This window comes from Ceratotherium simum, chromosome 30, assembly GCF_057802395.1.
Source record: "Ceratotherium simum simum isolate JZ-2026a chromosome 30, ASM5780239v1, whole genome shotgun sequence".
Lineage (NCBI taxonomy): Eukaryota > Metazoa > Chordata > Mammalia > Perissodactyla > Rhinocerotidae > Ceratotherium > Ceratotherium simum.
In genome coordinates, this window is record NC_141929.1 from 28138648 (window position 1) to 28241638 (window position 102991).

General features: G+C 54.9%; 2 protein-coding genes across 8 annotated transcripts; both read right to left on the reverse strand.

The window, feature by feature from the left end:
• Nucleotides 1-1781: 1781 nt before the first annotated feature.
• On the reverse strand, nucleotides 1782-28063 carry ADGRG3 (adhesion G protein-coupled receptor G3). Its single transcript, XM_087420191.1, has 12 exons — nucleotides 27960-28063; nucleotides 23741-23903; nucleotides 14591-14729; nucleotides 12835-12987; nucleotides 11923-12057; nucleotides 11375-11414; nucleotides 11094-11194; nucleotides 10836-10948; nucleotides 8401-8681; nucleotides 8118-8211; nucleotides 6689-6969; nucleotides 1782-4866 (listed from the first exon to the last, which is right to left on the reverse strand). The coding sequence occupies exons 1-12, from the start codon at nucleotides 28018-28020 to the stop codon at nucleotides 4754-4756; spliced, it is 1674 nt and encodes a 557-aa protein (XP_087276317.1). The 5' UTR covers nucleotides 28021-28063; the 3' UTR covers nucleotides 1782-4753.
• A 5049-nt stretch (nucleotides 28064-33112) lies between these two features.
• On the reverse strand, nucleotides 33113-72770 carry ADGRG1 (adhesion G protein-coupled receptor G1). Of its 7 annotated transcripts, XM_087420192.1 has the most exons (15): nucleotides 64589-64836; nucleotides 48208-48291; nucleotides 46376-46471; nucleotides 45396-45818; nucleotides 43548-43680; nucleotides 42788-42935; nucleotides 42062-42193; nucleotides 41601-41717; nucleotides 41342-41387; nucleotides 41007-41110; nucleotides 39930-40048; nucleotides 37816-38084; nucleotides 36614-36722; nucleotides 35406-35674; nucleotides 33113-33999 (listed from the first exon to the last, which is right to left on the reverse strand). In XM_087420192.1, exons 2-15 carry the CDS (start codon nucleotides 48260-48262, stop codon nucleotides 33869-33871), a joined length of 2151 nt encoding a protein of 716 aa, XP_087276318.1. In that variant the 5' UTR covers nucleotides 48263-48291; nucleotides 64589-64836; the 3' UTR covers nucleotides 33113-33868. The 7 variants fall into 7 exon arrangements, with proteins under 7 accessions (XP_087276318.1, XP_087276321.1, XP_087276319.1 ...); XM_087420195.1 differs by lacking the exons at nucleotides 48208-48291; nucleotides 64589-64836 and adding an exon at nucleotides 72668-72770; XM_087420193.1 differs by lacking the exon at nucleotides 48208-48291 and having other exon boundaries at nucleotides 64589-64835.
• Nucleotides 72771-102991: the final 30221 nt, after the last annotated feature.

Consider the following 102991-nt stretch of genomic DNA (forward strand, 5'->3'; position numbering starts at 1 on the left):
TGCACATCGGTCCTGTGCGCACTCTAGGATTACCTCCATGGGGAATTTGCCTGTGGTGAGGGAAGGAAGAGATGAGGAAAAAGAAAACAGGTGATGTGTTAGGCTGGTCAGATGGAACGTAGGCTTCATTTTCCTTTTTCCCCATGCAACATCTCATTTGTTTTGTACGTTTATTTATTCCGTTTTATCCCTATACCCACTCCCATTCCCTGCTCCCTATAGGTAACCATTCTGATATGTATTTTATTTCCCCAAATGAGCACTGTTTGCATGCTGCTGTTTTTAATTTGTGTAAACGATATTGTGTTAATATCTCCTTCTGTTTCTTATATTTGCACTAAGAGCTGTGGTTTTAAGATCCAACCATGTTGCTGTGTGTCCACGGTGTGGATCCACGCTAACTATCCTCTCTACTCTCCCAGTGATGGACACCCCACTTTGCCACCAACTCCTTTCCACTACAGATAATGCCACACATGTCATCGGGCGAGTCCCTTCTAGACCTGTAAGAGTGTTCCTTGGGGATAAGTAACCAGGAGCACCACCCCATTTTTCTTCAGGCAGCGAAACTTACACTCTCACCACCTTCCGCCATGCGCGAGGGGGCCTAAGACCCTCGCCCCTGCCAGCAGCTGATATTATCTGGCTTCCTCATGTTTGCCCGTGTGATGGATCCATGTTAAACATGCATCCCTCTGATTACCAATGATTTCAATGTGTCTTCTTATGCTAATGTGTTCTTTTTAGGTGTTTCCTCCTCTGAAACTGTCCTTTGAAACCTCAGCCTATTTTTCTTTACTGGGGACGTGTCCTTGTTTTGATCTGCAGAACTTCCAGTTGTTAATTCCTGGTTTCAGATGTGGCAAATACCTTCCCCCATTCTGTCTCATGTCTGCTGATGTTGCCTGTGGTGTCCTTCATTAAACAGAAAACTTTAATTTTAGTGTAATTAAATTTATCAAGTTTTTGTTTGTTTGTTTTGTTTTGTTTCGTTTCTGCTGAGGAAGATTGGCCCTGAGCTAACATCTGTGCCCATCATCCTCCATTTTGTATATGGGACGCTGCTACAGCATGGCTTGATGAGCAGTGCGTCAGTCTGCACCCAGGATTCAAACCTGCGAACCTCAGGCCACCGAAGCAGAGCACACGAACTTAACCACTATGCCACTGGGCTGGCCCCAAATTTATCAAGTTTTGGTCTGATGTTTTGTGCTTATGAATTTTCGTTTGAAAAGTCCTTCTTTGCCCTTAGGTTGCAAATATATTTTCCTACATTAACTTTATAGTTTTGCCATCCCATTTAGAATCTTTACTCTGCCTGGAGACCATCTCTGTAGGAGGAGTTAGGTAGGGATCCTGTTTTATTTTTATCCATATAATAGCCAATTTTCCAACACCATCATCAGACCATCCATCCCTTCTTGGTGATGCCACTCTTGTTGTGTATTAAGTCCCCCAGGTGTATATAAGTCTGCCTCTGAGCCCTCTGTACTGTTCCACTGGTCTTCATGCCTATCCCTGCACATATCCCATGTTGAATTTACCACTATGGCCTTGTAATATCTTTATATCTTTATATCCATGCCCTCTTTCATTAAGGTTGACTTAGCTATTTGATGCCCATATGCCTTCATATAAATTTTACAATACGTTTTTAGAAAGCCTAAAAAATGTCATTTGGAATTTTTATTGGAATTGCATTGTATTTATAGATTAATTTGTGAAGAATTTTTATCTTTTCATATTAAGTTATCTTTCTGGGAGCACAGAGCAAGTCAGTCTTCTTATTTCCTGTATATTTATTATATTGTAATGAAAAATACCAGGAATGAAGAAATTGGGGCAGACCAGAGAAAACCAGGCACGGAGGTACAGTGGGGGCCCTCCCTACAGCACACAGAGGACCCCTGCGGCCCAGGGCTGAGAAGGTGACGGCCACGGCAGAGCTCTGGCTTGGTCCCATTCACGCGGGGCGGGGCGGGCCGGGCACTGGGCAGCCCTCTCCGCCAGCATCTCGTTTAATCCCTCATCAGCCGTCGGGGCAGCGCCTGCGACCCCTGCCTTACAGGCTCAGGAGGTGAGGAACTGGTCCACAGCAAGTCGCTGAGGCAGAATTGGGACCAGGCGGGCTGACCTCAGAGTGTGTGCTCTGAACAACGGGCCGGCCGCCTCCTTGGTTGCTATTGTTACCGTTCGATGACAGGGGAACCCTGCCTATCCGTGCTGGGCCTTGGGGCGCATTCTCGCCATAGCCCCTCTTGGTCTTAGAACATGCTCAGGTTGGCACTTGGAGCTGCTTTTGCAGTGACCCCAGGCAGTGAGGGACCCCAGCCCCTCAGCCCCCGCCTGGCCCTGGAGTTGAGAGCCAGCCGGAGAGGGAGCGCAGCCCCGCCGTCAGCTCCACTCCCATCTGCCCTGTCCATCCGCGTCAGGAAACCCCGCCCATCCGGGGCTTGTGGGTTTTTGGACCCACATCCCACTGAGCACATCTGGAAAAGCTACAGACCAGGGTTTCCCTTGGGACTCGGGGGTGGAGGATGAGCTGATGATTCTTGAACCCAGGGAAGGCTCTGGGAGGAGGCCCCAGCCTTAGCTTCAGCCCAGCTGGCACAGCGGCCTTGGGCAGGTCGCTGGGCCTCTCTGGGCCTCCATCTCCTCATCCCCACGCGGGGCTGGTCCACTTGGCAGAGCTGTAGAAGGACTCTGGAAGGAGCTTTACCCTGTATGCCTCTCCTGTTTTACATGCAGGCTGCAGAGGGTCATGATTCGCTTTACACAAGGGTTCCACCTGGTTTTTCCTTAAGCTAAAGGGGTCTCGGGGGGCCAACTAACTTCTGCTGAGTCCTTGCCAGGCGCTTTACTTTTGTCACCTCACTTAATGCTCTCAGGACAAAGCGAGGACTTTATGATCTCCATTTTACCGAGGGAGAAACTGAGGCTCAGAGAGGTGAGGTGACACTCCCAGGGTCACACAGCCCCTGAGTAGCAGAGCCAGGATTTGAACCCAGGCCTGTCAGACACTAGAGCTGTTGTTCTTTCCAAGCACAGGTTCGTAACTCTGAGACTCTGGGGGAAGGGAGCCAAGACCTTTAGTGTGAGGAACACATGTCTGTGAAGATAAGCCCAAAACCCACCAAACGTGTCCACAAACACTGATAGTGTGGCTCAACTGATGCAGTGTCCACACCCCAGAATTTCCCCTCCAGGAATGCAGCGACTCGTGTAAAACAAGGGCCCCTGCCTTCTTGTCTTTCATGTTTGCTGGGTGGGAGGAGGGAGAAAGGGATCCATTGCAGTCTGATCAGCATCTGGCATCTGGGAGGGGAGGCGGGCTGGCAGCCCAGGGGCTGTGGGGGGCGTCTAATAATCACTTCTCACCTGTAGAGAGTGCCTGACCGGCCACAAAGCCCACTGGAGAGGGTGGGGGCTGGGTAGGGATGGTGAGACTTCCAGGTGGTTAGTAAGTCAAGGCTAGAGGAGGGTATGAACACGCGGGGTGGGACTCCAGGGAGGGGGGCTCCAGGGAGGGTGGACACCAATGTTCTCCCCTCCCTGCTGTCTTTCTGCATCTGCTTATCTGTTAATTCTCTCTCTCTCCATCTCTCTATCTCTATCTCTATTATCTCTGCCTCTTTTCGTTTCTTACCAAGGAAACCAGCTCATGGTTGTAAAATGGAGGCCCAGCCACTGGAAGCAACATACCCAAGCTGGGTCTGGCCTGAGACACTCCCCTGGCTCAGGGCCCCACTCACACACCCATCCATTCAGCCAACACATATTTATTCAGGGCCTGAAACTCGCCAGGCTCAGGGTGGGCTGACCCCTTGAGTGAGGACGGCTAAGTGCCTGCTCTGTAGGAGCTCAGATTCCGGGGGAAACGCCCACCTTCTCTCAGCTCAGCCCAGCCCTCTGCCCTGCCCTGGCCCCTCTGCCCTCTGGGGTGCAGAGCCCTGGACCATGTGCCCTCTACCCCACAGTGACAGCAGATCAGAGGTTGGGCCACCCACTTGGCAGTCAGAGTGGGGACTGGGGGGCTTGCTTGAAGTATCACACCCACTGGGTAAGGGCCATTCTCTGAAATTCAGTGTCCCCAGACACCTGGAGGGTGGCAGCCCCTGAATGGTGGGGGATCATCTGTGAAGATAGACCTTGGTGGGACTGGCCGAGACCAGGGGCAAGCTGGCCGGGAGGACCAATCCCCCTCAAAACAAACCTCCAGTCCACAGAAGCCCCAGTGCCTGAGGGGACGACTGCCCCCCGGATGTCCCTCACCTACAGGCAGCCAGTCGGCGGAGATGTGGGAGGGCAGTGATGAGAGGGAGGAAGGCAGGAGGCTGGGGGCTCCTTCAAGGGGCTGTGCCAACAACAGACTCCCCTCCTTGGGCTCAGGCCCTTACTGAGACCAGAAGGTGGGCGATGGCAGAGACAGGCTGCTTTGCTCTGAAGGCAGCGGGGTGGGGTATGGGGGTGGGGGTGACGGTGATGCTCTGTGCTGGCAGCGGTCTCAGGACTGTAGGACCTTTAGACTCCTGCGATCCTGGATTTGTGGACGCTAGGACACATAGATGTGTCTGGATGGGACCTTTGAAGCCACATGGTCCAACCTGGTCCCCACCCCCTCTCGCTGCAGCCACATTGTACAGAGAAGGGCACTGAGGCCCAGAGGGAGGCAGCGAGCTGCTCGAGGTCACACAGCGAGTCAGAGCTGAGTCCCGATTGCAGGGCCCACCCTGGCCCGGCCACACTGCGGCCCCTATTCTTGAGACATGGTGTGGGCCTGGTCAGGTCGGGCGGTACCAGAGGAGGAGGACACGGCGCTGTGCTTCGGGAAGTAGAGGACGATGAACCAGCAGAAGATGAAGATGCCTGTCAGGGAGGAGAGGGCATCGTGAGCCTGGGGTGTGGCCGACAGGGAGCTGGGCAGCCTGGCTGGCGTCCCCCCGGAGGAGAAATAGCTCCCTTGTAAAAGTTCCAAAACTTATGGAAAAATCAGTCAAAAATGAAAACTACTCCTAAGAAAGATCCATATAGAAATCTTGGAAATGAAAAATGGTGTCCTTGAAATAACATATATACATGCACCCATCACAGAAAAGAAAGAGCAAAAGATAGGAATTTTCAGACATACAAAAGAACCACCACCACAGTGGGTTTCTCCCACTGCCCCTCTATAAAGGATTACTACAGGATGCACTTCAGCAAGAATAAGGGGGAAGGTGTGAGGTATAAAAAGTACAGTAAGTACAGAAATCTATAGCAAAATAAAAACTTGTGTGTGTGTTTAAAAGAAACTTACAACTAAAACTCTGAACAACAATAGAAACATTGAGAAGAGTTCAAGGGCAGTTAAAGTATGCTGAGGGCCCTGTTGTGTTTGGGAGGAAGATAGAAGGACTGAATAATTCCCACTCGGTTGAAACAACTCGGGAGAGTGAAGTGTTCAGGCTTAAATATTAAGGGTAACGTCTGAAAGAATAACGATATAATCTACAGTTTCAAGGTGCATCTCTCCCCAACTCTTAACATCTGGGGTTTTCCAGATGTGGACTCATGATTCTTCATCTGGGGACCATCTCAGAGGGCCTAATAATAATGACTTCTGTGATTAACCTAGTTCCCACATATTGAAGGCCTACTGTGTCCCCACACGTATTATCTCAGTTATTCATCATGAAATCTGATGAGAAAGTGCTGGAATTATCCCCACTTTTCAGGTGACTGGATCAGAGGCGCGGAGTGACTTGCTGGGTGGTGAGGGGAACCAGGATGTGGACTCGGGTCTGCCTGTCCCCAACCATGATGCCACACAGTCTCACAAGGCACTGGGAGGCAGCCCCGTCTCTGTGGGCTCCCCCCATTGGGTCCGGGACACCTGGGTTCCTAGCGCCTCCTCTGGACGGGATCAGACTGAGTCAAGGCGCACACTGTCCTTCCCTTCTCAGCTGTCAGGCTGCGATGCTTCTCTACGCTGTGTGTATGAGGCGGGGGTGCGAGGAGCAAAGAGGATAGGTGCAGGCAGGGGACCCGTGACCACACCCCGGGCGCCTGCCCCTTGGCTGGGGTATAAGAGGAAGGGTCCTGGGAGCAGGGAGCAAACGAAGCAATATTTCCTCCACTAATCATTTCCTTCCTGCCTCCACAGCTCCTGAGAGACTCTGTCCACGTCATGTGGCCACCACATCACATGACCCTGCCCTCCTGGTCACAGCTGATTGGACCAGAGATGGACACCTGACCCAAGATGGCCCGATCAGGTCCTTGACTCTCCTCAGACCATGGAAGAGACAATCTGACCGTGGTCATTAGACTCAGAAAGTCACTCAGGGTTGAGGTGGCTGTATTGGGCAGCCATCTGGGGGCCGTGGGTAGGAGTGGGCCAGCAGAGAGAAGAATGAAGGAGTTTCCCGAGAGAAGGTGAGAGACTGCATGCGGCTCCAGAGAATAAGACGGAGAAAGTCTCTGCTTTGGTTTCTGTGGGTTTTCCTGACCCTGGTGCCAGCTCACATGAGATCAGCCAGCCTTCCTGCCCTGGGGCCTTTGGCACAGCCCTGGGTATTTAAAATCAGTACCTTGATTTGAGTTAGCCTGCGTGGCATCCAGTTTCTTGCCATCCACCCCCCAACACGCCCCCCCCCCCCAGCCCAATGCAGACGGGGCAGCCGTCACCTCCCTGGCCCAGGAGCCTCACCTTGCAGGGAGTTGAACAGTGCGAAGACATAGATGGTGGACACGCCCAGGGGCGTAAGGATGGCCAGCCCCCATGTCACGCCCACCAGGCTCGAAAGGCCCAGCAAGGTGAGGACCGCCTTCCAGTTCGGCCCCTGTTTCTTGCCCGCCGTGGCACTCGGCAGAGTGAAGATCTTCCAGGCCACCAGGCCCAGGACCACCGCGCTGCAGAGGAAGGTGACGAGGAAGTAGCCATGGACGGTGATGTAGAGGGGGATGGCAGCGTTCTCGCGGAACCAGCACCTGGAGGGGGCGGATGGCCGCTGGGACTGGGACAGCACCCCTGAGCAGCCAGCCCCGGCCGTCTCCCCTAACTGACCTTCCATGACCAAGAAGATGCCTTCTCCCACCTCTGCCCACTGTCCCCTGCTCTCCTGGGGAAGGGGTCCCAAGGCTCCAGGCTGCTGTCTCTTTAGACCAGTGAGTACAAAAGAGTCAGGTGGCCCCAAAGACGTGTTTTGTTTGCCCCACGTGATATTGTAAAAAAATTGCATTAAGTGATTATCCTTTAAAAAACAGAAAGTTTGGCATAAACATCCAGATTTCTGCTTCTCGTAAGACCATACACCTGGCAGGCCTGTGGATGCCCTCCTGAGGGACCGTAATCAGCTGCCCTTGAGATGGGCATGTGACCGCCAGTCTACTGCAGACCTCCCGCCCCCGGGCTGCCACGTGTGCTTATATTATCTATCTGGCCCCTTTGGCTCCTGTATTTGAGGCCCTGGGGACAGGACCAAGGGTACACCAGCCCCTCGTAGCACAGAGCCGTGGGCCCGGGGCGGACGCCCTGGGAGAGGCCCGGCTCAGCCCCACAGCTCCCTGCACTGCAGGGGCAAAAGGCTGGGAAGAGCGTGTCCATCAACCTCCCATTGTACAGATGAGGAGACTGAGGCCCTGGGAGGGGACGGGCTCACCCAAGGTCACACAGCAGCTCAGAGGCAGAGCCTAGATAGAACCAGGCTGCTGCAAATATTGGGCAGGTTGTGCTCTGCACAAGGGCACCTGGCTGAGGGGGCAGGTGGAGGCTGAAATCCAGCTCACCCTCCACCCACCAGGCTGAGCACCCGGCATGGCAGGTGGAGGGGGATGGGGGTTCCTTTTTAAATTTGCCCAAAGGTGCCATGTAGGCTGGTGGTGGCCCAGGCTAGAGCAGGGCATCCTGCCTCCTGGACCAGTTCTCCCTCCGCCTTCTCAGGCCCCCTGTCTCATTGCACTGCCTCTCTCCAGGCCTCAGTTTACCCCTGCAGGCCATGAGCCAGCTGGATCTGAGGATCCTTCGCCTTGACTCACTCGGCCTCTCTTCCCAGATTCCCTCCTCTCCCTACCTCCCCCTGGCCTGATAGGTGCATCCAGGGACCTGATGTCACCCTCGCTCCCCACCCGCCACTCACAGCTCCAGTGTGGTTCTGTTCTCCTCGTCACGGATGCTGTAGCGGCCGTAGCTGTTGGCACTCCCGGTGCCGATGACCACTAGGGCAGGCAGGCCTGGGTGCGAGGGGGGCAGTATGGCATTGCTGGGCTCCCTTGTGTGTCCCCCTGCAAACCCCCCTCCAGCTGCCATCCCTCAAGCCCCGAGTATATCTGAGAGAGGCAGCCACCTCCCTGCCCTAGGCCGTTCCCCTCCCCGCTCCTCCCAGGGCTGGCCTTCCCCTCTGCCCACCAGGCAGCACCTACCCCAGCCCACGAGGCTCAGCTTCAGGAAGTAGCGCCCGAAGTAGGTGTTGAAGACCCTGACGATGAGCAGATAGAGGTGGAAGGCTTCCAGGCCCATCCAGGTGAAGGCGCAGAGCAGGAAGTAGTGGAAGACGGCCCCCCGGGCCCAGCAGGCGGAATCGGACCCCTCCACGCCATGCCCCACGTTGGTGAAGAAGACGAGATTCAGGAGGAACAAGCTAACGCTCAGGGCCACGTGGATCTTGGGCGGGTCTTCTGACTTGAGCCTCTGCCAGGAGAACCTGGGGCCAGAAGTGCTGGTGAGAGACTGCAAGGGGCTGCAGCTGCCACGGGCGCCCAGGCCTCTCCATCCCACCTCCTCTGCTCCACCCCTGCCGGCGGCCAGGGCGTGAGCGCCCTCAGGTTCAAGTCCAGGAGCCCTCTTGTGGCCCACAGGGCCCCGTGGGTTCCAGATCCTGCCGGCCTCATCCTTCGACTCAGTGCTTTAGCCAAACTGCATAACTTGCAATTTCCCGAATGCATTCTGCTTTTCCACGTCTCCCGGGTTTTGCCCATGCTCCTCCCTCTGCTCTCAATGCCTTTCCCTCCTCTGCCTTCAAAATTCCCCGGGGGTATTTCCTTCTGGGAAGGCTGTCTCTGAATGCCCCTTATCCCAGGCTGACTTGGGTTTCCCAGCAGCGCAGTGGAACTGTGTCCCCTCCCCTTGTCTGCCCCTCCCCACGCTGTGACCTCGGGCCTGGCACAGTAGGAAGGAGGAGGCCCTGGGTGCATTGTTGAGTGAGTGGACAGACATGATGCATGAGCCATAGGGGATAGGAGGGAGAGTAAGGCTCAGAGAGGGACAGGGACTCTCGCAGAGTCACGCAGCAGAGCACGGGCTCCAGTCTCCCAGCCCAGTGCTTCTTCCCAGGGCTCATCTCCCTCTCTGTGGAGCTCCCATTCTGAATTCTTAGCAAATTTGATCGCAAATGACTCTCACCTGAGGGATGGGAGCCCAGGGCTGCCTGGAGGGGGCATGAGGGATAATGTCCACCTCACCTGAGACGCCAGGCCCCACCCTTGGGAGCTGATGACAGTGCCTCCTGGCGCTCCAGGCCCGGCTCACGGGGTCTAGCAATGCAGCCAGCTGGCAAGTCTCGCTCAGCGTGTTGGGGGTGGGGGCAGTGTCCCAGGCCAGGGCTTGGGGGATGGGGGCAGGGGTGTCACCACTTACACTCACGATTCAGTCTGAGATGGAGCAGGTGAGGCCCGTGGGGGCTGCAGCCCAGGGCCAGACGGTGACAGAGGCAAAGAGGCATGTGCAGCAGGGCAGTGGGAGGGCCCCGGACTGGGAGTCAGGAGCCCCAGGGGCTGCTCCAGGCCCGTCACCGGTCAGGAGGCTGGAGACGGGGCAGGCGGGGGCGGGGGGCTGCTCCCACAGGCTCCTTCAAGCTGGCAGCTCCTGTGGGTCCCTCAGCCACGGCCTGGGCCTGGGAGAGCCTGGATGCAGGCCGCAGCAGACTCTGCTGTTTCTGCCTGTCCTCCACCCGCTCCTCCTTTTTCCAGAACTAGCCCCAGGTTTCCCTTCCCATCTCTCAGCCGTGGAGTGTCAGTGGGGTCGGCCTTTTGTTGGCTCAAACCCCAGAGCAACCACATGGCTTGGGCTGGCCAATCAGTAACCCATCCCTTGACCACATGACCTGCTCAGTCATGGGCACAGGGGACGAGTTAGACCAATGACACTCAACTCTGGTATACACAGGATGAAATTGCATAGAACACTCACACAAATGAATGCATGTAAAAAATAGTGCCAACTGAATGAGGTCTGTATTCCAGTTCATAGCACTGTACCCATGTCAGTTTCCTGGTTTAATATTGTACTACAGTTATATAAAGTGTCGTCATTGGGGAAAGCTGGATGAAGAGACTATGGGACTCTACGTACTATGCTTGCAACTTTCTGTTAGTCTATAATTATTTCAAAATAAAAATCTGTTTTTTTTTTTAAAGACCTCAATTCTGGGACTTAGTTTAGAATATTGGCTATCAAGGCAGGTAAAATCTGCAATGCAAGCCTGGGGCCCCCCAAAGCCCCTGAGTGTGGAGTTGCTGCCTGACGTGACTGACAGAGGAGGAAGCAAAGTTGTGAGAAGCAGAGGGGCTGAAGTCCTGAGGACACGGTCCTGGATCCAACCATGCCTGAATGAAGGCACCTTGGGTTTTTCAATTACTTAAACCATGTGTTCCCTCTTATATTTGAGGCAGTTGAGTTGAGTTGCTGCCACTTGCAAATGAAATAGTTCGGACATATTTCAACCTCCAAGCCCATTTTGTAAATGAGGAAACTGGGGTTTGGAGAAGATGTCAGCATAGGGCTGCACAACCAGGGTGCTTTCTACTCTGCACTGCTGCCGCCCCTGAGGGCAGGAGGGAGTGGGGATAGGGTCACCCACCTCAGGGCAGCGTAGAGGACAATGGTGAGGGCCAGGAAGAACATGGAGGCTCCACAGCCAGCCTGGGAAATGCGTATGAGGGCCTGCACGGTGGCCTTGTCCAAGATCGGCCTCTGTGGGGGACCCCCCCAAACCGGGACCCCATCATTTGGAGGCCAGGCCCACACACCCCAAAGGCCCTGGCCCCTGCCAGGCAGCCTCCTCCCTGGGGCTGGAGCCTGGGCAGAACTGCCGGGATCAGGGTGGGTGGGCCATTACCAGCAGCAGGGCGAAGAAGGTCAGGTGGTCACAGCGGCACACAGTCTCCTTGGCTCTGTGCTCCGTGGAGCAGCCCTTGGAAGACCAGTCTCCTGCTAAGCCTGGAGAGGAGATGGGAACACAGAGGACTGTATGGGAGTGTAGGGGGGTGGACGGTAGGGGAGGGACAGGGGTGGGGGGAGAGGGGACCCGAGAGGAGCCAAGAGAGGGGAGGGGCCTGCAGCGAAGCCCTGTCCCCTAAGGGGACCCATATCCTCCCCACCTATCTCACCTGGACCTACCTTTATTGACATCCCAGAACACACAGCTGAGGGTCAGGTTCTGAAACCAAAGAGGGTGAGTCAGGGGAGGGGCAGGGGGAGGTGGGGAGCGGGGAGAGGAGAGCGTGGGGAGGGGAGGGGGAGAGAACAGCATGCTCCCGCGCCTTAACATGTGTGCATTAGGTGGAAAGCAAGGCTCACCCCGTGGGTCACATGGGAACATTAATGGCACCATTTGATGGACCCTGGGTCAGCGTGTGAGTGGTGTGGACACGGCGTGGGGCTGTGAGTGGAGGGTTACGTGTCTGCGGGCGGGTGTGTAATGTTGTGTATGTGCAGATGGGTTTGCCAAGTCCTACATGCCCCTCTGTGAGTGGGCGGGAGTCTGGAGGGCACGTGGACACATGTGCAGAGTGGGCCTGTGTCGCTGGGCACGTTGTATGTATGGCGGCTTCCCCTGGGTGGATGTGGTGGGGGCGCAGAGTCCCAAGGATGTCTGCCTGTACGCCCGTGGGCGCCCCCCTGCCTGTCTGCCCCTCGGTGATGGCCAGGCTGCGGGGGGAGCTCACGGGAGGCTGACGCTGGTGGGAGAAGGTGATCTCCAAGGGCTCGGCCAGCCCTGTCACAGGCGTACGGCCCAAACTCAGGCCCACCAGGCGATTGTTCAACACGCTGCTGCCGTCCTCCAGGCTGAGCCGGGGCCCCTGGGAGGGAAACAGGGCAAGGCCAGGCTGAAGAAGGGGCTGTCACAACCCAACCCTGAAGGGGGGTCCTGGGAGTCTCCAGGAGAGACTGGAGGGCAAAGTCTGAGCCCAGGGGACCAGGGGGCCAACGGGTCATGGGTGACGTTTCTGCTGCTCCTTGTTGTCTCCTACTCGGGCTGGGCCAGGGCGGCCCTACACTCCAGGCCAGCTGGTCGTAAAGCCGTGCACCTGCGCGCTGTCCACTGCTGTCCTCCGGAGTTCCTCTGCCCTCTTAACCAGAGGGGCGCAGGGCCAGGACAAAGATCAGCCCGGAAGTGGAGGACAGTGGGTGCCCACATGTGGGGGAGCACCTGTCCACACCAGCCCTTGGGGGTACACAAGTCTGCGTGTGAGTGGGGACACACACCTGGCACACATTTGCAAGGGCATGAGTACGCTTGCTTGTGTGGACATGGTCACACCAGAGCACACATGATTATGTGTGCACCAGGAATATGAAAGGATACGTGTGTTTGTGCCTGCACAAGGACACACAGGGACGTGAACACACTCGGGTTACACATACAAGTCCACAACTGAGTGTGTGTGGGCAGTGTGAGTCCGCAGTCCACAGACTTAGAGACAGGGGTCTGGGAGGACCACAAGCTGCTTCAGAAACACTCTCCAGAGGCTCATCACCTCCCCCACCCCCATCGGGGCCCTCAGCGAAGACTCCAGAGGGCCAGCATTGCCTGTGAACCTTGGGCCTCCCGGAGCCCCCATCAGGCCTCTCCTCACCTTGAAGAGATTCCCCGAACCGATGTCCAGGATGGTTATGGCCAAGCGGGCCGTTGGCCTGCTGCCCTGTAGGGATGCGAAAAGGCTCCTGGGCAGCCGGACTCTGTCAGGGCACTCGTGCTCGTGCTGGGCCCCTGTCACCTGCCTCGGAATCTGCAACCAGAGACCCGGCCGCTCCGTCTTTACCCAAGGATTCCAGCCCCAGCACAGGTCCTGCCACTTCGCCCGGTTGGGAGGGGAAACTGAGGCACACTGGGTGGAGGGGCAGCACCTGAGGACATTGGCTCTGAGAGGCAGGACACCTGGAGGCACAGTCAAGCTCTGCCCTGTCCAGGCCGAGAGCCCCTGGACAAGTCACGGCAATCATGGAACCTCAGTTTTCCCAATACGGAGAAAGGAGCTAATGAGCTGCCTGCATGGCCACCTGAGCGGCTGAAAGGGGGCTGTGAAGAGACGACACCCAGACAAGCTCGGTTTGCAAGTGTGAGGGGGAGTGGGCTGGGGAGCGCTTTTTGGCCAGGGTCCTTACAGCCCCTGTGCTCACAGGGGGCTTCATGATGGTGGTGTCTGGCTTCTGACTTGGGAAGAAATGGGAGGAATAAGACCGTCGGGAAGGGAGACAGCGAGGGCAGAGATGGAGGATACAAGAGTTTACACTGACTGTGATATCCACTCACGCCCAACAAACACAAACTTTGTAAAAGCTAAGAGTGATCAAAATATTAAAGTAAATTTCACTGGTAATTGCAAAGTGTTTTGTTCATTCTCTGACCTCGCTGTTCCCCTGGGGCTGCAGCCTGATCCCACCTGGTCCTGCCTCAAAAGCGTCCCCTGGTCAATGGAACAGAGGGAGCTAAGTGTTGTAGCTGAGGGCCCCAACTTTCTCCTTCCCAGTCCAGACCCTTGTCAAAAGGACATGTGGGTGACTTCTGGGGTCACTGCATACCCCACGCAGAGGGCTCAGCTCTTGGGTGACATAGTAAAGGGTTGAGAAGGGCCCTATCCATCTTTCATCTCCTCTTCTCCAGGCAGACCTAGAAGTATCTCCAAGATAGCCAACTTGCCTGCTGCCTGAACTTCCACCCTAGGCTTCATTCCCTACAAGGCACTGCGCCCTCACTGTACCAAGCATTCCCTGTACATTATCTCATTTGCTCCCTGCCCCCCCCCCATAACCTTGAAAGTGGGCAACGCCATCACCATTTTACAGATGTGAACACTGAGGCTCAGAAAAGTTAAGCAATTTGCCCAAGATCACAATGGCTGGTAAGGGACAGAGATGGGATTTGAAGGCAGACCAGCGCAAATCCAGTCCGCCCGTTCAGTCCTTGGCAGTACGGCAAAGTGTGCCTTTACCTGGTTTCCATGAGTCCCCAGGGTAGAAGAGCTCATGGGAACTTCAGACTTTGGGGAGCCTTAGACCTCATTTTACAGATGAGGGCTCCAGGCCCAGAGAGGGGAGGGGACTTCCTGGAGGACACCCAGTGAGGAGGTGGGAAGTCCGGGACCAGAACTCAGTCTCCTGACTCTCAACTCAGTGATCTTCCGACTGTCTTGTCCTACCCCCCAGGATAATCTGTTAACGGATCCATTCATCTGCTTAACTCACTAGTTCCCATTAGCAAGGAGGCAGGGCACTGAAGGGACAAGTTTTGATGGGCACCAAGCACAGACTAGGACTCTCTCCGAATTCTGAAAAATAAGACTGATGAAAACAGGGGCAGGACCAGCCAGCAGGAATGGGGAGCCTCTTCACCTGAGAGGGGCTCAGAGAGAAGTGCAGGTCTTCTGAGATGTTGGTGCTGAAGTTCTTGACAAAAGACTTCAAAAAAGTCAAGTTCACTGTCTCCATCTGACTCTTCTCCACCAGATGGACCTCGTAGTTCAGCCAGTACCTGCAAGGGGCCAGGATTGGGGGAAGCAGAGGTTTGCAGGCTGAGTTACCCACTCGCCTGGCCTCAACTACAGAAGGAGAGACGCCATGGGCAGCGGTCATCCAGCCCTTTGCCCAGAATGTCAATAGAAAGACCCTGGGGTCACTGAGGAGAAGAGGGGTGGCATGGGGGCCCTCCGAGCTGGTTTTGAGGGATTCCAGCTAGCAGTTCCTCTGAGTATTTCCTGTGTTTGTCTTTTTTGTGTTAAAATCTATACAACATAAAATTTACCATTTTAACCATTTTAAATCATACAGTTCAATTCATTAAATACATTTACAATGTTGTGCGACCATCATCCCTATCTAGTTCCAGAACATTTTCATCACCCCAAAGGAAACCCTGTACCCGTTAAGCAGTCACTCCCTTCCCTCTTCCCTCAGCCCCTGGCAACCACCAATCTTCTTTTTGTCTCTATGAGTTTTCTTATTCTGGATATTTCATATAAATGGAATTATATGATACCTGGTCTTTTGTGCCTGGCTTCTTTCATTAAGCATAATGTTCTCAAGGCTCATCTATGTTGTAGCGTGTATAAGTATTTCTTTCTTTTTTTTTTTTAAAGATTTTATTTATTTATGTTTTCCCCCCAAAGCCCCAGTAGATAGTTGTATGTCATAGTTGCACATCCTTCTAGTTGCTGTATGTGGGACGCAGCCTTAGCATGGCCGGAGAAACAGTGCGTTGGTGCACGCCCGGGATCCGAACCCGGGCCGCCAGGAGCGGAGCGCACGCACTTAACCGCTAAGCCACGGGGCCGGCCCTAAGTATTTCATTCCTTTTTATGGATGAATAATATTCCATTGTATGGATATACCACATTTGTTTATCCGTTCATCCATTGATGGACATTTGGGTTGTTTCCATTTTTGGCTATTGTGACTATGGCTGCTATGAACATTCACATACAAGCTTTTGTTTGAAGACTTGTTTTTAATTCTTTTGGGTTTATACTTGGGAGTGGACTTGCTGGGTCGTACGGTAATTCTATATTTAATTTCTTGAGAAACTATCAAACTGTCTTCCACAGCAGCTGCACCATTTTACATTTCCACTAGCAATGTATGTTCTAATTTCTCCATATCCTTGCCAACACTTGCTATTTTTCATTTTGTTTTTAATTGTAGCGCTACTAGTAGGTGTGAAGTGGTATCTCATTGTTGTTTTAATTTGCATTTCCCTAATGAGTAATTATGTTGAGCATCTTTTCATGTGCTTGTTGGTCTTTGCATATCTTCTTGGGAGAAATTCCTCTGAGTATTTTAAACCGTGGGATGATAATTATGTGGTGTGTGTGAGCGCTCAGCATGTTTGTTGAGTGCTAACTGCATACTGGGAATTCAGCCTTTGGAGACTGAGCTGTGCAGGAACCGACTTATGGGAACTGAGCTGGTGTTGGAACCACACAGAACATAAAATTTAATTGACGTTTATTTTACTGCAACCCCCTAGCATCAGCTAAAATGTCAGGGCAAGGCAAGCCCATGGTGCTCTCCGTGGTACTGAAACTTCACCACGCTTTTCCTAAGCCTGGGGTCCTAAGACCCGGCTTCCCAGGTGAGAGCTGAGGTAGCAATGGGAGAGAAAGGGGAACAAAAGCAGATACGGCCAGATCAAGGCTGTTGGAAAGGAGTAGCTAGGGAGGTCTTGCCAGGGAGAAAAAAGGAGGCTTTTATTTTGACATCATTTTCGAACAGTGGCAATTACCAAGGGAAAAAAACCCCAAAGAAACTACAGAAAAAATATCACACGATATAAAGAGTAAGCCATGCAAATATGTGTAAATGTGCTTGGGTGGGTCAGGCAATTAGAACACCAGCCAGTCAGAAACAGTGTGACAAGATTGTCCAAATCCATTGATTAAGCTGCACCACTTGATTCTAGCTTTTATTTACCTTTTAAAATCTAAACAAAGAAGTATTGTGATTTTCAACATTACCAAATAAAATAGTGAGTTGTGTTTCACAACATATATCGTTTACCTCAAGCACTTTCAAAAAATTTCTTGGCCTCATAAACAGCCCAATTCACTTTCTTGAGGGAAGATTTCCTGATCTGGTTCTCAGAGCATTTTTAAAAATTATTTTAGTTGTGAAATATAATATATATTCAAAAAGTCTAAAGCATGGGTATATGGTTGAATTTTTAATTACAAAGTTGACATCCATTTGAGCATCATCTTCTTTGTCTGATGTTAATATAGCTACTCAAATTACTTTTGGCTCATGTTTGCAAAATATGTTTTTTTCCACATTGTGCCTGTTTTTTCATGGTAAATGGTGTGAGGTTCAACAACTTGTCTTTTACCTTGGAGGGGATATATTGACATTCTCCAGACCTCTGAATGCTCAGAAAATTCTCTGAGGTGATGGGCCCCTGAATTCTTGTGGGGTTTATCTCCCATCCTCCAGTTCACGTATCTTCCTAAGGCATCTTAAGTACTTGCCACTTTCTGTTCATCAGATCTAATCAGCATAATGTCAGTATAATGGACCAGAGTGACACGTGGTAGAAAGTCAAGATTAACAAGGTCTCTGTGAACTATGTGATGACAGAGTTCAGGAGAACTGACATAGCCCTGAGGAGACACTGGGCAAGTATACTTTCGGCTCTGCCAAGTAAAAGAAAACTGCTTCCACAGTCCTCGAAAACTGATATAGAGAAAAAAGTATTAGCCGTGTCATAGCTGCATACCAACTGCCAGGGGCCGTGTTGATTTGTTTGAGTAAACATACTCATCTGTGACAGCAGCTGTGATGGACCCACCACCTGACTGAGTTTATGATAGTCCACGGTCATTCTCCAAGACCCACCTGACTTCTGGTGAGTTAAATGGAGTTGTGACAGGTATCACCAGCCCTGCTTCTTTCAAGTTTTTCATGGTGGCATTCATGTCTGCAGTTCCCCCCAGGGATGTGGTTTTGTTTACGGTTTACTATCTTTGTAGGAAGAATATATCCTGTTCCAGAAGCTTCCATTTAGCCCTTCAATGGAATGCCTTCCCAAAGGCAATTCAATGGAGAAAGCATAGTCTTTTCAACAAATGGTGCTGAAACAATTAGATATCCAAATGGAAAAATAGTAATAACAATAATATAAAGTTAGACATTTACCTCACACTGTGCACAAAAAATTAACTCCAAAGGCATAACCTAATTATAAGAGCTAAAACCAGCCACTTGTAGAAGAAAAATTAGGATAAAATCTTTGTAAACTTGAGCTAAATGAACATTCCTTTGATATGATATCAAACACTAGTACACACAAATTTAAATTGGATTTCATCAAAATTAAATGTTTTTGATCTTCAAAAGACATCATTAAGAAAATGAAAAGACAAGACATAAACTGGGAGAAAATATGTGCAAATCATACATCTGATAAAGGACTTCCATCCAGAACATAGAAAGAATTCTGAAAACTCAATAATAAGAAAATAAACAACCCAATTAAAAAGGAAGGAAAGATTTGAATAGTCATTTCACCCAAGAAAATATACAAATGGCTAATGAGCACGTGAAAAGATGCTCAACATCATTAGTCATTTGTGAAATGCAAATTAAGACCACAGTGTGATACCAGTCACACTCACTGGCATGGCTATAGCCAAAAAGCCTGACAACATTGCAAGGATGTGTGGAAATAACAGCCTTTTACATGGCTGATGGGAAAGCAAATGATACAGCCACTTTCACAAACAGTTTGGCAGCTTTTTATAAAGCTAAACATATACTTACCATATATCCCAGCAATTCCATTCCTAGGCATTTACCCAAAAGAAATGAAAACACACATCTACAAAGACTTGAATGTGAATGTTCATAGCAGCATTATTTATAATAACCCCAAGCTGGAAACAATCCAAATGTCCATCAATTGGTGAATGAATAAAAAAAATGCAGTGTGTCCGTGCGATGGAATATTACTCAGCAATAAAAAAGAACAAACTGTTGACATATGCTAAAATATGAAGGTAACTCAACAACATTATAAGTGAAGGAAGCCAGACTCAAAAGACAACACAGTATGTAGTTCTCTTTGTAAAATGCCCAGAAAATGCAAATCTATTAATCAGAAAGCAGATCAGTGGTTGACTGTGGCTGGGTATGGGAGCAGGAATTGTTTGCAAACAGGCACAAGGTACTTTTGGGGTGCGATGGAAGTTTCTAAAATGATTGTAATAATAGTTCCACACGGCATAAATATACCACAGATTATTGAACTGTACTCTAACAATGTATAGATGGTATGGTGTATAAGTTGTGCCTTAGTAAAGCTATCAAAATTAATAAAAACAAATGAGATACCACTGTATACTTCTTAGAATGGCTAAAATTAAAAAGACTGATGATACCAAGTGTCGTAAGCTGTGGGGTAACTGGAATTCTCACACACAGCTGGTGGGAGTGTAAGATGATACAGCCACCATGGAACACTGTGGCGGTGCTAAAATACACCATATGCCTGCCTGCGCCAGCAATTCCACTTCTGGGTATTTACCCAAGAGAAATGAATGCATATGTCCATGGAAAGACGTGCACAAAAATGTTCTTGGTGGCTTCATTCATAATAGCCCCTGTTATGGCCTGAACATTTGTGTCCCCCCCGCAAATTCATATGTTGAAACCCTAGCCCCCATTGTGATGGTATCAGGAGGTGAGGCTTTTGGGAGGTGATTAGGTCATGAGGGTGGAGCCCTCATGAATGGGATTAGTGCCCTTATAAAAGAGACTCCAGAGAACTTTCTAGTCCTTCTTTCCACCATGTGAGGATACAATGAGAAGTCGGCAGTCTGCAACCCACAAGAGGGTCCTCCCCAGAGCCCGACCCTGATCTTGGACTTCCATACTGAAGAGCGGTGAGAAATAAATTTCTGTGTTTGTAAGCCACCCAGTCTACGGTACTTTGTTATAGCAGCCCGAACTGACTAAGACAGCCCCAACCCAGAAACAACAGAAATGCCCATCAACAGTAGAAGAGACGATGAATAGTGGGATATTGATGCTGTGGAATGCTGTATAGCAACAATGAGAACAAACTATTGCCGCATTCAAAAAAACCAGATGAATCTCACAGGCATGTGGATGAGGGAGAGAGGCCAGACACGAAACTATGTACGTATGATTCTATTTATAAGAAGTTTGAGAACAGGTAAAACTAATATTTAGTTATAGAAGGGAGAATCACAGTTACCATGATGGGGTGTTACTGACTGGGAAGGAACATGAGGGACCTTTCCATGAGGCTGGAAAAGCTTTATAGCTTGATGTGGGTGGAAGTTAAAGGATGCATATATAAATATGTGAAAATTTATTGAGCAGTACAGTTCACATCTGTGCATTTTGTTGTTATATATTATACCTCAAACTGGCTTTTCTTGGAAAAAAGTTTGGGCCTTGGACCTCTGCTTCTGAGTAGTGTGGAGGTGTTTGCGATAAATCAATGCTCTCACTGAGAACAAATAGGAAAGCTAGATACAATACAAAAATAGATACAATACAAAAATAACTTGTTTAAAGGCCTCAGAGAGCGGCTTGAACAACAAGAACTAGAGGGGTTAAAATTCTCCAGAGGGAGCGTCACAGAGAAATGATCTGAAATCTGCAGTCTCTTTTTTCCTGGGGACACTTGCTCATTTTAAGCATGGATGAAAGACTGAGAATTTGAGTTTTGCCTGGACAGAGGTCACTACTGGTCACAAATACTGCCCTGCTGGGCACAAGATGAATGAAACTCAGAAACGGGCTAAGTGAAGGAAGCCAAACTCAAAAGACGACATACTGTGCCTTTTATTTAAAATGCCCAGAAAAAGGCAAATCAATAGACAGCAGATCTGTGATTGACTGTGGCTGGGTAGGGAGCAGGGGTGGGTTCCAAACAGGCACAGAGCACTTTGTAAAGTCCCAGCAGGGCATTTGGTGGTCTTAGTGGTGGTGTGTGGGGGGGGTGGGCAGTGAAGGAAGGACCCTGGGCCCTCAAATTCAGACCTCTTCAGAGTTCTAGAACGGCATGTCAGAGAGGCACAGCTAAGGGGAAACTCTGAAAAACAGAGCAGATTTTTCCACAGGCTTTCACTTTTAGTGGATCGTAGAGATAAACGTGAAAGGTAAAGCAACAAATCTTTGAGAATAAAACATAGAAGAGTATCTTCATGATTTGGGGGTAGGCAAAAATTCCTTAAACAAGACTCAAACGCATTAACTATAAAGTAAAAATCTGGTAAATTGCATTACATTAAAATTAAGTCAAAAGACAGCACTAAGAGAATGAAGGGACAGCCCCTCGTGAGGGGGAATATATGCATGTGTATATATTTGCAAAGACATGTATCCAGAGTATATAAAGATCCCCTAAAAATCACGAAGAAAAATTCAAAGGACACCATAGAACACTGAGCGAAATACTTAAAAGGGCACTTCACAAAGAGGATGTCCAAATGTCCAATAAATATATGAAAGGTGTTAAATTTCAATAGTCATCAAGGAAATATACAGTCATGTGTCACTTAATGATAGAATATGGTCTAAGAGAAATGTGTCATTAGGTGATCTCGTCATTGTGTGAACATCATGGAGTGTACTTGCACAAGCCTAGATGGTACAGCCTCCTACACACCTAGGCTCTATGGTACTAATCTTATGAGACCACCATCATATATGTGGTCCATCGTTGACTGAAATGGCATTTTGCGGTGCATGACTGTAATTAAAATCACTATATGATACAGTACAAACCTTCCAGAATGGCGAAAATGAAAAAGCAGACAATACCAAGTGTTGAAAAGGATGTGAAGCAACTAGAACTGTCATATACCGATCCTGGGAGTGAAATTTGGTTCAGACACTTTGGAAAACCATTTGACAGTTTCTTTTTTTTGTTTTTTTGTGAGGAAGATCAGCCCTGAGCTAACATCCATGCTAATCCTCCTCTTTTTGCTGAGGAAGACTGGCCCTGAGCTAACATCTATTGCCAATCCTCCTCCTTTTTTTTCCCCAAAGCCCCAGTAGGTAGTTGTATGTCATAGTTGCACATCCTTCTAGTTGCTGTATGTGGGATGTGGCCTCAGCATGGCTGGAGAAGCGGTGCGTCAGTGCGCGCCCGGGATCCGAACCCGGGCAGCCAGTAGCGGAGCGCGCGCACTTAACCGGTAAGCCATGGGGCCGGCCCCGTTTGGCAGTTTCTACTAAAGCTAAGCACATGTCTACCCTATGACCCACTAGTTCCACTCTTAGGAATATACCTTACAGAAATACTCATGTTCACCAACATACACAAACAAGAATATTCATAGCAACACTGTTTGTATAAGCCAAAAACTGGAGACCACCCAAATATCCATCAACATAGTAGAACGGATAAATGAATTATATATTTAATCCTTGCAATAATCCTACAAATTAGGTGTTATTTTAGCCCCACTGTACAGATGAGGAAACTGAAGGTAACCTGTCCCGAGTCCCAGACCACTTTTGAGCACCAGCAGTCTGACCCCAGTCTGTATTGCCGTAACCTCCCCCACCACCTTCCCAACCCAGGTTCATGCTTGACTTTGCTACTTACCTGCTGTGTAGCTATGGACAAGTTAGTTAACCTTTTGGAGCCTTAATTATCTTATCTGAAAAATAGGTTGATAACAGGACCTACCTCAATAGGGTTGTGAAGATAAAGGAGGTAAGTTGGTTAAATGATAGAGTTGGGAACAGAATCCACATCCTCTGATCCCAGACCCCCTGCTTTTCCCAAAGTGTTTATCCCCACTAAAAGGCAGCTCGAAGAGGAGCCCTCTGAATGCTCCTTGGAGCTAAGAAGCTATTGGAGCAGCTGCAGGGGGGATGGGAGCGTTTCCAGACCACCGGAATAATGGAGTTCAATGGGATTGCTGTCCTAACACCCAACCTGAGAACACAGGCTTTTCATTCATTCTTTTCGACAAATATATATTGAGTACCAACTATAAGCCTGTCCTGAGTGTCCCAGAACGGTGATGGGCAACTTTGATTGGACAGGAGAAGAAGGCAGAGAGGCAAAGGTATTGTTGGAGATGACTCTTGGAGGTGTTGTGTTCTAAACTCTTTCCTCTCCCGCAACCCAAGATCTCCTGATCTCTTGGTCTTGTCAGTCTCTTGGTCTTACTGATTCTACACTACAGATCACTCTAATCCATCCCTCCCTTCCAGGCGCACAGGGCCAATTGGTGGTGCTGGCGGTGGTGGTGCAGCCCTCACTCACCCAGACCGCCGCCGGTGCATCCTACCTGGTTGCATCTCATCCTGCATCACCACCCTTATATCCTTCCCTGAAGCCTGAGTAATCTTTCTAAAATGCGAAGTTACTACGCTCTTCCTCTATTTAAAATATATCATTGCCCCGCCCCCTCCCGCGTTGGTATAGCTTACACAACCCTTCACACCGGTCCCTGCTTATCTTTCCAGTCTTATCCTCTATCCACCCCACCCCTCCATTGTTGCCTCCATCCCCAGCACTTTACTCTTTCACAGTTCAAAGCACTATAGTTCTCCCCCAGTACTCCCTGAAGTTCTGCTGCTAGTGTCCTCTAACATTGCTTGGGTCCAACTAGAAAACTCCTATGCAGCCTTCTAAGCCCTTTCATGGGTTGCTTCCTCTGGAAGCCTTGGCAGACTTCCTTCCTTTGAGCTAACCTGGCACCTTGTCCACACTTCTGTATGATCACACCCTAGAGTCACCATCATTTGGGGCCATGTCTGTCCCTCTACAGCTCCCAATGACAGGGACAGGGGCTGATTCATCTCTGCATCCCCTGGATCAGAGGGGTCTTGGTGGGCGGGTCAGGCAGAATGTTGGTGTCAAACAACAAGGTGGAGGGGTGAGATGGGAGCAGCATTTTCTGGAGCCATGGGAACTGATAGCTCTGTCCCTTCCTACTACACTAGTCTCCCCCCAACCCCCGCAGGAGCCCCAGATTCCTGCTCCAGCTCAGAGGGGCCGCTTACCTCTGCAAGTTTCCCAGGTGACACGTTTTGCTCCCCCACTGCCTGCACTCTCGGAAGCACTTAGCAGTGTTCTCAAGGTGAAAGGACTCATACATGTTCACGTTGACGAGCCCCAGGCAGACATTTCTCGGCATCTCCACGCTGGTGTTGGCATTTCCCTCACCTAAGGGAGCGATGCAGAGAGTGTGAATAGGCTGGCTGGGCAGGGACAGCAAGGGCAGGGAGTAGGGGGGAAGGAGCTCGGGCTCCAGAGCCTGGCAGTGTGGGCTGGAGTCCCAGCTCCATCCATCCACACTAACTGTGCGCTTGAGCCAGACTCATACCCTCTCTGGGCCTCAGTTTCCAAGGTGAAAGGAGATACTACCCCCCATCTCACAGGGCCAGTGGGATGCTTTGGGGAAAGTGTGTACAAAGGACTTGGCATGTGGTTCTGTCGATAAAAGCTTTCATACGTTAGTGCTATTACCCTTTACCGCCTCCTTCAGGGAGTCTGCCTGGCTTTTCACAGCCGTTCCATATCAGACTTTCCAAAGCCCTTGTAACTGTGGCCTCATGGCATAACTCTTGGATGTATTCCGTTTTGGTTTGCTTCATTCTCCCACATTCCCATTACAACCCTCACGGCGACCTCCTGGGGTGGGTAGAGAACACAGCAAGCTGAGGCCGCCTGGAGCCCAGTCACTCGAGCACAGTCACCAGCCAGTTGGAGACGGCTCCGGGACCAGAGACCAGCCTTCATGACTTCTAGTTCAGTTCCCTTTCACCTGGTACAGGGGATGGAGTGGAAGCTTTGGGTCATTTACTAGCTGTGTGACCTCAAGCAAGTTACTTAACCTCTCTGAAACTCAATCTTCTCATCAGCCAAATGGGGCTAATAACACCTTCACTGCAAATTTTAGGGAGTATTAGAGATCACATGCATAAAGAACATAGCTCATTGTAGGTCTTCAAAGAGGCAGTCTTATTTATTCCAGGACCTGAGAATTTCATTGTAAAACTATTTGTATATCATATACTTACGTTGGATGTATGTATGTGTTTACATATTTAGCCATCTCTCAACAAAAGTAACACTTGCACAGAGTTAAAAAAAAAAAAAAACAATTAAACCGTGCACAAGGGCGTAAAATGAAAACTAAAAATTCCCGCAGCTCCCAGGTCACCTTCCAGGCTTCACAACCTGTAATAGTTTATTGCACACCCCCCCGAAGAAATTTTCTATGCTTATGTAAATCATTTTAAAATTTACACGAATGGGCTCACTTAGCAATATATCTTGAAGAGCTTTCCACATTGGCACATGCTGATCCATCTCATTCTTTATATACTTGCAGACTCGTCCCTTATATGGGTATTACAACGCTTTTTCTGTTGGTTCTCTATTAGTGGACATTTAGGGTTGTTGTTTTTTTGTTGCTTTTTTCTATTTCGAACCATGCTGGGTACATCTTTGTCAGCTCGTGTTAATTCATAGAAAACATTCCTATCATAGGAATTTCTGGGTCAAATGTGTGTGCTTTTAAAAATGGCTAGGTGTTATTGAATTTCCTTGTAAAAGGGATGTACCTATTTACACTCCCACCCAAAGTGGGCAAGAGCGGCTATTTATCTTCATGCTCATAATCCTAGACTTTACCAAACTTTCAAATCTTTGCCAATCTGAGGGGTAAAAATGAATTTCATTTTAATTTAAGAAGGAGTCGGAGCATCTATTTGTATGTCTTTTTCCGTGAACTGCTTTGTCGTATCCTTTTTCCATTTGGGGGTGGGGGGACTTGACAATCTGCGTGCTTTATCTTCCCGACTGGCCCCCCAGGGACTGTTGCGGGGGCTACCTTTGGGATGTGCGGTGCTCGGGGTGAGGTGGGCAGAGAGATATTTACTTTTCATTTTTTATATCCTTCTCTGGTGTTTGATTTTTGTGTTTAAATCATGCACAGTGTTACTTTCACAATAAAAGAAACTAGTTAAATTTTAAGACAAAAATAAAATACATGGTACAGATAATGGCAGACCAAAGTTAGAGTAAATGTAGGGTAAAAAGAAAGTAACATTTTAGCAGATTTTATAATAATCAGATCTATGTGTAACAATGTTTTAAGTAGCTTACAAAGGAACTTAAATTTTCTGTTAGATTGTAAGGATGTCCACAATGCATTGTTTAATGGAAAGAGCACACAATGGGTGAACGTGTATATAACATGATCCACGTTTGCTTTTAAATGAAAGAGGAAGAGAGGGGTAAGAGGGAAGAGGGGGAGAAAGGGAAAAAAAGAGGAAGAGGGAAGAAGAGAGGAGAGGAAGAGGCGCGGGGGTGGAGAGGAGTGCAGGGGAGGAGGTAATTGTCAACTCGAGGGAGATGCCATTCTCTCTGTGATCGCAGCCCTCTGTGTGCCCAAGGGGTTACAAATGGGTGCTGGGTGCAGGTTGTACGGAGGTGGGTGTGAACAGAGCTTCCCTCCTGGCCTGCCATGAAATTTCAGTGCAGTCATGTATGTGAAGCTCTTGCCAAGCCCCTAGCGCAGAGAAGATTATTAAGTATCTTTTTTGCAATTATTTTTGGAAGACGTGGGAAGCATTTAGCCCAGACAGGGAGAGCCTGAACCAGGCCAGTGTGCAGGATGGTGCCCCTCCGCCCCTCCGTCCCACTCTGCCCGGGGCCAGCCTCCGAGGACCTCCTCAATCTGGGCTCATACGGGGAGTGGGCCGGAAGCAGAGGGCAGGAGGGTGCGGGGGGGGGGTTACTTGCCCCTTGCGGTGCCCCTACAGCCCCTCCCTACAACTCGCCACCAGCCGCCTGCTTTTCTCTGGCCCAGCTTGTTCTCCCAGGCGCAGCCCTGGCGTGTGACACCCTTCTTGGTTCCCCCGCCCCCACCCACACCTTTGTAAAGTGTCCCTTTATTGAAGAGTGTGCCTGCCTCCTGCTTGGCCCCCTCTACGCCTGGACTCCTCTGAGGCACCCCCCACCCCCCGTCACTCTGCGGGACTGTGAGTCCCCTGAGGGCAGGGACCCTGTGGTGAACCAGCACAGGGCCCGCAGTCCGTGGAGGGCCCCGTCAGTGCTCCTTTTATGAATGAATGAATGAATGAATGAGCAAACAGATGAATGGCGACTGACCCATAAACATCTCCAAGGGAAGGAGATAGAAACCTCTCAAGGCTCCTCACCGCATTCAAGTGGCTGGCGCTTTGCCCAGACCAGAGCACCCACATTCCCGTAGGGTAAGGTCCATCGCAGGGGAGCCTCGGAGGCCCAGCCGGTGAACGGAGCTTTTGTGAAGGGCCCCGGGTCCTCAGGATGCCCACCGAGACCAGATGATGGCCGACGTCGGTTAGTAGGTTAATTAATCCTTCAAGTGTTGCCTGACGGCCTGCTCTGCCCCAGCCCTCCCCACACCACCAGGAGGACAGCACTGCCCTTTGTCACCCTTTTTGAGCCAGGCACTGAACTTTGACCTTCACTGAATCTTCCGTTTGACGAGAATAGGTTTCCTTGAAGCCCAAAGAGATTAATTCATGTGTCCAAAGCCACATGTCCCCATGCTGGACAGACACACAGGGGGACAGGCCACTCGCTGACTCAAGAGCAAAGCAGGAGGAGGCTCAAGGCACTGAGACAGGAACCTGAGGAGGGGGCACTCCCTCTGCCCGCGGGGACCACCACAGACGGAAAGAGCGGTGGGAGGGCAAATGAGAGCGGCTTCCCCTGAGACAGGACAGGAAGGGCAAGGCCTGAGGTCTCAGACCTCTAGAGAGCCACCACATGTGTGTGCAAGGCCGAGAGGAGGGGGCGGGGAGAGTCTTGTTCCTGGCTTGGCCGTATGAGGACTGTGGGGCCATTGCGGGGACAGAGAGAGGGGAGCCGGCGGCGGGGCAGGGTGGCAATCAAGGAGGGGAGGGCAGCACAAGTGGCCGGCCTCAGCCTCAGAGCACCCCAGCCCCCTTCCCCAGGAGCGCAGAGGCCAGCTGGAGAAGAGCTTGTCCAGGGACCAACCATGTCCCGGAGCCAGCCCGTCGGGGAGCCACAGCCCAGAGTGGATCTGACACCCAGCGCTGACCGAAGTTTATCAGGATGACATCTAACTCAGGAAGGTGCTGAGACCATCAGAGTGGGCTCCTCAGAGGATATGCTCCAGACACCCCGCTCCCTACCCGCTCCCTGTCCCCATCCCTGGGTCTCCCAGACTTGGCAGGAGGGGACGAGGAACCAGCTGCTCACCTGAGGCCAGAAGCAGGAGGAGCCAGAGAAGCAGGAGCCCCAGGGCCCTGGGCATCACCATCCTTGGCCAGCCTTGCCCACACTGGCCGGAGCCCTGTGGCCGTGTGTCCGTCTGGTCTCAGGCTCTGCCCAGCCAGCCTGCCCCCACCCCCCGCAGCCACGTCACCACTTCCTGTGGCCTCTTCCTGCTCCATGGCGCCATCGGTTGGGTTGTGAAAGGTGACTGGGGAGAACGAGGCAGTGCTCCTGGCCTCACCCCAGCCCGCAGAGGAGCCGCTGAACCCACCCAGGGACGCTGCTCCCAGGGCCCCGCCTGGGTGGGCGCTGCAGGGCTGGGGTCCAGCGGCCACAGAGGCCTCCGCACCTAAGCAGACACCTAGGGAATAGTGATGAGCACAGGCTTTGGAGTCAAACACACCCAGCTCAGACCTTCCTCTCACAAGCTGAGGGCCTCTCTGAGCCTCCGTTTCCTCCTCTGTAAAGCAGATACAGCAATGGCGCTGCTTCCTAGGGCCATGTCGGGGTTTGAGGAGGCCCGTAACACGGCCTGGCTATAGAGATGAGGGTGAAGATGTGGACAGGCTCATGTCTCTCATTCATGCTCGTGGTTTGGACAAGGCCGGGCTCAAGCCAGCCCTGGAGGCCACGGCCCTCTGCCACAGACTGGAGAGCGGGAGAGGCAGGGTAGTTGAACAGGAGCACTGGCTCTGGGGTTGGTCGGGCCTGGGCTGACGCCTATCCTGGCCACTTCCCAGCTGGATGAGCTTGTGTGAGCTGTCCGCTGCTACGAGCCTCCCACGAGTCAAGTGGAGAACTCACGAGATGATGCGTGTGGAATTCCTCGGCCAGTGGGTGTGGCCATTATCGTCACTAACATTTTACGATTATCGGTAATGCGAAATTACTGTCGTCGTCGCCCAGCTCGTTACAGGTGGCCCAGGCGGGAAGTGGGGGCAGCAAACACGCATGGGGTGCAGCATGAAGGAAGGGGAGGGGCTGACCACTCAGAGCCCTACTCTGGGGGCCCCAAGGAAGCCGTGGGATGAGGCCAGGGCCCTTGGCGGGGTTCCACGGCCACTGTGAGATCACAAGATGAGGGGCCCCCCGCCAGGAAAGTGCATTGTCACCAGCATCCGCCCTAGGCCCTCAGGGCCAGAGCCAGACCTCCGCCTTGGGGGTCTAATGGGGACTCAGCCAGCCCCCACTGGTCTCTACTTTCCCATCCTCCCACACAGTGTCCAGACAGGACACAGTCCCCCGTTGGGCCCTCTGGGCCTGGGGAGGAGGGGAGGAATGTCTGTCGGGGTCACTCATGGCGTGTGGACGGCAGGTGGGAATCTGGCAGGGAGCCCCAGGCACTTCCTCTGCAGGGGAGGCTGCAGGGCAGATGGGAACCACTGGGCCTGCCCCTCCTCCCCACCAGCAGCCTGCCCCGACCCACCGCCTCCCTCCCAGCCGCAGGCCAGGGGGAGGGGAGACGGTGGACAAGGCTGTGTGACCTGTGACCTGCTAGGCCCTGGGAGACCTGTCCTGGCGCCTGGGCCCTCAGAGGGGCTCACAGGTGCCTGTTTGTGAGAAAGGGCCTGGAGATCTGCCGACTCGGCCCCAAAGTGTTCGGGAGAGCCGGGAAGACAGGACCAGGGGGCCAGCGAAGTGGCAAGGAGGGGTCAGGCAGGGCCAGAGGGAGGGCCACCTCTGGGCCCCACAGGGGCTGAGGACTGAGCTGGAGCCACTTACAGAGCCCTGGGACCTCCAAATCCCAAACAGAACTGTAGGTTCCCCTTCTGCCGGCTCCCACCCCCCGCTTATCCAAAGGGCTCCGGGTGGGCTCCTGTCTCCAGGGGCATGGCCTCCAGTCCCCCGGCCAGGCGTGGCCTGCAGTCCCGCCTCTGGCCGCTCCCGTCCATTTCCCGCACCAAACGGATGTCTCCAGACACAAACCTGGTCATGTCCTGGTGGGAACAGTGGTCCTATTGTCCGAGGCCCCACAGCCCAGTGAAGTGCACGATAAGAACCGTCAGGGTCAAGGAGCGCCACGGAGCTGTCAGGTGGCCTGTCAAGGGCTTGTCTCGAGAAGATGGGACCAGACCCGGGACCCCCTTGCCCACTACACGCGCTGGCCTCGAAAACAAAAACTAGGTGTTCACGAGAGTTCATCGAAGCGGGAGAATTTGAGGGGAGGGCTGCCTGCCTGGGGGAGGGGGCCGGGTCCTTTCCTTCTCTCCCTGGGGATTGGGGATAGGACGCCTCCCCAGGTCTAGCCAAGCGATAGGGCGCCGAGAGACTGAGGGATCTGTGAGAGGGGAGCTGGCTCTGCCCCCGCTGAGCTGCCCAATCGGGACACTGTGGGGGGCCCCTTGGGAAGGTTTGGCCTCTGTCCCCAGGAGCTGGAGGAAGGTGGAGGCAGAGGCCAAGGGAAGAGGCAGGAGCGGAGGAGAGGTCGGGAGAAAGGCAGGGGCGGGGCGGGATGGGGGCGGGGGGTGTTCCACATGCCGAGGTCCCTGCGGGTCCCCAAAGATCTCACATTCATGCCCATCCGTCCACCCCTGGCTGCCAAGGTGGCTTCGCACCCATCTCATCCAACCCCAGAGACCGCGTCCCTTTCCCCGGCCCGCCCTCCCCTGGAGCAGCCGGGAGAGGGGGGAGGAGACCGCGGAGGGCAGAAAGCCTGGATGTGGATCTGGGGGGGCCCCGCCCTGGACATTTAGACCTGGACACGAATAGCAGTCATGGAACACACCTGCTCCCATCACTGAGAGGGACAGAAACCTATGTGATCTGCCTCACCTGTGTCACGGGACGGGAGGGGAGACTTGACAGAACAGGCTGAAGGCAGCGATGGGAGAAAAGCCCGGTCATTTCATTCCTGCAGTCCACCTACTCCACACTGGTCAATAAACTGGTTACACATGTCACGTGACCAGCCAAGGGCTGCATTACCCAAGTTTTTTGGATTAGCCAAATTTTTAAGTCAGGGGATTTTGCACCACTCCAATCTGGATTTCTCAGTTACCACAGAAAGGCGAGTGGTCTGGCTACATGGGCCCTCATCCCTGCAGGCAGTGACCAGCTGAAGCTGAGTAGCAGCTGCTCCCTCGGCGTGGGGCTTGTAATCTCTGGTTCACCACAGACCCCACCGCTCCCCATTGCCTCCCCAACACTGACATCATGTCGCCATTTATCCTCCTCCTTGCCCTGATAAAGTCTCCAGCAGATTTTTTTACACATGGCCCTCTTCTCTTGTTCATCTTTCCTGATGGGCCCCGAGGTGTCCATATCAGTGACTCTTAATAGAAGCACAGAAGACAGCTCAGAACAAAATGCTCCAAAATGTTGACATTGGTTTGTTGATTTTTATTTTCTTCTTTATACTCTTCTACAGTTTCCAAATTCTCTACGATCAACATGTACTTCTTTTTAATATCAAAAGACAAATGAAGTGGTATTTAAAAAGAAAATCCTCCCCATCTTTAAGGCTGAGATCCAGATCAAAAGCTGCCTCCTGCAGGAAGTCTTCCTGGATTTCCAGCCAGAAATGATGGCCCCCTGAACCCTGTGTCTGGAGCTCTTGTCTGTACACGCCTCACGCACTAGACAGAGGGATCCCAAGAGGGAGTGACCAGGTCTGGCCATCTGTATCCCAAAGAGTTAACTGTGATGGGCTTGAGCGAGCTCCAGTCCCTCTGCAGGGACTCAGGGACAACCCCTTAGGAGCGCGTCGGGCTCCGGGCCAGTGTCGCCGGGGAGGCACGTCTGTCTTCAGAGTGCTGGGGTGGAAACAGATTTGGACTGTACGCTCCACAGCTCTTGGCACAAGAGAGCTCCGGGAGAGGCTGGGGGTCCTAGGGAGGAGTGGGCTCGGCAGTGTGAGCAAGGGCGACACAGCTTATGGGGAGGCCCAGATGGACAGACGGACCAGCCCCGCCCAGAACGTCTACACTAAGCCTGAGTCAGGGGCAGGCAAAGGCCCGCGCAGTAGATACAGGTTTACAGCAGGCACCAGGCAGCTCCTGGGACCACTACCCGGAATACAGCATTGCAACTGGGGCCCCCAGCTGTGAGTGGAGGACAGGGGAGCGGAGAGGGAGGGCTGGGAGGGACAGGGGAGGGGAGAGGGAGGGCTGGGGAAGACAGGGGAGGGGAGAGGGAGGGCTGGGGAAGACAGGGGAGGGGAGAGGGAGGGCTGGGGAAGACAGGGGAGGGAGAGGGAGGGCTGGGGAACACAGGGAGGGAGAGGGAGGGCTGGGGAAGACAGGGAGGGGAGAGGGAGGGCTGGGAGGGACAGGGGAGGGAGAAGGAGGGCTGGGAGGGATAGGAGAGGGAGAAGGAGGGCTGGGGAAGACAGGGGAGGGGAGAGGGAGGGCTGGGGAAGACAGGGAGGGGAGAGGGAGGGCTGGGGAAGACAGGGGAAGGGAGAGGGAGGGCTGGGAGGGACAGGGGAGCGGAGAGGGAGGGCGGGGAGGGACAGGGGAGGGGAGAGGGAGGGCTGGGGAAGACAGGGGAGGGGAGAGGGAGGGCTGGGGAAGACAGGGGAGGGGAGAGGGAGGGCTGGGGAAGACAGGGGAGGGGAGAGGGAGGGCTGGGAGGGATAGGGGAGGGAGGAGGAGGGCTGGGAGGGACAGGGGAGGGGAGAAGGAGGGCTGGGGAAGACAGGGGAAGGGAGAGGGAGGGCTGGGGAAGACAGGGGAGGGAGAGGGAGGGCTGGGGAAGACAGGGAAGGGAGAGGGAGGGCTGGGAGGGACAGGGGAGAGGGGAGAGGGAGGGCTGGGGAGAGACAGGGGAGGGAGAGGGAGGGCTGGGGGAAGACAGGGGAAGGGAGAGGGAGGGCTGGGAGGGATAGGGGAGGGAGAAGGAGGGCTGGGGAAGACAGGGGAAGGGAGAGGGAGGGCTGGGGAAGACAGGGAAGGGAGAGGGAGGGCTGGGAGGGACAGGGAGGGGAGAGGGAGGGCTGGGGAAGACAGGGAGGGGAGAGGGAGGGCTGGGGAAGACAGGGGAAGGGAGAGGGAGGGCTGGGGAAGACAGGGGAAGGGAGAGGGAGGGCTGGGAGGGACAGGGGAGGGGAGAGGGAGGGCTGGGGAAGACAGGGGAGGGAGAGGGAGGGCTGGGGAAGACAGGGAAGGGAGAGGGAGGGCTGGGAGGGATAGGGAGGGAGAAGGAGGGCTGGGGAAGACAGGGGAGGGGAGAGGGAGGGCTGGGGAAGACAGGGGAAGGGAGAGGGAGGGCTGGGGAAGACAGGGGAAGGGAGAGGGAGGGCTGGGAGGGATAGGGAGGGGAGAAGGAGGGCTGGGGAAGACAGGGGAGGGGAGAGGGAGGGCTGGGGAAGACAGGGGAGGGGAGAGGGAGGGCTGGGGAAGACAGGGGAAGGGAGAGGGAGGGCTGGGGGGCTGACGGAGGGCGGGCTCTGGGCTCAGAGGTAGGGGAGCTATGCTCTGGGAGGGGGCTCTCCTCCTCCAGGGGCCTGGCTCCAATGCTCTGCCCCAACCCTCTCCCTGGTGCCACCCTTGGGCTAAGATGACAGGGGCTGCAGAGTGTCCTCATGGTGATTACTAGAGACAGAGCAGCTATGGCACAGGATGCCACCAGGCCCCCAAGGTCTGAGGCCTGACCCTGAGGCCTGCGGGCTCCTGACCCCCAGCCGTGAGGGCTGGGCCCAGCGATGGCGAGAAGACCAGCCTTCAGCCCCAGGTTAGGATGGCCGGGGCACAGTCCCACTCCCTGTGAGCTGGACCCGAGAGCCGAGTAGTCCCCTGTGTCTGGCCGCCATGGCAACAGCCCCATCCCTCCAAGGTCCTCGGGCCTTCTCAAGTCTTCAGCTGACCCCTCAAGGGCCGGGCCTGGCTGCAGGGGCTGCAGGCATGGTGAGGGGAGGCCGCACCTCTGCTTCCTCCGCGGGGCGAGCGGCTGGCGGCCTAGATGCGGCTGGACGAGGTGCTGCCCGAGCTGATGGGGAGCCTGGCACTGTCCGAGCTGCTCTTCAGAGGGGAGGGCCCGCCCCGGGCCTGCAGCCGCATGGACCAGTACCAGAGGAAGATGAGGAAGCCTGCGGGCAGTGAGCGGGCACACGGCTCAGCGGGCAGTGGGCAGCCCCATGTCAACCCTCCCTCACCCTCCCAGAGCCACCTGGACTCAGATCTGCCCCCGGCCCTCCGCCCTCCACAGGCTTCCGGCACCAACGTGACCCAGGAGCACCTACTACGTGCCAGGCCCTGCGCAATTCACTGGGCACCACCTCGCTTTATCCTCTCGGGGAGCCTATGAGGTCGGGCCTAGTCAATACTCTTCTGTTTTACAAATGAGGACACTGATGCCCCGGGAGGTCCAGGGACTTGGCTGAGCCAGGTGTCACACAGCGGGGGTCAGGTTCCGGAGCCCACCTGCCTGAGCGCCAGGCGGTATTCCTCCTCTCCAGATAACAACACCATAATTTATCACTAGCTCAGTAAATGTTTGTGTGAACTTAGGGGCAACATTTATAACCCTCGCTTCACAGGCCAGAAAGCAAAGACTCGCTCCCTCACCCCTACTCTGTTCCATGGGGAAGGCTGCGTGGGAGGCTGGCCTCACAGCCCCTGTGGGCCCCCCCGCCTGGCCAGCCCCACCCTGTTTTCCTGCCCACGTCCTCCTCCCCACGCAGCATGGCCACGGAGAGGCATGTGTGTGTGTGTGCGTGTATGTGTGTGTGTGTGTGTGAGATGTGGGGGGCGGGGTGGAGGGGGCAGGCAGAGCAGGGAGGACTCTGCCAGCATCAGGCCAGCCCCTCATGATCCAGCCCCTCTGCCCCTCTCCCCCCACTCACTGCCCTTCAGCCTCGCTCTCCTCACTCTTCTTCCAACACATAAGCTGTTCCAGCCTCAGGACCTTTGCTCTCGCTTCTCCCTCTGCCCGGAGCACTCCTCCTCAGAGTGTGCATGCCCTGGGCATCTGGGACCACGCGGATTCTGACTCAGCGGGTCTGAGGGGCCCGAGGCTGCATTTCTAACAAGCTCGCAACGATGTTGATGCTGCTGGTCCGAGGAACACACTCAGAGAACGAGGCTCTTGATCGCTCCCTGGCTGGGTCCTTCTGTGGTCTCCACGTGTCTCCTGTACAGAGAGGCCTCTCTGGCCACCCTCCCTTAAGTGTCCCCACTCCAGCCCAGGCTGTCCATCACACTGCCCACTAGCGCTTCCCTCCTCTCCAAGATCCCCTCAGATGGCTGTGTGCTTGCTTGTCACTCTCGTTCTTCTCCACTGGAGATGAGCTCCAACCAGTTCACAACTGTAGCCCCAGGGCCTTAGCATGGGGCCTGCACACAGTAGGGACTCAATTGAGACTTGTTGGCATGGCCTTGATGCCCCAATTTCACGAATGGGAAGCCTGAGGCCCAAAGACAGGAGGCCTTCTGGTTGCTCGGGTCATCTGTGTGCCCTGCCCGGGCCAGGGGGTGGGGCCTTCTCCGGGCCTACCTTGGAAGGAGGTGATGATGCTGAAGAAGTAGAGGACCACGAGCTGGAAGGTGCCAGAAGCAAAGGAGAAGAAGACCAAGGCCCAGGGCAGGCCGAGGACCAGGCTGAGGCCCAGCAGCGTCAGCACGTGGGGCCACTGCTGGGCGTGCGGGCGCAGCCGCAGGATCTGCACCACCATGGTGCCCAGCATGGCCGTGTTGAACAGAAACACCAGGCTGAAGAGGCCCAGGTTCGTGACGTGGCTGACCAGGGAGTCCCGGATCCAGCACCTGCGGGTGAGGGCGTGACGGCTCAGGATGACCGCCGTGAGCTCCCTTCCCTTCTCCTCTATGCCTCCTCTGTAGTCAAGGGAAAGGCTCGGTTTGGTGCTAATGTGTTTAACCCCTCTACACTGGCTCATCTCCCTCTTCAGCAAAGAGCCAGCCTCGGCTCACAGCCTTCAGCCAGCAGTTAGCAACAGGGTTTTCTTCTGCCTGTGTTTTTTTTTTTTCATGATGACTCACTGTTTATGACAAGGGATGCTTGTTTTCTATTTGTAGTATTGATATAATAATTTTTTTAAATACATTTAAATTAACGTCAGACGATTTAAAGAAAAATATTAAGTAAATAATGATACTGATGGTACAAAGGTGAAGCAAAAAATCACAAGTAAATTGTGATTCAAAGTTTCAAACACGGAAAAGTTTCAAAACACTGAGTGAGTGGAAAGGATTCCTTCCCAGCCTGGGACTCGGAAGCCTGGCTTCTAGTCTAGTTTCACCGGGACACACAGGCAGGGCTGCCACCAGCCTGGGCAATTAGGTAAGTAAAAGATGACTGGGTTTCAGCTCCACTCATCCCCCAGATGGGTGCCTTTGAGCAGTGTGGTGTGGAGCCCTCTCTGGGCCTGTCTTTCCATCTGTCTGGGGAGATAGAAGAGCACAGCCAAGGAACATGGTGCAGGCTCATCTGCTCAACCCATACTCCCACTCACAAATGGGGAAACTGAGGACCTGTCAAGGTTGCCTGGTGAGTGAGTGGCAGATCCAGGCCTTTTCTCACCCTCCCTGACCCTCAGCCCAGTGGTCTGGACACTGCCAGGCCAAAACCTCCAGCAGCCCTGGCACCCAGGAGTCTCCTGGTCAGCATGGCCTGGGCCCAGGGTGCCCTCTGGCCTTTGCACCCCGAGGCCCACATTCCTGTCCCCACTGCACACAGCCGCTCACATGGAAGGGTAGATGACGCTCTCTGGAGTCCTGTGCACAGCCAGGATGATGGGGCCATAGTTGTTCATGTCCACCAGTGCCACCAACATCACCAGGAAGATGGGGAAGCCTGCAGGCAGCAAAGCATGGAGTTCCATCTCCCACCCTCTGAGGCCCACCTAAGGGCCCACCCGTCCCCTGCCCTCTGGTGAGACCTCCTTCCAGAGCCCACCCAGCCCCAGCTGGGGCACGTCCTCCAAGCTCAGACCCTCCCCTCCCCCACTCAGTTTGGGTTTCCCATAGAGGGAGCCCATCTCCCCTGACCTCACCCCTGCCCCCTCGCCATCCTGGGGACCCTCAGGAGAGAGGGCCTGCAGTTCCCTGGGGAGGGGCTGGACATCACAAAGAGAGAGGGGAGGAGCAGACAGGACACTGGTGGGTGGGGGACAGTTCGAGGGGGGATGTCCAGGGTTCTGCCCTCAGGGGATGTCTGCACTAGGCCTTGACCGCCTCCAGGAGGTGGAGACTGAGGGCTCCCTGGAGGGGATTTCCCACCACCAAACACCTGGGTCTCAACACAGAGCCAACTCTGAAGGAATTCCGTGTCAATCAACGGAGGGAACCAAGAAGGAGTGAGAAACACAGGAGGAGCCGCGAGTTGGTGTCAGGGCCATGTGGTCGGTGGGCCTGTGCAATGTCCAAAAGGACTTGCGGTGTGTGCCCCCGGGCCTCCAGGTCTGACATAAGAGGGGTCTGGGCCATAGGTGAATTGGGTTGTTCTTGGCCAAGAACAAATGCCAGAGCCATGGGGAATCTGTTACCTGAGGTTCACGGGGATCCACCGGCAGGACCACTGCCAGCCTGAGAGAATTAGGTGAGTGGAGGACTGGATTACAGCCCCACTCATCCCCCAACTGGGTGCCTTTGAGCAGTGCACAACCTGCACAACCCTACCTGGTGGCTCTGTCTGCCAACCCCCCTTTTAAAGGAGTGAGTGATGTGGAGGATATGTAAGTGTTCCTTGGGGACAGGGCTCACCACTTACCTTCCTAAAGGGGACCTGGACCTAGGGAAGGTAAAGAACCCCTGAGAATGGGTGGGTGAAGGAGGCAGTGAGGGAACAGAGAGGTAGGTGGAGAAGCGGAGCCAGGTGCCTGTGTTTTTCCAGAAGCCAAGAGGGAGAGGCAGGTCTGGGGGCCCACCACCACCCTCCACCAACCTACCCCAGCCCACGGCGCTCAGCTTGAGCAGGTAGCCGGGGACGTAGGTGCCGAAGACCTCGACCACGAGTCGGTAGAGGTTGTAGCCCTCGAGGCCCATCCAGGAGAGGCAGGAGAGCAGGGAAAAGTGCAGGAAGATGGCGCTGGCCCGGCAGCCGGCCTCAGAGCCCGCCAGGGCCACCGGCTCGCTGAGCAGGAAGCTCACGTCCAGCAGGAAGACGGCCAGCAGCAGGTTCATGTGCACCTTGATGGTGTAATCGCGGGGCTTCCTCCTGCTCGGGGGAGACGGAGGCAGAGGGGGGTCACCCTGGGGGCCAGTATGGGGGGGGTGCCCGCTCCTCCCCCTCCTCCAGGCAGCCTTCCCAGGCTACACACACACACACACACACACACACACACACACACACACATACACACACACTCCCTATCCTACCCCTGTGGCTGCAGCCAGGCCATTCCCCACTTGTCCCTGAGCACCTACTGTGCGCCCAGCACCCATGGGCTTGGGTACCGGGTACACATCTAACAGCGGCCTGAGGAAGACAAATCAGCCCCTACAGTCAACCAGAGGCTCCCAAAGTCGGAGGGAAAGACTTGGGATTTGTTGTTGTTTTGGGGAATCCATGCCTCCCATGTTCTGTGTCCGCTGTCCGTCTGCGCAACTGTGCGTCCGTGTGTCTGTGAGGGTGGGGTGTGTGTGTCTGTCTGTCTTCAGGTTTGCAGGTCTGTGTGTGCACATCACAGCCCCACCCCACACCAGGATTCTGCGTGGTCCAGGGCACTGTTGGCCTTTCCTCCCTGGCCCCCCATGCTCCCCACCGTGCTCAGCCTGGCACCATCCCCTGCCTGTCCCAGAGGGCGCAGAATACCCAGGCCCCAGCGTCACCGCCCTGGATGCCCACGCCCGCCCTGCCCCTAACTCGAGGCGCAACCTTGGGCTGGCCCCTTCCCCCTCACCCTCAGTTTACTAGTCTGTGGAGGGGGGGACAGCCCCTCACAGGGTTGGGGTGAGGTTACACTGATGAGAGGGTCTGGCACAGACAAGATGCTTGGTCCCTAAGGGTTCCAGTCCCCCTGTCCTTGGGCACTTTTGTGACCAGTGGGTAGGTGTTGGGGGGCTTGTGCCCCCGCGCCCAGCCCCCCACCGAGCCCGCCAGCTGTCCCTCCTCATCACACACTCCAGCCCGCCCTGTGCACAGCCATGGGCACCACAACACAACTGCTTGTGCACACGGCTCCCCCTCCTCGCCTCCCAGGGGAGGACGGTGAGCACACTCGGGGTGTCCCGCAGAATGAAGGGTGTCTCCCCTCCACCAAACAGGCCCCGGCCCTGATGGCAGGTGGACCTCAACTTAGGCAATGACCCAGGTCACCCAGCAGTGACCATCCAGACCCCCACACACAGCCGGCCTGAGGGTGGGAGAAGGCAATTCTCCACTCCACGAAGGCTCCCTGTGGGGCTCCTTCTTCTTCGAGGCACCCCAACGACTGGGGTGATGGAAGCCTCTTTTGGGTGGGGGCGGGCGTCAAACTCCAATGCCTGTGGGGGCCAGGCCTCAAAACAGACACCAGAGACCAGGAGGCTGGAGACAGCTCTCGAGGATACACCTGCCCACAGCAGCCACTGCTGCTCGGCCCGGGTAACTGGGGCCCCGTGGACCTGGAGCCAGCCTGCCTCTGCCACTTCGTGCTGTGTGACCTCAGGCAAGTCTCTTACCCTCTCTGAGCACTCTTTCATAGGGTCCTTGTGAGGATGAAGCAAGTTCATGCACGCCAAGCACTCAGAACACGGGGAACACGGGAAGCTCAAGGTAAGTGTCAACCGTTATCATCATCACCATCATATTACCATGTGCCCCCAGTGGAATCACATCGGATTATCCAAAGGCAGAAATCTAGATTCTTATGTCAACTCTCCCAATTTTGAATGTTGGCAGTTAATAAAATCTGTAAATGCTATGTTACCCAAACACCGCAGACCTGAGGAGGAAAGGCAGCCCAGGCTCGGCTGGCCGCACCCCCAGGGCTCCCGCAAACACACACATCAGGGTCAGTGGGGCCGACCTCCAGGCGGGTCTCCCTGGTTGTGGGTCTCCCCCCCACCCCCCCAGGCCCACCTGGAGCAGAGGTAGGCGGCGATGGTGAGGACGCAGGCCAGCGCGGAGATGACACAGCCCACGTAGGACAGGACAGTCAGGTAGTGCTTGTGTGCGGCGTCCACCTCCACCGAGGCCACCTGGGCGCAGACACGGGCCGGGGCTGGCCTCAGTGTCCCCAGCTCGGCACTGAGGGTTTGCCCCAGGTGAAGGCCTGGGGGGTCTATGAACTGCCCCCCCAAACTGAGCAGAGTGTGGTCCCAGGAGCGCATTTTTCTGGGGGGGCTCTATGGCTTTCACCACGTTCTCTAATGGGTCCCCCACCCACCAGGGTCAAGGAGCCCCCGCAGAGAACCCCTTCCCTGTCCTGGCACTATTTTTCTATAACATTCAACACAGGAGTCAGTTTCCTGTGAGGGCGTGAGCTCCCCACACCCAGGGACAGCTGGAAGGCCACTCCCGTCCCTCAGACGCTGGCGTCCTAAGATTCTGGGAGAATGAACCTAGGACACTAAGCTTCTGAGGCCTTGGGGGCACTGAAGTCCACCACAAGGGCCTCCACCCTGGGCCTTGGCATCCCCTGGAGGGCTCGTAATAAACGTCCTCCTGGCCCCACCCCAGACCTGCGGAATCAGGATCCTGGGTTAGGGCCAGGAATCTGCTTTTTTTTTGCTGAGGAAGATTAGCCTGAGTTAACATCTGTGCCAGCCTTCCTCTACTTTATATGTGGGTCGCCACCACAGCATGGCTGACAAGCGGTGTAGGTCTGTGCCTGGGATCCGAACCTGCGAACCTGGGCCGTCAAAGCGGATCGCACTGGACTTAACCACTACACCCCAGGAATCTGCATTTTTATCATGCACCAAAATGTGGGAATAAAGAGCAAGGCCTTTAGAGCCAGCTCTTTTACTTGCTAGCTGTGTGACCTTGGGTAAATTGCTTAACCTTTCTGAGCCTCGGTTTCCTTATCTATGAAATGGGATGACACGAGCCACCTTGGGGGTTGTCATGAGGAATGAATACACATATGTGGAAAGAGGCTGGCACACAGCCGGAACTCGGCCTGCAGTGTGGCTGTGGGTAGGAGGGCACCCTCACCATCAGCACTGCAAAGTAGGTCAGGTGGTTGCAGAGGCAGGATGTCTGGGTCTCTCTCCTGACGGTCTCACACCCGGCATCGCTCCAGCTCCCCGGGCTGCTCACTGAGGAGGGGACAGCACGGGGCTCTGATCAAGCCCAGTCCCCCAGTACCACACTGCACCCCAAATGCATGACTGTGTTACTCTTCTGAGCCTTTGCTCCATCTGGTAGACCCCTAGCCTGCCATCACTTTCTCCAGGACGCCCTCCCTGATTAACCCCACCTCCTCCACCCTCCAGGACCCCCTTTCTCCTCCAGGCACCTGCCCGGCTCAGAGACCCCTCCACACTCACATGTCGCGTCTTCAACCCAGAACACACACTGTAGAGTCACGTTCTTCTGTAGGGACAAGAGGGAAGGAGAGTGGGTCCTGTTATGTCCACTCCTCTAGGGTCCAGGCCGACGAGGGCAGTGTCAGGCCCCCACCCCACTGGACCTGACATGCTGGTGCCGTCTGCCAGCCAATCCTTTTGTCAGAGACAACGATTCAGGGGAGAGGGCAGGAAAGGAGGCCCGGACCCCTCATCCCCCGGCTGGTCTGCTCCCACTCACCGGCTGTGGCTGGTGCTGGAAGGTGAGCACCACGGGCTCCAAGAGGTTGGCCACTTTGGTGTTCTGCACGACGATACCCAACACCTTCTCACCTAAGACTTGGCTGGAGTTCTTGTCCTGGATATACGGGATGGGGGAAGAGAGTAGGCAGGGGGCTCAGGACGGAGAAGAAAGGCCCAGAAGTCCCCTAGCCTCCCTAGGCTCCCGCCTCCCCCCAGCACATGGCTCTGCGCTCTGAGTCTCCCTCTGGAAACAATTCTTGCCCACGTAGTCATTTACACTGTAGTGAGAACAACACCGTTTACCCTCTTCTGGGGAGATCTGCACGTTGCAGTCCAGTTTCTGACTTTACAAGGAAAGGCTCTGACCCCTGGAGGAGGGGGCTTGGCTCCACGCCTTCCTTCCATCCCTCCTCCCCAACTGCTTTCCCGAGGGGAGGGCACGAGGAAGAGGGCCAGTACCTGAAACAGGGCTTGACTGCTGAAATCCACCAGGAGGAGCCTCTTTTCCGCCTCCCCTCTGCGGCCTTTGGTCTTCTGGAAGAGAGCTCGGGGCAGCAGCACCGAGTACTCCAGGATCTCGCTCTGTCCTTCCTGCAGACCAGGGTCCCATCAGGGCTCAGCCAGAGGTGACCCCCAGGTCCCCTCCACTTCCCCCACACCCACAACTCTAAGCCCACCTCCTTCGGGAGCCATGCCTGACTCACGACCGCCCTCCTCAGCCCTGTTTTCCTTGGCACCAGTGCTGGCTGGAGAGCCTTGTGGCTAGAGCCCAGGGCCCCAGGGCAAACAGGCCTAGGAGAATCACGTGGTGTTCTGGGCTGTGGATGCCAATTCTGCCTCCAGCATCCTGGCATGGTGGGGCGGGGGGCAGTGAGGGCGGCTCCCAGCTAACCAGGCCCAGGAGAGGGGCAGTCTCAAGACTGGGGGGCGTGCACAGGCATCCTGGGCTTGGTGTTCTGTTCACACGGGTGTGAGCCACTGGTGCAGGGAGCAGCTCCCTCCCCACCTCTGTCCCACCACTGTGCCAGGAAGGGTCCTGAGCGCCACGGGGTAGCCACTGACGGTGTTCCCTGGGGTGAGCCCCTCCTCCTAGGCACACATCTGGTCCCAGAGGCCGGGGAGGGGAGTGCTCACAGCCCCCACATCTGCTTCCTGCCCTGGCCGGCCCAGATCCCGACCCCTGACCTCCTGCCGGGAGTGGATGTGCAGGTCCTGGAGGCCGGCCGTGGGCTGGAGCTTCCACACTGTGGCGTTGACCCGATCCTCCTCGAAGGACACGGTGTCCCCGGCGAAGCTCACAGAGGCCAGCTTCGACTCCAGGCTCTGCAGCCGCCTGGCGGGGGGAGGGGGAGGGTGAGTGCAGGAAGGCAGATGGGGGCGGGCAGGGAGACAGGGAGAGGAGAGGCAGGTACACAGGAAAGAGGCAGCGGGAGAGAGGGGAAGGAGGGTCAGGGAGACAGCAGAGTGAGGGACAGACAGAAGGACCTGCGGGGGACCGGGGAACAGAGGAGGCTGCAGCGTCAGAGCAAACAGGAAAGGAGAGGGGGTGGGGCTCTCCTGGGACTCGGCCAGCCGGTTCTGGCCCGGTTCTGCCTGGACTGACCCCCTCTGGCTGTGGAGCAGCCCTCCCCATCTCCGGGCCTCAGTCTGCTGAGCTCTAAAATGGGCCAGTCGCTTCTCCTGTATTGGTGGGGCAGAGGGCTGGGGGTGGGCAGCTATCCTGGGATGGGGTGTGACAGTTGTTTTTACTGTCTCAGGCAGGTGAGGGGCTTGGCCTGGGGGGCAGTATCTCGATTCCTCCAGGAGGAGATGGAAAGATGAGAAGAACGTTCCAGCCCTGGGAAAGGCCTCCAACCAGCCTCCCACCCCAGGTGCTCGCCCCGCCCGGGCCAGGTCTGGGGCTGCCTCCTCCTGGCCCCCCGCCCGTGCGGGGAGTCACACTCACTGGCTAGGGGGGGTGGACGAGGGCCTCCGTCCACCCTTCCCAGGATGCTTCAGGAACTGGCTAAGCAGCTGGAGGTCCCGCTTCAGCTCACACATGTCCACCGAGGCATCGTGGGAGGCCTTCCGCGGAGGGTCTGGGGGACAGGACAGAGGGACCCACCTCAGGCTGCTGAGGGGCCACGCCACACTCATTATGCTCCCATTTAATCCTCCCGCAACTCTGGAAGCTTCTATCCGCATTTTATAGGAGAGGAAACTGAGGCTGCAAAAGGTGGGGTGGACTCCCCCATGGTCACTCAGAGATGAGGGCAGCCAGACGGGGGCTCTGTCATGTGGAACCCCCCACAACTCCAGCCCCCGCAGGGCGGGGTGGGACACACTGACCCAGGCCCCCTCTGGCCACACACACACAGCAGAGCCGGGAGGGCCCATTCCAGGGCCCAGGCCCGGCCAGGCCCCCTCAGGAGGGATTGGAGGGAGGGCTTGTGTGGTGGCGCTGGGGACCCCACACCACCAGCTACCCCGATCCCGGGCTCCAGGCCCTCCGCCCGGGTACCCTGCACCCAAGGGCTGCAGACTCGGGGGTGTCCAGGGGTCAGAGGGGACTGAGATGAGGCAGACAGACAGGGACAGGGACACGTGGGGAGGAGGCATGCCCGGTGCCATCAAGGAAGGCAGACCCTGGGTAGCCATATCTGAATTTATAAGGCAGAAAGCCTGATTTTTAGGAAAACTCTGGCTCATGATTTTTTTTGTGTGTGTGTGAGGAAGATCAGCCCCGAGCTAACATCTGTGCTAATCCTCCTCTTTTTGCTGAGGAAGACCAGCTCTGAGGTAACATCTATTGCCAATCCTCCTCCTTTTTTTCCCCCAAAGCCCCAGTAGATAGTTGTATGTCATAGCTGCACATCCTTCTAGTTGCTGTATGTGGGACGCGGCCTCAGCATGGCCGGAGAAGCGGTGCGTTGGTGCGCGCCCGGGATCCGAACCGGGGCCGCCAGCAGCGGAGCGCGTGCACCTAACTGCTAAGCCACGGGGCCAGCCCTGGCTCGTGTTTTTAAAAATTTCTCTATAGGCCAAACCAGAGCTGGCCAGTCCTGTTCTCAGGACGCTGTTTGCAGCCATGCCTGCCTCTGCCCTGAACCCTCCAGGTCAGGGCAGAATCCCAGCCCGGGGGGCCCATCGACGCCCCAGCCCCTGACTGCTGCACTAGACCGCCCCCGGGCCGGGAGCCGGGTCTGCTCCTGGCAGTCCAGCATTGCCACGGGCCTGGAGCTGCTAACACGGTCAAAGGGCAGTGCCCCCCCCACCCCCACCCCTGGGAGGCCCGCCCTACTGGAGCTGCCTGGAAGGACTCAGAATTGGGAAAGCCTAGACCCCCAGGAAGGCCTCCAGCTCCTCATGGCCACCATCTCCTCCCCGTCCCCCATTCACCAGATCACACCTGTCACACCCCAGCAGATCACATGGCCTTCACACCTCAGAGTCAGCCTCCTGCTTTCCTGACCTTTGACCTCTCCTGCTCCACAACCCCCCCCCCGCCCCCACCAAATGCCAACCAGCTGCTGGGTTTAAATCCTGGCTCCCCCACTTACCAGCTGTGCAGCCTCTCAACGTGACTGTGCCCCTCCACCCTCAGCCCTGCCCTCCCACCAACCTTCCTGAAGCACGCCTGGGATCACACTCTCCCCCTCCTCAGACACCTTCCATGGCTCCCTACCGCCTGTGAACAACGCCCAAGCTCTGACCTGACACTCACACCCAGTCCACCCTCAAGCCTGCCGTGCGTTTTGCCCTCCTGCCTCCAGGCCTTTGCCCAGGCTGTTCCTTGCGCCCGGAAGTCCCTTACTGTGGAAGGAGAAGGTGAAGCCTGCGGCGCTGGGCAGGCTGGTGTTCCGGGGGCTCCACCAGGAGCTGACAGAGGTGGCGAGCAGCGGGGGGCCCTGGGCCCGGCTCTCCTCCTGGTGCTGGAAGCACAGGAGGCCAGACGCTTGGTCACTCAGCGAGAAGTTCTTCCTGCCGTATTGCAGGTGCAGTTTCCCAGCATGGCGGTTCCAGAAAAGGCAGAAGTGGTACAGGCCCCTGAGATGGGGGAGTTCTTGGGCAGCCTGGGAGTCTCCAGGGAAGGGGGCGTGGACCGTGAGGGCCTCCTGGGAGTTCTGGATGGAGATGTGCAGCTCTGCCGTCTGATTATAACGGAGGCTGCTCTTGTGCGTCTGGTTCCGCTGGCCACAGAAGCGGAAGTCTTCCCTGGGGGCCCCACCATGGGCACCTGAGGAGGCAGAGACTGCAGATGGGACTCTGGGGCAGGGGCCACCAGGGGCATGGGAGGGGGCAGGCCCTGGGCCCAGAACACAGGAGCCCAGAGCCTGGGGCCCACACACGTTTCAAGGACCTATATCTCAAAGGGTCTACAAAAATGTGAGTCTACCCTGCTCAAAAATTACTGGTCTCAAAATAAGAAGAAACTCAAAATTAATAATAAATTTCAAATGCAAAAAAAAAAAGCCTTTAATAGCAGTAAGGTATTTAACGAGGCCATGCCTGCCATAGACAGTTGTGCAGACTGTGCACTGCACAAGGATGCTCTGGCTGCAGAGGTGAGTGGGGCTGAAACCCAGTCCATGTTCCCCAAGCTGTGCACTGTGGGGCTGCATCTGCTGGAAAGAAGGGGTGCCTTTTTCCTTTCTCCAAAATACCATCCACTTTCTAAGCTGTGTCTGCTGCCCCATGCCTGCCCAAAGGGGTCATTAGTGGATTTGCTGGCAGCTGTCCTAGACACAGGAGCATTTTAACATAAGGGACAACAGCACCCACAGGAAAGCCCACCTTGAGCCAGGAGGAGCAGCCCCAGCGGGAACAGCGCTGTCTGCAGCAGCGCCCGGGCGGTCATCTTCTCCCCGAGGTCACCCTGAGAACCACCACCTGAAAGATGCTGGGAGTGTTAGCCGGCGGCCTGCCCCGCGGGGCAGCACCACCCAGACCACCCCACCACCCTGCCCCCTCCAGGCCTGGAGGAGACAAGGAAAAAGGGGGCTCTCGGCGTTCTCCTCCAGGAACCTCACGGTCATCACTCCTGACACCCAGCTCAGAGGATGCCTCCTACAGGAAGTCTTCCTCACCTCCGTCTTCAGTCAGTCCTGGCCTCCTTGGTCCCCACCCCTGGCCAGTGCCCCGTGTTAGCCTCCCCGGCGGTGCGGGGTGGTGCATTCCCACCTCAGCCAGCCAGGGAGCCCCTGAGCATCTCTGAGAAGAGGGCCTACTGCCCAGAGGTGCTGGACGAAGCCTGGGGGGTGGACGGGTGAGGGGAACACAGCGAAGCATCAGCGCAGCCCCGGCGCCCTCTACCTGCGCCGGAGGGCAAGGGCGCTTCCCGTCATGGCCTCCAGGGGGAGCCGGCTCCAGGGGCCCTGGGCAGCGGGAAAGGCCGAGGGACCTCCTGGCCTGGCGGGAACACGGTGTGGCCCAAGTGCGGGGAGGCCCAGCCCCCAGCCCCACCCCGGTGGACAGTGGGCACTTCTGACCGCCCCCCCGGCCTCTATCAGCTGAGGGCCAACTATCTGCCCGCCTGTGCCGACCCACCCCACCCCACCCCTGTATTATCCTCACTCCACCCCCGGGAAGCGGGCCCTACTCTGGGCCAATTTTACAGACCCGGAACCTGAGGGCCAAGGGTTAAATGACTTGCCCAAGATTACCCCGGAGGCCAGGGGCTTTCCCCGCCCAAGCAAGACTGTGGTGCCTGGCGGGGAACCTGCCTGCCTGGCACTGCAGAGATATGCCAGGTGGCTTGGCCCTGTCCACTGCCAGCAGGCCCTGTGACCGAGCTGGGTGCTGACAGACACAGACAGGCAGCCTCACCCTGTGGGGAACTGCATATGGCCGTGGGGACAGATGCAATCATCTGCCACAAGCCAGACGAAGGGAAGTCTGGCAGTCTGTGGGCACATGAGAAGTCTGAGTTTGAGAGAAATCAAGGAGGGCTTCCAAGAAGAGGTGGCTTTGGCACAGACTATTTGAGGGCAGCATTAAAGAGGGGCGTGGTGCAGGCAGGAGCTCATTGCCTCCTTCCTGGGCCGGGCCTTCCTTGGACTAACCTGGCCCCTGAAGCTAGAGCAAGTCTCCTATGTCCCCCCCTGTGTAATGGAACCCCACTTTCTCAGACCCCGTCAGTCCAATCATAGGTCAGTTGGGCTCGTCGTCCTGCCCTGGTGGCTTCACAGGACCCCCCTGAAGAAGGATGTGAAAGTGTTTTAGGGACTGTGGCTGTTTCCTAGGCTGTGATTTTTATGGTTTCGCTCTGTGTCCTCTCTGAGCATTTTGGCTGCTCTTGAAACTGCCTGCTGCCACCGCAGACCAGCAGAAGGAAACCCAGCATCCAGGGAGAGGAGCACGTCCCTCCTTTCCTTCTCCTTTCTACCAGTCCCTGTTGCTGTCTACTTCTGATCCCCAACCCAAATGTCACCTCCTCCAGGCTGCCCTCCTCACTGTGGCCACTGTTCCATCCTTGTGAGCTTGTAGCTCACAGATCATTTTGAAAATTTGGCCCCAATTCCCCATTTTATAGCATTTAGATTCGAGGCCCAGAGAGGCAATGACTTCCTGACATCACACAGCAAGCCAGGATGGAGCTGGCTGGAAGCTGCGTGTGGCCCGCTGACCTTCACGGTGAGCTACCACTGCCAGCAGACAAGGCGCCAGGACGGGGCAGACCATCCACTTCACAGCAGTCCTCCTGGATTGACCTTTGGGAGCCAAGGAAGCCGAGACAGGGAGTGAGCTCCCTGTCATTGAGGGGTATCAGCAAAGCTTATGAAGTGCCGTGGAAGGGATTCAGACAAAGACAAGGGGCCAACTGCACGACCCTGACACAGTGACCCTGACACCTCCTGGCTCATCCCCACTCCACGCTGGCTGTTTGAACACTCACACAACTCTGTCCCCATCGACATTCTTGGGATCTGGGGGGAGGGGCTGCCTGGCTTCCTTTATCCCGCTCTTAGTCAGTGGAGTGGACTTGGGGCCAGACTGCCTGGGTTCAAATCCCAGTTCCCCCACTCACTAGCTGTGTGTCCTTGGGCTAGTTACTCACCCTCTCTGGGCCTCACTTTCCTTATCTGTAAATAGGAATAAAAACCGAGCCTACTTCAAGGGCCATTGTGAGGATTAAATGGACTGACACCTGTAAAGGACTTAGCACAGGGCCATGCACACAGTAGGCACTGCAGGTTCAGCTAACTATCTCTGTAAACTTCCTGACAAGCTCATGCCTGCCCCTAACGCAACCCCCTGGGCCTGTCATAGGCTCCTACTCCTCCGCCTTTCCCCCACCCTCCAGGCCCCCCTCGCGGCCCCCACGGCCAGCTCACCCTCCAGAGCACCTTGCCGGGAAATTCTTGGAGCATGAAACTTCCTTTGCGGGACTGCAGGGGGAAGACTGAAGCCCCACCCGGAAAACTTCCCTCCTCGCGGCCTGGACCTGAGGCTAGCCGCAGAGCCCTCCTAAAGGGCGAGAGGGCTGGGCTGGGGACACGGAGAGGATTCCAACCCCGATCAGGCAGGGGCAGGGCACTGTCCTGCTGGGCCACTTGGCTCTACCCCCACTGCCCATCTCACCACGCCCTCCCCTGCCCCCTGTACACACACCCGCCACCCCACTCAGAGGGCGCAGCCAGCATCCATGACAGGCCTCCAGCAGGGCTGCAGAAGGCCAGCCAGGAAGGAGGGGGGTCTGCGCTCTGGAGCCTGAACCCCGGAACCAGGGGCCTATATGTGAGCCTCCACACAGACCACACAGACAGAACCTGTCCCTGGTCTCGGGAGCCGTGGACTCGCAGAGCTGGACAGGCCTCAGCCATCAGGCGCTCTTAGAACCTGCCACTGGCCCGCAGGCCAGACCCTTGTCTAACCTCACACAGCACAGGGCCAGAGCCGGGGAGTCGCCGAGAGGGGGATTCGAGAAACAGCACCATAATCACGGCAGCAGCCCCACCTATACTCTCACGTGAAATCCTCACAGCCACCCTGTGAGCCCGGCTCTACTGTTTTGCCATGTTACAGATCAGGAAACTGAGGCTGGGGAAGGGCATCTGTTCCAAGATGACCACGAGTGGAGGCAAGACACAGACCTGGGACCCACCCTAAGATCGCCCCGCAGAGCTGGAGCCAGCAAAGGTCCCAGAGATGCACGCTCCCCTGGCTTTGAGAGACCCCCAAAGAAGAAAAGAATGGGGGGCAGCCAAGACCACAGGCGGTGCAGACTTTTCCAGCCTGGGAGACAGGGCTCGAAGGCCAAGCCCCCCAGGGGAGCCCTCCCAGCTCCCCTTCCGGAGCAGCCACCCCTGACCTCGGGCCTTCCGTAAACACACACGGAGAACAGAACAGTCCGGCCCTGCTTGACACAATGGGGGCCACCATCACGGGGTCCCCAAGGATCCAGGCAGAGCGGAGGGCAGCCAGGCCTTGTCTAAGCCTGGGCTCCCCCCGCCCCTCCCAGGACCGCTGGGCCCGGGAGAAGGGCTCTAGCTCAGCGAGGCCCAGCCCTGCCCATCCTCACCGTGTGGGACCTGGGACAGGGGAAGGGGCAGGAGACCCGCAGGCTCACTTTCTCCCCCCGGGCCTGAGTCACTTCCTCTGCCGTTCCTGTGTAGCCACGAGTCACCGCTGGCCCAGTCCAGGCTCCTGGAAAACCCATTTCCTCGGAGGATGGAGGTGGAGGTTGAGCGGACGGGCCCCGGGCGGCTCGGGGGTCAGTCCTTCCCGGGCAGGCGCCTCTCCAGGAAGACGCCGGGACCGGTCCCCTCTCCTTTCCTTCTCCTTCCCCTGACGCAGTGTGAACCACAAACGCATCCACCCCGCCCCCAGACTGTCCCTCCTCCTGGAACGCCTTCTCCGTCCCGGTGACAGCCCAGCTCATCTTTTCAGACCCAGTGAAGACACTCTCTCCCCAGGAAGCGTTACCTCACTGCTCATCCCCCATCAGAATTAACCTCCGTGTTCCTGGGGGCAGGACCACAGCCCACACTCAACCCTACATGCCCCACTCCGTTCCCACAAGAGTTCATGTCAGAGGTGCCCAAACCCGCCCGTGGGTCAGAACCACCCCAGGGAGTCGGCCAAAATGCAGATTCCCAGGCCCGCACACGGAGGGTAGGACGCAGCAGGTCCGGGGTGGGGCTCGGGAGTGAGTCTGCCTGTAACGAGCGTCCCACTGACTGACGCTCCGCGGGCTTGGGAACCCCTGGGTCACAAGCCCGGGATGATACCAGTAGCCCTGTTTTACAAAGAGTCAGAGATGGGTGGGGACTGGCCCCAGGCCACTCGGCTGGTAAGTGGCAGGGCCTGGACTGGGCGAGGGCAGCGTGTCCCAGTGGCGCCCCTTCTCCACCCGGTGGCGAGGACGCGTTGTGCTCCTCTGGTTCACTGGCGTTAGCAGGGCTGGGAACCTGGAAGGGGGCTCCCAGAGGACAGCCAGGAGACGGAGGGCGTGGGTGGAGGGAGGGAGCCCAGGAGAGAGGGAGCCCCCGTGGGGCTTTGGGCACCAGCCTGGTCTTGCCTCCTGGGGGAGAGGACCCAGCTCAGCTGTCCTGCTCCAGCTGCTCTCCAGTGGGGGCAGCGGGGGGCGGGGGCAGCATCGAGCTGCTGGCTACCCCCTGAGCCCTGGGCAGAGGGCCTTAGGAAGGACAGGTTTGGCCCAGGAGAGGGACAAGGAGAGGGGTGGGCGAGCACAAAACCTTGTGAGTGTAAGCGAGTGTGTGTGCACGTGTGTGTGTGTGTGTGTGTGTGCCCTGCATGCACGTGTACACAGGGAGCAAGGGCAAGAAAGCGAAAGAAGGCTGGGAGGCGGGCAGGTTAGCTCCTGGGGGAGGAACAGGGAGGCGGCTCGGGCAGATCTCACAGGCCAGGGAAGGCTCCTTAGAACAGAACAGGGCACAGCAGGTCCTGCAGGTGTTTCCTTCATGGGGGGGGTGGTCCCTAGAGGACCCTCCACCAGCTGTTTCCAAACTATTTTATAAAAGTCGATCTTACTTAGAAACACCATGTCCCCAACAAATCAAAGGAGGTGCCCCCATCAGACACGAGTGGGACCTGGGGCCACAGCCCACCCCCAGCCCAGCCCCCCAGACCCTCGGCAGGGCCCGCGGCTCCTGGGAGCACAGCCTGCAGATGCTGAGCCACTCCTCCTCCCTCTGTTCCGACTCTAGTGGGTGAGGAGGCCCAAGCCACGTGACCACAGAGCCCCCCCCAGGAAGGGTGTTCTGGCAAGGCTGGGGGAAGCAGAGTGACTTTAGGTTTCAGGAATTTTTCTACAATAAAGGAGAATAAAAATTAAGCTAGCTGCCTGCGCCCAGAGGCTGGCAGATGCCCAGGCCCTGCCTGCTCGCTGCCCCGGCTGAGTCCCACATTTTCCCTCCAGACTCTGAGGGGCTGCTCCTGCCAGCACAGGCCCCAGGTCCCCACGACTTCTGGTCCAGCCCAGCCTTGGGCCCCGGCTGCCCGTGCATGCCCAGACGGCCCTGCCCTGTGGGAGAGCAAGAAGGGGAGAGTGGGGGGAACAGCCCGCCCAGGTGAAAGGACTGAGTCCTCCTGAGGGCCAGTTCCCAGAGCCCCCGCCCTGCAGCCTGCAGTGTGGGGACCAGAGCGTCTGCCAGAGAGGCAACCATGTAGTCACCCACCCAGAGAGCCTGGGCTGGCTGTGCCCACCCCCGGCCTCTGCCCACACTGGCCCTGCTCCCTGGGGGCCAGCCTTGGGACATGTCTGTGGAGGTCCCGATGCCCTGGGCTTCAGGCCTCCCCGTCCTCACCCAACTGCACGGCGCCTGGCAGAACACACATGGTGAGTGGGAGCAAACACGTCCCTGCACAGTGGAAGGACCCGGAATCCAAGAAGAGGAGGGGGTGACAGCTCCCATCCAGCAAGTCTTCAGTCTGAGTCTGCAGTCGTGCAGAGCACTGTCCCCAAATTAGCATTCAGTCCTCACCACACACAAGTCGTGAAGCAAATGCAATTATCGTCCCCACTTTAAAGACAAGGAAACCGAAGTCCAGAGAGGTCAAGTGATGCCCAAGATCACACAGCAAGTAAATAGCCACACCAGGACTCACACCAAGTCTGCCCAAGCTCAAAGCCCATGCTTTTAGCCCTTGTGGTCTCCGGAGTCCCTTCCCTCCTCGGGGACCGTCTTCCTGACTTTACCATAAGGTAACTTGCCAGAGCACTTCCTAAGAAGCACTAGTTCCCAAGTTGGGGAAACACCACAGGCCCTACTTGGTCTGGTGTATTAGATAGCAAAGGCTCTGATAAGTCCTGCAGGAAGAAAATTCAGAGTTTCGCTGGGCTTCGTTTCCCAGCCCAATGTGACGGTTCATCCTTTTTTGCATGGACACCTGTTACCAACATGAAAAGCAAGCTCCCAGAAGGCACCACACAGATAAGAAGCTTGTCAGCATTCCCCCTCCCAGCCCCCCTCCCCGCCCCTCTGCGCTGTCCCAGAGGCCATTAGCCAGTGTGAGACAAGCTGCAGGAGCCACTTAGGCCGTGCTGGTCCCCAGGACAACTCATCACCATCCTTGACACTTCCAGGCGAGAGGCCCCCCAGGAGCCTGGGGTGTATTCGGCCCCATCCACCCCGCCTCAGCCAGCAGCGCCAGCTCTGGGGGAAAGGGCACTGCCAGCCCTGTCCCCAGGTTGGCCACTTCATTAAAGCCAGCCACAGCCAGCTGGGCCCTCAGCCTTGTACCAAACCGGCCTTGCACCAAACCCTGAGACACTTAGAATGTTGGTCTTGAGAGGGAGGGAGGGGGAGAGAGAGAGAAAGAGAGAGAGAGAGGGAAGATGCAAGATCTTTTAGGAGCTGAGAATCAAATCTTAGAATTTTAGAGTGGGTTGAGGAGACTCACAACCGAAGGGAGGAGACGGGAGGAAGAGGGGTCCCAGATCTGTTTCCGTCCAGGGTGGACTCGGGCACTGGGGTTTTTCACGAGCAGTCCAGGGACTCTGGTGCCAGCCCTGCTCAGCTCCGTGCTCCTGGGGCGGTCTGCACCCACGGCCAAGTGTCCTCCCCCACCCTCTCCCCAGAGCCGCCGAGGCTGGACTCCAGGACCCCAGGGCACACACCAGCCAGCACCTGCGTGGGGAATGCAGAGTGGGGGTGGCAGGAGTGAGACACACGAGGTTCAGAACTAGCTCTGTGGCTAACTGGCCCTGGGAACTTTGGGCCAGCCTGTCCCTCTCTGGGCCTCAGTTTCCTCCTCTGCAGAGTGGGTGACTGATCCCTGTCCCCGCCTGCCTTCTCCGCAGCCCAGGGCCTCGGGATGCTCCCAGGGAAGGGCAGGGCTTACCTCCAGCTGGCAGCAAGGGGCAAAGAGGGCGCTGGGCCCTCTCCTCCTCCTGGCCAGCCTCTCTTCCCCCTCAAACTGCAGGTGGCCCTCAGCTGTCTGGCTGAGTTTCCCCTTCCCCATCCGTGTTGCCACATTGCCCAAGGCCGGGTCTACCAGCTCAGCCCAGGCACCTCCCTGCTCAGTTTTCAGGGCTGTAGTTCGGCCACTCCGGGCCTAGCAGAACACCCATCTTTGGAGCGCGGGACCCTCGGCATGCCCAAGGGCAGCCACCAGCCCTCCCTTTCTCTTCTCCTCCTCCAGGTCCCAGAACCCTGGCTGAGGGGCGGAGGGACACACAGCCAGGTGTCCTCCTACACGAGGGCTGGGGCCAGGGCAAGGCTGAGCCGCCAGCCCCTCCAGGGAAGGGCAGTGGAGGCACAGACCAGGACCCCAGTCCAGCCCACTGAGCACACAGCACAGCGTCACCGGGTCCCCCACCGCTGTTTGCACACCCCCATGGGTGGGATGCTCACCACCTCCAGTAACGCAGCCAACGTTAACTAAGCTCTTTGAAAATGCAAGACTTGATTCTAAGCTCTTTACACAAACTAATACATTTAATCCTCCCCAAAACCTTCTAAGACAAGCACCATCAAGCCCATTTAACAAAGACAGAAACTGAAGCCCGGAAGGAAGGTCGAGTGACCTGTGGGAGACCACATGGGTAGCGGTAGCGAGTGGTGGAGACTGAGAGGCGACCTCAGGGCCCGGATCTAGAACTCACTGTCTTGGTTTCACGACCTCGTTTCGCCCTGACCTTACCTGACTATTAGAAAGGGCTTCTCTTTAAAAGTGACAGTAAAACGTGCTTCAAAAACTATGTTTCCATGACATTAGCTGAACACCCTCTGCCGGAGGGTGTTGGTCCTGGTGCTGTCAGAATGGCCCAGGTGACCCCCGATCCCAGCTCTAGATCCAGCCTCTGCAGGCCCTGGACACGGCATCCCAGCCCTCCTCAGAGGCTTGTCTTTGACCAGGGGATGCATCCCAGAGACCAAAAATAGTTTTTAGGTGGAGTATGACTGAGGGGAGGGTGTGGGGTGTGGGGTGTGGGGTGTGGGGTTCTCACCCCAACCACTTCCTTGTCTTTGTGGAGGCTGCTGTCGATTTAATTGACCAATTCCCCTTAGAATAACACCTATGACTCCCAGGGTCCCTAGTGCCACCCCAGCCCCATCTAGCCCCACCCATCAGCTACACTATCGGTGTTGGGGAGAAGGGGGGTGGAGGGAAGAGGGGGAGGAGAGAGAGGGTGGGGGATGGAGGGGGAGGAGGATGGAGGGAAGAGGGAGAGGAGGGGGGAGGGGGATTGAGGGGAGGAGGGTGGAGGGAAGAGGGAGAGGAGAGAGAGGGTGGGGATGGAGGGGAGGAGGATGGAAGGAAGAGGGAGAGGAGAGAGAGGGGGAAGGGGATGGAGGGGAGGAGGGTGGAGGGAAGAGGGAGAGGAGAGAGAGGGGGAAGGGGATGGAGGGGGAGGAGGGTGGAGGGAAGAGGGAGAGGAGAGAGAGGGTGGGGATGGAGGGGAGGAGGATGGAAGGAAGAGGGAGAGGAGAGAGAGGGGAAGGGGATGGAGGGGAGGAGGATGGAGGGAAGAGGGAGAGGAGAGAGGGGGAGGGGATGGAGGAGGAGGAGGGTGGAGGGAAGAGGGAGAGGAGAGAGAGGGTGGGGGATGGAAGGGGAGGAGGATGGAGGGAAGAGGGAGAGGAGAGAGAGGGGAAGGGGATGGAGGGGAGGAGGGTGGAGGGAAGAGGGAGAGGAGAGAGAGGGGAGGGGATGGAGGGGAGGGGATGGAGGGAAGAGGGAAAGAGAGGGGGAGGAGGATGGAGGGGAGGAGGGTGGAGGGAAGAAGAGGAGAAAGGGGTGGATGGGGATGGAGGGGAGGGGAGGATGAAGAATGGAAAGGGGAGAGGGGCTGGGAAGTGGGGCGAGGTGGGGTGGGAGGAGAGGGGAGCAGGGCCAGGAGTGAGGGGACGGAGGGGCAGAAGCATACCTGGACTGCTTCGCGGCATCAACTGGACCGTAAGGACGGAGAGAGCGTGAATGAAGGAGCGAGGGGCTCGCCTGTTTGCGGGCTGCAGCCGGCTGGGGTGTTGGGTCAGTCAAGAGGCCAGAGGGGTCTTTGAAGCTGAGCCGCCCCAGCCCCCGCCCCCTCACTTCACTGGAGCTTCAGACAAAGGGGGCAGCCAGGGAAGATGGGCTGCCAGCCCGCCAGCCCGCCAGCCCGAGAGAAGGGGCGCAGGTGACAGCAGCCCCTGGCAACCGTTGCCCTGGCAACTGTTGGCAGCTGCGGGGACTACGTCACTGCCAGGCTCCGACCCAGCACAGCGCAGGCCCCCTAACTTGTCCTGTGCCCAAGTCCCCCGACTCGGATGCCGGCCCGGCCAGGCAGGGAGCTGGCAGGAGAAGGGCAGGGTTAGGACGGCAGGTTATGGGGAGCACTGGGCGACACCTGCCTAAGTTTGTCAATATTGACTTTAAAACCAAATCTTTTTAGAACCCAGTGGAGGCTACTGCTGTGATCAAAAATGCCTATTGTCAGCTGTGTTTGCCCCTAGAGGCTGCCAGCTTGTGGCTTGGCCTCAACTCAGGCTAGACACTCCTCTAATCCTCACCATTGGCTTCCACAAGCACAGAATGTGCACCATACTGCCCTGGAAGCGTCTTAGGGGGCCACCTCCTCCAGGAAGCCTTCCCAGATTGCCACATCCTACCAGGAATCTTCCTTCTGAGTTAGCCCTGGGGCTGCGGGTTCTGCCTGGCTTCCTTCCAGAGCTCCCTGGGGATCGAGAGCAGGTCAGACTCTCCTTTCTGTGCCCCACAGTAAGTACCAGTCTGGAGGGAGGAGAACAGAGGCAAAGCTTCTGAAACCCCTACTATGTGCTAGGCACTACCCGGGGCATTTTAGAGATCCATTTCCACCCCCCTGTGAGGTTAGCCCTGTTGAACCCATCTTACAGATGGGGAAACAGAGGCTCAGGGAGGAGATATGACTTTCTCAAGGCCACATAGCTGGTAAGAGAGGGGGGTGGAATTCAAACCAAGATCTCCTCTGATACATGAAGACAATACGACCAAATGTCCATCGGATGCTTGACTAGTCCTGGCCCCCATCCTGTGCACATCTGAACTCTATTTAATCACCTCCAGTGACAGGGAGCTCACCTCCTACCCAAGAGGGCACATCCCTTTGACCTCTAAAAAGCCCCACTGAATCAAAAGGAAAAGAACATCAGAGCCGTGGGTTGGCCTCCTCCCATGCGCCAGACAGGGCACAGCAGAGAACCAGAGCGGGCGCCCCCGCTGAGGCCTGCGGCTGCAGACCAGCAGCAGAGCAGGAGACAGGATGGGGTTGCTCAGGGAGCTAAGGGCCCGGGGTCTCAGCCAAGCAGCTATGAGCACTTTCCCAGAGCAAGTGGGGAACCTCCTTGGCGATCACATTCCAAGGGGCTGGAGGGGCTTTGGGCCGGCTTGTGGCAGAGCCCATGGGAAAGGCAGCAGGGGCTGGGGCCGTGGGGATGGTGTGCCCGTGTGCCCCACACCTCCCCCACACGGATGGACCAGAGCCAGGAGCGGCTTCAGTCAGGAGGCGGCTATTGTCTCGCTGCTGCCGGCCCAGAGCTGTGTCCCATTCAGGACCTATTTTTGGCCCCCGGAGGAAGAGGAAAAGAAAGCAAAGAAAGGAGTTGCTGTTCTCGGTGGAACCTTCGCCCGGAAAGGATTCCAGGGCCTCCTGGGCCAGAGAAGCCAGTCCCTGCTGGACCAAAAGACCCTGCGGTTAAAAGGAGCCAGCAGGGGGCTGTGGTTGAGGGGAGCCAGAGTGGGAGACAGATGGGAGCCCCCGGCCTTTTACACACACTTGGCGCTCACTAACTGCAGCCACAAGCGGAGAAACAGAGTCAGAGCATCCTGGCCCCACCCGCAGTGGCTAAGCACAGAATAGTAAGAATGCCGACAGCAGCTCATAGCTTGTCGCTCCCCAGAGCCGGGTCTCCCCAAAGAGATGGACATCCTCACGTAACACCCCCAACACTCCTGGCCGGAGTGGAGGTGGGCACAAAAGTGATGGGGCTCGTTTCATAGGTCAGCTAAGCGAGGCTCAGGGAGCAGCCTGAAGGCCATCATCTCGAGCTAGTGACCCCACCCACTCCCTCCACCCCACCCTCCTTGTTCCCCAAATCCAGCGTGCTAGCCTTCCTTCTGTCCTCAGGGAGGGGACACGTGGGTCCTAGAGGCTCGCAGCCCAGGAGCAGGGGCCAGGCTCCTTCACCCCTACGCCCCCATCATGCCTAGACAGCAGTTACTGGTGTAACTGGCTCTCCAACTCTGGGTCCCCAAACCCCGGTGGGGGGGCAGAGGCGGGACTCCAGAGGGTGCTGGCTGACCTCCACCACAGCTGGCGATGGGTGCTGCCCCCAGGCCCAGGTCCCCTGCCCCAACCCAGGCACCAGGACCCGGGGATGCTTGGCTCCCAGAGGAGGAGCTGGAGGGTAGACTCTGCCCCTCTGGTCCAGGTGTGTGCGTAGGTGACAGGGCCCCGGGGGGGTGCAGCAGGCACGGTCACGGGCGTAGGATAAGCACAGCTTTGAGAAAACCACAGGAGGATTCCTTCCGCCCTGCCCACTGCCCACGGCTCTCGCCGCAAGGCCATGTCACGTGGAGGTGCGTGGGAGGGGGAATACCCCTACCCAGGGGAGGGACAGCAAGGGGCAGCATCAGCTCCCTGATGATTTGGGAGGTGGGTGTTCCCTTCCCCAACTCCTCCATCAGCACCCCCACCTCACAGCAGTCCCGTTTCCCTGACGCCCTCCCGCCCTCTGTGCCCCCTCCAGCTCACTGAGGAGGCTGGCCGGAGCCCCTGGAGATGCAGTGGACAGCACTCTCGGTGGAAGTTCAGGCCTGGTGACAGGCAAGGCTACGGAGACGGTTTCTAGGTGGAGGCGCCACCTGCCCACAGACGTCGCCTGATGCTGCCAGAATGACCGACACACTGCTTAGGGACTTGACGGGAGAACATGAGAACTGGGTGCCTCTCCTTCCCAGGGCTGGAAGGAGCTGCGAAGAACCCCACATGATGCCCAAGTTCCCTCTACACCTTCCCTGCCAAACTTAAACACCTGTAGGGACGGGGAACTCAGTACCTCAGTTGGGAACACCATCTGCGGTGCCGTGGGAAAAGGTCCAGGCCCCAAGGCAGGAGACTACTTCTGACTGGCCCGGGGACCTGGGACCTGCTTCCTCATCTGGGAAATGTGGATCAAGATGCAAATCTCCAAGGGCAAGAGCACCCAAGACTCAATGAGGGTCTTTGTAGGCAGTGAGGCGTATGAACCAGGGGTGGGGGGTTGGGTTATGAGTCACCCCGGGGGGTTGCCACACGCCCGGATGGTGACACAGCCACAGGAGCGGTGGGCAGAGGGCACCAGGCCGAGCATGACTCAGCCACCCAGCCAGCCCCTGGGGTTCACTGCTCGCATTTGTCACCATCAAGGCAGGTGGGTCTGGGCAATTGTCCCCTGCCACAGGGTCAGAGACCCAGGGTGCGCACCACAGAGCCACACTCTGAGGGCCAGACTCAGTCAGGGACCCAGAAGGGGTCGGCCACCTAGGGGCCAAGGGAACTGAGCCAGCAGAGAAGTAAGCACAGAGTGCTGCCCCAGAAAGCCAGCCCAGCTCGAACCCAGGCCTCCCCTGCAGGCCGAGGACTGCGGCCAAGCCAGGCAGGTCTTGGGTCTCAGGGAGCAGGAGGGACCCCCAGTCTTGGACAGCTCCTCAGGCCAGCAGATCAAGACCCCATTGGACGGGAGTGTCCAAGGGGCAGCTCTCAGGGGCCTGGGGCCTTTCCCAGTGACATCAGGATGGGGCTAATGCTCCAGGATAAACTCACTGCTTCTCCCTAAGAGAAGGGCCAGGTGGGGGCCCAGAACAGAGGCAATGACAACATCAGTTATGGTGTGCCAGGCACTGTACTCAGCACTTAGGATTTCGTGGCTCACTTAACCCTCTCAAGGTGCCATTACCATCCTCATTTTTAAAGATGAGGAAACCGAGGCACAGAGAGGCTTATACACCTGTCCAAGTTCACACAGCTGACGGAGCTGGGACAGAACCAGGCAGCTCCAGAGCCCCCCACCTTGTGTTGCCTCTCCCAGGGGGACAGCTGAGCTGGGCGATGGAGGAACAAAGGTCCAGGACAGCTGGGCACGGGGTCTACTGCCCGTGGGCCCCTACAGCGTGTGGCTGCCTCAGTTAATCCCCTCAGGGTCTCATTTAGAGATCAGAGATTCATGTATCTTCAGCCCCATTTTACAGCCTAAATAATGAGGCTTAGAGAAATTCAGTGGCTTGCTCAAGGTCGCTTTTCAAGGATTTGAACCTAGTTCTAACTCAACCACCGCATGATCCTGAAGACAAAGCCTTCAGCGAGGTTTGAGGAAGACCTCTTAGAGCCCCACATTGTGTGAAGTACCCACTTTGCAGCCATTTGTTGCCCCAAGTTCCAGCAACAACCCAGCCAGGGGGTGGCACTGTCATCTCTGTGTATAGGTAAGGACGCTGAGGTCCAGGAGGGTCGCGACCTTGGGCAGCAGGATATGGGCCCTGAAGACCTCCACTTTCCCACGTGGGCCCAGAGTGACAGGCCAGTGCTCTGGGAGGAAGGCAGAGGTCTGAGGACGGAGGAGGGCTCTGAGAGGTGGGGAGGCGGCTCTAGTCTCTTATCGTTGCTTGTTTTGGAGTTTTATGTGGCCCTGAGCCTGGGGAGCCACGCCGGAGCCATTAGCTGCAGAACCGATCGCCTTTCAGGGGCCGGGAGCTGGGCTGGCTCCCAGACAGTGCCGCCCCGCCCCAGGCCATCTCCCTCTAACGCGGAGGCCTGTCCACTGGTGCCCGGAAGCTCTACCAGCTCCGCCGGGGCTCAGTTTTCATCTCTGCCTGCCTGGAACTGCCAAGCACTCCATTCACCGCCTGAACCGGAGCCAACGCCAGCCCAGGAGCCTGACGCCCACCGCACTGGCCTCCCCGCCAAAGGACAAGTCAGGCTGGGGGTGGGGATGGGTCCTGCCAGTGCCCAGGTGGCTCCAGCTCCTCCGGGGGGTAAAGAGACAGGAAGAAGTCCCCCAAGTTATTACAAGTTATCTCTGGGCCTCAGTGCACCCATTCGCCCAATGGGGAGATCATGACAAAGGTTAACATTTATACGGGCATTACATTGGATAACATGATGTGGACCAGGCACTGTTCTAAATGCTTCACTACAGTAATCCCTTCATCCTCACAACAGCCCCCTGACATAGACACTGTCATCATCCACTTTTTCCAGATGAGGAAACTGAGGCCGACGCCCACATTCACACAACCAGAGAGGAACAAGGGCAGGGTTCTCCCCAAGGAAGTGGCCACGCCATCTCTGTGGTCCTGTTGCCCCAGAGGAGCGTGGGCTTGGCAGCAGCAGGGATGGGGTTTGAGACAAGGGCACCCTCCTGCGCCTCAGTGTCCCCACCTCTGCAGTGGGCTCTGCAGGAGCACCTGCTCACGGGAATGAAGGCATGTGCAAGGCGCCGAGCCCAGGGTCCCAGAGTCTGATGGCCGGGAGGGTCCAGGGTGGTTCCGGCGCAGGCCGAGCCTCCAGGGGACCAGGGAGAGCTTGGGGCTTGAGGGGCCTGCGGAGGTGGCTCAGCCCACCTGTGCCGGGGCAGCCGGCACCGGGCAGGGGTCAGAAACAGTGTCCCAAGCTCCTCCCCCACCCGTGGACGCTCTCCCCAGCAGCCCAGGCCTGACCCCAGAATCTGCGGGCTCCCCGAGGGCCTCCAGGAACTCCAGATGGGGCGCGAGGACCAGACTGGTGGAGGGCAAGTTCTCAGCCAGGGCCCTGCCCGCCCGGTTTGAGAGGCCCCTTCGTGCCAGCCCTGCCCCGCCCCCACATGCCATCTGCCGGGTCCCTGGGGTCCCGGGCCCTCTGGCGGCTGGTGTGCTCACGTGATGCCCCATCTGCTGTGAGTCAGACAGTGGGGCCCACAGGGCCCCCCCCGGATGGGGTTGGGGGTGCTGAGCCTGCTCAGGCTCTGGTTCAGGAGGAGGAGGCGGCACTGGGGTTTGGGGCTGTGTTTGCACGTTTCCCCCATCCCCCCACGTGCACCCCTGACATTCCTACTGCCTCCACTGTGCTCTCTCTCAGAACCCTGCTCCCGACCCTTCAGCCCTGCCACATAGAAGCCCACCTGCAGCCCCGAAAGGGTGGCAGCCCCCACCACCCACACGCAGCTCCGGCTGAGGATGAAGTGACCTGGGGCCCAACTCAGCTGGAGCACAGTCCCTGCAGCCCCCTTCATGGCTGTGCCCTGTGCCCCATCTTTGTCACACCAGGCCCTGCTAGGAAGGCCATCCTCACAACACAGGCCCTGCCCCGGCTCCGCTGCCTCCTTCACCCACCGGCCCTTCGACTGGGTGGCCACCTTCCCCTCTGCCCCATAGCCATGAAATTGCCCTCCAAGCATGAGCCTCGAGCCCCATAGCCCGGGCCCGGGGCAGCCTGGCCAGCCCCGCATCACCAACCCTGCCCTCTCCCTCCTGCTAGGGTGATAGCCGGGGCACCCAGCCCCACCCGGCACCTCCTGGCCTGGCTGCTGGCTGCAGCGCTGCCCATGTCCTCCTGCCATCCCCTTCTCTGCAGAGCAGATGGGGACCTGCCGGCCTGGCACTCCAGGCCCCATAAAATGACCCATGCCAGGTCTCCGGTACCATCGCCTGCCCCATTCCCCGCTCTCCCCAAGCTCTCCTCATTCCCAAACCTTTTCCTATGCAGTTTCCTCTGCCTGAATGCCCCCACCCAATCCTCATACACACGCTGCAAACCCTTCTCCCCTCTCCACCGGTCCCCAAGCCCAGCCTCAATGCGCTCCGCAGAGCCTTCCACGTCCTCCCAGGCCAGAAAGTTCTCTCCCACTACTAGCAAGCTTATCTCACTCCTCAGCCTCAGACCCTAACTGTCTTGTTTGTTTGTGTCCCTGACAGATCGGGGTGCCCCAGCCGGGCTGACTGGCCCCCGCCCCGTGGCCCAGGGCTCTAAGACCAGCAACAACAGTGCAGGCTGCCTAGTACAGCCTCTCCCCACAGACCACGCCTGGAGTGGTGTCCTCCATGACCTGGCGCCCTTGGAGCCAAGCCCCAGCACCATGGGAGACAGGGCAGCTCTTATTACACACACACCCATTTAGCAGCTCGGGCAACTGAGGCCCAGGGATAGAGGCCAGGCGAGGGGGCCACAGTGCTGCCATGGCTGAGCTGGGTCTCTATCTCAGATCCCTGGAGTCTCTGCAGCAAAGCGGGGTCAGGTGTGGCCCCAAGAGCTAGCCCCACTTCTAGACATTGGCAAGAAGACTCCACAGGACCCCTGGCCTGGGATCTGGGGAACAAACTCTGCAGCCGGCAGCTCTCACTGACTGGAGACGCTCCTTCCCACTCAGTCTCCAATTCCAAGGAATTAATCCTCTGCCCTCAGGCACCCACGATGAGGGAGCAGGGGCCTTGGCTCTGGGTCTGGACCACCCACGCATTCTAAGACCCCTTATCTGTCTCATTCATGGCCACATCCCCCATCCCTAAGACAGTACCAGCACGCAGTAGGCGATCAATAAATGTTTATATGAATAACCTCCTTGGTCCTCTGGAGCCACAAAGGCTATTCCTACCCACCCCACCTACCCCAGACCAGAGCTGCTCCAGGCAGAGTGGGAGGGGGGGTAGGATGGGAGGGGCCGTACCTCACCTCATGCCTCCCTGACTCTCCTCGGGAAAATGAGCACCAGCCCCCTCCTGCGGGGCCATGGGAGATCTCAACTTGGCACCACAGGAAGGAGGCTGGCTGGGGAGGAGGGGACAACCGGAACCAGTGGTTCCCCTAGATGGGACGGAGGGCTGATGTGGTAGCCCCCCCACAGGAAGGCCATATCAGCTCCAAGCAGATGGGATCTCGGAGGTCTGGTGGTTGGCGGGCAGGGGGCTCTCCAGCCCTCAGCCTCTGCTTCCGCATCTATCCGCCCCGGTTCCTAAAACATTCTCTCGCCCCAGGTCCCCCGTGTTCAGACCCCATGGCCAGGACCATCTTCTCCCGAAGGTGGCCTGTGTGATGAAGAGCCAGACTGCCCCTGACCCTCTTAGGGGCCCCGACCCAGCCCGGGGGCAGCTGCAGGCAAAGCCGCCCTCAAGAGCCCTGCGCCCAGCCCCCTGCGGCAGCCTCTCCTCCAGAGCTGGACCCTGGTTCTGCATCCCCAGATTGTTATGTGACCCTGAGTAAGCTACCCACCTCTCAGAGCCTCGGTTCTCCCATATGTGCAGCGGGAGCGGGAGCGGACGGTTATCTCAGAGCCTGGAGAGCAGACGCCAGCTTGATGGCCCCACTCACTCTACGACTCTGAGCCTCAGTTTCCCCAGCTAACAAACGGCTAGTGGCTCTGAGAGGTTCTGTCCTCTCGGCCCCGTCCCCTTCCCAGGCATCTCCCTGTCCATCCACCCCCAACTCTAGAGACGGCGCACAGCATTGCTCCTGTGGGCTAGCTCCCACCAAGACACCAAGAGCATCAATACCCCTTCCATCAGCACCTCTACCCTCTGCCACACGCACTCCCTACCCCCCTCCCTCCTGCTGTCACGCCCCTGATCTGGTACCTGATGCTGGCTGGAAGGTCCTGCGTGGGGCCAGGCAGCTGAACTGCCTTTCAAGATCCACCTCCAAGGCTCGACCCGTGATCCCCGCTGCTGCCAGGCGAGCTGGTGAGCGTGGGAGGCTCCCAGCCACCTCCTGCCGCAGAGCCAGGCGGGCAGCCAGTGCGGAGCCGGGGGAGGTGCCGGGGTGTGTTTGGTGGGGGGACGCCCCCTCCTGCCCCAGCAGGGCTCCTCCCTCCTCCTTAGCCCTGCTGGGGATGACGGGACCATACGTGAGTCACAGACCTCCCAGAGGGGGGGTGGGAGGGGCCGGGGTTGAGAGAGCTGAGGTGGTGACCCGGGGGGTGCCCGTGACTCAGCGCTGGGCAGGGGGGCACCTCAGTCTCACCCGCATCCAGGCAGACAGGTGCCAGGCTTCAGGGACGGACGGCAGTCTGGGATAACTCAGCCTCCTCGCCCTCCATCTGTCGCTTTCCCAGGGCTCTTCTCCCCAAAGTTCCCGCGGAGAGGCCAGGGTTGCTATGGCAACAGGCCTCTCTGATGCTGCCCCCCCACTCCAGGCGACAACTGCCCCTTCCTGAAGGAGAGTCCAGCCTCCTTGGCAGCAGACAGGAGCCGGCACTGACCGGCAGAGCGGAAGGCACGCCGGGAAAGGGGGTGTCAAGCAGCCTGGCGCGCAGCCAGCCAAGCCATGCACGGCTGGCCGCCCGACCTTGAGTCCTCCCCAAGCTCACGGAGTCGTCCCAGCAAGGGGACCCATCTCAACACTGCCCAAGCACACACGGTGTCGACATTCCAAGACTCAAGGTCTGGATTCCGAGACCCCAGGGACTTCGGGAAATAGACTCCCTTAGTCCATCTGCTGGGCCAAAGGGGAAACTGAGGCCCAGGTGAGGAACCATTTCTGGTGGCTGTAAAAGCTCAGAAAGAGAAATCTGGAAGTGGGCCGATGCCCTCATCCCCTTCCTGGCCACTGGCCTCCGTCAGCAGCTCCCCGCATCGCGAAGGTTCAGGCCACTCTGGGAGTCGGGGGGCTTCAGACGGATCCTGGGCCACCCTGCGGATTGGGCACTCCCTGCCTTCCTTCACCCCTACAATGTGGGTAAGTCCCAAGTCACAGTGCTGTAAGGAATTCACAACATGATGAGGGTGAGTGATGACAGCAACAACGACAGTAATAATAATGATGATGACATTTACTGACCATTTGCTACATTCCAGACTCTTCCCTCACGCCATCGCCATAGTGCCACAAGACGGTGGCGAGCAGGAAAACGTTGCTCAGACCAGCGCCTGGCACTCAATGAGCTCTCATTCAATATTCACTGTGAATGTGACAAAGAAGGGAGAGCGCGAGGCAGGGAAATGAAGCTCAGAGAAGGGAATTAACTTGCCCGAGGTCACACAGGTGTGAAGTGGTGGAGCTGGGATGGAAGCCCAGGCAGTCCAGCTTCACACCGGCTCCCCTGAGCACTCATAAATGCAGTCTCCCCAGACCTCTGGAGTGGGGCTGGACACAGCGGATGCTCAGGGCACTGTAAGTCCCTTCTCTCTCGCAGGGATCCGCATCCTAAAAGATGGGGCCTGGAAAAGTCACAAAGGCAGCATAAATGAAGGTTTTGAGGTAGCCCACGAGGCAGGGGATGCCGCAGGTGACGTATACCCCTCACCTCCCGCATAAATCAAGCCACAGGGAGAGGAAGGGCAATAAGGCCAGCCAGGGCAGTGCAGGGAGGCCCCCAGGCCAGAGCTTCCAGAAAGCAGAGCTGTGCTTCTGAAGCCGTCAGCCCCGCTGTCCAGGCTGTGGCTGATGCCCACAGCAGACGGGCATTGTGGGCACTTGGCCCTTGTCTGACCCGCTGCTCCCTCCTGGGCCGCAGTGGGCACTCCCTCACTGCCAGAGCAGAAGGGGCCGGCCCCCACTAGGGGCCAGGAAACAAGACAGCGGAAGTGAGTTATCCAGGAAAGGATGGGGAGTCACTTACATGCCCTGTCCCTGGGGCAAGTCACCACCTCTAAGCCTCAGTTTCCCCAAGCTCTGCCCTTCAGGGCCAGGCTGGCTGGCAGCTGGGGCAGCCTCAGCTGTTCCCAGGGTCCAGGCTAGCAGGGCAGCAGTAACCCCCAACACACACACCACAGAGGGGAGAGGGAGCTGGAGGCGCCACTCTCTCTGCGGTGGCAGGGGCCCGCTGAGCAGGACGCCCGAGCAAGGGCCGAGAAGCAGGGAGCCAGCTGCCACCCTGACCACACAGGAAAGGCCTGTGGGGTGGCCTGGCCAGGGCAGATGTTGGCTTGCCAGGCTCTGCCTGCCCTCTCACCATCGGGCTTCTCACAGACCTACTATGTGCTGGGCACCAGGCCAGGCTCCTGGGCCAGGGTGGGGAGCCAGCCCCAGCTCCGAGTCTGGCTGGGGAGACGAGCCTGGCTCACATTGGGGTGATTCTAAGGAATCAGTTCTCGGTACTGCAGAGCTCCCAGAGGGCTCTGGGCATCAAAGGAGAGAAACCAAATAAATTATTATTAATCACAATACTATCTCTTATTAGCGCTAATAACAGGACTGATAATAGCTGCTCGTCCGGAAGGTTCATTGTGTAAGACACTCTGCCTTATGTGGATCATTCTCATTTCATCCTCTCAACCCGGTGGGCTGGGTCCCCCTGGTATGTTAGAGACTCGAAGTAACCCAGCCAAGGCCGTACAGCTGGTCTGTGGCTGGGCCCCCAGATGTGTGGGCTCCAACCAGGCACCTACCAGGTGTCAGGCCCTGGCCAGGGTCTTCATATTCATCATCTCCTTGGGCTCTCACGACAGTCGCTGTCCCCAGTGCACAGAAGAGGGAGCAAGGCAGAGAGAGGGCGAGGGGCTTGTTGAACCACGGGTTGAACCATGTATTGGCCCCAGAGCCCCAAATGGGTCTTAAAGGAGGGGTTTCAATAAACAGAGACCAGTGGGAAGGCCATTCGGTAGAGGGAACAGCATCAACAGAGGTGGAGAGGCGGGACATGGGAGCGTGCTTGGAAGGAAGTGGGATCTAATTAGGGCAGTAGGGGCAGATTCTGGAAGGTTTTGAAAGCATGGAATTTGATGAGGTTTCATCAAAGGCACCAGGAAGCCAGGGAGGGTGTTTAGGAGGGAGGGGTGTGGTCAGCATTCAAACTGTGGTCCACACACCTACAGCACAGCCCGGGAACTTGGAAATCCAGCGTCTCAGGTGTGCCCCATACCTGCTGGATGAGAAGATGTATTGGAACTGGATGCCCAGGTGATTCCAGTGTTTGTTAAAGCAGCAGAAACCCTGGTCTAGCCTGGAGGGGCTTGTCCCAGCACTGGTGGAGAAGGAGGGGTGAGGGATCCAGGGGAGGCCAGGGTCCAGCCAGGGCACTGGGGAAGACAGAGGCAGAGGGAGGGGTTGCAGAGGAGACTTTGGTCCAAGAAACCAGAAGCAGGGCTAGGACCTTGACCTCACGTGTGAGAGGGGAGATATCAGAAGCTGCCCTGCAGCGTGGCGGGTGCAGGGTGGCGTATAGATCTGGGAGGCAGGGAAGAGGACCCAGTGGAATGGGGGTGCCCCTGTGACATGTAGGGGGAGCTTCCAACAGGCAGCTGGAAACACATTGCTGGGGCTCAGGGGTGAAAGGCTGGTGTCTCCCAAGCCCAGAGAAGGTCATGTGTATTACTGGCTGGTGACAGTAGCCAGGGATGGGGTGGGAGTGCAGAAAGGCCTTCGTGTTACCAGACAGAGGAGAATGGGCAATGCTGCCGCCCAGAGGTTGGAAGCCCAGACTCTGGGCTCTGGCCAACTGGCTTCTGCTCCTGGCTCTGCCAGCTGGGTGACTCAGGAAGCGTCTCTCTAGCCATCCACCCTCTCATCTGTCACATGGGGACAATAACAGCACCACCAACAATAATAAATGAGGCCACAGATGTAAATCTCCCAGCCCAGGCACTAATGAGCACCCAGATGTATTTGCGACAGCTTTATTGTGCAGAGCAGCCGGCAAAGGAGACAGAGATGGGGCCGTCAGGGAGGTGGGAAGAGATCTGCGAGAACGTGTGGACCCCAGGACAGGGCTAAGGGGACGGGAGATCCATGGTGCCTACTGTGAAGAGACCTGGGCATCTGCATCTCTGACCCTCCAGTCGGGACAGTGTGAGCCAGCCTTGCAAACAGTGAAGAGCTGCTCCTACCTGTGGGAAGAGCCACAGGTAACCGCTGCCTGCCTGGAGGTGGGTTTTTATTGGATAAAAGCAGTTCAAGTCCAGGCCTCTCCCATTGCAAGCTGAGTGGCCTTGTCAATCACTGAGCACCATGCCATACGGTAGGTGCTCAGTAAATGTTGGCCAATATCATTATGATTATCATCATGTCAGCACAAATGCCAAAGGCCCAGCACTCCACAGTCTGCAAAGCCCTTTCATGTCCAGTATCTCCTATACAAAACGGTGTTGGTTGTTCCCATTTAGCAGAGGTGGAAACTGAGGCTCAGAGAGAGAGCCTTCCCAAAGCCTCATAGCACATCTGCAGCAGAGCTAGGACGTGAACACAAGTCCTGTGACCCAGACTACGTGCTTTGCAGCCAATGCTCCCAGCTACCTCCCTGTTCATTCCCGTGGGAAAGCCTCCTGGCCACAGGCGCGGGGGCAGCGGCAGCCCCATGATAAGGCCATCTCCCGTCACACTCACCCCGGGGCCGGCAGGGGTGGCGTTGTGCATGTGACTCAGCCGCCCTCACAAAGGGAGCTGTGTGCCCCGTGCCCTAGGTCTGCCTCCCCCACCCACCGCACGGGCCCCAGCTGGAGAAGGAGCCGGGGGCCTGACATCTCCAGGACGTGGAGCGAGCAAGGTAAAATGGCACAAGTCTAAGGCGGATTCAAGCCCAGGCTTGCGTGCAAGAGGTGGGGGCCGCTCCAAGGACGGAGGACAGGCCAGGCGAACAGGAGGGCAGAGAGCGCCCAGGTCCAGGCCTGTTCTCCGAGACCTTATTTGGAGCTCCAAGGACAGACTCAACTCGTCTGGCTCTCGGGTGGATCCCAGGCAGGTGCCCCACCCCCGTCTACCTGCATCAGGTTTCAAAAGCACTGGGGCTTGTGGTCAGGGGAAAGACACTCCCCGGATGCGGCCAGGCCCTTGTGTCCACATCTGTCCCCAGCTCTGACCTCGCTCCACCCCTTCCCCTGAAGGTTTCGGACTCAGAGCCCATGCACCCCTATGGGGCACTGACTATGTGCCAAGTGACTTGCATTTTCTCCCACAACCCTGCCAAGGAGGCCTTGCCCCTTCTGCCGGAGGAGGGGATTGAGGCTCAGAGAGGGAGGGGGGCCAGCCCAAGGTCACAGAGGATTCGAGCCAGGACCTGACTTCAAGGCTCGTTTCCTCCCCCAGTACCCCCTTCCCAGTTCCAGTGGCATCTTGACCACATGCCAGCAAGAAGTGGCCTTGGGCCCAGCCCAGACAGGCCGGCAGACAGACATCCCCCTCGCCACGGTCACCTTGTTCCTGTCCTGCTGGGAGCAGTCTGCTGCAGAACGCAGGTCCTTAGACACAGTTCAGGCTGGCTGAGCCTCCCGGGGCCACCCTTGCCGACCTCCGTGAGGCGGGCACGCCTGGGTGCCCAGCTCCCTGAGATGGAAGGTAGACAGGGCGACCGCCCCCTCTTCCTGGGCATGACGGAATGTCTGACCTCAGCCCAGCCCCCAGGCGTACTCGGCGGGTGGGTTGGATCCACCCAGCACAGGCCCAGAAGGTCATCCTGGCCACACTGCTGCCTCCCAGCCTTCAGGAGCCCCTGAGCCCAGGGCGAGGATGGGCCCACCGAGGATGGGCCACGAGCCCTCTCCCCAGCCCACTCCCACGCCGGCCAGCCTGGACCTCTCTCGCCATGGGAAGCAGGTGCGGGGCCAGGCATCCAGGCCAGGGTCCCCAGATGAGGCCCTAGCCACCTGTACATGTCAGGGCCCCCCTTTGCAGCTCAGGGGTTGGAGCTGGGGGTGCTAGGTAGTGGCTTCCCACTAGGCCTCTGGAGCCAGAAGTGCAGCCCCTCCTGGGGGTGTGATGGCTGGGAGGACTGCTCTTCCCAAAGGGATCCCCGGCACCCTGCTCAGGCCTGGGGGACACCCAGTGATGGGGAGACTCCTAACTGCCCCTCCCCCACCTCGACCCCTCCCAGCATTGCCCCAAAGTCCTTCAAAGAGCCCAGCACGGGACCTGGCAGCACACTGGCCCAGATCGGAGCTTCCTGTGCCTCGGTATTGCAGGTGTGAAATGGAGACACCAGGCCTGTCTCGAAGGCAGAGCAATGACAGGGCTGTCACTATCCTAGGTTCTTCCCTGAAATGCAAATTCCCCCAGCAAGAGGAGCACAAGAGGCTTCTGATTCCTCCATAGGAGCCTCCCTCTGTGGACAAGGGGGCCCAGACTGGCCATGCCAGCTGCTGCTGATGTCACCACAGTTGTGCCTCTTCTGTCAGCTGCTCGCTGGGCCCTGGCCTGTGAGGTTTGGGTGGCAGCTGCTCAGACACCCAACATTTAGGCCAGGTGCCTCTTGTCAGCCGGTGAGGCATCGTGCCTCCCACGCCAAGGGAGGCAAATGAGGCACAGAGAGGTTTAGTGACTACCCACAAGGCAGCACAGCAGTGTGCAAAGATGGCAGGACTTGCTTCATCTTGAGAGGGACAGTGTGCCATGTCACTTGACTGCCATAGGGTCCCCAGGGCCGAGGATCTCGACTTTGACCTCCCTGTGTGCCCCACCCCTACTCCCACACACATACCCATCGGTGCCCAGCACAAAAACTGTGTTAAGATGTTGGCTGCAGGAGACCCACTGGGGGGCTCATAAAGAGGGTGCCTCAGTTTCCTCACCTGGAAACCGGGGCTGCCCCCACTTCTCTTTCAGTAAAATGAAGAGCTGGAGTTGGATATTCTTTGTGGAAAAACCACGGAGTGCCCAGCCCCCTGCCCCAGGAGACACTGCCCAATGCTGCCTCTGCCCCCGCAGCCAGGGAGCCCCCGGGGTCTCCCCCTAAGTGCTGGGGCACAGATGGCTCAGGAGGCGTAATGGAGCAACGATGACAGCCAACCATTAGTGGGGAGGCCTAATTAACAGAAGAAACATGGGGGGCCCATATCGCTACCCACACGTCCCAGGGAGACGAGGTGGTAGGGGCAGAGCTGGCCGGGCACCAGGCCCCCTCCCAACCCCGGCCACCCACCTCTGCCTGGCTGACAAGTGGGGCCAGGAGACGGGGTTTGCTGGAGGGGCTGGGGGGAGGGAAGGGGCTGCTGCTCCCGTCTCTTTTCAGACCACTGCCTGCCCACCTCCCTCAGGTGCAGATGGGAAGAGCCCAGAGGAGGGAGGCCTGGCATCCTCCAGATGGCTCCCCCAACCTGGTGTGTCCTTGGCCACCATTTGGGAGTCTCATCACAGAGGCCTGGCCCAGAGGTAGGGAGCGGCCGGTCGGGGAGCAATGTGACCTTCACCTCCCGCTTCTCGAAGCCAAGGTGGGGAGGCCTGTGCTGCCGGCTGAGGGGGTCGGGGAGAGGCGGAAGGACCCTGTGCTGGCCGACGGGCAGGCCCTGTCCCCTCCACTGGCTCACCAGGCAAGACTGCTTTCCTCTTCCTTGTCAAAAGCCAAACAACCCGGGCCAACCTGCTCCCAAACCGGTTTCCCTGGACTCCCAGGAGGAAGTGTGCTCCTGCACGGGGGCAGCAGGCCGGGGCATGGGGGCCTGCCTCCTGCCTCCCCATCCAAGCACCGGGGTCCACAGCCTCACCCTGGCCCTCCGCCTTCTGCAGTCTCCTCCTCTGAGCACGGAGGGCACCCCGTGCCCTGCCAGCTGCCCTGTGCCCGGATGACCACCACTGAGCACGCGCAGCCCTCACTCGGAGCAGCAAGGGGCAACCTGGCCAGAGCCGGGGCCTCCAGACCTGCCTGGAACCCTGGGTAGGCCCAGGCCAGGCCTCACACGTGCCGCTATTGAACTAGACCTGGGGGATGGCTGAGGTCAAGGCTGCAGGCTGGAGCCACAGCCCGCTGACCTTTCCTGCCCCATCCCCCGCCCCGAACAGCAGCTTCTCACCTCCAGGTCTGGGCAGGCCCCGGGCCGGACCCTGCCGATGCTGCCTGCTCCCGTTCCACCGCCTCCCAGGGCTCCCAGGCGCCCAGTCTGAGCTTGTCCGGGCAGGCGGCCCCAGGTGAGGCTCCGCCCGCCCGTCTGGCCCCATTTCCGGCTGGCCCTGCACCTGCTGCTGCCACCTCCCTCGCTCATTCCTGGGTTTCCATACAGGGGCTCACCTGGCCCTCGGGGCTGAGTGCCCCCTGCCCCTCGCGTCAGCTCTCCGTGGGCTTTCGGCACCTCTACCCAGGGCCACATGGGCTGCTGGCCCCCCGTGACCCCTGGGTGAGCCTGGGGGAGGCCCTGAATGTCTCTGAGCCTCAAGGGCCCCCCCAGGGCTGTTGGAGGTGCTGCCCCTTCATATGGAATTACCCATCCTGCAAGCTCCCTCCTGCCTCCTTCCTGAGCTCAGGCCCCACCTGGAGTCTGGGCCCACCCAGACTCACCTACCTGCAATAAAAACAAGCCCACAGCCAGCAGCTGGCTGGAGGCAGGAGGCGAGGGCGGGGTGCAGGAGGATGGGGAGTGCAGGGGACACCGTGCCTGCTCTCAGAATGTCCAGCCTCCCGCAGGACACAAAGTGGGAACTGACACAAAGTGTGGGGGCAGGGGTGGGAGAGAGGAGCTTCTTCCTAGGGGGGGACTGGGGGCCGCTGCTCCAGGTGTTCCCGGTCGATGAGGAGGGGAGCGGTCCAGGCAGGCTCTGCTCCAGCCGAGAGGCCCCCACAGAGGCCCTGGGCACCCCCCTCCCAGCCTCCTCCTGGACCACTGGCCCCCCAGCCCTGCCCGCCCAGCCCCTGCTCCACCCTTCAGGGCCCACCTGAGACCAGTGGTTCTCCAGGGGGCGCTTGGCAAAGTTCTCACACCCAGGCACCCACTCCCCCAGCTGGCTTCTGATTCCCACCCCCACACCCAATACCCCCAGTATTGAGAACTGAGCCACTACTTCTTCCAAGAAGCATCTAGGCAGTCACTGATTCACTGGACAAAGTCTGTGCCCTGCGCCGCCGTGGGCCGGCCCCAGGCCAGGCACTGAGTATACAGAAATGCAGCTTGGGAACCTCCCCCCGCCTCCCCTACACTGTGTGTCTCCCACGGCCCCCTGGCTTCCCCCTCACCTGGGACCCCTCCCCCACTGTCAGGATTATTTCTTCCTCATCTGTGTGCCCTGCCAGATCACCAAACCCAAGTCCCAGCACGGGGCCTGGTGTGGAGAAATTCTGGGGGAGGGGTTAGTGCAGGAGGAAATGTGGGCAGAAGGAACAGAGGAGGGATGGACGGACAGGTGGATGGACTCAGCCAGGCAGGGCCTACTGTGTGCCAGGCACTCATCTAGGCCCTGGGGACACAGCAATGAACAAAACACACAAATCTCTGCGCTCTTAGAGCTGGGGGGAGACAGATAATGAATTAACATGCAAATAAATATAAAATATATCCAGTGGCAAGAACTATGGGACAAAATAAAGCAAGGGCAGGGGGAAGAGAGTGATGGAGGATGGACTTTTGTTTAGATTCTCTCTGAGAAGGTGACAGTTGAGCACAGACTGAATGTGGCCAGGGAGGTAGACTTTGCAATGTCTGGAGTGAGAGTGTTCCAGGTAGCAGGAACGGCACTTGCAAAGGCCCTGTGGTGGGTCGGTGGTTGGTGTGTTTAAGGAACAAGAAGGAGCTAAGCATAGCTGCATGAAGGAGTTGAGGTAGAAATGAGACCAGGGAGGTGAGGGAAGGAGAGATGGACAGATGGACAGACGGGAGCAAGGGTGGATCCTGGTCTGGTGAAGCGTTGGGGAGCTCCAGTCCCCTGAGGGAGGGCTCTGCCTGTTGGCCACAGCTCATTCCTGGAGGCTAGCCCAGACCCCATTGGGGTTTCTGGTTCCCAGATCACCTCATCACCCCACTTCCCCCTGTCAACTGCTTCCCCCTGTCAACTTGCCCCCTGGCAAATGTCAACTGCTGATCCTACTTCTGCTCTGCCCGGGCACGCGCGTCTGCCCTGCTCAGCAGGAAGCCCCCACCCCCGCAGCTGAGCACAGACGAGAGGGCACCAGGAGAGAGATGGAGGGTCTGAGAGAGACACGGCCTGCAGGAAGACAGCCTGACTCCTGAAGCCCCAGAGTTTCCCTAGGGCCCTGAGAGCTGCGACAGTGGCCCCAGCCATGCCACCCACCCCGATGAGGACACCAGGGGAGTCAGTGACTTCCTGTATACCCATTGGTGACCCCCCACTCCTGACACCCACGCTCCATCCCCTGCCAGCCCGGCTCTGCCCTCAGAGCCCTTGGCATGTGATGTAATCACCTAGCTCTGTCAGTCCGGGGCTGGAGCCCTGGGGGTTCGCTGGGTGCACTTGGGGAGGTTGCTTAACCTCTCTGTGCCTCAAGTCATCTATTGAATGAGGACACTTGCCTTTGCCCTGCTTGCCTTCCAGGACCAAAGGGATGGGGCCGGGAAGGTCTCCGGCACCAGCAAAGCCCAGATATGGCCAGAGCAGGTATCTGTGGAGCATTCATGGGGCTGGTGGCTTGGTCTCTAGGACCCCCATCCAGGACCTGGGAGTCATCCCATCGACTGCCCACTACACCATATGAAGCAGGAGCCCCTTTGCAATGCGGGTTTACAGATAAGGCGTGGGGAGGGGAGAAACACATCTGAGGTTGTACTCAAGCGGTCTGCCCCAGGACTCGGCCCTTATTTGACCCTGGGTAAGCCCAGCCTCCCTCTGCTCACGCCCACTCCCACTCAGGGGGGCCTCAGGACATGCAGACCCCTTCTCGTCTGGGGACACAGGAAGTGTGGAGGGGTGTGGAGGCTCTCGGTCTGACACCTCGTGCCCCAGCAGGAGCCCGGGCCCAGCCTCCACGCTCCACACAGCGGCTGGCGCACGGGGAGGGCTCAATAGGCGTCTGCTGCCTCCGGATGCAGAGGCGGGTTTAAGTTACCGACCTTGTAAAGCCCCTCTGGTCTTCGGCGTGCCTCTCTGTTGAATGGAGCTGGCCCCCGCTCCTTCCATTAGAACAAGAGAAAAACTTTTCTCTATTTTGGCCACATCTGGAAGAAGGAGATCTCCATGGCCAGACGTGCGGGCACAAGCCTTGACGCCAGCCCCAGCGTCCTCACCGTGCGGGATGGGCTCCCCGTATTCAGGCGAGAGGAGGAGAGAGAGCCCACAGCGGGACCCTGCTTCCCAGGATGGGGTCACCCTCTACCATCTGCATTCTTTGGTCACACTCGCCCTCCAGGTTCTGTCTACACCTGATCATCCATCTACTCCCTGTCTGGGGATGAGGAGATCAGTTCTAGTCCTGGGCTGCCACTCGCTGGTGTTGAGCAGGTCAGGGCCTTCTCTGAGCCTCAGTGCTCCCCATCTGTGAAATGGGATAATAAGAGGACCCATCCTGCAGTGTTCTCAAGAGACTCACAGGAGGAGACATGGGGCAGGGAACTGCTCTGAAGTGCACTGTGCCAACAGGAAGACCCGACCGCCCCAAAGCTCTGGGGAGTGTCTGTCCCCATGTTACAGATGAGGAAACTGAGGCAGCCCAGGGAATGAGGGTGATTTGCCCAAGCACACATGAGTCAGTGGCATCAGGCCACATGCTTTGCATTCCGTGACACCACGGGAGCTGTCCTCGTGTGGTCCCAGGGGGCCTCTCCAGGTTTGCCCCGTGTTGAGTTGACTGAGTTCCAGCAGAGTCGGGACGGGGCAGCTGAGTTACCCCCAAACCGGGGCATTTTCAGCTGGGGCCTCCCCAGAGTCAGCCCTCACTGTGAAGCCACCAAACACAGGAAATGGGTACAAACCAAATGTCAAGACCTCAGGAGGCTGTGGGCCCATCACCGAGGTAGCATCGAGAGCATCTCATCACCGCCACAGGGCAGGCCCACCCTACCCACCGTCTCTCACCGGGACAGGTGTCCCTCTTCTCTCCTGATCACCCCATCTCTGTGCAGAGAAGTTCCACCCACCCTCCTTCATGGCCCAGTTCAAATGCCCCCTCTTCCAAGAAACCCTCTTGGAGTTATCCCATCCTCCCCTATAGGAAGGCAGCCTCTGAACCCCTGAACCTCACAAGTCCTGCGGCAGTTTACCTACGAGAATACTAGCATCCAACTCTCCTGGGGCCCTCATTGTGTGTCGGGCCCTCTCCTAAAAACTCTGCTTGGACTGATTAGTGTAATCCCCACAACAACCCTATGAAGGAGGTACTATTATTGCAGACGAGGAGACTGAGGCCCAGAGAGATTTAGTAACCCACCCCAGAGCGCATCACTAATACACGCCAGAACCAGGGTTTGAACCCACATCTCTGTTGGACCATGATTTAGCTGTATGTCATGCAGCTTCTCAGTAAATGTATTTCATTCTTTCATTCAACAAACATTTTCCACTAAGTGCCAGGCCTCACACTGGGCTCTGTGGATATGAGACAGACACCACTCCTGCCTTCATGGAGTTTACAGCTTGATGGGGTGAGGGATTAAAAAAAAATCAATGAAGTAATAAATTAATCAAGTAATTCAATAAGTATGAAAACAAACAATTACCTGGAAGGGCAATGAAGAAAGCAAACCAAAAAACAAAAGGGCAGAGATGGCACACACCAGGGAACCTGCTTTAGCTAGGTAATCAGGGAAGGCTTCTTGGAGGAGGTAACATTTGTAACAAGGTATGGAAAAGAGTGGACCTGGGACACAGAATACCAGGCAAAAGGAACAGCATGCGCAAGGGCTTGGAGGGGTGAATGAGCTCAGAGTGTCGGGGAAACAGGCAGCTGGTAAGTGTGGCTGGAACACGGGGGCAACAGAGATGAGCGGGGGTGTGAAGACAGGGAGGGAGGTGCGATCTTAGTCCCCGCAGTGGGAAGCCATGGGTGGATTTAAGCGAGGTGGGGTGGGGTGGATTGATTTACATTTCAAAGAGAGTAGCTGAAGGAGGAGGCTCTGCCCTGACCAGGTCAAGGCTGTTGGTCAAGGCCGGGTCAAGCTGCCTCTCCTGCTTCCCAGGCCAGGCCTAGTCAGAAATCCAGCTGCTAACACCACAGGGTCCTAACTGACAGAGGTAGCCGGGCACCAAGCAGGAACCCTGCAGAAGTCCCCCAGGGCAGAGAGTGGGGGAGACCCCCACCCCTCCGGGGGAAGACCCTGACTCTGGTCCACCCACAGTAGCCACTTCCCACCGGGCTGAAGGCGGGCAGCATCCATCCATCAGGCAGTCTGTCTGTCCATTACCCGTCAGTCCTCTGCAGCCTTGGGTCCAGAGCTGGCCTCCCCCGCCCCTCCCCCATGGTGGGTGCTCAGTGGTCACAACTACCTCTCTGAGCGTTGTTCAGACGTGAATATTGACACTGGCATTTACACTGACAAATGAGACAAAAGCGAAACGACGATGACCCATGTTGGAACTTCACTCGTCCGTCAAGACACGGGCCATTTTGTGCTGAATTGGAGAACAGTCTTCAAATGCTGGAATCCTCGCTGACTCCGACAACAGCTTTTGAATACGTTTTGAATGGGAGCAGAGTTTTCTGTTTTTTTGTGCTATTCACCATGTAATGACCACAGACACGACACACTGGATTGAATATCCTTATTCACATTTTCTCCACCACTTTCTTAAGTCTATATAGACGATCAACAATAACTCAAGGCCTGATTAGTAGCATTTGCAGATTTCCGTGGTGTAAATACTCCCACAATGATCAGTTTCAAGATACAAGTGTTGAGCGCGGAAGTGGGAGAAGATGTGCCTGGGCTCACCACGCTGTGGCATCTGTGTTATGTGCCGATACGGCAGATGCTGGTAACCTCAGGAGCATAGTGATTAGCCTGCTGGGGTGCTGTGACAAAGGACCACAGGCTAGGCGGCTTAAACAACAGATATGTATTGTCTCGCAGTTCTAGAGGCTGGAAGTCCAAGATCAAAGTCTCGGTATGATTGGTTCCTTCTGAGGCTGTGAGGAGTCTGTTCCATGCCTCTTTCCCAGCTTCTGGAGGTCTGCTGGCCATCTTTGGTGTTCCTTGGCTTGTAGAAGCATCCCCCTGATCTCTGCCATCCTCTTTACGTGACACTCTCCCTGTGTGTGTCTGTGTCCAAATTTCCCCCTTTTATAAGGACACCAGTCATATTGGATTAGGGCCCTCCCTAATGACCTCACAGTAACTGATTACCTCTGGAAAGATTCCATGTCCAAATAAGGTCAGATTCTGAGGTCCTGAGGGTTAGGACTCCAACATACGAATTGGGAGGGACACACTTCAGCCCATGACAATAGATAATAGCAAAATGTGGCATAGTAATCAGGAAGTAATACATTTTGAGTATTTATTACCATTTTTAATGTAATTTAATTTTAAGCTGAGGTGATTTAATTCTTAATAGTGGCTGTTTTTAACAACCAACAACCAGCTCTTGCAAGTCAGTGCAAGCAGGCTCCCACACGCCCTCAGCCCTCGCCCCCATGTCGCCAGCCCTGTCTCAAGTCCCTGGCTGACCTCCCTGAAGGCTCAGGTGAGGGACAGGTCAGGAAAGCAGGGTTTAGGTCCTGTACATCTCCTCTGAGGAGCCCCAAAACCCTGGTCTCCTCCTCCCGGAGAGAGGGTCCTGGGGGAAGTGACAAGCCACAGTCACAGGGCTGTCCGGCCTGCCTGCCAAGAGCTAGACACAGCCCAAGTGCCCAGCACCAGGAAATGGCTCAGAGAGCACAGCCAGCTCTGCCCCCCAGGGTGACCAGCCATCTCTATTTGCCCGGAACAGCAAAGAGACTGTCCCAGCTTTAGCACTGACAGTTCTGCATCCCTGGAAATGGGGACAAACCGAGATGGTTGGCCACGCACCTCGTGGTCATCCGGTCACAACCAAAAAAAAAAAAAAATGCTTTTAATACTAAATTCAGTGAAAATAAGCAGAAAACAAAGGTGACATCTTCACCTGTCTCAGGGATTTCTTTCTGTGCTCTGAGGCAGGGCTGTGCCCAGAGGCTCCTCAGACAGGCTCTGCATGGAGTGAACGACGCTGTCGAGTCTGTTTCTGGGTCAAGGCTAAGTGTGGCAGGGATGTGGGGAAAGGAGAGGCAACCCTGAGGAGTGGGACAGCGCGGGACACTGGAGCTGGTGCGAGTCCTCGCTCTGCCAGCCACTAGCTGTGTGACCTTGAACAGGTGACCCAACAGCTCTGTGCCTCAGTTTCCCCATCTGTAACCTGTTCCTCCCTCATTGGGTGGTTGTGCGGCTTCAGCGAGATCACCCACACAAAGCAAAGCTCCTGGCGTGCAGCAAGCACTTAAGCAACACTACTGGGAAGCAAAGCCAGCTGGAAGGATTGTGGGTATTTCTTTCCATTTCAGACTATTTCCACTGTGGCTGTTCTAATGTCATTTGTGCAACCGAAACAAAACAAAGCAAAAACTGTAGGCATCTGTGTACATACATGTATATAAATAGAACCTGAAACCAAATGTCGGACTGAGATGGGGCTGTGGAAGGGGTTCCCGGGACTCTGCAGCTGGCCCCGAACAGGCCATTCTTGGAGGGGTATCTTTAGAACAGCCGATGGGAGATGCAGCTGGTGCCTCTCCGAGGTTATGCCAACCCAGATCAGAACTAAAACTGGGCAGGCAGCTCCAGCTGATCAAATAGGAGGCAGACGGGCACAGCTCCTGAATCAGAGAGGGCGTCTGTGTTTCCGGGGCAGCCCAGCACAGGCACAACACGGGCCCACCTCCACCAGCTGGTACAGATTCCACTCCCTCAGCGCTCGCCAGCCCCGCAGAGAGAGGCCTCAGCGACTTGGGGCTGCGGCGGCCCCAGGGAGGAGAGCATGCCCCGTTACGCGGAAGGGGGGGGCCACACCCTCCCAATGGGCTTCTTCACTCGTCCCTGAGCTCCTGTCCCCGTGATAAGTCAGTCTCACGCGGGTTGGGGCCAGGGAGGCCTAGGGCACAAGATTTAACGAGGCCCCCACTGTCAGGCGACCCTCTCTGACTCTACGTGGCAGGCTCTGTGATTGTCCCATGTCACAGTCAAAACGAAGCAGAACACAAGGCTCTGAGAGCAAGTATTACTTGCCCCAGAAAGCGGCAAAGCCCAGACTTGAACCGGGGCCTGGGAGGCTCCAACATCTACTGGCTTAACTGCTGAGCCCAGGGGTACCTGGCTGACCCTCAGGTGACCAGTGTGGCAGAAAGCATGTGGAAGCTGTGTTTGCAGGCTGGAGCTGGGGTCCCAACTCTGTCTGGGCGCACTGGTGACTTTGGGCACGTCCCTTCTTTTCTCTGTGCCTCAGTCTCCTTGTCTGTAGAAGCCGATGGCTGCACCAGAGCAGGAGTTACAAACCACAGTGGCCACAAGCTAGTGAGAGCAGGAGGGGAGTGGGCTGGGTGGGAGGTCGTAGGGAGTGGGGGGGGGCCTGGGGTGAACTGGAGAGTACAGGCCATCTTGGGGAGCACTGCTCAGCTCCAGCCAACTGTCACTTGAAGGGATTTGGGGCCAGTGTGGCCTGAGCCTTCAGTTTTTCAAGGGAAGGCAGAAATCTGATTTTTATGAGACAATCTAAATTGTTAAAAGTTGGGAATTAATTCAAGTAGATTGAAAGCCCTTTGAGAGTCAATCAAAGCCTACGCAGGGCCAGACCCCACCCATAGGCCTCCAGCTGGAGACCTCTGGACCCAGGTCAGACCCTTTGGGTGTGCCCCAATCTCCGCTCGCCCCTTCTAGAGGAACAGAACCTCAGATATTTGGCTGGGCTCATAGCCCACGGAATAAAGACCTCGTTCCTAGTTTCCCTTACAGCTAAGTGTGGCTATGTGGGCAAGTGCATCCATCATGACAAAGGCTAACAATTACATGGGCATTATGTTAGATAACATGATATGGACCAGGCACTGTTCTAAATGCTCTACGACAGTAACCCCTCATCCTCACAACAGCCCCCTGACATAGACACTGTCATCATCCACTTTTTCCAGATGAGGAAACTGAGGCAGACACCCACATTCACACAACCAGAGAGGAACAGGCCAGGATTCTCCCCAGGCAAGCGGCCTCGCTGTCTCTGTGGTCCTGTTGCCCCAGAGGAGCGTGGGTTTGGCAGTGGCAGGGACAGGGCTTGAGACAAGGACACAGCCCTCTGGCACCCAGCAGGCCTGGCCAAGGAGCCCCCTCCCCACCGAGGGGGCAGGAGGGCACGGTGGACAGGAGAGCAGACTCTGGAGCCCCGAAGACAAGCAGTTACTCCCGGTGAGCCTCCCGCGCCTCAGTGTCCCCACCTCTGCAGTGGGCTCTGCAGGAGCACCTGCTCGCGGGAATGAAGGCGTGTGCAAGGCGCCGAGCCCAGGGCCCCAGAGTCTGAGGGCCGGGAGGGTCCAGGGTAGTTCCAGCCCAGGCTGAGCCACCAGGGGACCAGGGAGAGCTTGGGGCCTGAGGGGCCTGCGGAGGTGGCTCAGCCCACCTGTGCAGGGGCAGCCGGCACCCGGCAGGGGTCAGAAACGGTGTCCCAAGCTCCTCCTCGACCCGTGGACGCTCTCCCCAGCAGCCCAGGCCTGACCCCAGAATCTGCAGGCTCCTCGATGGCCTCCAGGAACTCCAGATGGGGCGCGAGGACCAGACTGGTGGAGGGCAAGGTCTCAGCCAGGGCCCCACCCGCCCCGTTTGAGAGGCCCCTTTGTGCCAGCCCTGCCCCGCCCCCACATGCCATCTGCCGGGTCCCTGGGGTCCCGGGCCCTCCGGCGGCTGGTGTGCTCACGTGATGCCCCATCTGCTGTGAGTCAGACAGTGGGGACCACAGGGCCCCCCCCGGATGGGGTTGGGGGTGCTGAGCCTGCTCAGGCTCCGGTTCAGGAGGAGGCGGCGGCACTGGGGTTTGGGGCTGTGTTTGCACGTTTCCCCCATCCCCCCACCAGCTCTGCCCGCGACTCTTCAGCCCTGTCATGCAGAAGCCCACCTGTAGCCCTGAAACGGTCTCAGCCCCCACCACCCACCACACACCACACACCACACACCACCCACATGCAGCTCTTGCTGAGGATGAAGTGACCCGGGGCCTAGCTCAGCTGGAGCACAGTCCCTGGGGCCCCCTTCATGGCTGTCCCTCCCCTCCCCCTTCCTTGTCATGCCAGGCCCTGCTAGGAAGGCCGTCCTCACAACACGGGCCCTGCCACAGCTCCGCTGCCTCCTTCACCCGCCGTCCCCTGGGCGGCCACCTCCCCCTCCGTGTCCACAGCCGTGAAGCTGTCCCAGCCCTGCATTTCCACATTGCTGCCACTCGGCCTGCTTCTCTCCAGGCTGAGGAGGCCTTCAGGCCCGGACTCCTATGTACTCATCCCACGGTTGCTGTGTGACCTCCAGCAAATCACTGCCCTCTCTGGGCTCTTCTTCATCTAGACTCATGACCTCCCGCGGCAGCTTCTGATTTAATTGGTTTTGGATGGTGCCCAGCATTGGTAATTTTTTTGAAGCCTCTCTCACCAGGGGACTCCAGTGTTAGGGAATGGGAGGGGGACGGTGCTTCCTTCCCAAGGGTCTTGGGTATGAGCCACCCAACCTCTACTGGCCTCCATCACTGGCTCAGCCTTTCCCCTAGAGGGGTAGGGAATGTGGGGGCAGTGATCTGGAAGGTAGAGACCCTGGAGGGTCAAAGTCTGGGCTGGTCAGCGGTGGAGAATGAAACCCTTGGCTGGAAACGCGGAGGGTCTGCACCTGCCGTCCGCAAACACGCCTGCCCCGGCCTCTGAGCAGCAGCCCCCGGCGGGCACTCAGCACTCCCCAGCCATGCTGAGCCTCTGCCAGAGGGAGAGAGGCCCTCGAGGGCCAGGGGTGGGCCATAGTCACCACAGGGTGGGCCACAGGGCGTCACAGGAACAGCCGGTCCCTGGAGACATGTAGACCAGGGGCTTGTCTCCCCTCCATCACTGACTCACAGTGACCTCGGGCAAGTCCCTTTTCAACTCGGAGCCTCCGTGGGCCTAGTCTTGGCAACAACGGGTAAAGCGCCCAGCCCGGCGTCCAGCCTGGAGTCAGAGCGCAGACGGCACCTTACCAGGAAGGGGAAAAAAAGAAAGATAAGCTGATTTTTCTCTTTCCACTTCTTGCAGGAGTCAATAGATAATGTCCAAGGTTAATAAATCAAGAAACAACAGTGTGAGTGTGTTCTTTATTGCTCTGCCAGTAACCACCACGCGACCTAAAACTGTTAGAGTACTTGACTCCGAGGAGGGGGTTTGCAGGAACCTGGGCCTTTTGATAAGTCTTTTTAAATATCTATTTATTAAAAAGTCACTCGCCTCTCCAGAGTTGTTTTGGGAGATCACCACTGTTAACAGAAATATTTTGGGCCTATAAAGCCAAAATAAGGTTAAGCACTCAAGTAGTGGAGTCAGGCTGCTGCTGTTCAAATCTCTGCTCTGCAGCTGACTAGCTCTGCCACCTTGGGCAAATTACTTAACCACTCTGTGCCTCAGTTTCCTCGTCTATAGAATAGGAATAATAATAAGTCCATACTGCCAGCATGTATAATTGTAAGACATTATTATTATATATACCTATAACTCATATCTGCAATTGTTTTACAAAAATAGGATTATTATGTGATACATAGTTTTTGCAACTTGGTTTCTTTTCTCTTACCAAGATAGAACAGGTATTGTTCCAGATCAGTACAGAGTTCTATTTCATTCTTTCCAATTGATGCAAGAACTCCATTGCACAGAATGTAAAATTAATTTCTCCATAACCCTTTCTATTGAAGGAAATTTAGGCAGTTTCCAATTTTTAGTATAATATACTTTGCAGCAATTAACATATATTTTGGGGCACATGTGTGGCTATTTCTGAAGGATAAATTCCTGAGAGGGGAATTGCTAGGTCAGAGTTTGGGCAATTAAAACTTTTATAGATACTGCTAATTGCCCTCCTGAAAAAGTAGCACCAATTTAGATTCCCACCAACACTGTCTGAAAGGGCCCATTTTCTCATACCCATACCAATGTTATGGAATTTTTGCTAATCTGGAGAGGGGTGATGTCATTGTTTTAATGTGCCTATCTGTAATTGTGAAGGAGACTGAACGTCTTTTCATAACTTCGTTATCAGTGTTTATTTCTTTGTGTGTGAAACAAATGTTAATATCCTGTACCCATTTTTAGTTGGGTTTTTTGTCACAGATTTATTTCTTTTCTTATTGATTTATAGGAGGACCTCTTTTCATAGTAAAAACCTTAATTCTTTAATACATATGAGACAATATTTTCTGGTGGTCTACTGTATCCCTTTTAGCTAAATTATTGGTGTCTTTGGTCATAAAAAGTTTTACACGGGGCCAGCCCAGTGGCATAGCGGTTAAGTTCGTGTGCTCCACTTTGGCGGCCCAGGTTCATGGGTTCAGATCCTGGGTGCGGACCTACACATCGCTCATCAAGCCATGTTGTGGCAGCATCCCACATACAAAGTAGATGAAGATTGGCACGAGTGTTAGCTCAGGGACAATTTTCCTCACCAAAAAAAAAAAGAAAGAAAAGTTTTACATTATTGTATAGTCAAATGTAACATTCCTTTATAATTTTTGGCTTTCCTGTCTTAACTTTTTCTGGTTGGAATTTATAAAAAAATATTCTCCTATATTTTCTTTTAATGCTTTTATAGTTTTTGTTTGACATTTACTCCATCCATCTTTAATCCATCTGGAATGTTTATGTATGTGTATATGGTGTGAGGTAGGGATCTAATTTTATTCCCTTCTAGATGGGAAGCCAATTGTCTCAACAACATTGATTGATTAATCCATCCTTTCCTGCTGCCTTGTGATGTCTCCTTGCCAAATGTACCTCTCTGCCCTTTTCATCACCCTTGTTGTGACCAACACATGGCAAAACTCTGTAAATGTTGACTTTGGGAACAACTGAAATGACAGCTAAATGGGAACTAGCATATGCTATTGTGCAGCCAACACAGGTCTCAGGATTCAGAACCGGCAAGGAATATGAGTGGCTCCCAACATAAATGAATATTTGTGCCTTTCGTTTTGATTTTGTTTTCAAATCAGCTTTATTTACCCACAATAAAATGTCCACATTTTAAGTGTACAAGTCAACAACTTGACAAATGTGAACACTCATGTAACAAACACCCCATTCGAGATATAGAACATTGTCATCTTTTCAGAAAGTTCCTTTGTGCCCCTTTGCAGTCAACCTCTCTTCCAACTCCCCCACCCCACCCCCCTAAGGCAACCACAATTCTTTTTAAACTGTGCACATGTAGTACATTGATAACATTTGCAGAGAAATAAATAACCCAGCTGCAGCCTGAGCCCGTTGGCTGAGGAGGAGGGCAAACTTCCCCTCCGGGAACGGCTGACAAACAACCCCCTGGACCTGTTTGGTTAAGAAAAGAGGGGGTAACCCAGGCCAGATTCCCCCGGCTTCAGGCAGGCCAGTTCATTCTCGCAGGTTTTTCCTAGTCTGGAAATCAAATTTGCCAAATATTTACTTAGTATGTCTTTTAGATCTATGGATCTTTTTAGATTTAATTCAATTAAATCTGAATTAAATTTAAAAGCAATTGATTGCTTTTAAAGGAAAACATAATATCCCTGTGGTAAATGACCAGGGTCACAGGCCACAATTAAGAAAAGGCTATTCATAAGACTAAAATTGAAAATTAATCTCCCTGTGCCATCTAAAATCATATTAAATATTGCCTCTCGGGGAAAGCCACAGACACAGAAGAGGTAAGTGAGCAGCAGAGGAAGGATCCGGAACTTGAGGATGGAGGCTGGTGGCTTGAGGGGCAGGAGAGCAGCTAGAGGGAACAAGCCAGCCTCAGTGCATCTGAGGTCCTGAGGGCTCCCTTCATCACTAAAGCCATGGAGTTGCTTTGGGGACAGACCTGAGTTCACACGCCCCTTCCCTGCAAGGACGTGAGGGAGTCGGGCAACAGCCCCTTAGCTCACAGGTTCTGGTGTCTTCCATCCATAAAAGGAAACAGGTGTTTGAGGAGCCGCTCAAGGGGGAAAATACCTTTGGAATCAGACTGACTGGGTTCCATCTGTACTTAGTTACGTGTCCTTGTGGAAAGGAATAACCTTTCTGAGCCTCAATTTCCTCACCTGTAAAATGGGCATAATAGTAGTACCTCACTGTAAGGACTGAACGACATGGGGTTTATAAAGCATACCACTGCCACAGAGTTGAGTCTCTATATGATAACCAGGTACCTTTATTTCCCCCAGGATCTTGGAGGATGCAAACCACAGATACCAGCCTTTGCCTGAGTGACCAAATGGTTAATAAAATCAGTCCCTGCTGAATGAAGGGGCTCTGCCAGCCATCAATTCTATTAATTAATTGCTCATTAAAGTCTTCCTGTTTTGCTAATGGAAGCAGTTAACTGCCTGCAGGCTGGTGGCCCTTAACTAAATGATAACTGATTTGGGGGTTGACCTGGAGGCAGGGCAGCATATGAGCATGTGGAGGCCATGGCCACAGTGGGACTGTGGCACCTGCTCTGGAACCACTGGAGCCAAGGCCTCTTCCGAGTTCTGGCTTCCTCTCTGGGGAGGCCTGAGGCCCCTGAGGGCCTGGGAGCTGGCTGCAGCCCCTGAGGCCTGGCAGGGGCAGAGAGGGGGCCGTGGAGGGTGGGAATTACTTTCTGCAGTACTGAGCACTGACACTGAGCCAGGCTCTGGGCGGGTCACCTCAGGTAATCGCCCTCCATGCACAGGTGAGGCGCACGGGGGTGAGAGGGGTCAGACAACAAGGTGGTCGGGGCAGCTGTCCCCATGCTCCACTCAACGCTGCCTTTCCCCTGCGGTGGGGGGGGGGTGGCTAGCTGGAAACTAGGGCCACGCACTAGGAGGGACGGTCTCACGTTCGCCTGATGGGCAGGTCAGGTGGGGCCCTTGAGACTTATCCACACTGTCTCTGCTCCCATTTCACTGAGGGGGGCCTGAGGCCGGGAGAGGGGCAGGGACTGGCTCAAGTTGGAGGCTGAGTGTCCTGCCTCAGCTCAGGGAAGGCGAGACTGAACAGGGCTCAGAGGCCCAGAGAGGAAGGCCTGCCTGCCTGAGGCCACCCAGCCAGAGGGCTGCAGCACATTCACACCTGCCCTGTCATCCTCACCTCCCCTGTGAGAAGATGCTTAGCCAAGCCAGCTGCTAGGTGACACCTTCTTAAGTGCTAGAGTTGTGGTAGTGGTCAGTTTGAGGCTGCAAGTTCTCAAGCTTGTGAGTTCCAGGAAGGCAGCTTCAACTCATCATTCTGCTGCACGTCCCCCGCTCTGGGTGTCCTTGAGTCACCTCAGCAACCACTACCTCCAAACCGCCCGAACCTTGGGGCTTGGTCATAACACCCCCCACTGGTCAGATGGAGCTGGAGGCAGGTGGAGGGATGACTGGCCCTTCCTCTTGGTTCACCAATAGAGAAACTGAGGCCCAGAGAAAGAACAGACCAGGCCACAGTCACAGAGCTAGTCAGCAGTGGCAGAGCTGAGGCTGGAACCCTGGAGTGCCACTCTCCAGGTCAGGGAGCCAGTGGCCCGCTGAATGGCTTTGGCTGAGCCCTTACCCTCTCTGGGTCTCGGTTTCTCATCTATAAAGTGAAGGGGTTGCACTAAATTAAAAGAGCAAACCCAACAGTAATAGTGCATCATTATTTCAGTTGACCTGGAGAGAAGTGTGAGACAGTTTTTATCATCCTATTTTTTAAAACAGATTTTATAGTGCATAATAAACGTACCAGGCACTCTCTTAAGGGCATTACAATTATTACTCGTTTATTCTCTTGTCAGTTCCACGAGCTGGTTACTATTGTGCTCATCCCCATAGTGCAGATCTGGAATGAAGGCCTGGAGAGGTGCGGGAGCTTCCCTGGGGTTGCATGACTCCATGCGAGGGAGCTGCGATTTCCACCCAGCCGGCCTGGCTTCAGAGTCCGTGTTCTTAACCAGCCTACTGCACTGCTCCCATTTCATAAACCATCCATGGAGCAGGAGGCAGGAGGTCCTTAGGGCAGCTGTTTGGGGACGAGTGGACATAGGAGAGGTCATTGAGAGATGTGCCAGTAGTTGAAGAGTCAGGCTCCACCCTCCCGCCTCCCCAAGAGGAGGAAGGTCTCTGATCTTCCCTGAGTTCTGCCCGCCGTATCTAACTCACTTCTGCTCACGCCATGTCAGAGGACACAGCACCCTGGCAATGGTACACCAAAATGGTGACAAGTGGTAGGCTGGTAGAGGTAGCCTGTGTAGAGACTCAAACTATAAAGAGAATATTTTCTTTTATGCAACTCAACATGAAATGGCCCTTTGACAGATGTGCCCTCTTAGACCCTCAAACTCAGTGAATCTAAAACTGATCGTGAGATTTCCATTTCCAGTAATGGCAGACTTCCAGTCAAGGGAGGGGAGTCTTAAAGCAGATCCTCCCTATGTAGATTGGGACCCCCTCCTCAGGAAAAGGGTAAACCAGAACTAAATCACGCCCCTCTCCCCCGGCCCCAGAGAGCACTTTGGGACCGGGAAGAGCAGGAGCCAAGGGGAAGGGGGAGGAGCCCGTTCCGAGAACTGGCAGCCACAGACTGCCATTCACTCACTTAGCCATCAACGCCCTGTACAGTAGCCTGGGGCAGACGAGGAACCACATGCTGTGAGCTTGGTCTGAAATTTTTCCACCTGTTAAGTGTCCCAGCTGCCTATCAGAAACAAATGCAAGGCTGGAGGGGGCCACATCCATTCCAGACCCTGGGGGAAGCCCCACAAATAATTTTTCAAAGCCAATGACCATAACAAGGTCAAAAATAACAAAGTGTATAAAGACAAGAGGGAATATAAGCCAGAACTAGAAGAAGCAGAGCCATGGTTACTGCAGATACTATAATTATCAGATAACGGGGATAAAATAACTATTCTTACTACGTTTTTAAAAATGAACTATGAGCTGAAACTATCTGGAGGGAGTAATAAACCATAGAAGGTGATATGGCATATTTTAAACAAGAACCGAAGGAAACTTCTAGAAATAAAAAAATTATCAATTAAAAGAGAAATGCAATGGACACATTTAGCAGCAGACTAGACACAGCAGAAGAGAGAATAAGCAAATGTAAATATAGATCAGAAGAGGGGGCCGGCCCCGTGGCTTAGCAGTCAAGTGCGCGCTCCGCTACTGGCGGCCCGGGTTCGGATCCCAGGTGCGCACCGACGCACGGCTTGTCCGGCCATGCTGAGACCGCGTCCCACATACAGCAACTAGAAGTATGTACAGCTATGACATACAACTATCTTCTGGGGCTTTGGGGAGAAAAAGGGGAAAAAAGGAGGAGGATTGGCAATAGATGTTAGCCCAGGGCTGGTCTTCCTCAGCAAAAAGAGGAAGATTGGCACAGACGTTAACTCAGGGCTGATCTTCCTCACAAAAAAAAAAAAAAAAAAAGATAGATCAGAAGAAATTACCTGGAAAGCACTCCACAGAGACAAAAAGATGAAAGATATTGTCGAGAGGGTAGGAAACACGGAGGATATAGTAAGAGAACATCTAACATATATTTAATCAGAATCCCAAGGAAAGAGACAATGAATGGGTCTGAGGAAATACTTGAAGAGACAGTAGCTGAATATTTTTAGTATTTTCCAGAACTGATGCAAGATATCCATCCACAGACTCAATCCACTCCATCCACAGAAAATCTCAAGCAGAACAAATACAGAAATATTGATATTTAATAGAAAGACGAAAACAATGAGAAAATGTTAAAACCAGCCAGAAGGAAAAGACAATTTACTTTGAAAGGAATGGCAATTAGACTTACAGATCATTCTCAACAGCAATGATGAAAACCAGAGGGCAGTAGATGAAATTTCTAACATCATGAAACACAATAAATGCCAACTTAGAGTCTATAATCAGCTAAAATATCTTTCAAGAACGAAGGCAAAATAAAGACATTTTTCTTTGGTGTTTATTGAGGAAGACTGGCGCTGTGCTAACATCTGTTGCCAATCTTCCTCTTTTTTCTTTTTTCTCCCCAAAGCCCCAGTACATAGTTGTATATCACAGTTGTAGCTCTTCTATATGGGATGCCGCCTCAGCAGGGCCTGATGAGCAGTGAGTAGCTCTGCGCCCAGGATCTGAACCAGCGAACCCGGCGCCACCGAAGCGGAACGTGCGAACTTAACCACTGAGCCACCAGGCCGGCCGCAAAGACATTTTTCTGGCAAACAAAAACTGAGAGACTTCATCACTAGCAAATCCTGGCTAAAGAAATTCTAAAACAAGTACTTGAAGCAAAAGGAAAATGATCTAGATGGAAGATTGGAGGTACAAAAAGGAATACGGAGTAGGGAAGTGGTAAATATATGGACAACGTACAAAATATTGACTGTATAAAATAATAATAATAAAGTCTAGTGGAGTTTAAAATAAAATGAAAATACCAGATACCATATCCAATAAATTGGGGGTGGGAAGTAAATAGAATCAAAATGTTCTAATACTGATGTGTTACCCAGGGGAAGGGTAAAGGTTCTGAGGCTTTAACAAATTAAAAATTTTAGACTTTCACAAATTAACTGTGCAGAATTGGTTAATTTCCAGGGTAAACATTAAAACAAGATCAGGACACTATGGCCCATGGACCAAATCCAGCTTGCAGTCTGTTTTGTATGGCCTACAAGCTAAGAATGGTTTCTACACATTAAAAGGGTCATAGGGGCCGGCCCCGTGGCTTAGCGGTTAAGTGCGCACGTTCCGCTGCTGGTGGCCCGGGTTCGGATCCTGGGCGCGCACCAACGCACCGCTTCTCCGGCCATGCTGAGGCCACGTCCCACATACAGCAACTAGAAGGATGTGCACTTATGACATACAACTATCCACTGGGGCTTTGGGGGAAAAAATAAATAAATAAAATTATTAAAAATAAAATAAAATAAAAGGGTCATAAAATGCCAAACACAGAAGAATGTATGACGGACTGTGGTACACAAAGCCTAAACTATTTACTATCTGGCCCTTTACAGAAAAAGGTTGTTGGCGCCTGCACTAAAGAGATATATACAGAGCATATCATTTCAAACTAGTTAAGAGAATAAAATGAAATGATAAAATATATGCAGACAATTGTTTAGAGGCCAGAGAGAAGAGAAAAATAATAGGATGAGTTTGATAAGTAGTGCAAAATAAGATGGTAGATTTAATTCTAAATATTTGCAATATATATGCATTACATTTAGTTTACCTATAATTATACATTTACAATAGTTATAAATGGACTAAATGCTCCAGTTAAAAAGCAAAGCATTTCAGACTTGGGTGGGGGAGAAATTACGCTGTTTGAAAAATGAACAGACACATCTAAAACATAAAGACAGAGAAAAGTTTGAAGTAATAAGATAAAAATACGGGTAAAAAGAAAGCTGATGTAGCTATACTCATAACAGACAAAGTAGACTTTAAGGCAAAAAGCATTACCAGAGGTAAAGGTACTGGTAAGAGTTAATTTGACTAGGAGGACATAACAATATTAAGTTTGTATGTACCTAATAACATAAGTTCAAAATATATAAAGCAAAACTTAATAGGACTATGTGGAAAAATAGACAAATCAACGGTCATAATAGGAGATTTTAAGAAATCTTTTTCAATTTGATAGAGAAAGGAGACAATGACACAGAAGATTTGAAGAATTCAGTTAATAAACTAAACTTAATGAACATAAATAGAACACTGCACACAACAATTGTAAAATGCCCATTTCAAGCACATCCAGAACATTTATAAAGGTGGCTCATATTCTGGGCCATAAAGCAAATCTCAATAGATTTCAAGAGATTTAAATCATTCCGATAATGCTTCTCTGACCACAATGTAATTAAGCTATAAATAAATAAAAAATAAATAACTAGGAAATCCCTACGTATTTGGAAAATTTAAAAACACACTTCTTGGGCTGGCCCCGTGGCTTAGTGGTTAGGTGCGTGCGCTCTGCTACTGGTGGCCTGGGTTCAGATCCCGGGCGCTCACCGACGTACCGCTTCTCCGGCCATGCTGAGGCCGCGTCCCACATACAGCAACTAGAAGGATGTGCAGCTATGACATACAACTATCTACTGGGGCTTTGGGGGAAAAATAAATAAATACAATTATTAAAAAAAAAAACTAATTTTTAAAAAAATAAAAAAAATAAAAACACTTCTTTATAACATATGGGTCAAAGAAGAAATCACAATTTAAAAATAAAAATATTTTTAACTGAACAATAATGAAAATATCATATATCAAAACCTGTAGTAAATTTTTCTAAAGTAATACTTACAAGGAAATATATAGCATATTTAGAAAGGGATAAAGACTTAACCTTAAATAGGTAAGCATCCATCTCAAGGCTTTAGAAAAAGAAGAGTAAATTAAACCTAAAAACACATAAGGCAGAAAAATAAGAAATATAAAAGCACGAGTTAAAACAGAAAGCAAGTATACAATTAAGAAAATCAACTAAAATCAAAATTGGCTCTTTGAAAGACTAACAAAATTGGCAAACCTCTGGAGAACTGATAAAAGTCAAAGAAAAAGGCATAGATTACCTATGTCAGGTTGGAAAAAGGGAACGTCATTATGCTACAATGGTGAAAGGGAGAATATATTTGCAATAATAGAACTGACGAAGGACAAAGGATACATAAATATCTCCCACAAACAAATAAGAAAAAGATGAGAATCAAGCCTGAGACAAGGGCTTGGGTGCAGCAATGTATCTCAAAGATGATGCTAGAGGCAGGAGAATGAGACAGGGCAGGCACACTCCCCAATATAAGGGCATTATCAATGTCGCTGCTGTAGGCGGTGGGGCCTCCACGACCTCTGAGGAGCTCCAGAGATGTTTCCATGAAGGTCAGTAGGCTGGAAACTTCTCCACCAGCTCTCATCCCCCCGTTCCAGTCTTTTCCACACTGTTGGAGAAGACCCTGGGGTAGAATCGGGAAAGACTGGCTCTCAGGCAGTGGACGGTTTGTCCACCACACGGTGGCTGAAATCAGAGCGACGCTGGCACCAGAAGCGTCTGCTACAAAGAAAAACAACCCAATAGAAAGCAGGCAAAAGATTTGAATAGACACTTCAAAAAAGAAAAACAAAAAGAGGAAATCCAACTGGCCAGTTAATATATGAAGAGGTGCTGTCTCTCATTCATTGCCTTGGAAACGCAAGTTACATTAGCAATGAGATACCACTACACACCCAGCAGATTGCCAAAAATTAGCAATACTAAATGTGGCACCAGGGAGCAATGGAAAGTCATCCTGGCTGGGTGGGACTGTAAATTTGTTCAACCACTTCAGAAAACTGGCACCATCTAGTAAAGTTGAAGACACATGACCTGAAGCCCAGAAGTTCTGCTCCCCGATATAGAGCTTGGAGAAAAACACATATATACACACCATTACTTACATATAAGAGTGCTCATACAAAAGTCTAACCTGCAAACACCCCAAAGGCCTATCAGCAGGGGAATGGGTGAATAACTTGTGTCGTGTTCACGGGCTGGAACAGCACGCAGCAATGAACTTGAATAAACCCCATCTACACGCAGCAGCACAGATGAATCTCGCAAACATCATGGTACGTGAAGGAATGTGGGTTGCATTTATAAATTTCCCAAACAGGCAAAACCAAAACCATATTGTTTAGAGATGAGATACAGGTGGTAAAACTATCAGTAGAAGTGAGGACATGATTCCTCTAAACGTCAGGCTAGTTCCCCTCCAGTACAGGGAAGTGTGTGGTGGAGAGAGGGGCCCGGAGTTTCTGGGCGTGGCGGCAATGTTCTATTTCTTTTCTAGGGTGGTGGTTACACTGGGAGGTGCTTTATAATTTTGTTAAACTGTGTGTCCCCTGTGTATAATTTTGTTAAACTGTGTGTCCCCTGTGTATTCTCTATCATTCACGACTTTTTTTCATGTTTATAAGTAAATAATTAAGTCAGTAAAACCGATGCGCACACGCCATCTGTTCTCCCTTCTTGGGGCCCCCCCACTTACAGACAGGCCCCCCAACTACCCAGGACCCCAGGGTATTGGCCTTGATGACTCTCCACCCCCACCCGACGTCGCATCAGGCATTCCACCCTCAGACCCTCACCCCTCCCTCCATTCCTGCTGTCAGCACGACCCTGGGTGGGGTGGCCCACCATCATCATTGTCCACCCGAGGACAGCCAGAGATGGCTACTCTTCCCTGGATGTGCTTCCAACCTGTCTCCACCCACTGCCAGAGCGACCCTTTGGAAACACCACTTGGATCAGAAACTCTCCTGATAAAAGACATTCAATGTCTCCCTACTGCCCAAGCTCCACGGCCGAGCCCCTCTCATCCCTCTGGTTTCTCTCTTGCCCCTCCCACCGCCTCCCTGCCCACCAAGCCCACTTGCCTGCACTCTCTCTCTCTCCTCTTCACCCCCCAACCTCTCTCTCCCCCTTCCCCTGTCCACCCTATTCAACATTGAGGTCTCAGCTAGAAGTCCCCTCTCATAAGAAACCTGCACCCCTCACCCCACCCAGGATGGGTGTGCCCGTCACCCTGCCCTAACACCCCGCCTAAGGAAGCAGCCAAGCCCGCAGGTTCCAGGCTCTGGGCTCTGGGGAGGTTTGTGTTCCTGCAGCCCAGGTGCCTGGGACGAGGGAAGGAAGCCAGGACCTGCCTGAGACCAGAGCTCCCACTGCTGGGGACAGCCAGAAGGAAGGTCTGGGGTGCCCTGGAGAGCAGCTTCTCAGCCTTGGCAAAGCTTCCCCAGGACCAGGAAACATGGGGAGGGGAGGAGAGGGAGCCAATGTAAGAGACTCCGTGGGCTTGAATATGAGGACATCAACAGCGACCATGGGAGGCTGTAGTTGAACCAGAGGCCCCTTTCCACATCTTCTTTCCAGGAGCAACATAAGTCTCCCAGATTTTCGTTTAACTCAAGGGCCTTCTCCACGAATGACAAACTGAATTTCCTGCCCATGCAGGGGAGTCTAATATGATATAAAAATTAATAATGAAATGTGGCGTTTTTGCACCCCCAAGTTCGTCCACACACGTCACCCTGTGTTATCACTGCCTGGCACATCGTGGGTCCCAGCAGACTGTGAGTGTGCCGGGGAGGCAGGGTGGGAGCAGGAACTGGGCCTCCTCCCGTCATGGGGTACCCAGGGGCTGAGCAAGGCCTGGCTCAACATAGGGTCTCAGTGCATGTGGGATAGACAGAGGGTAGATGGACAGATGGTGACGGATGGATAGATGAAGGGACAGATGGGTGAATAAAAGCATGATGGGCAGATAGATGAACTGACATTAGGATGGACAGGTAGATAGAGAGATGCAGGGATGAAGGATGGGTAGATGAATGGATGGATGGTCAGAAGGACGCCTGGATGAAGGGACGGATGAATAGATAGATGAACAAATGGAAAATAAAGGCATAGTGAATGGACGGGCAGACAGAAAGATGAATGGATGAATGGATGGGTGGATGGACCAAGGGACAAATGGATGGGTGGATGTAAGAACGGCAGACAGCCCCACAGGTGGGTGGACAGACTTACCAATTTGCTTCTTCAACAGAGGTGGGAAAGCCAAGTCAGGGCCCCAGACGCACTCTTGCTGGAAACGCCCCACCTTGCAGTGGGCAAGAAGGCGGGTGCCCCCACTGCCCTCCACAGGCTGCCAGCAGACTCTGGGAGCAGGGAGGAAGGCAGAAGTGGGCAACCATGCCCCCTGGTGGTCACCATAGGAATGACAACCCCAGAGCCTGGCTTGGCCACCCCCGCCGTGCCCAGCCACCTGGAGAGCCCACCTTCGCCCTCAGCCCAGACGCCGACCTTCTGGCACCCAGGCTGAGACTCCCATCAAAACGGTCTTAGACACAGCTCGCAGCATCTATGGTGTGCCCGGCGTTGGACCAGGCGTTCACTCAGGGCCTACTCTTGGCCAAGCTCTGTAGAGAGAGCTGCTGAGGACATCCGTGGACGGGTGACTAGCAGCTCCCAGTTAAGCATTGCTTATCCAGCCGGGCAGTGCCGGGCCACTCACACCTTTCTCTCCCCAACGCTTCACATCAGCCCTGCAAGTAAGAGCTTGGACAACTGCATTTTATAGATGAGACAGCTAAGTCTCAGAGAGGCCCAGAGGTCCGTGGTGAGCGAGTGGCAGAGCTAACATTTGAACCCAGGCTGTCTGGGACACCTCCCCCAACCTGGCTCCCTGCTTTCCCGACAGACCCTGCTGGGACAATAATTGTGGTTGACTGTCTGAGTATCCGAGGTGGGGCCACAGCACGAACACACACACACAGCCCCGCTGTACAGCACTCGCCGCCCAGTGAGGTCACTCCCGTCCCTCACTGTCTGATAGGGGAGCAGAGGCGGATCGGAATCGCAGCTCCAGCACTGAGTAGCTGTGTGACCTAGGGCAAGTCACTTAACCTTTCTGTGCTTCAGTTTCCTCATGAGTGTAACGAGTATGATAATAATCAAACTTACCTCACAGGATTGTTGTGAAAATTAAATGAGCTAACATATGTCGAAAGCATCCGGTACATAGTAAGGGTTTCCTCCCACATTATTAAGGAGAAAATAGGGCTCAGAGAAGAAAAAGCCTGAACGCTCACAGGTGTGGCAATTCCCTACCTCCACACTTACTTGCACCATCTTTCAAAAACACGGTGGAGTCACATCCTTCTTCTTCTTAGAAACAAGCCCCTTTGCCTTCAAATAAAATCCAAATTCTCGAGTCTCGCCCCCCCTTTCCCCCTCCTCCCCTCACCCCAGAGGCTTCCTGGATTTTGTGGGTGCCAGTCAGTTGCTGTGTCTGTATAGCTAGTACGGTATGCATGCTTAGATAAGATATCATTTACTGTGGCTTGGTTTTAAACTTTATAAAAAGAGCATCAAACTCTATGTAGTCTCTGGGACTCAGTTTTTTCACCCAGCACCATATGTCTTAGATTTATCCGTATTGTTCCAGCCTTTCCACAATTGCAAGCAGGGCTGTTATGAACGTTCTCGGGTGTGTCTCTAGGTATCACGCAGGGCTTCCTCTTAGACCTAACCCTGGGAGCAGGATTGCTAGGATATGGGTGTGCCAGTGTTTGTCTTTACAAAGAAATGCCAGACTGTTTTTCCACGGTGCTCAAACCAATTTACGCTCCTACTAGCAATTTGGAGAGTTCTGTTGATCCACATCCTCGCCGACATTTAATACTGTCAGATATTCTACTTTTTCCCGATCAAGAGAGTAGAAGATAATGTCTCCTTGTGGTCTTCATTTCCATGTCCCTGATTGCCAGTGAACCTAAACATCTCGGCGTGTTTTCCGGGCATAGCTGTTTCATTTCTTGTGAAACGCTGTTTCATTTTTTGGCCCATTTTTCTCTTGAGCTGTTTATCCTCTTCTTACGGACCCATGGGGGTTCTTGATACCAACCCTGTGTATACATCTCCTCCCAGATACGGGTTGTCTTTTCACTTTCTTTAAGGTGTCTTTTGGGGAGCAGAAATTATTTTTGTGATGTGGTCGGTTGTGTTAATCTTTTCATCATGGTTAACACTTCTTTTGTGTTAACCAACTTAACACAAAAACATTGCTTTTGGGGTTTATTTAAGAATTCTTTCCCCACCCTGAAGTCAGGAAGATATTAACCTATATCTTCTTCAAATAGTATTAAAGTTGTGCTTTTGAGATGTAGGTCCTTAATCCGCCTAGAACTGATTCTTGAGGACGTTGTGAGGCAGTGATCCAATCGCAGTTTTTCTCCTCACACATGGTCCATTTTACCTGCTCGACCTATTGCATAGTCCCTGCTGGACTGGTAACGTCCACTGTCATGCATCAGAGTTCCACATACGCCGCCGTCTGTTTCTGGACTCCTCTTTTCTGTTCCTTTGGACAATTTGTTTATCCTTGTGACAAATTTCCAAATATAGGGGGATTTTTAAATTATATTGTTAGTACTGTTTAACTTCATTGCATTGAGGTCCAAGAATGTGCTCTGTAGAATACCCATTCTTTGAAATTTTTTGGAGCTTGCTTTCTAATCTAGTATACAATCAATTTTTGAAAATAGTCCATAAGTGCTTGAGAAGAATCTGATTGTGGATGCAGAATTAAATTAACGACCATTAGATCAAGTTTGCTACTTGCGTTGTTCAAATCTATCCCTTGGCTAATTTTTCAGCTTTGTTATGAATAATTAAGAGAAGCATTTGAAATATCCCATGCTGGTGGGGAGGTTGTCAGTTTCTTCCTATTCTATCAAGTTTTAAAAGTCAGGTTTATGGAAGTAAATTTACACATGATAAAACTCACTTTTTAAATAAACAATTCTATGAGTTTTGATACATACAATTATATAATCATCACCACTATTAAAATATATATTTTATAATCTTAGAAACTTCCCTCATAAACCTGACAAATATTTTTTCCCCTCAAATATCTCTATTCATCCTTTTACTTTCAAATTTTTGGTGTCCTTTCACTTGAGTTGTGTTTCTTACGAACAGTATATAGCTGGATTTTGTTTTTTCTTTCAATGTTAATATTGCCTACCTTTCAACTGGTGAGTTTGATCCATTTATATTTATTATAATAATCGATATATTTGAATATGTTTATACTGTCTTACTCTTGGATTTTGATTAGTCCTACTTTTTCTGTTTCTATTTTCTCCTTTCCTCTCTTTTTGAGTTTATTTGTTTGTTTTTCCTAGCCTACCTTTTTCTCTCTATTGGAATGAAACATATACTCTCGAGAGTTTTACTGTGCACATTTAGTGAACAATATCTGATGTCAAACTATATCTTGAACCCCCACTCCTCCCCAGTGCAAGGGCTTTAGAACACTTTATCTCCAGTCCTACCCCTCCTGACTTAGATATATTTTCCAACATTTCAAATCTTTCTTTCTTTAACCTCAGAAATAAGAAATTATTATTTTATACAGATAATTTTTGAATTGGCTTTACCTACATTCACCATTGTATATGCTCACCATTCTTTCTGGCATCTTGGCTGACTTTCTGGAATTATTTTTCTTCTTGAAATACATGCTTTGGAAGTTTCTTTGGAGCATTCTCAGCTTTTGATTACCCGTAAATGTAAAAGAGAATGTATTTTTGTCTTGGTTCTTGAAAGGTACTTTTGCTGGACATAATTCTAAGCCAACATTCATTGGCTCTTATCCGTTATCTTAGCTTCCGTGTGCTTGTTGAGAAGTCAGCTCACGCTCTGTTGTCCCTTGTAGATGATCCGACCTCTCTCTCTGACTGCTTTCAGCATTTCTCTGCCTTTGGCATTCTGTAGTTTCAGTAAAACTGTGTAAGTATGGATTTCTTTTTGTTTATTATGCTTAGATACTTTGAGCTTCCTGGTTCTGTAGATCTGTTGTTCATCACTTCTAGAAAATTTGCACCCATTATGCCTTCCAGTGATGCCTTTCCTCCACTCTCTTTATTTTCTACTTCTGTGACTCCAATATCTAAGATCTTCTCCTTCTATTCTCTATATCTCTTACTCTCTCTTTCGTGTTATCCGCCTCCTTATTTCTCTTTGCTGCGTTCTCCACATACAGCTTCTGGTTCACTAATTCTCTATTCAACTGTTTACCATTCATCAAATTTTAGATTTTGAAATTATATCTTTCATTTCCCCCCATATTTCCCTCTTCATCATTATTTGTTTTATAAGCTCATCTTTATAATTGCACCCTTTATTTTTTAATGGGAGTTTTTTTTTTTTTGGTGAGGAAGATCAGCCCTGAGCTAACATCTATTGCCAATCCTCCTCCTGTTTTTTTCCCCAAAGCCCCAGTAGATAGTTGTATGTCATAGCTGCACATCCTTCTAGTTGCTGTATGTGGGACGCGGCCTCAGCATGGCTGGAGGAGCGGTGCGTTGGTTCGCGCCCGGATCCGAACCCGGGCCGCCAGCAGCGGAGCACGTGCGCTCAACCGCTAAGCCACAGCGCCGGCCCCCACCCTTTATTTTTTAAACATCTGGTATATGGCTACTTTATATTCTGCCTCCTGGGAGTCTAAATCTGTTTTTTCTGCTGTCACTCATGGTGACTTGCCTTCTTGTGATTTGGTAAGTTTTATATTTAAGCTTATCAGTTGATCTCCCTCTGTGGGGGTCCCCCTGGCCTGTGGTGGGGGAGCTTTCCTCCACATTGAGTTTGCTTCTGCTCCTGCCAGTAGCAGAGGGCACCCCAACCTGGGCCCACCTCAGCCCCCTCGAGAGGTTTTTCTCAGAGCAGGCACAACTTCCCATCTTCCCCACCCCCAGCTCTCCCAAAGATCACTATCACCACATGGCAAAATCTCTAGAGGACTCTGGCCTTGGGACCAGCCCTTCCTCTAGGCAACCAGCTGGTTCAGGCCAGCTCTCTGAACTCTCCCGCGCCCCCAACTCCAGCACCCCTGGGTCATTCTCCAGCTCTCCTCTGCTGAAACCTGAGCTCCGGCCACTTTATACCCTCTCCCACCTTTGTTTTTCTCCACAGCACATGTCACCACCCATGATATCACATTTGTTTGTTGAATTGCTTATTGTATGACACCCTATTCCACTAGAATATGATGAATTGTCCATTTACATATCCTCAGCAACTAGCGCAGAGCCTGGAATATGACGAGCGCTTAGCAATTACGTGATGGATGAATGAATGAATGAATGAGCAAATGAGGCATCGGACCTGTCCCAAAATGCTCAGTCCGGCACTGAGACAGGCGGGGATACAGACAGTTGCGATACAGAGAAATAACTGCTCTCATGGGGAAGGGCAGGGGTGTGGAGCCGAGAGAAGGCCCCGTCCTAGATCTTGGAGGTCAGGGGAGGGTGAAAAGCTGAGATCCTAAGGAAGTGTTGTCATCTTTCTACAAACGAAAGGCCTGAGAAACAGTGTTCCAGGCAAAGAGAACAGCTTGTGCCAAGGCCTGGAGGTGAGAAAGAACCTGTTCAGGGAACTAAAGTAGTTCAGTGTGGCAGGATCGGGGAGGGTGAGGAAGGAGCGGTGGGAGGTGGGCTGGAGAAGCGGGCACAGGCTGGATCCCAGGGCCTGTGTGCCCCCGTGGGGAGTTTGGCAATGAGGAGGGAGAGAATGCAGAAGGGTTTCAGCAGAGAAGGACATAGTCAGGCTGCAGGGTGGAAAATTCCCTCTGGCTTCTGAGTGAAGCTCGGCCTGGGAGTAGGGAGGCAGGGAGGCCATGCGGAGGCTCTGCAGGGGATGGAGGCTGGGTCTGGGCCAGGGTTGATGGGGGCTTACTGCAAGGCAGACCCCTTGAGCATCCCGGTGGCGACCTTGGCTGACAAGGGGACACTTGAGGAGGAACCTCAAGTTGAGGCTGCCTAAATGTGCAGGGCTCATTCCGTGGACAGAGGGGCCCCCAGTCAGCATATGGTGGGTTGATTTGAAGGGTAAAGAGTGCACACCCTGGACCCCTGAGCCAATGCTCCTTTCAAATAGTTTGTCAGACTTAGCAAAAAAAAAAAAAAAAAAGAGGAAAGGAAAGACGGATAGAGATCTATAGGATGCCCAGCTAAATGTGAATTTCAGATAAACGATGAATAATTTGTTAGCGTATGTCCCCCAAATTGGGCGCCTGGTGTTTTATCTGGCAATCCTCATTCAACACACCTCCCCACATACACACACTGTGCGTTTCTGAAGAAACAGCCACAGAGCGACACAGAAACCACTAAACTGCGGCCTCTGATGTCTACTTATCATCCTTCACCAAGTGCCTCCTTGGAGTCCCAGGCCCTGAACAGTGGCCCCCAGGCTCCTCCGGCTCCATCTTCCTGCTGGCCTGGAAGCCCCCAAGAGCTGGGTCTGGTGCTCAGCTGGGCCAGGACCCTGCTGGGAGGGGGGCAGGGGGCCAGAGGCCCAGCACAGTCTCCCTCATCCCTGCCCCACACTCATGTGGGGCATTTCCGGGAAGTGGTCCCTGCCCAGAGCCTAGACCCTAACCAGGCTCAGGACCACACATCTGGGGCCGTTTCCTAGAACTGCCGACCCTATCCCGTCGCTGTGGCCACATCCTCCCTTGGGCAGCCCTGGGCTTGGCAGAGTCTAAGGGGCTGGGGCTGGGGGTGGGGCTGGGGGTCCCAGGCAAGGCCCTGCTTCCCCAGCCTAGGTTACCACTCCCCGAAGTTGCTCAAGAGAGGGGCCAGAGTTTCCCGTGATCCCTCAGCCCCTCATTAGCATGGGGGCCCACCCCAAGGCCTGGAGGCCTGGAACAAGTCAGGGCTGGGCTAACCAGGGGACGTCAGATGGGGAC

Coding starts and splice junctions, on each gene's coding strand:
- ADGRG3 (XM_087420191.1), bottom strand. CDS start 28,020: ATGGTGATGCCCAGGGCCCTGGGGCTCCTGCTTCTCTGGCTCCTCCTG. Junction 12,058..12,834: donor GTTCGGGGAATCTCTTCAAG/GTGAGGAGAGGC, acceptor TTTCCCTCCCAG/GGGCCCCGGCTCAGCCTGGA. Junction 10,949..11,093: donor CCTTCTTCGCCCTGCTGCTG/GTAATGGCCCAC, acceptor GGTCCCCCACAG/AGGCCGATCTTGGACAAGGC.
- ADGRG1 (XM_087420192.1), bottom strand. CDS start 48,262: ATGGTCTGCCCCGTCCTGGCGCCTTGTCTGCTGGCAGTGGTAGCTCAC. Junction 40,049..41,006: donor CCTACTTTGCAGTGCTGATG/GTGAGGGTGCCC, acceptor GTCTGCGCCCAG/GTGGCCTCGGTGGAGGTGGA. Junction 34,000..35,405: donor CATCATCACCTCCTTCCAAG/GTAGGCCCGGAG, acceptor CACTGCCCGCAG/GCTTCCTCATCTTCCTCTGG.